Below are 113,052 nucleotides of genomic sequence, written 5' to 3'. Positions count from 1 at the left end.
AATCATTCTGATAAAATAAGGTTCCGTAAGATATCTCATTTACATTTTTGTAAATCTCTGCAATACAGATTTCAGTCATATTTTTCGTAACGAGTTTATTTATATTAATCGTAAAATGACAAGTAGTATTAACTACTTCTTTTTTTATCCATTAATTTAATAGACCCATATCCATAGGGGTTATGCTGTATGACCTATGACGAAGGGTATGACATAAAAATTTAAATATGATAAAAACGGATTCCTTATTCGGGATGTCATCAACATTCGTAGGTACCTATTGATATAATCCTCCACTGTTTTAACTGGGTGTCGATCCCAGGAACTCTCTATTCTTTTATTCAACGTTATTTGAGAAATAAAGTTTTCAAGTGTGTATTGAACTTTCCATATGTACAATAATTATAGTAGGTAGGAATTGAACCTTGTCAGGATAACCTAGTTTTTTGTCAATATATTGTGTCACTATATTTTATGTAGGGTCAACCGGGGCAAATGCAACTAAAAAATAACAAGTTTCAAGTTTGATCGGTTGCAGTTATCTCCTTTTATATTTGGTCATTTATTTGACCCATTTAGTGATTTTTGTATTTATTCAAGATTATTTTCAACCAATCAAGCAATACAGTAGTCTTATAAATAACTGGTAGTGAGAATATTTCCTAAAATTGGTAGAAAAAGTTACATTAACCCCTAGTCGGGGGTAAATGCAACTAACTGCCATAGCTCTTCTTCTATTTCATATAAAACAACGAATATAGAATATATTTATGAGATTTCATGTTATTCATAGGATTTTGAACTGGATTACCGTGTAGCAAGAACGAGTTTTCAGGAAAAATCTTATTTTTCTGATTGTGGGGCAAATGCAACTATTTGTTAGAGAATTAGTGTGGGGAATGCAAAAAACTTATTCATCGATATATTTTTATCATATATATATAAAGCTACACTACCACTGACTCACTGACTGACATCGCTTTTCTCGGAAACTAAGTGGAAAGTGGGGGGGATTTTGACGTGATCGTGTAGAGGTGTGCTGAGAGACCAGAGGAAAAATATAGCGATCTTGATCATCTTCGAATACCGAGTGGACCCCTGGAGGTGCGCAAAAACGGTGCCACCTGGGGGGGGGGTGTCTGAACAAAAAATGCTCAGAACTGGTGGCGATTACCAGGGGAGGTGGAAAAATGGGGATTTTCGCGAAAACAAGATGGCCGCCGTACTTTGCCAAAATCGCCATTTATGAATCCTTACGTCTCAAATTTGGCACACGTGCTCTGTTCGAGCCGGCGAATCGATCGGTGCCCCGTTCGAGTGGCTCCGGGCCCCCGTTTCCGACTTTCATACATTGGAAAATCCAACTGCCCGCGGAAACGGTGCGAGTAGGGTGGGGGGTGTCGGAACTAAAAATGATCACCACCCTGGGACGCTACCAGGGAGCCATAGTGGGTCGCTCGATTTTGGAATTTTTCCATTTTTGGCGCAAACATAAAAACGTAAATTTAGACAAGGTGGCGCAACGGAGAAACACACCAATGATGCATTCATACTCGCCCAGCTCCCAGGATATCCAGAAAAATCCGAAATTTTGAACTTTCTCACAACCCGCGGAGACGGTCAACGGCCCGCGTAAACGGTAGCAGCTGCATCTGGGGTGCTCGAACCAAACTTGGAGTAGACCTCGAGCAATTACCACAGATAGTGAAAAAAATTCAAAATGGCGGAAAAAATGGCCGCCGCCATACAAATGCTAAAATGGCCATCGCTGGTCCGATCGCGCTGAAACTTGGCACAGGGGCTTTAATCGAGCTGCACATTAAGTTGGCATACTCATAATCGAGTTTTCACCGCTGGTTTCCGAGTTTCATACAACGCGAAATTCGACGGCTCTCCGAAACGGCGCCAGATAGGTGGGAGGTGTAGAACTAAAAAATGATCAGAAACATGGGGCGCTACCAGGGCAATCGAGAAATTTCAAATTGGACGCCATTTTTTTTTTCAAAAATGGCCAATTTTTCAAAGCAAGATGGTGGCGCCGGTTACTTTACGATTGTTCTGAAATTTGACTTTTGTGCTTTAATCGGCCAGATTTACAATACTGCATACTCAGAATTTCTTTCCGACCCCCGGTTTCCATTTTCCATACATCACGAAATTCAACGGCTCTCTGAACCGGTGGCAGGTAGGTCGGGGTCGCCGAAGTAAAAAATGCTTCTAAACCTGGTCCGCTTCCAGGCATATAAAATTTTTTGGTAAAAAGCGAAATTTTTTTTTTCGAAAATTTTGTATGGAAATTTCCATAGTAGGAAGGGTAATTGAATAGCAACGGCAAAAGACGGCGCCGCGTGCTGCTTGCTGCCCGCGCACCGCGCAACCTCGAAGGTCGACAGCCTCCCGGAGTAGAAAATATTTATTAACTTTCGAACTACCGCACGAGCCAAGCGAGCGAAGCGAGCGAATCACGGCAGCGGCTGGCGTAAATATTCAAATAGGTAGCGAGGAGCGAAGCGACGAGCGAGTTACGTTAACTTTTGAACTACTGCACTAGCCAAGCGAGCGAAGCGAGCAAGTCACGTCAGCGGCCGGCGTAAATATTCAAAGAAGTAGCGAGGAGCGAAGCGACGAGCGAGATAGGTTAACGTTTGAACTACTGCACTAGCCAAGCGAGCGAAGCGAGCAAGTCACGTCAGCGGCCGGCGTAAATATTCAAAGAAATAGCGAGGAGCGAAGCGACGAGCCAGTTAGGTTAACTTTTGAACTACCGCACTAGCCAAGCGAGCGAAGCGAGCAAGTCACGTCAGCGGCTGGCGTAAATACTCAAAGAAGTAGCGAGGAGCGAAGCGACGAGCGAGTTAGGTTAACTTTTGAAATACCGCACTAGCCAAGCGAGCGAAGCGAGCCAGTCACGTCAGCGGCCGGCGTAAATATTCAAAGAAGTAGCGAGGAGCGAAGCGACGAGCGAATTAGGTTAACTTTTAAACTACTGCACTAGCCAAGCGAGCGAAGCGAGCAAGTCACGTCCGCGGCCGGCGTAAATATTCAAAGAAGTAGCGAGGAGCGAAGCGACGAGCGAGTTAGGTTAACTTTTGAACTACCGCACTAGCCAAGCGAGCGAAGCGAGCCAGTCACGTCATCGGCCGGCGTAAATATTCAAAGAAGTAGCGAGGAGCGAAGCGACGAGCGAGTTAGGTTAACTTTTGAACTACCGCACTAGCCAAGCGAGCGAAGCGAGCAATTCACGTCAGCGGCCGGCGTAAATATTCAAATAGGTAGCGAGGAGCGAAGCGACGAGCGTGTTAAGTAAACTCTTTAACAGTTTATTATGAAAAATGAAATGTCACTGCCCGCTATCGATTAGATACCTCAAAATGATGAAATTCGGGGATCACGTTTCAAGAATTTAACCAATATTTGAATAAGTAATTTATAAACAGTTTCGACTGACTGTAGAATCGCTGTTAGCAGATGTAACAAATGGACAGGAAATTCAAATGCATTTTCAAATGACTGAAGATTTCTGCCCTGGGATGAGCCGCGAGCTGCTTGCAGCTCGCGCACCACGCACCCTCGAAGGTAGACAGCCCTCCGGAATAGAAAATATTTGAATGGGAAATTTATAAGCACTTCCGATTGACTGTGGAATCGCTGTTAGCAGATATTAACAAATTGACGGGGAATTTTTATGCATTTTCAACTGACTGAAGATTTCTGTCCTGGGATGCTTCGCGGGCTGCTTGCAGCCCGCGCACCACGCACCCTCGAAGGTGGGCAGCCTCTCGAAGTGGAAAATACTTGAATGGAGAATTTATAAGCATTACCGATTGACTGTAGAATCGCTGTTAGCAGATGTAACAAATGGACAGGAAATTCGAATGCATTTTCAAATGACTGCCCTATTGCTTCAACCCAGAGGCAAAAGAGGCTCGCGGGCTGCTTGCAGCCCGCGCACCACGCACCCTCGAAGGTCGACAGCATTTCAAAATAGAAAATATTTGAATTGGGAATTTATAAGCACTTCCGATCGACTATGGAATCGCTGTTGGCAAATAATAACAAATTGACGGGGCATTTTGATGCATTTTCAAATGACTGCCCTATTGCTTCAACCCAGGGGCAAAAGGGGCTCGCGGGCTGCTTGCAGCCCGCGCACAACGCACCAGCTAGTTATTCTATATATATATACAATAACGTTATCTATACAATAACGTTGCGATCGTAGATGGCGCCGCATTATTTAGAGGAAAAACTCATGTACCTACTTTGATTTACCACTATAAATCGCAACAAAAAAAAAATAACAGTGTACTACCTACTAAGTCAATTTTAGTTTTTGGTCAGAACAAATAATATTCTTTGTGTTAAATATTGTTAAAAACGTAAACCAAACAAAATACGTTTATTAGTTAATCAACCGTTTACTAAAAATTACTTGAACAATCACAGAACTATCCTACCTATCGTTTTTAGTTACTTATATTCTTTAACCACGCTTTATCTAATTTGAATTTTACTTATGAACCCGTCTCTGGGTATAATATCGAAGAAATAATCGATGGTTCTTCTTTAATTAATCATAAAGAAAATATATTTTGACTACCAAGAAGGATACATAATAAAAATATCGACACTGTCACATCACTAGTGTTTTTAGTTTCATACAAAAATATAAGGGGCTATTGTAACTAACCTCACAGTTGCAATAACCCCACAGTGAAATTTTCATGAGGCAATTGTAACTGCATCAATAACACAAAATAGAGTCAACTAACGCACTAAAAATATAGATGAAATATGCTTAACGGCTTGTGATAATCGTGTCCAATCAAAAACACCTGCAAAAAATCACTCCTAAACAATTTTTTTGTCTGCAAAACTCGACACCTGTTTTTACGCACACCAACTTCAAAATAGCGGTTTGACACAATGGCCTATCAATCAAATAGTTTTCATCGTAGGGGCACCATCTATTACTTGTAAGATTTATTAGTCGTTGAGCTATTGAATCATAGGTGGCGATTTATTACAACAACTCTAATAAATTAGTTATGATAACTAGTTGCCATAGCCCCATAGTTGCATTTGCCCCGGTTGACCCTATGTAAATATCAAGGAAAAATAAATACTTCGCATCATATCATTATTACTTACTCTATCGCTTTTTCTGTGATAATCTAATTGAATCAATTATCAATATAAATTATGGATAATTACATATTAATAAAAAGATAAAGTTTTGGCTATCAAATAGAGGACAAGGGTCCATTAGTTTGAATATTGTTGTTATTTTGATATAAGATAACTACGTTCTATGTGTACTTAAATCTTTTTATTATTATTGCGTCATATCTCTTCGCATGTGCTACTAATCAGCCAAAGGTTTTCTCAAAAGTAATCATCGGTGCGAGAATATTATCTTAATCTTAATACTATTATAAAGGCGAAAGTTTGTAAGGATGTATGGATGTATGGATGTTTGTTACTCTTTTACGTTATAACTGCTGAACCGATTACAATGAAATTTAGCACACATATAGAGGGTAACTTGGATTAACACATAGGATAGGTTTTATCCCGGAAATCCCACGGGAACGGGAACTATGCAGGATTTCCTTTGAAAACGCGGGCGAAGCCGCGGGCGGAAATCTAGTTTTAAAATAAGGAAGGAAAATATTCAATAACAACTCTTTAGTATGGTATAGCAGATATAATAAAGAGTGTGTGTGCCAGGCACATGTGTCAGAAGTGAAACTTCTTTGACAAGATTCAAAGATACCAATATTAGGTACTTCAAGACGTGACGGTATTGCCATGAAAATTTTATTCTCAACGCGCCCAAAGAAGTTTCACTTCAATAAATAAATTAATCTGTAGCCATGCAGCAGTTCCCAGGAAAAGGTAATTTCAAATAATAACACATAATTTTTAAGAAGACAATATAATTAAATTTTCATACAAATCTTTAACGTAATATTATATTTAAAATACTGTACACTTGTCTAATAGTTTTGCAGGTAATCATTTGCCGATTATATGAGAAGGAGGGATTCGAAGAATGTCAAAAGAAACTCAAATTCTTCTACACTAAAACTAACACAAATGATTCACCCCAAACCTATAGACTATAAAATATTTTTCATATTGATATGGCAGATTGTCGATATGAAAGACTTTTGTAGAAGCAAACAATACACTTAGAACGCTACAACCGAAAGAAATGCACTAAATTATATTTACAAGTTACACTATAATATTATCTACCTCCGACGTCACTTATCGCGTCGCTAAAAGCAAAAGAGACATAATCTCGTTTGAGTACATAAGAAAAATCACAACAATACAGATATCTTTCGCTCTCGGAAACTAAAGGCGACGAAGCAAATGAAAAATTAAGTTCCGCTTAAGTACTAACTCTTACTTTCCGAACGACCATCGCCATATTAGAAAAAAAACTCCGTCCTTAATCTATTCACTTTACAATTTATCTAATATAAATCTATGAAATAAATACAAAAAAATCTCTTATTGTTTATCTAACAATATTTACCTATCGTGTCTCCAACTAAAATCTATGTAATGCACAGTTACCGATGTTAAACTTAAGAGCGCTTACGACGCCATTTTTAAAATATTTGACTAAAAGAGAGATCAAATCATTGCCACGTATTTATGTATGGAGAGGGTCGACGAACGACGTGCGTTTGTACTTTAGACGTTGAAATATTATCAAACACACAAAGAAACAGTTCATAGTTGATATTCCCAAAAATTGGTAATAATTTTGCAAGAAAGAAATGTGCTGGTATAATATTATAGCTACTGCAACGCCATCTGGCCAACTTTGCATGACGATATTTCAAAAACTTGTAAATAAGTAGCAATTATTATGTACGAATTAATTTCAAATAATTTCCAAGGGCAATCATTTTTAATACCAAAACCAGGCGTTTTATATATAGCTCAGAGTTTACAAAACGATTTAACTAATAGAATATTTTATAAATTATATAGACGAATCGTAAGAAATACTATCTAGCTGCCAAATGTTAATCTTATTGTCATATAATTTTTGCTTGAAGAATACGATATGCTCGTGAGTTTAAGGTAATCAGAAAATACTTTATTCTCTATATAAGCTACACTGTACACGTTATAGAAATGATATTTATTATTTATATGTTACAGTAATCGTGTTAACATTTGAACACTTTAAGTTTCTTTATGTACATGTTACAAACAATGGCAAAAACTGCTGTGGCAAAATCGATAAAATAATTTAAAAAATTCAATTCATTTATAAAATTAAATATAATCGTTGACATAAAATTGATAAAACTTTAAAACAGATACGATAGACGTGAAATAAAAATACATATAGTAAATAAATTTAGTTTTAAGTAGCATAGCAAAAGCAACAAAACTGCACCATTAGCGAAAATGTAATGTAAAATGTAAAAAGTAAAAAATTCTCTTTAGACATTTCCTTATCCCTACACTTATCCGAACTATGCATGATTCACAATTTCTACACTATGTTTTAATGTCTTCACTAATATTCTTATTTTAGTGAAAATATTAAAAACGCTCAAGTAATTTATGTTAATGTAACATAATTATTAGAGGCACTGTGTGTATTCATTTATAATCTTTATTAGTATTATGATTTTATTTTACATGCGTCTAATCCCTTAGAAATATTAAGATTTATTAAAACAAAGGACAAATGAGAACTTTTAAAAGAATCATAGAGTATAGAAAAGTAGGCTCGTCCACACGGCGCGGACAAAGTTAAACTATACGATATTAAAATTGAGCTATACATAAAAATTTCGTTTACAAAAATACTTGTAGCATTACTTTCAGATCACATTTTTGCTATTAAGGTTCGTTAATATAAGAATAACGAACGATTTCACCTACTTTCATTTAAAATCATAATATAATTGGAACAGGCCAATATTTATATACAATCTCCTTGAAGCGTTATTATAATTTGTAAATAACGAGTATATCCGATCTTAAAACTGCTGGAAGCTTTGATTTTCAAATTATATTCGAAATATATTTTGCACAAACAAAAATATTGCACTAAACAAAAAAAAAGTCACAATTTGTAAAAAATACACTTGAAAAGTCATTATTGCGAATCTGTTGCTATGTAACGAACGTACACAGACAATAAAAAAAAAATATAAATAATAATGTCACAGATTGCATCGCACCAGTCGATACAGTTGCAAAAAGAGTCACAAATCCGAATCACTATGCAATATTTTTCACAAATCAAATCCCAGAAACTGTAACAGACGAAAAACGCGACGTTTTTTTAGGAAAAACAGTACAAATAACATCCGAGTGGTTAATTCAGTCTTTAACCAGCCTGTAGATGTGGTGTTGTGCGCCGTGCTCGCTGTTCGATACTTCGAATACAAACGCCGCGCAGAGTAAAGTTTCTTGTGTGTCTCTGTTTGATACCACCTGGAAATAAATAAATATTGTTAGAATGTCAATTTATTTGATTATTTATTTATAGTAATTGTATTATAAAGTATAAAAGTTTGCTAGATTGGAGGACTGACTTTTTTGGAAAGAGTATTGGATCGTATCAATTTTGATTTGCAGGTACCGGTCACAAGTTGCACATTTTAGTTTTTTGGAAGAAAGAAATATTTTTTGATCGATTGATGTGGAAATTGTTTGAGCCAAAATCATGTTTTACTGCGTATAACTCAGAAACGGTAGGATATAGGAAAAAATGATTCAGGTACAACTTGTAGATAATTTTATGGCCTTTCAACTTTTCCTTGAAAGTTTTTCTCTAACATGTACCGTTTTTGAGATTTAAGCGAAAAATGAAAAAATGGACCCATTCCCCCCCTCCCCCCACTCCGGGGCTCCTCCTAGTGGCCCGGGGTTTTAGTATGTTTATTACCTAGGGACTCTTGACATGTTTCCGAAGAAACATCTTACGTTACTAACTCACGCACTCTAGACCCCCCCTGGAGGGACTCATTCAATGGACTAGCAGTATAGTAAAGTTCTCGAGCACGCTGTTCATCATATACTTCTCAGGCAAATGTTTCAGTTTGTGTATGAAGTTGACCATATACTCGCACATGGGCAGCCTCTGTATGCGCAGTTTTCTTCTATTATTTATTTAAAGATGCAACTAACCTGCAGTATAGTAAAATTCTCGAGCACGCTATTTATCATATACTTCTCGGGCAAATGTTTCAGTTTGTGTATGAAGTTGACTATATACTCGCACATAGGCGAACTCTGTATACGAAGTTTAAGCACTATTTCAAGATAGTACAACTAACCTGCAGTATAGTAAAGTTCTCGAGCACGCTGTTCATCATATATTTCTCGGGCAAATGTTTCAGTTTGTGTATGAAGTTGACCATATACTCGCACATGGGCGACCTCTGTATGCGATATACGAAGCGACCGCCCTCAAAGCGCGCGTATTCCGTTTCAACTTTTTCCACAACTTGTTTGCCGAACGAACACACTTTTGTGCTACACGTTATGGTCATGTTTTCGTTGCTCTCGTATCTGGAATTTGAAAATTGTATTAAAATACATGTATGGTTAACAATAGTGTCAATAATCAATCTTCAAAAAAGGTTAGAGCCTAGACCAATCAGCAAATATTAAATTAATTTTTCATTTCATAGCTATACTTAATATTATAAAGCTGAAGAGTTGCTTTGTTTGAACGTGCTTATATCAGGAACTATGAACACGAACAAGAGTGAAGCCACGTGGGTGAAACCGCGAAGCGCAGCTAGTGTATAATATTGCTTTAAGTTTAAACGAATGAAACAATTATGAGGAAAATGGTATGTCCAAGAAGATATATCTATATCACAGCTCTATAGTCCATCTTAGGACATAAAACAAACACACTTTCACATTTACAATACAAGTAACAAAAATAAATTACTCACACACTAGTGACCCCATAGAAAGCTGCGGGATCGTCCAAGTTATTAGTGTTCAGGTCCGCCCAAAACTTGACAAGGAAGAATGCGTTCCGCGGACCTTTCTCATATAACTCCTTGAGACCTCCCTTCTTTTCTGGGAACTTGTCGTTTATCTGTTGTACGTCTACTGACTGAAATAAAATAAAAAAAAAACTTGAATAAAAACATTTGTTATCTCTACATAGTTATTTCATTGCAATTTTTATGTTAAATTGTTTTTGGTGTCCTGAAATTAAGAATAGTAAACAACTTTGATTACATCATAAAACTAGTAATTTCAGCAGATATTATATGATTCTAGAGATTCTGATTCTCATTCTGATTAATTATTATTTATCGTAGCCCATACTTTCACTCATTTGGCTATTTTAACTATTGTTTAAAGCAACTATTCGATAAGAATCCTTAATAAAATCTTATGTTATAACATATATTATGTTCAACAGAAAATGACTTACCTCTAATAAAGGATCCGCGTATGTGACAGTACCACCTATATGTACGAAAAGATGCTGCGCCGGCGCCGTACTCGGTGGATACTAGAAAATAAACCATTATATAAATATTAATAAAACGATATTTTTTTACAACACACACAATAAATCATACATAAAATATATATAAAACTCAAAGGTGACTGATAGTGATCTATCAACGCACAGCCCAAACCACTGGACGTATCGGGCTGAAATTTGGCATGCAGGTAGATGTTAGGACGTAGGCATCCGCTAAGAAAGGATTTCCCGAAATTCTTGCGGGAACGGGGAAAAACGGGGATGCACGTACAAAGTCGTGGGTGGAAGCTAGTCATACATAAAATACTTTTGTGGGGGCATAAAAACTGTAATAAGTAGATGAAAGTTAACCTTTTGGTGAATAAGGTAAGTGCTAGTATTCTAATGTAGACATAACTTAAACTTTTTAGTCAAATAAGCATTCTCGAGGCACCTATAAAACATATTTGTGTACAGAGATTATTTGAATATCTTTCTATGTCCGAGAATTTTAACACAAGGAAAATTCTATTGCGTGCATATTATGTTCATTGCACACCAAATATAGTACATATTTTCAATGTCAGGAATTTTTCTAACGATTCAAACATTAAGTACTACATCTTAGTTCTGGGAAATTTTGTATATGATTATGTTATCTTATATTGTAGATGTGTACAGCGTAACCAATGTTAACTAAAACTAAAAAATCCAGTTTGTTGCTATTTGCTTAATGAGAGTGACATTTTAGGGTGGGTTTTTTCAAACTTGTGGAGATTCTACGTTTTTCTCCTTTCTTTTCCTCCTGCTTATTAATTAACTATTAGTATAGCTATGTTTAGTAACTGTCTCTTAGGATGTGCTTTTTACAAAATATAAATAAAAAGTAAAAACGTTAGGAACTCACCGTGTCCGGGTCTCTAGGGTGTTCTACGAAAGCGGAGAACTCCACGAGTCGCAGCTTGTGTGTCGCGATCGCGCGGCCCTCCCAGGGAGGAGGGGGGGCTACGTCTGTACCGCCCCCCACCACACCGCCAACCGGGACACCCTTGTAGCCCGCGCCCGGGAAAGGTTTCACACTGGAAGTGAACGATTTTTGGTTATTTTACTTCATATATACATATACATATAATGTTTTTCATTATAATTTAAATTACACATTGTAAACCACGTTACGTATTTATAAATTGACATTTAATTTAACATTTAATTCTTATAGATCTTAAAAAATATTTTTAGTGATTTTATCTAGTAAATTTTTAATCTAATTCAAGCAAGACTGGTATATAGAAAGTATTGCACACAATACGCTAGTAGCAAAGGATCAAACCAGAATAGTACAGTTACGTACACAACAGGTTCCTAAAATAGCACTCCTAGAAACCCTTAAGAAGCTCTAACTATGGCAGTTTTATTGCCGCTATTTCTCATATACCACGGGAAAAAATATTAGACTACAGGCCCGTGTTGAAAAAATTATGGGTCATTTGACCCACCACCTGACCTATCTAGAATGATATAAGAGCATAAAATAATAAGATTCAGCACTATGACGTCACTTGTCAGCTGTCCACCTGAGTGCAGATGAGAATTCGAAGGTTCAGGTAGAGATTTTCTCCCCTTGTCTCCATGATTTTTGTACGGCGTTGCGGAATAATTGATTAAAAGTAGTATAGAAATAGTATGACACAGATGCCGTACAAAATCAAATGACCAAATTTACCCCGGCAACTGTCGAAAAATAAAAATAAATTCCGACTTTGTGGACCACCATTTTTGTACGGCATCTGTGTCATACTATTTCTATACTGCTTTTAAGCTATTATTCCGCAACGCCGTACAAAAATCATGGAGACAAGGGGAGAAAATCTCTACCTGAACTTTCGAATTCTCACCTGCACTCAGGTGGACAGCTTACGAGTGACGTCATAGTGCTGAATCTTATTATTTTATGCTCTTATATCATTCTAGATAGGTCAGGTGGTGGGTCAAATGACCCATAATTTTTTCAACATGGGCCTGTAGTCTATATAACGGATCGTGTTTTAATGATTTTCGATAATTACTTGGCAATAAATAAAATGTAGTGTGACTAGTTCTTCAAACTGGCAGATGATACCGATCTTAATCATGTTGTACTGTATTTTAAGTACTGTTTTTTATAATTTTTGCACATTTTAATTTATGTTCGTACACAGTGTGGCCCGCGACTGAATTCACAGTCAGTCAGTCAGTTAGCAAAAACTATAATATTATGGATAATAAACTCTGAACAAGTGTGGTTTATTGGTTATAAGGACATGATGACAATATTAGTAAAATTCAAGTATCGATGAATTTATCGCAATGTGTATGGAGTCCTTTTTTTGACCTAGAACATAATAAAAGTTTAGTATGAAAGCACGATCAAGAGAAATGAAAACACTATCAAAAACTAGACGTATTTTTACAGCTTATGTGTTCATCTGGTACATGATCTACAAAACTGCCAAATATGTTTAAAATTCGTTCAGTGATTTTTGTATGATTTAGTAACAAACATCCATCCACCCTACCTATTTTTACATTAATAGGGCTTATAAAATAGGATGAAAATAAAATACTTACTCTTGTGACGTGCCAGCTTGTAGACCAGGCTGCCAGAATTGCTGAAAAACAAAAACAAACGATGTTATAGGTACACTCATACAGGCATAAATTATACAATATGTTTACAAGTTAGCAAATTGACTATATTTTCTTAAGCGTAAACATATTAGAAGATTGATTGATATTCCTTATATGTGATTTTTGTTAAAAAGCAGATGGAAACGTATTAATGTAAGATATAAGTGAGGAAGTTTTTGCTTTTGCTGTTTACACTCTGTTTAATGAGGAAGCTGGCAATTATCACTCATTTTCAACAGCTTTGTTTTTTGAAGCCTTTTATATAGAATGTACGTTTTGTACATATAAAGTGTTATAATAAATCTATTTAAATAGACTTTATTAATTATTGGATATGAATAAAGTTCATGGTATTTTATTGTCTATATTTTGTGAGTGTATCTCATAAGGTTCAGAAGATAGAGCAATATTTTGCACTAAATGTGTAAAAGTGTCAATAAACATTATTATTTTTTTTTGATCCGTCCGAAATTTGTACCTAGTCGTTACATTATAACTTAAAATTTACATTATTACCTCTTATAACCATTGCTAATGTATTTTTAATAAGTTAAGTAAAACATCATCTCTAGGTAGTATATTGAATCTATCTAAAAATATACACTCTGTTTATACCGTGTTATCAGAAATTTATTAATGATCAAATGAAAGGCTTCTAGTTAATTCAACTCGATAAAGCTTTGTAAGTGGCGTCGTAGAAACCTGCATTATTTGTGCAACGCAACACATACAATATTAACTCTACATAACGTCGTATCTAGAGGGTAAGATTTAGACAAATTACACGAAACTAAGTTAAATTATAAATAAAGCCAATCGATGTTATTTCAGTTTATCCTCATTTGCGTGCATGGCGGCATGCCTAGATAGAAGCAACACAAAAAAGGCTATTTTGGTGTGAATTAACACAAAGGCATGCCTTGAAAAATGTACCGTGTGATGGTACGCCGGGTGAGGCAAACCCGCCACTATTTGAGCGCTAGATAGTGTGCTCATTGACTGCATCGCCTTCTCTTTCATCACACCACCGTCCTAGATTATTTATCACGTTTTAAATGTCTTGCTACATATTAAATTACTAAAAGATTTTGTAATTTTTTTCGATACTAATCACAAGTGGGTACTACAGAGTACAGACACTAGACGTAGAGCCTAGAGATATTTTATACGAGGTGTTAATTGGCATGAACTTACCACTTTAAGCTTGGCCTGTATTTCTCGAAGTTTCCGCCTAGCTAAAACCTGTATGTGTGAAGATACTTGTTTCCTTGTGCGCGTTTTCCCCGTCCTTAATTTTATATATCTTGCTATAAGTTCGTTTCTTCCTGTAATTTAGAGAGAATTAATTTAGCAACTTGAAAGTTTCCGTTGAAAGGTTTCGGGAAATTTAAACAAAATGTGTTAAATTATTATGACATTGTGTTATAAATATCTAAACAGTTTATTATAAAAACACAATATTTGAGATAAAACGCCAATTGCTATAGTCCGCGAAATATTTAGCATAGCCGATACAGCAACGCGCAATGCTATGCCCGCGTAGCACCAGCCCAAATCGTTATGAAACAATTTTCAAAATATTTTGAATAACTATTTTCAATTATTGAAACTGCAGTCGAACAGGAATGCGGGGTCGATTGGCAGAGGGCGAAATTTACTCTAACAAATTGATTTCTGGTTATTCCATTTTAGAAACAACCATATTTTATAATAACGTTGTTCGTAGAAATTATTCTGTGTATGTGTATTGTTTCAATTTACAGATAAATGTGTTATACGATATTTTATACATAATATTTTTTTCTGATAAATCACGTGTACACAGCATTTTTGGCATATAGTCATTTCCTAGTATTTAGTGATAAACTGGAATTATAAAAAAAATAGGCCTCCCTTTCATAAAACCCAATAAATCATCATTACAGCTATTTCTTCATTTATATAACAAATTGTTAAACAGTCTGGCCATATGAACGTGGACAATAAAGTATTAATTTGTGGACGCCGTGTACAGAAGTGTGGGACAGGCCAAAGTAAATTGAAATCTCATTGAATTCGGGGAATGCGACGCCGGAGCGACGGCTGGTGCGAATTTAATTAACCCCTTGGCTGCTCGTTGAGGCAAACGTGCGTATAGATATACCTAGTTTATTATCTCTCGTTATTTCATAGCCAACTCTTGATGGTTCCAAATTTGTCACCTTTGTTTAAGACTTGCGAGCGTATTGAACATAAGTTGCAAGTGCTGAGCTGTTGCCTTATTTAATGGCATTATCATTTCAAAGTGGTAAATGTTAAAAATACGTAATGACGTTTCAAAAGTGCTTCTAGAAGAAGTCTAATTGAATAAATAAATGTTTGAGTTTGAGTTTGAAAGATGCTGTAGGAAGTATCAAGAATGGTTTCATGATGATTGAGTGTTTGTAGTTCGACATTAAAGAGATCATTTCACTTAAATAATTATGTAATAGACACCATTATGGTAAGACGTACGTTTGAGTTGGAGGGATTTTCATTTAATGTTCATATCATAAAAATGAAGTTCTGCTCTTTACACGTGATTGGGTCACAAACATCTGAAACTTCATAATATAGTTCGATCATATTATATAGTGTCGTACATATTAGTTTTAATAAGCTCCGTTATATAGGTAGATAATATTTTTCAATAACGTACATTATTCGTGTACATTATTTTATTATTTCAATTTACATTTATAGTCCTATCAATAGACTATGTAATTTATAACAGCTTACTGAACTTCAACAGTAACATCCGCCTTAACCCACGGCAACATTCTTGAAGTTTCAACTTTTAAGTATCGAAACTTCGTCTCTTATATTTCCGAAAGCGCTCCACCCATTACGCGCTTTCACAGCGGGTGACGTTTAAAATTAGGTGACCACTCGACAAATCGGGTGTTAACACGAATAAACACCGTGTGTCACTCCTACATGCACGCAGCGAGCGTCCCCGCGAATCCAGCATTAAGAGTGCTTTCACCCGAAACGTCGCATGCATCTATAAATAGGCCGGTGCAGAGGATCAAGTCGGAACGTTTCTATTCCGCTGCGAATAGAAAAACAAGTGATCATTATTTATTGGTTTGTTAGATGGCTAATTTGGTCGAGTGCCAGCGCGCGGCCACGCTCTCGCGCACCTCTCGCGGAGGAAATTGTGCGTGCATCGGCGTGCAGCTGCCGCTTATGAATATTCAGTATTTTCATCGCGCCGCTACGAGTGAATCACCCTCGTAATTTATCAATGAGCACACGCTCTCCAATAATTAAAACGCAATATTGAATTTTTTATTCAATGAACTAGGGTTGCGTATCGATCGCTCACCTATAATTTATTCTATAACGGAGAAGTTATCGAAGATCCATCAGAAACACATTAACGTCCTATCTATCAGCCGTGACCTTTTAAAAGCTTTACGCGAATATATTTCTGGCATAACGTTCAGTGTATTATGTTTCTTCAACAACATGCTTGTTGAATGTAACTATGTAAACTGTAAACTTTGGTAAAGAGACAAAAGATGTGTTTCAGTATAAAAATATATAAATATTGAAAGTTGTTGGTATTTAAACTTAAACTCTGAATAGATTTTTTATTAATTTAATAATGCAATGTGCATAATTTTAATTAATCCTGTCATTGCGTACAAAAGGAGCGGTTGTGCGTTTATGACATGCTCTTGTAGAACCGGTATTTGAAAATGGATAAAACTTATTCGACTCGCAATTCATATGAATACAATTGAATTGGATTAATTGTTCGCATTGATAGTGTAAAAACAAAGAAATAAATGTTTACGCGAGACAGGCGCCGGGCCAGAATTTCACGCTGACCCAAACGGAAGATATGCGAGTCAAATCCTTAAAGGGTTGAGTTGAGACGGTTCTAAGGAGGATTTCTCGGGAGACAATCGGGAGTTATGCCCGAGGACGGGCGGGGCGCTAAACAACGGGCGCGGAGCCCGCCCCTTCTTTATATTTTCTTACTGCGTTCGCCGCCTAGCGGCCGGGCCCCTTACACGCTCGCTCGCTCACTAATTGCGCATTCTTCGCATAGTTTAGCCCTCCCGGCGAACCCTCCGGCCCCCCGGACCACGTGAAGCCGTGCGCCGACGAAACTTTCATACTGCCAGGATATTGAGCGGTTTTGAATGTCTTAACTCACGAACGTGCTTGCAGCTTGCACGCTTTGTAAGCAAACAGTTTGCAACAACTCGCCGCAACATTTCGGCCGCTTAACTACGGCTCACGTGCATCTCCCGGTCATACATACACGGTAACGATATATTTCGGCAACTATTTCCCTTGTTCCAACTTGGAGCTGTATCAAACGTTTGACTGAACTTCAATAATTACTCGGATAGGGCGGAATTTTCTTTTAAATTAGACCGATATTAAAAATACATAGAAGCGTGAAAACTCAAAGGTATCATTGCACTTACTTATAAAAATTTAATTAATTATTAAATATGCACCGCAGTGTTAAATGCCACAATGTTTAAGTACAGGAAAGTAACCAAAGTGGAAACTTGTAACATATTTTTCTCGTTTAACCTAGTTCGATGAAGTTGAGGGCAGATTTCACTGAAGTGTCGGAGGAACTTAGTAACTTTTCATGAGTGAACTTTTATAATATACAATATGTACACAATCGTTCTCTGTAAACAACTTTCATGAAAGTGCTTCTTTTTCACACTTGTAGGGAAATATGTTATATTTAAAACTTACTACTCTATTTAATTTAGTTTATTAGTCAATATAGCATATTAGTTTTTTTAATGTTTAAATAATTTTGAAAGAATGATTAGCTTTTATAAAAATATGAGTATCTTTGCAAATATATGATGCATCATTAGGCTTTTAAAACCTTTAATCCTCACACCAAAGCACTTTATATGTTTATTTATAGAAATAATTATAGCATTAAAAGTTCGTTGTAGAGCAGATGCAATTAATGTCTCTATTATTAAGCCAAAGTGACACTAATTAAACATTTTCTACGAATAGCAGACTGGCCAGCAAAAGTAAACAATAAACAAACAAATAAAAAAAAGCGTTTTCGCGTTCAAAAATCCTTATTAACTGACACAATTGGTAATTTCTTATAATATGAAAAACAAAATAATCTTTATATTGTGCTCTGAGCTTTTGACTTTGGCACTTCATCACGCGATACTCGTCCCCCCTCGAAAAGCTTCGTGAAAGTTTTATTTTCACAATATTAAGTGGCATATGACCCTCTTCAAGGCATCACATCCCTTTACGCAAAATATAGAGCAGTTCAGGTTGAACACGACAGACAAACAGATAAAAATTGAAGAAGGAACTCAAACTTTTTATTTATAATATTTTAATGGATGGTAAAAAGAAATATACATTTCTCTCTAGCAATATATGTAAGTATGCCGCATTGAAAGTTTCAAAGGTAGAGTTAGTAGAAATATCTAAACGGTTTACCAAAGGTGATAAATTCGTTCGTAGCATTCAATTCAAAGCTTAATGTCTACGCAAAGCCAGAGACCAATCCTGAGATTCATTCTATTCAATATTCCAACGCTACAAGAAATTTCACTTACATATTGATGGGTTGTCTTACACAAGGACCTTAGGATTAATACTGTAATGCCATAATACGATCCTTTTCTATCGGCATTAACTTTGTTTTAGTACCATAGGTACATCTAGCAATTATATGTAAAAATATACAAACAGTGTATAATTTGAATCCAATAACGGTTCTCAATTTATGTTGCAAATCAAACAATACAATCAGACAATAGGTGTTCATTTGCGTGACGCTATAAATATAATATCATGTATGGATTGTATTCTTTCGTAATATTCGCATGAACTGTAAAAATATGATCAAAATGCAAAAAAAAAATACATTCATCATGTAGTTCACTATCATATTGTAAATTTTTCCCCGCACGCAAATATCACAAAAATAAAAACAAAATTTTGTAGGGTAGTGCATAACTTCATTTTACGACAGTTATCACTACCAGCACCGATAATCAAAGTTTAATGCAATTATCACTACCAGAAGCGAAAATCAATATGCCATAGAATTGTAAACAGTTAACATGTGTCACGAGTAGTGAAGACGACTCAGATTGAGGGTGGCTAGATGAAGTCGGGCCAGCACGTCCGCGACTAATGTGCTCATATATTGTCTGGAGCAGAGTGTCCGCAATTATGTACAGCGTATATGGCCTTGAGGATATTGCGGGTACTCCGTGGACAAGATTAAAATCGAATTTCGTGTACGTAATGGGAGTGCGAAAACAGATGTTTGTATGTGGTAGATTGGCAATTGACATCGTCATATGATAAAATGTAATGATGTACCTCTTAGGGGAATGGATCCGAGTATAATTTCGTTTGGGTTGACTTATTGAAACTTTTCCAGTTAAAAAAGAATAATTCATAATCATATGATTTCCTCTAAGACATTTTAACATAAACAATACTCCCTTTTTCCTGGTTGGAAGCAGGCTAACAAATAAACATTCACAATTAACATACGAGCACACTTTGTGCACACGCACTCAAGCCGATCTCTCCAGTTGACACACGCCACGTTTCAGTCCCAACAATAGCGCATCAAATTCATACCGTACGCATATTCTTTACTCGATTATATTTAAATTACATTACACAATTATTTCCGCTAGGGTGATAAGATTCAAATGGCGCATTTCTTTCCGTCTATTAAATCACTTGAGGTGGACACATTGCTGCGGTGGATTTGTTTAGCAATTCCATCTGGAGGCCGGTCCTTTAATTAAAAGCGGGATATATAATGCTCGGGCTTGACACGAACTTAATGTGCGTCCGGCGAAATGGTGGCCTTTAATTGTCTACGTCAATTACACCCAAACGCACGTAATAAGTGCTGAGGGAGGAATTACGCTTTTATTTTAAGGCAAGTTAATGTGTCTTCGGCTTTATTTTAAAAGACATACCTTCTTTATTTACATTGCGGGATCATGGAATATGTGGCCACGTTATAAATGAGAAATGGGTCCGTCTGACACCACGCTATTAAATTTTAATATGTCTCTTCATTGGATTGAAACGTTTAAAATTCATCGTTTATTTTTATCACAATTATTGAACCATCAATTATAGATACAGAACATAATACGCTTCATTATGTTTGATTAAAATACTTTAGAAAATAGCAATAGAGAAAAACGCGCATATTAAATATGGTATTTATCTTAATCACTAATCAGTCATTTGTGTTTACGCAAAGCATTTGAAGAAAAAATTGTGAAACATTTATCCCATGAGAACAATTTTTTGATTTGCGATTGTATGAATATTAAAATTGTTTCTCATCTAATAACAGTAAAAGCCTGTAATCCGACACACTTAGACTTTCGCAACATATTCATTATGTTAGAAGAGGGATCGTTACAGTATAGTCTACACTCTACAGACAGTACAGACTACAGGTTAATACACTTAGATTTACTAGGGTCAGCTAAGCCTTCAGCCATCCTCTACTACTGAGCTTCATATAGATCAGAAAGGCTGTTTATTATAGAATAAATATACTATATTTAGATATCCATGGTATATCTGATCTTACAACATCAATATAAACATATTGAAAAGGGTAACTTGGCAAAGTTATTATTTGATGAATAGCCTCAACGATAAGTACTAAAAGAGTGATAGAGTATAGAAATATCCTATCAATCGATCAGTTAGTTTAATATTATCTATAAAATAACGCTTAAAGACCTGACTTGCAAGATGCAGCAGTTGCTGAAATTCAGAACGAACATCTATCAAATACTTTAAGACCTCGGAAAATTAACCTCATCTGTTTTACAAATTAAAAACCATTTCCATTCTAGTCCACCATGAATTAAGTACACAAATGATGACTGTTGAACATAAAAAAGATTTGTCCCGGTTATTAATTCGCTCCAGGGAATATGCAGCGATCGTCACGTCGACATAACGAGCATCCGCACTTAGTGTTGTAACGTGAAAAAATTCCACTGCTCCCTGTTAAGATTCTTTCAGCAATTAACTGATTCGACGGAGGAATTAGGGTGCGACAGAAAGGTTTAAGTAAATATAGATAGTCTTGTAATAAACACAATTTAAGACGGTGTAGGTCTCTACTCTCTCGTGAGCTTTGCCGTATGTAGGTACATTTACTTAGTCGGCGGTTGTCGAAAATTTCGAAGTGAATTTTTCACATATACCTAAGACAGAGTTTAGAAATTCATATCACAAATGATCGACCAATTATGAAATTTCAGAATATTTGATGCAATGTCACATGAAACAGCTAGTTCAGGTCATAAAAGAGGACAATTCATTGATAAAATGTATTTGTAGAGAATATTAAAAATTTCAGTTATCTAAAAAGTACGAAAATGTTTAGCGCGTGGGAGGTCAGCTACTGGAAATAAAATAGAGACTTCACCTATAATATTAAAAAATAATTTGGAAAATCCAAAAGTGCACGCCTCATAATTTTTTTTTAATAAATATTTATTAATTATTATTTTTGTTTATTTAATAACAATTAAACCACATCGAATCAGACCCTGAAAAATGAAAGGGTTCTATTCCTGAGCATACTCAAGCGTAAGAGAAAAAAAAAGACTCGATTAGTAAAGTATTTCGGTCGCTATCGTGTTAACAAGAAAAAGGATCCGCACATACAGACACACGGACGTCCAAGACAGAACTTTTTTAAACTGTTTTTTAACTAGTTTAAATAACAAAAATGACATCAAAAATATCATGAACGTTAAAAATAGTGTTTTTTCTTAATATGTGTGTGTATGTATTATCTTACAAGTGCAATGTATGATACATAAATGCATTTTAAGTTTGAAAAATCAGATGTTTTGCGCGAAGCGACAGTAGTACCCACCTCAACGCTTCGCTTATGAGGCGTGCAATATAACTAAATTCATATCATACTACATATTTATGCTATTTATGCATTTATACTTATTTTATTATACTTTTTCCTTGTTCCCGTATTTTTTTAATAAATAGGTGCAAGATAATAATTCCGGATACTTAAAATGCATCTATGACCGATAATTCTTTTTATATGCTCTCTATTTTGAAAGGAGACGAAAAATAATTCTAATTATTGTTGACAATTATCGAAGCCTCAACATGCAATTATTTAAGGATTTAGGATATCAATGAATGAGCCCTTTGGCTTATCAATTTGTATCAAAAACATAAGTGTGCCAACGCCAAATAGTTCCCGAAAGAACGAGCGAGCCAATTAGTCGCAAATCCGTCTGCAAACGCGGGTAGTTTTTCGCCAAGTCAGCGGATAGTGGAACAAAGCGTCTTCACTTGACTTCCCCGAAACGGAGACAGTCCGATCTCGAGATAATAATTGTCGGTGTGTTCCGTGGAATCCTATTGCGCAAACGGCTTTGTCGGCATCAATACCTTTTGTCTCGTCACTCGTGCCGTACCCATTGTTCCGTTTAGAAACAACCTTGATATCGACTCATAATTCAATCAAAATCTCATGTTCGCAAATTGAGATTTGCACGCGGCGAGATTGGTGACTGCGCGCGAAGAAACACACATTTATTTAACTGTATACAATTTATTTTTAATTGGCTCATTAGTGAATTCAGAATTTAAGTCCTTGATGCGTCAAAATAATAAAAAATTCAACTAGTGCTAGCATTGCACGTGCTTAATTCAATTCTAAATATTATATTTTTGGGCGATGAGCAAAGTTATTGCGCCAGTTCTGCATTACAAAGGCATTTAAAATTAATCCTTTAAACACATAACACATGATAAACCATTATTTTATTTTTTTGAAATCTATTTAAGAAGCCGATGAAAATTATGAATCTTTACCGCTGCTATTTATCGGACAGAAAAAAAACATAGCATTTTAAGCTTCGTAAAGTACCTGTAATTATGGGTCAGGGCAAAATTTTCATAACTTGGTATTCAATAGACTCAGATAGTAAATACAGATAAGCATTTTGCTCATTTAACAAATTTTCTTTAATTCCATACACACTTAGGTGACTTCTGTAAAATGCAGAGTTTCTGAACCACATCGACTGAACGATAAAGACGCTGTTAAGGTTCTTACCGTAATTGTCATTTATAGACGCAAATATGGCACAAACAAGAACAAGTTATCACCCTGGCTTTCAACGTATTATACTTAAATCCGCCTTTCGCCAAAATAGTGCAAATTTTCTTCACTTGAACGTGAAACCCTCACTAAGCAGGATCAAAGCGGGTCCTCTAGCATGCTCGAACTCACCGTACATCTTGCCCTCGTCGGAGAGGATGATCTTCCGTCTCCCGCATGGAGGGTATATCGCCAGCGCCTCTTGGAAGCTCTGCTCGATGTCCGGACTCCATACTCCCTCCGCGTCCGCCGCCGACATATCCTGCGAACGGGACTATGTGAAACATGGACCGTTAAATGAATATCCAAATGCATCTGTGATGATTTAAGGTATCCATGTGGTCAAGTTTTTATTGAATAGTTTTAAGCAGAAGAATAAACGTATGGAAAGCTGGGTACTGGTTGGATTTAGAAAAATTGTTATAAAATCTCAAGAATGATTGCAAAAATCATTGTTTTCAAGTAATAGATATTAAAAGCCGCATGAAGAGAAACATAATTTTACTTGGCAAAATGCTTTTAATTTACATCAACTATGCTCAGCAAGGAAGGCAAGCTAACCTTATAAACAATAATAATCTGACCGCCATTTTTCTGTCCTAATTTGTTTGTCTGAAGACATCTTCAAAGTGTATCAGATGTGTTAAAACTTAAACTCTAATATTGAAAGAATACTATCATAAAACTACTCATAACGATAAATCATGAAAACTCAAATGGTTATGTAAAACAAACATACTTCATGTCAATTTTTTATCATTAGTAAGAAGTAAAAGGAAAATTCACATTATTGGAAAAAATCAATACAAATCAAGTATTACGAAATTCAAATTCCAAATTCCTAACATTTTAATCAGTGCAATGCGCACAAGATTACATTGTTGAATCATTTGTAAGAGCGATTTTGTAATTTCGATCTATTCGCATTTTGTTTCCTTTCGAAACCTTGAACTTAACCAGTTGGCTCGAGAACTAGTATTCTCATGCAAATCGAACGCAAATTGGCAGCTGTTAAGCTTTATTGATTTTTACAAATTAATTGTTGTATTTACTTGATATATGAATGTTATTTGCATTCGATTAACCAAATGGGGTCTAATAGAGGGTATTAAGATTATGTATTGTGTAAGGTATTTAGTTTTTGTTTTAATATTACAGTATAGATAGCGTTAGCTACTATACTGTGGTATACACTACTAGTATAGGGCTACTATTGAATGGTATGTTGCATAAAATAGTAAGGTGAGTACTTTTAATTAAATATTTCCCTTTTCATTAAATATGTTTACGGCAATCTGTATATTGACACAAATATTAACAAGATGTAGATATCATTTTAAAAAATTGATATCTTATTTATTACGTTGATGTTAATTACGAAAGGTTGCATACAAACTGGTATCATGTTTGTTTAATTGCAAAATATCAGTATGTACTTATTGCAAATATTAATAATTATTTATTATTATTAAAAGTAGGTCATTGTTTCGGAACAAGAAATGAACGTGTCCAAAAATTTTAAACATTTTAATTGCAACTTATGTAGTACGCTGTACGACATACAATTAACTTGACCAAATTCACGATATTATAAAAAAATATTTACATATATTCTTAATTCATTAGTGAATTGATTGTGTTTTATTCATTCAATATAAATCGTTCTGCTCTGTGAAACTCATTAATAAATACTTAATTTAACACTTTAATATAATGTGAGCTAATTATAAGTTTTTTCAACAGCGGAAAATTGTTCCAAACTATCTTATAACCTTCAAAACCAGACTGGTTTAAATATAACTTACTATGGAAACTCCCTCACAACACGTAACGTAATTAAATAATACTAGTACATAAAACAGATACGTTTAACATATTGTAATGATTCAAATATAGTTCTTGGAAATTAATATATATGTAGTTAATAATAAACCATTCTACTAAACTCTACTATGAGTGAAGATGTTGGAATAGCGCCTCTATATACGTTTGTCCAAGAAAATAATTTTCTTTTCATTGCTGGCCTTGCTGTCGAAGAGACCTAATGTTTTTGTATATCTTTATTAAGATTACATAGCTTTCATTATTTACATAATATGTTGTAACCGATCCAAACAAATCCTTTTTAATTGAGATAGTACATATTATGTACTGTTTTACGGATCCAAGGTGATTAAAAAAAGATATAATCAGAAGAGATAACCGCACTCAAAACACTTAAAATATACCAGATTCGTGAGTTCATATACTATACCTTTCCGATTGTTGTATTTTTAAAAGCTTGTTTAAAATTAACATTTATAATGAGGCAAAATACGCAAAAATATAATATAAGGACATTTTAATTGCGGAAGAGATTCAGTTTACACAGTAGAGCTTTCGATATTATTATGAAATATGGAACATTTTTAATATTATGTAAGTCACGATAATATAATAATTAAATTCGTAAACATTATAATAAAAAATGGAACCCATCAGAGATACGAACTTGTGTGTTATGACGCAGAATTTCGTTAAAAAATTTAGTTTTTAAAGTTCTATGAAATCAAACTATAAATTTCGATATATCGTTCGAACGTCGAGAGGTGCGTCATTCTAATTAATGGACTCCTATACGAGAGGCAAAATAAAAATAACTCTTTAGCTGGCATCCGAGCAAAATAGTGATTCAGTGTTACTTAGAACCACTCGATACGAGTCGCTTCTGGTTTTGTTAGTTTATATTCGTTTCTCAATAACATCCCGTACGATTTAAAATCAATATTGACATAAAAACAATAGCTTCTGGTTTTTAACATTAAACATATCTGAAAGTAATAACATAAGCGAAATGCTTGTGGTGGAATTTTATCTGTTATTTTCAATACGCATTTTTTGCAAACATAGTTGTGATTATATTAATTGCTTGTAATTTTCTAGGTACAAAGTAAAAAATATAAAGTTATAGAAAAAACCTATAAATCAATGCAATTTTGTTTATATAAGATTGCATGTTACTTGTACTGTAAACATATGATTTTCCTCTATCAGATCCTATAGTAATAATTTTCCCGACTTATCCGTCAAAACGGTGCCGATTTTTTAAGCATAATTATTTATTTTTTCTTTTATGTATGAAGATGCTACATTATTTTCTTAAGAGCCCTTTGTACTGAAAGTTTAGGCATTTTAGGCACTGAGATGGCTCGCGCCCGCGTTGCGCAGGAGCCGGCGCGGCATGAACTCCGGTGACCTATGAAGGCGGGTGATTATGCCACAGTATAAATAAATCAGTAGTTCGATTTTATTTGCTATCGTAGGAATGTTGTTGATATATAAATTTACTACTTATCCTATACCATTAAACGAGCAATATTTGCATATTTATACAGGGTGTCCCAAAAAGTAGTGATATACTGAAGCTGGGAGGTAGAGGACTTAGAGGGCTATCCGAATCACCCCCATGTGTGTTATGCGATTTTTCGTATTTTCGGAGTTATTACATTTTTTTTCAATTTTTCATCTATCGCCGAGTACGATGAGATTTTTATTTATGGTGACGTGAATTATTGCGCTAGATGCTTGTTTTTTTTTGTGTGCTAAGCTGAAAGATAGGCCAATTCAGTATGGTAACATTTACTATCGTTAGATCTTCGAATGGAATAAAAAAAAGAATTAAATGCTATGAAAGATAAAATTACCCAGTATGTTCATAACTTCAAGGGCCCATAAAAAAATAAAATCACATAAAAAAGGTTTTCCATTTGGCTTTTAAAAACTTGCTCTATCGATCAGGTAGCTACCCTAAAAATTTCATTTTATTATTCTGAAGGCTTCAATCGAAAAATTGAAATCTAAATGTGGTAAGTGCAAAATTTTTATTAACATGATGATTATTAAAACCAATAAATAGGTGTTTAAAAATGAATTTTTTTTAAATAGCCCCGCTGTTGCTCAATGCAAGTGCGACATCACCGTAAAAAGTTGTCTTTTTAATGTCTGAATGCTCTTTTATCATTTTTAATGGTTTCTTCTGCTACTATGAATTTCCGGGTTATTTCGTCCAAATTGTGGCAGTCTCTCGTCTTTGTAGTATCCCCACGGAAAAAATTCAATAGGGTTTATGTCCGGAGACCGTGGAGGCCAGGCTAAAGGGCAAAAATACCCTGAAAGATGGATTGGTCGTTGCAGCCTGCGCATGCGCCGGTGACGCCTGCTTTAAAGCCTGGCCTCCACGGTCCCTCGAATAAACCCCATTGATTTTTTTTCAATGGGGATACTAAAAAGACCTCGGCTACTTGAGAGAATGCCCCAATTTGGACAAAATAACCCGGAAATTCATAGTAGCAGAAGAAACCATTAAAAATGATAAAAAAGCATTCAGACAATTAAAAGACAACTTTTTACGGTGATGTCGCACTTGCACTGAGCAACAGCGGGGCTATTTAAAAAAATTCTGGTAATTAAACACCTATTTATTGGTTTTAATGATCATCATGTTAATAAAAATTTTGCACTTACCACATTTAGATTTCAATTTTTCGATTGAAGCCTTCAGAATAATAAAATGAAATTTTTATGGTGGCTACCTGATCGATAGAGCAAGTTTTTAAAAGCCAAATGGAAAACCTTTTTTATGTGATTTTATTTTTTTATGGGCCCTTGAAGTTATGAACATACTGGGTAATTTTATCTTTCTTGGCATTTAATTCTTTTTTTTATTCCATTCGAAGATCTAACGATAGTAAATGTTACCATACTGAATTGGCCTATCTTTCAGCTTAGCACACAAAAAAAAACAAGCATCTAGCGCAATAATTCACGTCACCATAAATAAAAATCTCATCGTACTCGGCGATAGATGAAAAATTGAAAAAAATGTAATAACTCCGAAAATACGAAAAATCGCATAACACACATGGGGGTGATTCGGATAGCCCTCTTGGTCCTCTACCTCCCAGCTTCCGTTCATCACTACTTTTTGGGACACCCTGTATATTTGTTTGTATATATACAGTGTGGAAATTTTCGATGTGCCCTGAATGGAAAGTACTTGAAATACTAGGGATAGCAAATTTTTCTGAAAAGAAACATTCCTTTTTCAAATTTTATTTTATTATTCAAATCGATAGAAACAATATAAAAGATAATTTATTGTTAATTTCTCGTAAAAATTTTTTGGTATATTTTATACATACATTTAAAGTTTAAAATGAAACTCTCGTTCTGGATACATTAATTTATTTTCTTCTGAAAATATTGGTAATAATAATTTAAAGTAAAACAAATAAAAAAGGCAAAATAATAATTGAATATAAGTATGTAATAAGTAAGTTAGTGTATTCTAAATTTTTGAAAATCTTTGAATGCAGTTCTATTTCTTTTTAAAAATAAAGGAAATTTGCTATCTCCAGTATTTCTAGTACTTTCACCCAGGGCCCATCGAAAATTTCCACACTGTATTTACAAACAAATATATTAATATGCAAATATTGTTCGTTTAATAGTATAGAATAAGAAGTTAATTTATATTTACAACAATAATCCTAGGATAACTAACAAAATCAAACTACTGATTTATTTATACCGTGACATGCTCGCCGTTTTACTCGCCGCTCGGTTCTAATACGCGAACGGCGACTGCAACGTGGTCGGGAGCAAAACTAGCACAGGTCCTCCCTCGATAACGTCCGGCTGGACTCTGGCAGCTGGCTGCACTGACGTGGTGCGCGCGAGTCGCATTTTACGTATTATATTTTATATAGAAAAAAATAAGGGCTAAATTAAAAATCTATCCAAAAACTTCCCTGTAAAACCTGATTAGTAAATGAAATGTCAAATTTTCATAAACATAGCGTTCCCCTAATTCTCATAAAACTGATTATGCTTTTAAAATCGATGTTACTTCTGATTTTTTTTTGATCGAGTCAAATGTTTAATATTGTGTTTTTATCCAAAAAAGTCACTAGATCAAACGTTTATCTGTGCTATATATTTTTTTAGGATTTTAAATATGATGATTTCTATCCAAAAACCATGATTTAGAAACATACATTTCGGAGCAGGGCCCCCTGAGCAAAATCTACCGTAAAGAAGATCAACGTCAAAGCGAAGCACTTATGTGTACCCGTATTTCCTCCATTAGTGGACGGATACAGGACCGATTTCTTGATTTTTCTAGTAACTATATTTATTTAATTTATTTACTGAAGAGGACGTAAATTGAATATCTCAGAAGGAACTCATTGCAAAAGACAATCCTATTAGCACTTAGGAGAGCTGCAACCCCATTAAATAAGTGATTTTTCTTATTTTATTTGTGTCTCATTAAATGTATCGATATGGTAATGATAGTGAAACAAGGTGGAAAATTTGAAATATGAAAATGTTTGTTACGATTGCACAGCAATACATTTTCATTTATTTCACGTAATTTTGCGTCTTTAGCATCGCCCATGATTTCTACAGAACAACATTCCAAAAGAACTTTAAACATTTCCTCTATACACCTCATCATCGCTACAATCTTAACGTCGGTGCTTTTATTATATTTTTTTTATTCTAGATAGGGAAGCTGTTGAACACGATCTCACCTGATGGTAATCTAAGATGGTACGCGCTTCCCTAGTAGGAACCGGTTCACTCTTCGGCAAAGTCATAACTTGGACAGTATAACCCTTTTTTTTATAGTGGGGAAATCTTCCAAAGATACCCACGGCCCCCGGGGAAGGAGCCGTGGGTTATGTCGGATTCTTACCGACTAAAACCCCACTGTGTTCCGTCGAGGCGCTTTAATGATGGGGCCGCGGGTATTTGTTAGAATTCTTCCGCGACCGGACAGTATAATCCTAATCCTCTAATATGTTGAACCCTCTAAGTGCTCAAGTATTTACCTTTTCATCGTCGCTAGCATCGCCGACATCCAGGTGCTTCGCGTCGGCGCCGCCCGAGCCATTGGTATCGGGCGCGCCGGCCGCCGTGCTCCACGGGGACGCAATGGTGCCGGCCGCGAGCGCGCCGCTCGCTGTAACAAACAAACATACATAATTAAAATAGAGTTTAAGTATATGAGTTTAAGTTAATAGCTACTAGACTATAAAGAACAACTATTGAGACGAAGGCGTCATCATAAGTAGAGCAATAGTTAATCAAAAGGTACGATTCTTTTTTCAGCAATGTACAAAAAAGATACATTATAATATTATGTTCATTATAACTCTTATGCCATAAACCATGGCGAAACGATACTTTATCCAGAAAATATAGAGTAGATAGGAGTAAAAAAGTTAAATTCAATCTAAGTATATATGAAAAGTAGCGACTGCACTTTACATATGATATCTCAAAAATATGTTCCCAGTCAAAAATTCAAATGAAAATCAGTAGATATAAAAGCTATTCTCAGTATGCACAGGTCCTTCTGGTTTGACGTCAAACTCTCTGTTTGTTTACAAATTCGAATGCACATTGTAAATTTGAGCGTATTGTGGCTCGTCTCTAATAATGTTGTAAACATGTATGTGCTTTGATGCGTTCGTAATAGTCCCGCTTTTGAAGAGTTGTGTCTTTACTCTTTGCTTTGTCATATTAAATTAGAAGAATCAAGAAAGAGCCTTTTATAACATATCCAAGTGTAGTTTAGTTAAAGTTAAAAGTACACGACGATTTTGTCTTGTCGCAGTAAAACTGCTTAAAATATTAAATTTTTCATTAAATAAATTGAATTATTCAAAATTAAGAAATATTTTTGTAAAGGGTTATGCTAAGTAGTTGCAGATATAAGCAGTAATCCCGATACAAACACAGAGAAATGAAATTAAATTAAGACATCTTATTTCAGATGTTAATATTTGAAAGTAAACAACTAATTGGAACGATATCAAATGCCGGGCCTATTTATCAGATCGCTGCCTGCTTTCAGTTTTTACACAGACGTTTATTACAGACCATAAAACATAAACGTTCAAGGGTATCCATTCGAAATTTTCTTAATACCGAGTAAATAAGCTTTGTAACAAGACCTCGGGCGGAGGTCGTAGGAATTCTTGAAATTTTCATATTTACCGTTAGCAACATGCAGGTACGAAATGTTAACAATATAAATATAATATCAAAACGAAGAATTTCGTTATGAAGATCGGATCGGGAGGAGAGTAAAAGTATGCGGCAGCCTCGCGACGCCGCGCCGTGTGCCGTTTTCTTGATAAATTTTCAGTGTATTTTATAAGCCACTGTTTATCTTTTCCAAGGGATTTAAATATTATTGAAACATATTTGGAATATTGTGCACCTTGCTACCCTATTATTTCGGTTGATAAAAATCTCTTCCCTTTGAATGCACCGTTGCATTCGCATTAGTTATATTGAATATTGAATTGTTATATATTCCTACGCAATATAAATAATTTCTTCGATCATAAATCTACTAGTAAGACACCTAAAAGAAAAACTTAATACATAATTAATTGACAATAAATCTAGTGTTTTCCCACGACATTACGTTGCCGGAACCATTTAGAACATGAAGCGTTATCGATTGAAAATAAATTATGAATTACTCATGATTTTTATTATTTCATATAAATAACTGCTAGGATATTTAACCCTTTTATGGTCGGCTTATTTATTCATTGGCATGATCAATGAATAGACTGATATGTGTAGGAATGAATAAATTTCCTTTGTTTAAAGCACAATGTATAGACAACAAAAACTTAGGCAGGTGCTTTCGGTAGCGAAATTAAAAGCGAGTTTAAAAATTTTGCGTCCACTGAATAAAACATTTAATGGACAAGCTTTTTCAGTGTTTTAGCCGACATTTGTAATATTATTTGACATTACCAGTTTAACGGTATATTTTTTGCAGTTAAATAATATACCTAGGTTTTAAACATTATCAAACAACTTTTATCTTGTAGATTTCGTAACTGTCAATTTATCTGTTTTACCACACTGCAAATTCACAAACTTAATAAAAAAATCTCTTCTCAATCGAACAAAAGAACGGTAGCAATAAGTATAACACATGTTTATTTATACATATTAACTGTTAATGACTACGATTGCAAATAAAACCCGATATTGATGATTATGCTTGACAGTAAATGTAAACAGTACGAGTGCACTGCATCGGGTAAAGAAAAAATGTTTACACTGCACTCTATATGTAGTAACATAAAACATTTGAGAGAGATTTCAGAAGATTCGTTTTAATTTTGGTACGAGCGATGAATGACTCGATCGTACTAATTAGTACTGATCATGCTAATTACTAGAATTTCGGTGGATGTTTCGGATCCTAAAATCGTGTAGACATTTATTTTTTTCCATATGGAAACTTTTGCATACATGACAGCAATGGAATTTAGCACCGAAAATAGTGCTTCTTTACTTATTACCATCATCTCCTGTCGCTTTTTTGATTTCATGATTGTCGCCTATCATGGTGTTGAGCTACTTAGGTACTTAATCTTTTCATATATTGAAATGATGTTGACTAAATTTAATGAAAATTTGCAGTTCCAATTCATTAACATTTATAATTGTAGTATGTACAATCGTACCGTAAGCGTAACACTACTAAAAATAGCGTTCTTAACCTCATAAGCAGCAAGCAAGCTCAAGTGCGTTCAATTAGAACAATCTAGACTAATTCGTGTCGAAAGCAGCGGCGGCTGACAAAGGGCGTCGTGAATGTGCAATAATTAAAATAATAAAGCGTCCCCTATAGCTGATATGACAAGTGTCCGCAATAACCGGCGCCCCTCAGGAGCTCGAGGGTCGCAACTGGTTTGAGGCTTCCTCAATGGGATTTTATATCGCGCCAAATATTTGGACGTAATCATCTTTCGAGTACGGTTGTAGAATTCAGTCGAGTGCCTGTTTTATTTGGTCCCCGTGTAGTGTAGATATTTTAACATGCACGAGAAATAATAAATGTAAACCATACAAAGGAGGATCTTTATTTAAGGATATTATGTTTTTTTTTTATATTATTCAATAAAATATTGTAAATAATTAATTACACCTTAACACTAGAAAAAGTTAACTGAAGGTGGTGAATCTACGGTGGTAAAGGATGATATTTAAACTGATAATAATCATAACGCTAATTTTCTTTATGAGTGGATTTTTTAAGTATACCTAACTCATTTAAATAGACTCTAATGACTTAAATTAGTTTATGCTTAGTATTACGTGTTTTACATACGTGATGGGACACTTATACAGAAATAAAATTATTGCAAAAAATTTAAGTCACAACAGTTTCCATAAACTAGTAAACACTATCCGATCACTTACAAGCGTTACCGTTCACATCAAAGTATAGTTGGCACAAGATATTTCACTCGCCACAAATATAATCATCGAACAATGTTTAACTTTCTCAATAACTAGTGCATCCAAGACGCAGATCGGGCTAAATTATGTCCGTACTTAGTGAGTCGAGTGGGCGGATCGAATCTCGTTCATTATTCTCTACACGATTCAATATCGCTAACTTTGATGTACAATATGAACATTAGTGGTCATTTGTACGTTTTGGAGTTAAATATACCTATATGAACGAGGTCTGATGCAAATTGCATATTGTAATATTACTTGAAATTCCTAGTTTTTATTGTGGTTGTTGTGAAGAATCAGTACCGGTGAAGCTAGGTCGAGTAGTATTGACAGTTGTGTATAATTACTGAAATATGAATAAAACTATATGTAGGTCTACAAAACAAGTAGAGTATAGAAAACGCTTAGCTTATGCCTACAATATCAAAACCATTTTTTTAGTTTTGGGGATTTTAATTTTACAATATGCTATTAAATATCAGTCTAAAAAGCGCTTTAATCACAAAACCAGTTCCGTTAAAAACCACGTAGGTATATTAAGATATAGGCAATTACGTATTAATACGACGGTGAATCATCAAATAGAGACCTTTGAAGACTAATGTTTGTAGTTATCACATTATTCGTACATAGCTGTTTATAATGATCGTGTTCATTTACGTAATAATGGCTCGCTATTAAAGATATATATTGAGTTTTAAAATTAACAAAAACGTTTCTATCGATCATGGAAATTATTACACTGTAAACATTGTAATTTATTCTTAACCTGTTTGTACATTTTTGTAAAACTTTTAAGACTTATTTTATACATTTAAACAAAAGAAAGATTTGCAATCACACGTACAAGTACTTTCATACGTGTAGGTAAGGGAGTCACAATTTGTGGCACTGACCACCACAAACCGCAACCTTTAATGTCAATGTTTATACATTACTAATGCTAATGTTTTTTTATATTGTTATTCTTTTCAGTTAGGTGCGTTAACAACAAAGCGGTCTTATGTTTGATCATGGCTGGTTATGTTTTAGAATTTAGATGATAAGCTTCGGTTAAAATTGCTTAAATTATAGTAACGATTTTGTCCTACATGTAACACAGTTCTCTTACATTTTGTCATTCTCAAACTATAAAAAAAAACTAATAGTTTAATCTGGACTCAAAACTTTTTTATTCCTTTGTAAACTTCTTCAAGTGCTTTCCGTACCGTGAACTTAAACATCTATTTTTTAAGCGACTTTTTATAACTTTTGATACGCACAAATGCGTATATTACTCGTACCATCAAAGAGACCAATTAACAATAACGGACAGAATTAATTAACCAAATTATGCCGCATTACAATATAACTCTATTAAACGTTGCGTTATTAAAACTAGTAAAGTTGTTCTGCATGTAGCTAAATACTAATTCATAAAAAAAACTTCAAAAAAATATTTTGTCCTTGCAAAAAAAAAAGCTTGTACCTAAATTAGTATCCCAAAAATTCGGACTCACAATAAGTTTGTATGTTTATTTGATGTCGATACTTGTTAAATTTAAATAAACGAATGCACTTCTGTGATTCACCATGTGAAACTTTATTCAGGTCATATGTCCGCTTTCCATCTCGATCCCACAAACAGATAAGAATTTCCAATTTAATCTCTCCTTATTCGTTTTCATACGAACACTTAGTTTGTGAGTAAATAAGACGCTTTTTCAAGAGGGACGGAAGGCAAGGGAAAGCCGGAAAATTGCTTTTCATTGCTCATTTTATTATACTACAAGGGTGAAATATCATTCTGGTCACATGAATAAGTTGGGAACTTACATAATATATCGTTATTTTTTTGTGAAATATCAAATTATGTTATGTTAATGTAATAGGAAATATCCTAGATTGATAGCGCAGGATATAGAGAATCATAAAAAATTGTTGAAATTGTGTACCGAATAATAATTTCAACACAAGGTAAATTCCATATTCTATCTTCTCTATTTCTATTTTTCCCTATTCTTCACATTTCTGTACACAATTTATTGGCACTTAGTACTTCGATACAACAAATGGAAGAAACCTAACACCCATACAAAACGACAATTAAACAGTGCATGCAAACAGAAACCTAGAATGCTGTTGATTCCGATTTTTTAAGTAAATTAAAAGCACATGAAATGAAAAAGGCCCGCGTCCTTCGCAGTAACAGCACGCGATTCCTTTAACTGGAATGCATTTAATACCGAAGTACGGAATAATTCTGGTAATTTAGTACCATTTAGACTTTATCGCGTGTACTCTACGGAGGCAATAAAACGGTTTTTTTCACAGCTCAACGTCTAATCAATTCCTAGTCCTATAATAATATGCACACGTACCTATGTGGGCTCATAAATTCGTTTTCATTAAGCATTTCCAAAATTCCACAAATATAAGTATTGCCCAATTTGAATTTCATTCGGCTAATTTGCATCGAAAAGCGATAATGTCGTGTTACTATTTATAATTTTTGTCTACTTTACGGCTAGTTAATGATGGTAATAAATCTATAATGCATAAAGTTCAGAGGAAATTAATTGTATCTACTTACGGTATGTAGGTTGATTTTGATAATTATTTTGTATTGTATCAAAATTACAATAAGCATCTACGTAATGAAAATGTAGAACTACATATCTTAAACATACACTTTTATTTGACTCCGTGTCCCTTTCTTAAGGCACTCACAACTTTCTTTGAACCAATAAAATGATGTGATTATATCTGTGTTGTGTAGCCAAAACCCATTATTCAGTATTTATAAACCTAATATGTTGAAGCATCCCAAGACCGAAGGAGTGGCACTTACCTCGGTCAAAGGTATGTTCAGTGTGGCAACTTAACCCATGTTATATACAAATTTTGGAAACTGTTCCTTGTTAAGCGTAAACATTATAAACTTACAAGTTATCTCCGATGTACGGGAAGGATAAAAGCACATTAAGAAATACAACTCATTACATTGTACAATATTATAATAATTGATAAGTATCTATAAGTAGAGCATATTATATTGACTCAATTAATACTTATTTGTTGACAATTTTAAGCCTTCATTCCAAAATTAAAATATCAATGTCGTGAATTTTAACGCCTCGCGATTTATAAAATATTTATTACGAAAACAATTTCAAAAGTATCCAAAAATCCTAATTTGGCAGAGCAAGGCCGGGCTTGGATTATTTAATTACACGTCTTATAAAGTAAATGGGCCACGGTTGGTACTTTTACGTATATACGTAACAAAGTAACAATTCCTCATTCTGGTGTAGAAATAAATACATATAATATTTTACATTCCATCACCGGTTCTCTTAATTAAAAAGTTGCAATGCGAACTCTTTTGATATGCTACGAATGGTAAACTTCTTTATACGTATTCATACAAAATAAATTCTCAAAATTGCAATATGTGATATTGAAATCGTGTTTCAATGTACATTAATTATTTAAATTATTTGTATTTAAATACATTACAACCGTACAGAGAAATGGATAGAAACAAGAACCTCGTAATTGCTTTACATTATTTCTGCGAAAGTAGATATTAAAGCTACCAGATAGTTTCGAGCGTGGTCGACTACAGTAGGGCGCAGATAAAAACGAATCATTACATCGAGTGCGGAGAGCGGAGTACAGTACGCACATCAAATAAACTGCAAAGGGGGAAATGGAGAAATAATATCCGTATCGGATGGGGCGGTGGGTGGCCACCTGTCCGGTTGCGCACCAAAGTATGTTAATTAATTTTCGGTTGACCGTTCAACGCTCGCTCAAATCGCCGCCCCTGTGGTTTGCCCTCGCTTTCATATAACAAAGGACTGGTTAATGCTTTACATTAATAACTAGATTGTTTTAATGAGAAATGCATCATATTTGTATTAATAACGAGCCTTTTACATTACGTAAGTGATGTGAGCTATGGAATTGAAATGTATTTTTACTACGTTTGCCAATGTTGTGTGGCTTTGTGCTTTTATATTGTGTACTTACGTATCTTTTACGACTACAATGCATAATATACACTAATTAATTCACTCATTATATTATAGGGGATTATCCATTATTCTGTTCAGAATAACTCTAATATAATACAAAATCGATACAGATTAATTTTATTCATACTCATTCTAATAACACCACGGATCTTATAGCTAATAACTCAAGCAATTAATAAGACCTCGATACAATCAGCTCATCCTAAAGACGTCGTTTAATAAGCCAATATAATAAGGGACCTATAATATGATCCATAAATACCGTTGAATAAACCTTATTAAAATAATACGAGTAACATGAAAGCAAATCAATGGGACACGTGACGTGAATGGGAACCCCACGCATTCATTATTCAACAGCATAACTGCTCAGTCTACTCGATAATACCCTGCGATCTAATTTTAATGCCTCACTCCGATTTCCAGTATGTGGAAAAATCATAGACTTGCCGTATTATTCCATTTCTACGTTGCTATGTTTAAAAAGAAAGAATTCATAGAGATTTTCAATTGGATACGTAAAGCTTGCTCATTTTACAAATGGTTATATCTCGGAAAAGTGTAATAATGAAATTATTTTAAACTTATTTCATTACATGATACTAGATAATGACATAAATATTCAAGATATTTCATAGATTAGTTCACCGTCGTTTTCAAAACTGAAACGAGGAGAGCGACCGATTCTGTAACTTTCATGGCGAATTAAGAACATTACCTACTGCCGTTTTTCCTAATAGCTACTCCACTTTAACGAGCCTTTGTAAAAGATTGACTACTAAAAACATTTAGAATAATATTTTTTCTTGAAATTTACTTAATAAACAAGTATTGTAGATATAGAAAAATATGCATTTTTCTCTCATTTCCATGATATTCAAGAAGTCTGTACCACAGTCCACAAGAGCGGGAACTGCATTGTTCAATCCCATTTCCATGTACTATTTATACCCAATTACGGTATTATGCTGAAGCGTGCGGATTTACAAAGATGTTTATCTGCGTGTGTGAATGTTTACCAACCGGTAGCGACGTGCCGTACGGAGACGTACACCTAGGGTTATCGTAACCGGATTATTCTGGTTATAACCAGGTTTAAATGGGACTACTAGTTTTCGCTTAAACTGACACATATTGCATGTATGTTGAGTGTTTCTTCTTAATCCAATATCATTGATTGGATATTTTTACTATGTAAAAATCTGAAGAGTTAACTTAAATAATTTTTTATGTAATTAGGGTTCTAACAATAGGCAGTAGTATAAAAGGGATTGGCTAGTTTGAAATATGATTCTATTCTTTGAGTGTTACGGTTTTTTATAAACACTTTTTAGATGAATACAAACTTTTAACAATAAGAGAACTACATTTTGAGGGTTGAAGCTGTATTATCTATTGGCAAACTTTCGCTTTATATTTGCCAACCCTAAGCCCACGTGGCAGGCGTGCACGTACGCATTTAGTAAAACCTACCGCAGAATGCAGCGCGCTACCGTCACAGGTGTATGCAAAACTCCGGCTACCATAATAAAAATAGTAAACCATTATATAACTATGGAAATATCGACAAAATCACGCTGTGCTGATGTGAATCGATTACCAATATTCAAGTTCAAATATCGCATGATTTAAAATGCATTGAATTTAATGCGGTCGGAACGAGCCGTTTATATAGTTATTTATTTTACGTAATATGCGTTGCAAATGTTTCAGCTACCAAAATAAAGCTAATATAGACAAACGATTCCGCACATGTGAATGACACGAACGCATCAAACAGACCGCATCTCCCCTTCATAAGATTTAACGTTCTAATGAGCCATTTGAGAAACACGATCCCGATCGCTTCCAATTTTTTGTGGATACGTTGCCAATTTTTTTCTACAAATCTGAACTAACTGCGTCGACGATAATCATGGGAGCGCACTAGTGAGTCACGCGTACAACTGCCAAGTTAACTGTTACCAAGAGTAAAGAAGTATCTATGCAAATGTTGATATACAAATTGCACCTCTATTCCTAGACGCACCAGAGGAGAGAACCACGTGCACACTTCAGAATATACACTAAAATGAATCATCATCGTTTTGCCAGCTGCGAATTAAGACTCGGATTGCACTGCTCTCGGCGAATATCGCGGCTCGTCTTACAATATCAGCGCAATAAACTATAATACACCCGTATACTCTATACATTCCATATAAATTCTCGTATATCAAAGCAGGTACGTGGGTTTTCACACGCGTTAAAACAAAACATCAGATTACAGATTTCTAGAAACGAATTTTTTATACTCTACTAAATCGAAACGGATCGCAGTCGATCGAGTTCCAATAGTCATTAGCTATTTACCAAATCGAGTGTAACTGAATGAATTTTATGAGATCGGCCAGTGACCCCTGAAAACATTTTTGCAAGGCACAATGTTTTTGCAAGAAACCTTGAATTGGATAACGCAAAATTACCATTTAATATTGCATGGTTTGTTTGAGCAAGTTTTTTTGGTTAATAACTTTCATCTCTACTCATCGATATCTAACTAGCAATTACTATTCCACACAAACAATCTACATCTAAAACAACCTAAAATTATAATTTACTTCACAAGACACCGTTTATCGACCGTACGTTACATAACTAAATTTTAACTACCGGCCATAAAGGTGAAAATATGAATCCCTAATATATAATATAGAACGTATTACAAAGAGATACTTATGAAATTAAAGTGATAAATCAGCTTGAACGGCCCGAGCCATGAATGAGCTGGGAACAACGGCTTATATGTAAATAATGTCGTTATTGTCGCGCGACAACCAGCGGCTGGCATACACAATGAAATATACGTTGGATATAATTCATAGCGATTGATCCGAGTACCAATAACCTATGGCGCGGGTATTAATTTTGGCGAAACCACGAATAGTGCAGGCTAACACGCTTTATCTAAGCATTAAATTCATTTGAAGTCGATATTGAAAACCTTCTTAAGAGGTAACCACGTGGCCATGCGTTTTTAAAGAGGCTTATGTATATTTGTACAAAGTTCAAGAAAAATAAAACATCTATTTCATCTTGTATTTCAACGAATTGTTCGAAGAACAATAATATCCGAGTTCAGAGAAGCAATATCACAACTTCTATAAAATAAGTAAAATTAAATATAGAACAGGAAATCCATTTTTCGTATGAATAAAAAAGGATGATATTGTAAGGTATTGGAGCGACAGTGATATTAAAATTAATTGTTTATGCATACAGTAAATCAGAACATTTTGCAAGCGGATGTTGTGAAACAGATCGATGGGGGCGACAGAGAAATACTCCATGCAGATAAATATTATTGTTTCTTTTCGGTAAATTATTAACTGCGAATATTATGGCTGCATTGTTGCGAAGTAATAAAATATGCCATTATAACATGAAGTATGAGATAATTGTTGTAATACTGAAAAAGTCTGAATTTGTTCGATATCTGTTATAATGTTACTTAAAACTTAAATACAGAGGTTTTTTTTGTATCATTCAAAAAAATATGATTTATTATGTATACTCTATCTTTTCAAATATCAGAAAAATGTTTAGCTTCCCTAATAGTTTAGTCCATAGTTGCGTTTAAAATTAATTTATTTGAACACGAGCCTCCCAGGTGTGACAACTAGTTACTAGGTGCTAACAGCTTATCGACTTCTGCAACTTTCGCCAGTGAAGCATAGCTTAATGAACCGTTTGGAACTACGTAGCATTCTAGTTTGAGCGGCGCTATATGGCTTAACCGATTTCAAAGCACTCAAGACGCTCGCACAAACTTGTTGCACGCTAAGAGCATACTCATAAACTAAGTTAAACCCTTGTCGGCTTCACTGCAGTTCGAATTAATTCGATTATCAGCGCACCTCGATCTCAGTAAAGCACTCAGATTCCCTTCATTATACATAGTGCCGGCGGTAACCATAATGAAACTAGGTGTACCGGCTTTGCTTAATTGGATTACGGCCATGTGCTCCAGTAATTACATGTCTTTGTACGATATTACATCCTTAGTCATATTATGTGCTTTACATGGATATACCTTACATTGTGCGTGTATATAAAAAGCTGTGATTACAATGTATGTACGGAATTAAAGGAAGTAGCTGACATGAAATTTATTACTGTGGAATAAATTCTATAGTAAAAGACGAGTAATTGAATATAAATGAACTGGGTTTTATACGGTGATATATTGTACAAGACACATTCAAGTTTTAGCTGATCAAAATCATATAGATATTGGAAGATAGGTTTACCTTTTACCATTACTGATTACCTTTCTTTTCTAAAACAACGTATATGTTACTTACCATCTAAATAAACATATAAATATAAACAGATAAATCTGATAATTGTATCTGCAATCTACACCGATGCATAAGCTTGTAATAAAAGACTCAACACAAATAATAAGTTAATTACATTGATTGAATAAACTGCTCGTTAGGCTCTTTATGTAGGACGTTTAGGATTATACTCAGATTTCCTGCCTGGGTTTTAAGTGTGTCAATAAATGTATCATATGGTTTCTTGATTTACATAAAACGTTGCGTCTTTTTTATTTCTGTTATGTTATCAATTTAAAGTTACCTACATTGTAATTTTAATCTCTGTTTACATCACTTTTATTATACTAACATTTAATTGAATACCGCTTTATAAATAACTGACTTCGATATAATATGGTAGTATGTATAAGTAAATACATATATGCAGAAATTGAAAAAGTTTACAAATATTTATTTGATTAATTACTACTGTTTAATATTTCATTTGAATTCGATAAGAGTCAGAGTTAGCGGATCATAAAACACAAACGCATAACTTATCTACACGGGATTCTTTTAATCACTATTATTCCCACGATTTCACATATATCTCGCTCTTTAGCGACATGATATTATCAGTAATCTGAATCGTACATTAAGTTCGAATCGAAGTTTAATATATGATTATTGACTAGATGTGCCCCGCAGAAAGCACCGCAGGCTAAAGCTAGTATTTCTATAGCGTCTGTAACGTTGAGCGTATGTAAGTTTCGGCATAGCTGAAAAAAAATCATTCATAAATGATAAATCTTTCAACATCCTATCTTTCGCATTTATAATATTAGCACGGATTAAATGAAATTAATGTAGGCATTATCCGTTAAGACCTTCACAGCGCACGTATCAATTTATTACCATTTCTCGCCACTACAAACTGGTGTCATGCACAGAATTGTTTAGCTCTTAAAATTAAGTGTTACTCAATATTCCGCTGACGACAGGGAACTCACGAACACCACTGGAAGTTGGTCATGAATTCATTGTTTTGAGGCAGTGTGATATTGAACCACGAGGGAAGGGTTCAGATCACGTAGCGGAGACAACGACTCAGGAATATTAAAGTTCAAACATTCAATGGGTCGAGTTTTTGGAATTCTTACATATATATTTATGCAATGAATGCTAAGGAAGCGGTGGCGGTTTCTTGTTTGCCGTTCATTGTTAGTTTTTGAGATAATAATAGCGGAGGAGGAAAATATGTTTTTAATTAAGCTTGTAATGTTCAAAATAATAATCTACGTGACTACGTGTACGGAAATAGCTGACCTTTGTCCTTGAGTGGGGAAATTTACATGAAAATAACTTGTGAGATTGTGGTATTGGTGGATGTATTACTGTCATAATACAAATGTGTATCTGTTAGTTATTTTCCAACAGTCACTAAAGCGCGGGAATAGATACACTTTCTAACTTCTCAGCAATTAGTATCAGTATTGGTGATCGTAGTAATTGTATTTCAATATTCATATAAGCAAGAGAGTGCAGGCTATACCGGACCTACATAGCCAATGTACTGTATCGTGATGCTCCGCTATCGTGTCGGTTACGTCACGTGTGCGTCCACCGTAACGACACCGGCAAGATGTTTCTAGTAACAGAAGCATTTAATGTGCAAATTTTTAAATGTTTTAACATTATGATTAAGTTTGTTTGATTAGTTTATTGCTGGATAATTCAGAATAGGAAATAGTGTTTAATTATTATAATTATAATTATATTATAATATTGGATATTGGATAGTATGTATTTTCATTCATTGTAATTTGCACTCTACATGACTACACCTCTCAAGTATGATTTGGTTTATACAATACTAGCGGTCCGCCCCGGCTTCGCCCGTGGTATATATTTCGCAATAAAAGGTAGCCTATGTTCTTTCTCAGGGTCTAAAGATTATCTGTGCCAAATTTCATCAAAATCGGTCCATTAGTTTATGAGCCTATTCATTACAATCAAACAAACAAACAAAGTTTTCCTCTTTATAATATTAGTGTAGATAATATTATGAAAAATACATGCTTACTGAGAAGTGTCAAACCCATAGATCAAACCCGATGATACGCTTGACTTTACTTTTCGTTCAAAATTTTCTCCAAAACAACTTGGAAAGCCAAGAGAAACTTCTAGAAGTCAGATCTTATCTAGGCATCTCTGGCCGTTGAACTTCAATGTCCACTACAATTGTCTGGCAGCTGTCCTGAGATAAACCGTTAGCGCTAATTACGAGCCACATTATTTTATGACCCTTTATGACATAAGTACATCCGTGTAGAATTGTGTGGGGTGCGCTTTGTGTTTTACTATTTATTTTAATAACGCTCCACTGCATACGCGTATATTGCACCACTCGATTTTATACGAATTTTCACCCCTTGTTACTCCTACACCGAATTGTTTTGTCGACTAGTCATTTATGGACTTAAAGTACATATATAATAACAGTAGTGTACGTTGTATTCCAAGCTAACCTTTGCGGCTCTATCTACATTATAGAAAATTTTATTAAACCCCATTAAGGTATAGACTGCATAAAAATAGACACACATACATTATACATATATACAAAAATATTTCTCATTTATAACATTACTTTATAAGTATAGATAAAAAAACATTTTTTTTTCTTTCTATCAAATAATGAGTAACTAGGTACGTGAGGATTATTTCATGAAATCCACACGGTAAATTATGTTAATTTGTGGGTTTTTTGCTAATTAAAAATGCTCTCTTATCATATAAAATCTCTTTAAAATTCCTGAATAAATATAAGTTTCATTGTATATCTAATTTAATCACTTGATACATTGTATATCATTCTAATTTAATCACTTGATAATTATCTTAACTTTTACCCCTGTATTGTTAAAATGTTAGCTATGATTGATCATATGTGATATGACAATTGACAACTAATTAAATAATTTGAGTTAAATTATATCAAAGTATATTAATAAAAACATCTATAAATAAATAATTCGATAATGTTCTTTTTAATGGCTATATCAATTAATCTATTGACATAAAACAAAACGCAGCAGCAATATGGTTATCTTAATAAGTAACAACGTAGTCGATTCAACACTTATCGTAATCTTAAGAAAAATAAAGTAAACACTCTATTATACGTACATATATGTAGTAAATCAGCTATTATTGCTAGTTAGCCACAATTACCGCCTATATAAGTATATTGTTATAAGCGACTGAGCCGACAATGGTATGAATAATAACCATAAGATTCTCACAGTAATTACACTGCAGTAAATATTTTATATATCTCAGTATAGTATACAGGGTGTCCCACCGTTGGTATACTAAGCTCAAAGGAGTATATAGTTTTGCATACGCTGAGTACGTAAAAAATACTTATAAAATTCCAGACGCATTTTTTTTTCAAATAGATGAATTCTTAAAACTCTATGTGTACACCCCTAACAAGCAACCCGCCCTATTTTGCCACCCGCAAATGAGCTATCATTTAAGATTATGTTTTCATAGACAAAATGCTCACATTAGCGAAGCCGTATATGTATGCCGGCTGCGCGAAGCTAGAGAAGAAAACATGGATTTGGAGAAAAAAAAATAGGATTTTTTTGAATAAATTTTTTTGTTTAACTATTTTTAATGTGATCAGTGTATGCAAAACTACAACCCCCTTCGCGCTTAGTATACCAATAGTGGGACACCCTGTATAATTGGATCGCAATGCGTATATCTATGCGGAAGAACGCAGACAGAGTCCGGTTACATTCTATGTCTTGTTCTCGGAACGTCATGGGAACCGTAAGGTGAATCTTCAATTGGAGAATTAGCTATGGATCTAAATAGGTGACAAAAATTATTGATTGTACACAAGCAAAACAGTATTTAAAGTATTTATTCTTTAGGACAATGTGGGCATCACTGCCGGGACGCATAGTAAGGGTAGTACATAGTTGATTAGGACCATTAATATAATACCAAAGGGTTTAAAATCTTTTCCTGTATAATTGTTTGAAAGAAATCATGGTGCCTGTTTCTCCAACTTTGGCTGTTTAGAGCGTGAGTGACCCAATTCTCTGAAAAGGGGAGTCACTTTAAACATCAACTTCCATAGCACACTACTTCCTTGCATGTTTTTCACTAATTGAGGAATATGCATAATACATTTGTTTATCTTACTATCAGTAACACCGTGTTCTTTTTACCTTATCCAAAATGTAGTTTTCTATTCTGTTGTAGTTCTTAAAAATGCTAACGAGCACATAAATTCTATATAAACAATAAAAATATTACAATTATATATTTGGCTCTTATTGTTAAATTACCACCGCGATTTAAATTGAACAATATAAGTGCGACCTCTCGGTTAATTGAAATACCTTTATTATGAACAATAAAATATATTTCACTTTCATAACTAGCTCTCACAAATAGCTGTAAATTATTTTGCAAAAGCTTGACATTTCTAAGGCCAATTAGCCCAAATACGTGGGCTTACCGAGCCTTATTTACTGGGACCTTATTAATGATGAATTAAGTCAATATTTAAACAAATAACAAATGAATTGCCTTTCAATGAATTTCATATTAAACAGGCACGCAATTTTTATAGAATCATTTCAAAATGCTGCAAAACGGGAGCGCTTGTAACCTGCAACGGTTGTTAAACTATGAGTCAGATATACGAAATAAAGTACAAATTGTTTTGCTTCTGTGCTGCGCGTTAAGTGAAAAGTGGGAACAAAGGCGTTGTTAGGCGCTGTTTAGTATGCATTTGGAAAGGTAGAGGCGAGAGCAATAAGTTTAAGTCGCGATTTGCATAGATTGCACGAGCGGTAAGGCGCTCCGTTCGGTGATTTACCGACTCGGCGCGTAGGCGACCCGCTAACACTTGAACTACACTTTCCTGTGTACATTTTGGAACTAGACACACCATATTCCCGTAAATAATGTTTTTGTACTGTTTTATTTACCAGGAACTTTCGTATAGTGTTTAGGTATTATGTAGAGTTCTGCATGAACAACAACTGAGAATGATCGCATCAATAATGTAAATTATTACAATTTAATTATAAAATCCAACTGTATATTTCAGATAGGATAAGTTATATTATAGTTTGAGTCATCTCAGCAAAGGGCAAATTGATGTAGAGATTACATTAGCTAGACTTTATAAGGTCGTCGTAACCCTTATTCAATATATAGAGATACGATTCACGACAAAATTTATTTCAATACTAGATCTGTTGAATGATTTTGTTAAAGAGTACATAGATTGTACCGTATAATTCATATACACATTCGCTGATTTACTGAGACCATGCGTGGGCGCCTCGACCTGCTAACACTTGAACTACAATTTCGTATACTTCACCCGATTTCAGTTTAAACTAAATAAACGGGTATTATCTAGGTCCTATCAACATTTATAATCTTGAACGGTGATTTTATTCATAGAAATAGGTTCTATATATTTTTTTCTTTTATCCTTGAGTTGCGATATCAATTTCGTATTGGATATGATTGTATTGGTATCGACATATTCCTTTTCAATAATGATTTACAGTTACGTACCTATAAAACGGCTTAAAATAATCGCTCTGTATGCCATGTTTATGTGCATTCAGGGAAACTTTAAGGATACAATTTACAATAATTATAATATCGAACCAATACGCAGATGACGAACCACAAACTACGTAATAATAACGATTCACAAAACAGAGCCCATATATTTTCCTCGTCCATACCGATTTAACTATAGTTTCATTCATGTCAATTGTTCGCATGAGCTAAGAAGGTTGGCCATTTTAAATTGCATTGGTTTAACAACCGCGGTAACGACATACGCGGTATTTGCAAAATGTTGCCAGCTACGATTAGCAGAATTCCTCTACCGGAAAAGAACATATAAACGCTAAAAAACATGCCTCTTGCGACACATATGTATGTACCAACGCAGTCTTGCTTCTCCATATATGTATACGATTACTTGCCCGATGCATCTACCACCAAGCGAGTTAATGCTCTTTTTATGTTTATGGCGTTTTTTAATTGCGCGCTTTATATCTAGCATTGTGCCTAGGTATAAAACACTACTGTTTTATAGCACCTAATTACTTTAGTCGATATTATTATTTTTTGTTCTGTATTCATCGTTAACGACTATGCTCTTAAAGAATTAAATAAATATGCATTAGCCACATACATTTGAGTTTAATGAAATAAATTATAGGGATAAACAGCGAATTTGAATCAAGGTGACCTATGATTTGCTTCTGTTTTGAAATTACATTTCTATTAACCGTTAGGGACAAGATAAGGAAATATTTACAGAAAATAAATCCGCAATTTACGCAAGAAGCCTGTAAATACAATTGGGTAAATTAGAAAATGAACGGCTGCAGTGCGAATGCAGTTGGCAGTTGCCACACAATCACAGCTTACTATGCGGGTTCATAATAATTGTTGACATTTTTACGTAACTAGATATACCTACTTGAAAAGTATCAAAATATTTACAGCCAATATAGGTACTTATGAATTGTTCAAACATGTATTATTATAAGGAAAATTGTACAGCGTGTCTAAGGTAAATATTAGCTTTATTGTGAACTTAATAATGTGATAAGATGACCGAAGGTGGAAGAAAAGTAAGGGACACAGAAAACTACTTTAGCGAGTTAAATAATTGGCTTTTGAGAAATATTATGACTACTACAATATATTCATCATATCCAATATCAATCAATCAATCAAATAAACTATGACCGGTTGATCTGAACCTTCTTGAGTATACGTCATAAATATGAAACTATATCAGACAAACTATGAAGAATGTCTATTTAATTTGAAAATATCATTGTACATTTACGCTATTCACATTTTCCTCATGATCTCATGTACATATTTGTGATTTACTTACTGAATCAAATGAATGGTAATATTAAAAAAGCGTATTCAACTGACATGTCATAGAGAATCATAGACACTTATTTTGGCGCGCAACTTTGGCGCCATACGAAACGTCACAATCAAACGCTTGCATAGCAACGTGTGCGTGGGTGATCAGAAAGGTTTTTTAATTCTATTGAATACATAATGTACATAATAGTGCAGGTCACGTGTACTTGGCGTCACAGCCTGTGGTCGGCTGACGTAAACGTACATATTTCAATCTTTTGTTATTATCATGCGTGAAGTTATAAAAGTTATGAATTATGATGTTATTAAGCATTAATTTCCAATCCGTTCGAGTGATATAGCTACTCGAATTGTATTGCAGTTATTTATTGTTTATATAAAACACCGATAGGTAAAATTTTAATCCAAGATATGGCTGCTTAAATTTCTAACGTGGTCTAAATCGGATATCGAGTAATATTGAAATAAAAATTCGCATTTTTTTAACATATCCTTTGCTCGAGATAACAGTAAAACTTATATAGTTTCCAACAATTAAGTTTCCATGTTAGAGGAAAACCTACTTCATACACAGACTTCGTTACGTATATTTGATGCGTCGCGAGATAATATTATCAACGCTGTAGTCATAAGCGTGTTCTTACAACATAGATCCTATTTGTCCGCGTTTCCTCCGTTGTCATTATAAGTACTGCGTTTGTTTTATAAAGTAGATGACTTCATTGCTCTTGACAAGCGTCAATCATCTAAAATGTATCGTGTGATGGGCACCACGCCAACGCTACTCGAGCGGTTTCCGCGACGCTACCGCACGCCACCACTGACAACTCGTTATACCAACTAAAAATAATCACCTCTAAACTTTACTTGGTTACTGCAAACCATTTACAACCATGTTCGAGTAGTTTCAATCTTGATTAGATTTAATGCAATTACTCGTTCAGTGCTTCGAAGTACTCACTGCGACTTGCGTGTTCCAATAAAGAATACCCGTGTTATGGACGGCTACGTTAACATTGTTTATTTCAAACGACACGGGATAAATAATTTTTGCCTATTTCCACGGTACAATTATCTGTTAAAACAAATCCGAAATTATAGATTCGTCACAGCACTGACAAATAGATATATTATTGGTTAATTCGCCGAAAGTAGGTCGAATCGATCACGAATTGATTCTGTTTTTTACCATAGGACTATTAAGACTTATTTGATCTATAACCTTCGCTTTATTAGAAAATAGTTGCCGTACTATACTCCGAATAAATGATATGACTACACGTGCCTTTATTTACGATTTTATGATGTGATAATACCTGTCGCGATTATACAGCCGGTTACGAGCGTTGTTTCGGGACTTAACAGAGAGACGCTAACAGGTTCGACCTCACTTCCAGGTTAAGATTTGTATGAAATACGTTTTGTAATTCAAATGAGGGAGGCGAAGTCGTAGAACAAGTTTCTCGAAGTGAATGAGTAACAGACTTTCATTGAGGCCGGTCAAGAGGATGATCTATCTCCGTTGCAGCTTAGAATTATAGTAATAAATACACTTAGGACAGTCGATCGTGTTAAACGTGGGGAACATGACGTTAGTACAAAGGGTGCAGGCGTCCGAGTTGTCAAACGAGAAGTTTTTATCGGGCGGCTTGTCGTCGGCGTTGAATAGAAATGAGCCTTGAATAATGCATGTGTGCCTCCCTCGCCCCTCTCCCCACGCACCAAACTGATTTGCTGCGAGCGATGTTGCCACAACACGATCTACAACTGGTTCCCTGCGATACCGTTGTAAATAAACAGATATTAAGAGATTTATAGTCCGTATTTATTGCTAACAATAACAAATAGCTTTTCTTTAATCTGTGCTTTCCGCGTTTCACAATTCATTTAAAGTTCTATTTAAACTTTATTGGCATCGATTAAATTTTAATTGCTAATGAAGGTAAGGGAAAATCGATGATAGGTTTAATTCGTCGATTACCATAATTACTCTGTACCAATTTTTTGTTTGTTTATAGACGGAGGAATGTGGTTTGCATGTTTTTGAAATGCTACAATGCAAATTATGAATTATTATATAATAAAGCACGCTAATAAACGATTAGCAATGTTCCATAGTTAAATCGTTTACAATAGCGCAATTATCTTTACGATGCTCGTAATGAATATCGTATGTTTGGCACCTAATTGTAAACATTCGTACGTGAGCGTCATCGATACCGTACGCAAAGCTTATTACATAACTAGCGACCCGCCCCGGCTTCGCACGGGTGCATTGCTGATATTAATACACTACAGAAAAACTGTGAACGTTGTATAAAAAACATAGCGGCCCGCTCCGGCTTCGCACGGGTATCTATATATATATATATACAAAACTCAAAGCCCAAAGGTGACTGATATAGTGATCTATCAACGCACAGCCCAAACCACTGGACGTATCGGGCTGGTAGATGACATAACGTAGGCGTCCACTAAGAAAGGATTTTTAGAAAATCCCTCCCTCTAGAAGGATGAAAACTTTTATCATGAAAATTTATCTTTTCCACGCTAGCGAAGCTGCGGGCAACAGCTAGTATAATATTATATAGCCGGGCGGCCGGCCGGTACCGCCGCAAACGCTACGTCCCGCAATTTTTAAATCTGTAATATCTTCGAAAATATTCACTTAAATCATACGGTGTAAAGGGCCATATAGATCTATATTAAATGAACAACGTATTCAAGGTATTTAATTGGTTAAGGATTAATGCTGTATTGGTTAAAATCGCTTCGAAAATTAGCCATTATTTGTCGTAAAAAGTAAATGACAAAAAAAAGTTATTGTGGGTTATCCATAAGAGATAGACATATACCATCGCGGACTTTTCTGTAGACCTTTTCAATGTGTATAATACTTAGTACATTATTTTGATAAAACTCGTAGGGTTCAGCCTGCGTTTGCAATGTAAGCGGAAATAATGTAATTTTTTACGACATCACATTAGAAACCTCAAAAATAACAGTACTTCTCCACTATTTAATGGATATTATTATACATATAAACCTTCCTCTTGAATCACTCTATCTATTAAAAAAAACCGCATCAAAATCCGTTGCGTAGTTTCAAAGATTTAAGCGTACAAAGGGACATAGGGACATAGGGACATAGGGACAGGGAAAGCGACTTTGTTTTATACTATGTAGTGAAGATTAAACAAAAACGCGCAATACATTATTCAATTAATTAACCGTGAAATATGTTATTGGGGCTACAGGAAACATGACCTTTTATAAATAGACATGCAATAATTTTCCGTTACTCTAACTCATTTTTACTGTTTAATTTTAATGCATGATTGAGATAATTTAATGACTAATCCTTTGAGTTTAATCCTCTAATAAAAAGGCAAACATCTCCAAAATGATAAACCGTTAACGTTCATCAAATTTTCACATAATTTCGACTCACATTTAATAGCGAGTCATAAAATCCTGAGGTAACTTTATAACCATTTGATACCGAAATATAAATGACGAATATAGTTACAAAACACGTGTCGGCGTTGGCAACGGAACATTAACTGATTGCAATCAAAATGTGTATGAAGTACGCCATTTACGGCTCCACTCTATTTTCATCTAACTACAAGATGTAATGCCTCATTCGGGCCACTGCACTTTACACTTTAATGAAACTTTGGGTTATATAGCTTTCTATTACTAATAAAATAACGTTTAGAATTTGGAATAGCTGTAAAGGTTTAATCGTTTAACCTAAATAGTGATAATAAAATTGAATTAATATTAGGGGTCAGGTAGAGTTAGTGAATAAAATATTTATAAATTTACAATAGTCAATATTTACACATTCTTAAAATTAATTTATCAATCAACAATAATAAGCCTAAAATTTAACTCATATTATGCGAATCAGAGAAACACTATTTCAACAAAAATACTGCCAAAAAAAAAAAACAAAACGAATACCATCATAATATATGGTAGAACAGTTAATTCAATTTGTGCCATTTTCTAATTTGTAATTCGTTCATTTTCTCAATTTGTTCTATGATACGCTTCTAAAAATTTCCTTTGCTATTACCAAACACACAAGAACTTGAACTTGTCATACATCATGTTTACATTTTACACGTTTACGCGGTCATTAGAATATACGTAACAATAGATGTGAATTGCGATAATTGTCTATTATAACCCACTGCACTATAAATAGACATTTCACCTAAGAACAGAATAACATTGACAAAACATATTATACATTTTTATTATTTTAGCTAAGTTTACCTAGTCAAAAATGTAGATATTGGTAACTGCCATTATGAATTCGTAGGAATTGATGCCTAAAAATCAAGAAGATAAAAGTTTTTTTTTTTAAGTTTTCTACACACTATTTCTTACACACACTAGTTCATATATTTTTTAACAAAACATAATAACTACATATGTCAACAAGAAAAAAAATACACAGAAATAGATATAAAAACATATTGCATAAGTATAATGTGTTCGCGTTTTAGGAAAATTTCCTAAAAGTGCGCGCTTCAGTCACGATTCTTCATATCGTACAAACATTAAAACATCAAACCGTAACATTCGTTAATTAGACTTAGGATTTACATATTTTTCCTTCAGATTCTGCAGAATATTTTAGCATACCTCGTTTAATTCATTTTTTATATGAATTGCTAAGAAAATGTGCTTATAATTTATGTAAATTTAGTCACTGGTACTTCTTTGTTCAAATACTACGCTTTATATATAATATTAATAATTAATATCAATGACACATGAATTCTAATATTCTCTTGATAACAACTTAACAAGTTTTTTATAGTTCTTGTTAGACGGAGAAAATTATAACATTTGATTACTAGAATAGGCCTAAGCGTTTTATTCTACGGTGCGTTGTCTCGGAGTTGAGGTTAAAGAACTAGGCTTTTATCTCAGCTATTTATTATGTTCTATGGTAACGCTCATTCTATTTTTTGATAATGCTGTCAGTTAAGCTCTTAATTTGCATTTTGTAGTATGCAATTTTTACGCGCTAGCCATAAAGCTTTCACACATAAGTATATTTTTCATTTTTCATTTTCATTTTCATAAGTGTTATTTAAAAAAATGCAAATAAACATAAAATCGTGCAAATTATGTATAGCCACAGCAAATTAGATTCAGAATCGTCGATCAGATCGAATAATTCGTGTAGTTTTGAAAGTTGCTACAGTTATTCCTAAAGATGTCCAGATGAATATACTAAAAGCCCCCGAGGGAGGGACACAAGCCGGCGGCGGGGGAGGGGGGGAAAGGTCTCTTTTTCAAGGTTTTTGCTTGTAACTCGAAATTTTTTTCATAATATCTCTTTAGTGACTTCTACATTAATTACCTACATTAAATTTCCTATAAATTACGTCTCAACATTTTTACTGTACGATCAATACTTTAGGAGATACAGAGTATTAAAGGTAAGAAAAATAAGAAACAACATAGTTTTACAAATTTTAATTATAAAAAGAAATAACATCTTTTTTTGCACGAGTATGCCGACTTATTAGTCAAATTGTGTTTCATCTTCGTCATCTTTATCACTAACATCGATAGGGGGTCCATTAGTACAAGCTCCTAGGCAGCCGTTACAGATAAGACTACACATAATGCCCGCTTTTCGGCAACTGCATTTTCCGGAACATCCACTTTTACATCGGCAAAAAATTGAATTTAACAACGCTTCAGGAGCAGGAGGATCCAAGGTCGTGATTGGTTCTAAGTATCCATCGACTCTTCGCTTCCAACCCATTACGGGCCATCTTCTACCGTAGTGTTTGATGGATACGATGACGTGAAAAATAGCACAAAAACGTCTGAACAAAGAAGGAGGGCGGTGAAATCGTCTGTTGATATAAACATCAATCTATCGATGAAGGTCATTGTTCAGCAAGAGCATTTTCTATCAAATGCAAAAAACAAGTCCCAACTGATTAAACTTCTGACAGAAAAAATGCAGGCTGCAAACATAGAAACACGAATAGCTGCAAGTGATGCTGACTGCACCATTATTCGCACTGCAATTGATAAAGCTGCAGACAATGTTGTGGTCACTGTTATTGGAGAAGATGTTGATCTTGTAGTCCTTCTAATGGCTCTTACTCCTCCAGAAAAAGAAATATTTTTTTGTCAAACCAGGAAGAGGAAAAGTGGAAACCAAAATATTTTCCTCCCAAGAACTTCAAAAACATTCATTTTGTGATTCTATTCTCTTTCTGCATAGTTTCAGTGGGTGTGATACAACCTCAACTATTTACAGGAAGGGAAAAACATCAATTATCAAGATTTTTGATCAAAAGCCGTCACTAAAGGAAACAGCAACTGTATTTTATGAACCAACGTCAACTCAGGAGGTTATAGCAGAAGCCGGAGAAAAAATGTTTCTTGCAGTATACCGAGCGCCCTGTACTCAGTCTGAGATCAACAGACATCGATTCACAGTTTTTCTGAAATCTTGTACCAAGCCCAAACCGGATCTTTCTTCCCTCCCCCCTACCAAAGGGTCAGCAAAATATCACGCCTACAGAGTATTCCATCAAGTACAGGAGTGGCTTGGGAACCAACTGCCTCCTGAAATATGGGGTTGGAAGCGAAGAGTCGATGGATACTTAGAACCAATCACGACCTTGGATCCTCCTGCTCCTGAAGCGTTGTTAAATTCAATTTTTTGCCGATGTAAAAGTGGATGTTCCGGAAAATGCAGTTGCCGAAAAGCGGGCATTATGTGTAGTCTTATCTGTAACGGCTGCCTAGGAGCTTGTACTAATGGACCCCCTATCGATGTTAGTGATAAAGATGACGAAGATGAAACACAATTTGACTAATAAGTCGGCATACTCGTGCAAAAAAAGATGTTATTTCTTTTTATAATTAAAATTTGTAAAACTATGTTGTTTCTTATTTTTCTTACCTTTAATACTCTGTATCTCCTAAAGTATTGATCGTACAGTAAAAATGTTGAGACGTAATTTATAGGAAATTTAATGTAGATAATTAATGTAGAAGTCACTAAAGAGATATTATGAAAAAAATTTCGAGTTACAAGCAAAAACCTTGAAAAAGAGACCTTTCCCCCCCTCCCCCACCGCCGGCTTGTGTCCCTCCCTCGGGGGCTTTTAGTATATTCATCTGGACATCTTTAGGAATAACTGTAGCAACTTTCAAAACTACACGAATTATTCGATCTGAATAAATTAATTTTCCCATACTAGTAGGGCAACGGTGCATATATAAATAAACATTTAAAGGTCTCGTCAGGAGAACGGATCATTACAATGCCACGGTGAGAAACCGAGAAAGCTCAGTCGTGTGCGCCGGCGCACAATACGTTTGCGACATCGATAGGCGTCAGCTCTATATCGCTTGAAAGGTCGCCAAGTAAATATCAGCTTTGCCGAAAGCTTCGTTTCTATATGTTTTGTTTTCTTGATTTTATAGGTATTTACGGAGTGTGTGTATTCAAAGCGTACAATCATTTCTTCGGCAATATTTTAATTTGTAATGATTTATTATTTATATAATATATTATAGCTTTATTCATATCTCAACAATTATGAAATATATGATTCGTTTGATCTACATTCTTAAGCCAGCCGAACTGCAGCAAGAATAACTACCAAGTATTTGTCATTACCGCATGCAATACGACCTTCTTATCTCACTTATCTTAAACCTGACATTTCCACTCCAACAATACGAATTAGATTAGAACACAAAACCGCTCCATTATAAGTAACAAATAATGAAAGCAAAACAACAATAACAGTAATATTCTTTTGAAGCGGTAGTAACTAAATGTTTTACAACCTTTTGTCGTGTCATAAAAGTGGCGACATGGACAACAGAATGCTTTTAAATGAATAGAGGACTCACAAAAATGAACCGTTAAATTACTGGCGACAGATAAAGATGAATAGAAAGTACAAAACGCTAGCAAAGTCAAGGTTTGAATAAACATTTGAAATGCACCTCTGCACACAAAACAGGTAGAGCAAATACAGTTTTGATACTCAAAAGCGGCCCCATTGGATGTAGATAAAAAGCAAATGTTGATACGTCCCACAAAAGAAACTTAATGATGAGGGAATAGTGATTACCGATTATTGACTCAAAAGGCCTGGGAATTGTTTCGCTTCGTGACAAAACTAATCAAAAAAGGGCAAGCCAAAAGGCTTTAATACATTCCGAGAAATATGCGATAGGACCTTTTTTAAAACTATCATAAAATTTGCGCTACTTTCGATATTTTTTATCTTGATTACGCAGTGATAATAATTGATTATTATAAACATTGGGCATAACGAGCGATAATTAAAATTGATGTAATAATGATTGATATACAGGGAAAAGAAAAAGTTAGTGTGGATAGAGCGAGCATAATAAGCTCAGCCCACGCGTCGATGAATCATGCGCCCGCGCCGTTGCCGCAACACAACACGAACAGCAAAAACATTACCTACTTTTGAATAAGTTCCCTTTCTCTTTCTACACCTCCAACTGCTCACGCCGGGGCCATTCATTACGTCAATAATAACACGAATCAAATAGGATAATGTAACTTTCGTTGACAGAAACAATAAAACATAAACAAATGCGTTTCATCTCTGCCCATTTGTACTTCAGTGGCACTTCAAGTTTAACGAGTATAAAACGATGTGCAGCGCACAAGCAAAAAAACAACAGAATTACATTCACAAAACGGTGCAAATGCTTTAAATAAAGTCACGGAGAACTGAAAATGTTTTAGTTTACGCGCGAACACGCCAAATGGCACATAAACGTTTAAAGAGCAGTAAATTGGCGATGACAAATAAATTTCCTTTCACCTGAGACCGCTTTTAAAAAATGAGCTAAATCCGACGCTCGATCGCTATATTCTACATCTCAGTTATATTACCCTACTCACTTAGTTTTATGAAAAGATATTAAAGAGCAAGTAACATAGCATTATTTTCTATTGCAAGTGTTACCATACCTTAATCATCAGCAAGATCACATACATCAAAACGCGTATACCGTGAAGTCTTAACAAACCAGTTGTGAAACTTCACTTTGTAATTAAGATCAATTATTAATTTGAACATTAGTATTGTCGCATAATGTAGAGTCATTGAAGTCAAAGCGTGACGGAGTTGAACGAGTGACCATGAAGTGCGTAGAGCGGCCGGCGGCGTGATACGTAAAAACAGTGACTCACAAACAGAGAGATGAAATACCCGAGACCCTGCGATAGAAAGGGATAAGTGATCCAAGAAAACCGGTTCGAGATTTCGAGTTTCAATCCGATACGCTCCCGTCTGCGCCAAGTCAACTTCGCTTGAGTAGACCTCTTGCCCTGTCGTTCATAAAACCCCGGGATACGTCTTTTTTCTCCAAGTTTTTTGAACTTTTATCCATAAAGAGACATTATCACGCTTGACTCAACAATTAAATCAAATCTCCCACGCTTCCTGTAACGTTTTTCGGCATAATGCTATTGAAAACATGTAACAATATATGCATTGTTTTAAATTAGCTAAATATATCTTATCTAACAAAGGTTACCCACTGAACGCTTTCTTTATCGAGACATGGTCTGTGTGGCGATGACATCATCCACCACTCAGTTCTTATCTTGTCGTTGATAAAACACGAGTTAAGAATGTTCTGTACTTTTGTAAGAGAATCGCACGCGTCAGTTGCCTATGAAATTACGTCTATTATGTGAAACGTTAATTATAACCCAAATGATCGGTGATTTATTGTGCAATATTCGGTTAATATACGCGTAGATAAATTGCGTGTAGAGAATATCAACTCAACTATACCGCTGAAGAAAGTCTTGTTAGATTACAGGAATTTTCCGATTGGCTGGAAACGATCGCCTCACAGTGAATCATTAGATGTTTTTTGCTGTTTGCCAACAGAGAAAATCTTGTCAGCTTCATATAAAATTTAATGTTGATGTTGTATATATTTGCAATGTAAATAATTATTAAACACACGTTCGTGCACATTGGCGACCGACACTTTTTATGCTAAGTAATGAAAGATACAAAGCGAATTCTATTTCTGTTTTAGATATTTCATTAATTATATTATAGTTTGAAATAAAAGTTGAGGATATAAATGATTTTGTATTTCGAAGTCAATTGTAAAAATTTGCATTGCGTTTTCAACTTTTCACATTTGAAATTCAATGAATCGGAAAAAATACAAATTTGAATATGCACGTTGATCTATTCGTCATGCGTGCTAGAGCGTGCGCCGTGTCAAATTTTTAGTAAATAACGAGAGAGTTCATAAACTGAAAATGTCAACACGAAATTATCAGGTAATAAAGTAGAACAGTGAGTAAAAGGTGGAAGACGTGAAGCAGGCACGTTATAAAGGCAGAACAGGGTATAATTTTATTGTGGGCCAACAATCGTTAAGGCTACTGTTACAGTCGGTGCCTGGCTAACCGGTCCGACCACTTTGCCGAAACGGCGCCAATCATAGCGAACGCTTCTAACACTAAAGATACACTTTGCCGTCTATTTATCTTACAACGATGATCTTATTACTTTCTCCGTTTTTATTGTTGTAACGATTAGATGTTTGTTTTGCTTCGTTAGATGTGTCATCTTAGTTTAGACTAGACTATTTTTTAATTTCAGGATTTATTGAAACTGATGTTTTATAATTTTTACAAAAACTCAAAAATAACGATTGATCAACTTTTAATTAAGAAAAGTAATTATTGATGTCGTGTTAAAAGTGGCTTGTCTATTTTTAATATTTTGAGCAACTGACATTATAAATACTAAGTTCAACGACGACGGCTTTACTGTGTCTCTATGATGATATTACTAGTTTTATTAAAGATCTTATTTTTCAAATAATGTGCAAAAATAAATGCATGAGATCATTTTTATATGACACTGTCATCATAAAAAAGTTAGTCCACTTAATGATTCACTGAAGTACATATATTGAATTGATGTTAAAGCAGAAAATTTATTAACAACGCACGGTGTGCTGCGACCCGTGCCAAGAGATTTAGCTTCCTTACAATAATACGAATTTGTTGTCACGTATCCAAAAAGCAATTGAAGTCACAATTTATGGAGGGACATTAAAATGTGTCATTGATGTTCTTTTAAAACTTCTTTAATCGTACCTTCACTAACGAGATATTCAATTAAGTCGTATTATGTATTTCCAAAAGCTATGTAGATAAAATAGTTCTGTCTATTCATGTTTAAATGGCTCATGTAGACCATAGACGTCATTATCGATTGTTACTCGGTGTAAGTAAATATAAAACCTAATGAAATATGTATTCATGTTTGATTTTCAACTTAACAGAATCGATACGTGACTCGTAAAATGTATCGAACATAAAATATAATTGATTATTCAATCATTGGCACAGGGCAATGAGTCTTTTTATATGCACGCCGAAATTATCGCATGCAGTAGTGCCAAAGGGAGGGTGATTGATGTGTGATCGCTCATCTGGATAAACGATCAGACAGCGCCACGCAAATAAATGCTAATTAATTTAAAAGGCAATTTTTAAAGATCGACTTCCCGTGGAGCCGAAATTGGCAAGACTTTAGCAGCATCAGCCACTGAAAATTATCCAGTGGCGTGCTGAAAATTGCCCTAAATTTAGAAGTGGGTAATTGCCGTCGAAATTTAATGCTCGGGGGTGCGCACCTGCGGGCGCCGCGATTCATTCATGAGAGCGAAGCAAAACGCCAAGAGGTCGAGAACAATCCACGGTGGATAATAACAGTTGGCATTTCTTAGAAACAGTACGGCGTGGAGGCTTCGGCGGAGGGAACCGACTGTCCCGCTCGCACCTTGGGCGATAGAGCGAGAAGCCGGGGGCGGGGCGTGCGGTATTATGTCACGTCAGGTTTGATAGAGGCGTCCGAAGTCGAAGCTCGGAGTTGCGCTCATTGCATCTGTTGCACTTTCCGAGTTTTCATCAACGTTAATTAGGTTTATTCGAAATGTTCATTTGTAAAATACGTATGTTGAAGCGAACATTGTTCGACTTAAATGTAGAGTTGAAATGGTTTCGTTTAGTTAAGACTTGATTATTGTACAAATTTCGTTTCGCTTTTGACAAACATTTTCGTTAATTTACAAAAGCTCATGTTTTTATACGATTCAACTTGAATTGAGTGATAATAAAATGAATTCAGAAATCAGAATAGATAGGAATTCGGAATATTTCACTAGAACATTCAAAAATCGTGATCGAATGATATCCATAACTTTAAATTAGTGTAATGGCCAAACAAGTCTAACATTTGAATACAAATCACGTAACGGTATATATCTTCAATGGAATATTTATATTTATTTATTCACGACAGGGTCCTTAAAACCGTCTCAGGCGTAATAAAGCTAAAGATCTGAGAGATATTAGTGGTGTATAATTGGCCAATCAATCGTTTCTCGCAAACATCCCAAAGAGCAATTAACCCTGTGCAAATGTACTCAAATTGCTACCCATTTGTAAGCTCACGAACGGGGTGCGGATTCGATAGCTTCCATTTTTTGTTTACCTTATTCTAGTCGATATATGAAATTATATGTTCGCGCCTGACTCATTTAACGGGATACCTTTTTTCAATTGTAATAAAGATAACCCTTGTGTATTTTTAATGACCATGCAATTTTCATCCAATCCGTTGTTGTTTAAGCGTGTTTGTATAACATATTTATCATTAATCATATTAGTAGAATTAACAAGATAATCCACATTCAGTGAGTATCATCGATACAGCAAACAGAAAACAATGATATATTTTGCTTAATTATTCATTAATGAAATCAAAATACAATCACTTATCACATAAATATCAATCATACTTTCTAATAAAACGATTCGAAACTCATTTCGCAAATATGTATGTACTTATTAGAGCGTGTATTATTTTATGCCATGGATTTGTGAAGGATCTTTTAAAGTCAATGCATTTTACGCTAACTATTGCACACATGATATTATCAGTATCAAATTAATTATGCAACAAATGCAAATAGAGATCTAGAAAACAATATGCAAGGTTCTTTGGTACACTTTTATGTTTATTTCATGTTTTATACGCAAATGAAATTGTTTGGTATATTTAAAAGATCCGGTTTCAGGCGAAAGTAATTAACGAATGTTAAGATTTATAACACATATTTATTATTTATTTATTCACAATATAATCTAAGTAGTTATAATTATTATTAAAATAAATAAAAATAATAAAAAAACATTTGCGAAAAAAGATAATAATTTTTCGGTTTGATTCTTTATCAATTATAATAATTATATTAATAAAATTTAAAATTAATAATCTATAGGTGCTTATAATCTTTTTATAATAAGTACTTAAATAACAGGGAAAATATTATCATGATTTTTCGATAGTAATATTGTTTATTAATTTCCAAATATGTTTATGATAAACAGATGTTTTTAGTAACTATATAAAAAACATGCTATTGAATATAAAAAAACAGATTTTATATATGGATATTAAATTAATAAATTGAACCTGTTATGAATGATGCGCGTGATCACGGACAGATTAAAATAAATATTGGATGGATAATCGATATGAAATTAATATTTTCAGTCAGATTGACAATCATTCATTCATAAATTTAGAATTATTCCGTAAAACCAAACATTAAAACATTAATAAAGACGCATTATTTGTTATCGTCTTAAACAGAGAAGTGACTGTGCAAGTTTCAAGCAATAGTTATCTTTAAATACGTCAAAAAGTCACTATTTTCATACGCGTATTTTTAATAATTTATTTTAACTTATGTTCATAACAATATAAATTACTTTATACAAGCAAGGACCCGTTTCCCAGGGACACTTATATCGTTTAATTAAGAAGTGAAAGTCTGACACTGCGCAGCTGTACCAGTTCCTTTCCATTACAATTATTATCAATTTTATACAGGTTATAGCACACTATTTAAAAATAAACGATTAATATATTTTTAATGTTGTAAGCGGAGCATTCATATTATTTCAGATTTTTCTGCTGCTAGCATGCAAATCGTTGAGAGTAAAATCATGCGTAAGTATATTCGTGTTCATTTTGTATAATCTAAAAGTTAACATAGATTAAAATATATAAAATCATCCATATCCTACATATAAAATCGTTCTATGGCTTTAATATCAAACGTCTGAGAAGGTACCACAAGAAAAAAAAACGTAAATATTTTCATTTTACAATCAGCGTAAGTTCAGAGATAGATAAGAGTCATGAGATATTGATTATTATGCATAGATATAAATGTACGCTATGATAATACCCATTTAATTTGTGTTTAAGAAATTACCTTGTTGCATGTCGTAAGCAAGATTTACTTTACAACCAACACGTGTTCCGATCAACTGGTTTTATTTAACTTGCAATTTGTTATAGCAAATTTAGAATAAACAAACTCAACGCGTTTGACCCAAATAATTTTAGACTTTCGTTAGAAAGATTCTTACTTTCATGTAGTCGAATACCTTATGTAAAAAGTTAGAACATTACGTATTCATATAATTATTTCGTTACGGTCTAATACATCTTCATGAAAAATGGGTACAATTTCAAACGTCCTTCAACCACAAATTGCAAATATTGATTTTGTTTACTTATTAGATAATCACCTAAACTTTCCTTCAGATAACTTATGGTGACGTCATACATCCTTCACAATACTTTAGCGAAAACGATAAGATAGCGTAAAGATAAATAATCATAATAATTGTGAATTGAATCACTCGCATAAAGATATGCTTGTAGTAAATAATAAATATAGTTAAATTTATGAAAACAAAGTATGATTTGCAACTTTTTTTATTATATTTTGTAATATAGATATCCAGACAAAAACATGTATGATTCATGAAAAGTAGGAATATTCGTTATTATGCCATTGGTTATACAAAACAAACGAGGGGCATAAAGAGATTCCTAGTTTTTTTGGTATTCTTACCAAGGTTTGCGTAGTATCCTGCTGGGTGCATCATGAGTGTATCGATCACCGATGTAAACTTTCCATTTGTCACTTACCTAAAAAGAAATTAATAACACATTTAAACTTAACTTCCACTGAATACTGAATACATACTTGAATGAATTGAAACTTCCTTAATGAGTATGAAATAGTAAAACTACATAATCTCTGACGTTATTAATTGTAGGTAAATGTAATTGCATAAAGGGATTGTTGCTCATTACCTACATAATATCTATAGATTATGGAACTCATTACTCAAACATTAAGCTGATATTAATCCTAAGTAGTTAAAAAATGACGTGAAGCGACAAAGGTTTAGTTTTCTTTTTTAGTCAACGTACTTACAGACTTTTGTTTTGAGCTTTTTGTAAGCCTTACTACATGAAATTCATTTATTACTAAGTCTCTATCATTAATCATGAACTTAAACAATTTTTCTACAACTCCATTCAAAATCAAATCCACATAAATGAACGCAAATTTTCAAAATGTGAACGACGCATGAATAATTGAATTTTCTACTGTTGAAGATAGAATCAAGATATTCGATTATCGCACATTTCATTCGACCAATACATTGCTCGGCAACATAAGCCAATGTGCATGGAATATTCCGAATAGGGGCCAAAATTCATGCAGCAAGGGTTGCATATTCAGCCGGAGGCATGCGGAGGCGAGCACACGTGGCTTCCATGGCTGCCTGCCTCGGAATCTGACCAAATGCCCATCGGAGTTCGATTGTTAGCTAAATATCTATCGCTTATTTATGAGCTGCACTGTTTACGGAAACAATGCCAGGTGAGAGGGCTGGGAAAGGAATTTTTCCTACACTGAGATAAAGCGACTTTTCAAATATTGCATGCGTGAACGAACAATTGGACACGATTAAGAATGGATAATCCTCATAAATAGCAATTTGCTCATGACAAACGATCTGCAATGCGCGGCTCGGTTTGGAAATCGCGTATAATACCACTATTGTTAATAATGTACATAAGTCACCGCGCCGCTAAGCATACGATTTATTACCGTTTAACTAGAACAGTGATACATCTAGCGTGAGATTTGTACGATTATTTTGCAACTAAATGAATGGTTTTAATGCATTGAAAAATTGTCAAGTGAAATGAGACGTACTCGGTTAATAATGTACCTAGTGCGCGAAGTAATGAAAGAGATAACAGACTATTGCTCCTATAACTATATGTAATATAATTTTGTCAGTTCTAGCTAATTGTCATATGCTATATAGCTAATTATACCATTTGTTATCGTTTCGGATTGTTAATTTTTTTTCTCTAAATGCTCATTCTAAAGCTAATATTTTATCGATTACAACTAATGAATAAGGTTGCGCTTTTAAAGTACAATAACTTGTGGAAAATACCTATATTCCTTGTTGTCATCCTAATATTTTATAAAGCGTTACTTGATTTAATTTATATTTAGTTAATAGCCAACTTCTTAATGACCAACCAACAATTTTCAGGACCAATATAATGGTACTTATTTACATAAGAAACCTCTTAAAATAAAACAACTCGCACGTAACTATGGGCATACCAAACCAATACCTCCATAAAGGTATGTATGAGAAATTTTAATGAATATTTCTTTGAACAATATTTTATTAGCTCCAGTCAGTTTGTTGTTTGAAAAATCGACATATTTGTTCGTTCAAATGAATCCTTTGCCTGTCAAATAGAGATCGAACCGAGTGATATGTAGAATCTGATTAGAGATCTGGCCAGCACGCTTTTGGGACGGAAAGAGCCGACAAAAGTAGCTCCTTACTCAACTTTTAACTTTAACGGAAACTTATCAGTGTATCAAATCTAGAGCGTAGCGATTAAGAAACAATGGGACATTAATAAAAAATATGTACTAGAGCATGAGCATGAAAATGTTCCGTTTCTACGGATTTCTCCCCTTTCTTTCCAAGCAATAAATATTATTTTATTATTTAAAGATTGTTTGAGGAACATAAGTTTTGTTTTCTAAACAATTTATTTTGTAGGACCGGCTGATAAGCGGATGTATGTATGTATGTACTGTGAAGTATAGCTATTGTATCACAGTAATAACAAGACGTAGGTATAGAATAATAGACCTCAACACGGATGGTGAATCGAGGTCTTCCTAATCATCTCTATGAATTACACTATACATTTACACTGAAGTATTCCCGTTCCTGTTAAACGGTAAATGGACCTATTTAAACAGGTAGATATTTGATTTGTATTGTAGATATTGGAAATAATTAATTAATGATCGTTTATAGCTCCAGTCACGAAGCATAGGTTTTACTCAACGACGCGTTGCTAGATGAAAAAGTATCATTCGAGGTCCAACGAAAGGTATGCGTGGAATGGTAGGGGCATCCGGGCGGCAGCGATTGTTACCAGTTATCACTGAATGTTTTCCACTGGAGTATTTTGTGTCGCCACAAAAAACCACATAAAGGGCGGGTGCGGTTCGTTTGAGACACCGCCCCTGTGGGAAAATCGTCGCCAGAAAACTGCGACGCAAATAAATTATAAACTCTCTCACATGGAACGCGATCCGGCATTTACGCTTTTATTTGTACGAAACTCATAAACAGCGAGGTTGCGCTGCAACTGCGAACATTTAACTTGCGCCGCATTAGGAGCAAATAGTGATGTGCTCGTATTACCTACGCAAATAAAATTTGACTCTGATTCGCAATATACTTTTCCGTTTAGTTCCGGACAAGAATAAAATAAAAAATGTAACGTATGTACGTAAGAGGAAAATAGACTAGAGAATTGTTGATGGAAAGAATAAACCTGGTAGTAAATGTGTGATCTAAGGGCGACGGAGAATCATTAGCGAAAACGGAGCGTCCCGGAATAGAACTGACAGCGGAACGATTGCACCGTCCGTGATGGATGACGGGAGTCGGGCGAGTTATTACCGCCGGCTTAATATCCACGCCTCTACTGAATTAGAGGGTAATGAAAAAATCTAGCAGTCTATTGACATATCAAAGAAGCATGCGATTCTTTATTCAGGTAATCATAGTTCTGATAATTTCCAACAATATATAATTGCAATCAGTTCTTGTCTTATATTAAAAAAATGTGATATTCTTCAACTGCGTATTCACCAAAACGCAATAAAACTTTCAAAACGCACCAATTATTATTTAATGACACGACACTACGTTTCGCTTATGTCGCTCACATTGAAAACTTGCAGAAAATGCATCGGCGATAAGAAAAAATTCAGTGCGTCCGAGCGCATATAAGTACAGTACAGTGACGGTGACATTCCATGGGGAATACTTCGCATATCAAGACTTAAAGTAACCGTTTACCGATTGCAGATAGGTACGCCATGGCCGGACAAGCAATCTCGTTGGATCGCCTCGCCTGCATACTTGTTGCTACATATAATGCTTAACCTAAATAAGTTTCTTATGCTATTTATTTTTATGATGCTTTAATGACGTCTGCTCGATACTAGTCCTTCGTATATAGGTACTAACATTTTATATTTATATCACTTATGTGGCTGTTTTATGTTATACACCTTGTTGTATGGACGAGGCAACCGTGTGCCATGCCTGCCTGCCATTCGTCAGAAAAAATAGATACCTACTTTCTTATATATATATTACTTATTGATTTATCATTGTCCTCAGTTTAAGGGATGTAAACTGTAAAAAGCCTGAAAAAAATATTATTATTGCCACAAAAAATAACATTGTCTTAAAAGTATTGTAAATTTAAAATTTGTTATAAATATCTCCATTTTGTTTTTATATTATCATTGAAATTCCGTTTATTAAATTAATTTAAATATATTTGGATAAAAATAATTAACTACATTCCGAGGAAATCTAAATCAAACATCTTAAGTCGTCATTAAGTAAAGTTACGGATAACGGTTACCTTCGTCGTGGAATAATAAAAAAGCAGTCCTTTCGTAACGCATTTATCTACATCCTTGTCTCTCACGGCATCTTCGGCTAAGTAGGAGCGGGATGATCGTATAGTTTTATTATTCCGCTTCTAATATGAGTTGCGTTTAATTTATCGCGCGACAGCCGCGCTCCTTCGAAGTAGCTGCGGGAGCGACGCAACATCAATCTTCTGGATTGAGAATTGAGGCTAAAACACTCCACAACTCCCTCGGATGTAAATCAAACGTACCGATAATAAAATCACGATTTATTGACATTAACATAATATATTACCATCATCGTAATTTCTATTAATCATAATAACTAACAATTTTTAACACATTCACAGATTACGTTACTCTTGCTAGAGTTATATCCTATCAACAAATATAAGTAGCGCCGCATAAAGTTTTCAACGAGCCGTTAAATGAAAATAATGACACGTAATAAAGTTTTTAAGGCTAATAAATATATAATTCATGTGTTGAGTATGTTATTAGGCAGTTAACAAAATTGTCGACGATTTACCGAGGTTGGTTATAATTTCAAATTACGAAATTCGGGCCCATTATCAAAAGCAACGAAGGCAGGACAGGTATGGGAGGAGACACGTGAAAATCAATATACATAACTGCCTGGTCTGTGCCATACCACGATGTGTAATTTCAATTTAATGCCGCTATTAATACTGCTGTTAAATCATGTTTGATAAATATCGAATTGGTATTAGCTATGGTGCTTGAAACACGTGTAAGACGTTACATTGTGGTTAAGATAGTGAAGATTGGATATATATTATTATACACATATATTATTCGAATATTATCTTGTTGACTTTGATATTTTATGTATCTGCCATTAATTTTGTGATCAAGATAATTGTTTGTTAAAATTGTTTTTTATTGAAAATGAAATTGCTCACTTATTTTATCTTGAAGAATGATCACAGAGGCATCAGGCAAGGCTTATAACATCTCATCAATATGTAATGCGGTATCGCCACAAAAGCATTTCAAATACCAACTGATCATAAATCTTAAGATCATCTCTCGATATTTTGATATCAGTGGAAATCGTTTATGATCGGTTGTAAGGATACATAATTAATCAATAGGGTCCATGAAACAAGCTGTTCATAGCATATGTAAAATATTTTGTTTAACATTCAACCCTGTAAAATAAAAATTTGAACGAAGTCAAACGAAAACAAAAGTAAGGAAATAATCACCTTAGCATTAACCGTTTCTCGGTAACTTGTCAAAAATATTATCAGAACAACAGTGGCAGTCTTATCACTGAATTAGTATTATCACGGAAAAAGTGATTCATTAAACGTCTCGAACAAAGTTTTATACAGTAAACTAAGCGTCATTTCCTCAAGTTTAGAGTGATCTTCTTCAAATTAATTATTTTAGTAGGCACACTTCGTAACATTTAGGATGCTCTATTTATCGGTTAGTGTCAAAGTACCGTTTTTAATAAGTTGATCTAAACCCATACTTAAATATCTTCTTTTTTCAAGAAAAAGGAGTACTCCGTATCTACATAATACGTATTATAGTAACAATATCAGTCTCTTCATGCAGTATAAATTCATAGCACATACGTCGCCCCATAAGATATTTATCAAAATGTGACTACCCCCATTAAGATGGATATAATTTACCAATTTTTCAATTAGTCGTTATTAACCCCAACTCGTTGCATTCTAGTTTATAATGGATATTATATATTACCTCATTATTATACCTAATAATCATAAAGTAATACATTCACATTAATAATTTGAGGTTACTATTATGGTTCATTAGATAAAATTGTGAAAATTACTGTATTTTGTATTGCCATTATTTATGATCCAAACAGTAATTTAAGTTATTATTCGGGAATTTGTTTTGCATTATGAAGAAGGGATACAACACGCAAATTCATATAATCAATGCAAATTGTATTGATCGGTGGCATTTTACATATCAATTTAATTTTACGAAATTCCTATGTATTTGAATACTTTTTAAATTAACGTTAAAGTTATCAAAAAGGCATTACACTCTCAGTATGTGTAAGTATAATTTCTGTTAATGTCAGTTATAGTTTGGGTTTAGAAAAATTAGCAGCAATTAGTTTAGTTTAAGCAAGATCAACTTTAGATTTACTTTCAAAATCCTAACTTGACGATAAAGCGTTACGGACTTACGGATCAGTCCAGTCACAAAAACGCCTAAAATGTTTTAATCGAACAGTTTAATAAAACAATTTGGAACCTGAGCTAACGTCAGTTGTAAAATTTTGCAACAATACAAGTTAGTTAGAAATTGACTGCACTGAAGACAAAAGGCCAGGTAGGTAAAGCTCACAGAATGGACAATCAAAGCGAACTCAGCGCACAATTCAGAAATAAAACGTACAAATAACAAGTTTAATTAAATCGCCAAGAACGGCTACAGGCGGAGAACAATTCCAACTATAACGATAGTTTAACAAGTGAACTCAGTGGGCTTCATATCGAATGCTACCTGCAATACGCGCAATGTGAACTCAATCGTAAAAATTTCTGCAAAATTTTATTCGATTTTTCCTTTCAATGTAAGAGTTAATATTACATTTTATTTGAAATCGCGATTCAGTAGAGGGATGTGCGTAGGATCGTTATTTTGATTTACAAAACCTATAAAAATCTATTTTCAGTTGACAAAAGATTTAAGATTTTTACATTTACGATGTTTGGAATAAGTACCTATTATATGATAATAACGCTTCTTGTTCAAAGTGTAATTTCGTCAGTTTGTATTTTTTCAAGTCGCAACAAGGTGTTTTCAGGGTATAATTTTTGTGGCTGGAGATAGTTTGGAGGCTCGATAGTGATAAAGAGAACATTTTACCTCTGCGAAATATCTCATTCTCATGAGAATTTTCTTTGAACACATGGGTAAAGCTGCGGGCGGAAAGCTAGTGATGAATAAACAATTTATTTGTCTTTGGCGGTTTATTTTTAATATCTAAATTGTAATTCTTATTTAAATGATAACGACAATAAATATTATCTGACCCACGTGCGTGAATTATTTAATATCTTGCGTGAGTTTTGAGTCCATTTTAAGTTTGTGCATGAATAACTCGTAATCTCCATTAGTAATTATTTATTAAAGTCTCAATTTATATTACATGTTATGTAATATAATAAATTTCATTATAATTTACACGTGCCTTAATCTATAAACAAAGTGATAAAGTTTACCAAGAAAACTGAGTTCAGTGATAGTAAAGTGCTTATTGTAACGATATCTTGCATGACCAACAAAAAGACAAATAACATTGTTTACGTTCGGAATACGTGAGAAGTGCTTACTAACCAGTAAATTTACACGCGACACAAATTTCATACAACGTTCTATCTCCGTTTATCTCTTCATAATAAAGATTTTCTTTTTATTTCTGATTATGTATAAACGAATAGAGACAAGTGATAACTGCGTTAAAAACAACCGACTTCAAACTTGCACTTGCAACATTTACAAATATACAGACAAAAATGCTCATAAAATAAAAACTACTGGGCCTATCCGATTAAAATTTTTATGGGACCAATTCGACACCATCCCGCATCGAACAAAAAAAGAATCACGTAAATCGGTTCAGAAACCTCGGAGTAATCGGTGTACATACGTAAAAAAAAAAAAAAAACATACCGGCCGAATTGATAACCTCCTCCTTTTTTTGAAGTCGGTTAAAAATCCTTTTGTTCAAGTATAAAATGGAAAAGATCATTTGTCAGTGAAGCGTTATAAATTTGTACTTTCTTGTCATAATACTAAGATACATAGTGTAGGAACAACTGTAATGGTTCAACGCGGGAATAATCCACAAATAGTAGTCCGAGAATAGAGCGAGGCTACTGGACAGACGTCGCAATCATATCTCCAGACTCGGCGAATTTTTCATCTCATTTATAGACTGTTGCACTTGGGAGAAAGTCATCATAATGAATTGATAATAATATTTATCGAGATCTATTAAAGATTTTCTTTTTATATACCGACCACCAATGAGTTATGTATAGTGCAGTTTTCTAACAATTAGTCAAATTACAGGTACCTAATTGTGGGAAGACAGGTTCAATTCGTAAAATTCATTCACAAATTCACAATGGAAGGCATTATAATACATTTCACAATGTGTGGCACTTAATGGCTTTGATTCGTGGTCAGGGAGTTTCTTTTGGGATTAGGGTGTGAACCTTCTACGGGTCAATAAGAGCAGGTAGCTTAACCTTACGTTATTCAATGTATGTTATAAGTTTAATAGGCCTTACATCTTCCATATTTTACGTATTTTAAGAACTTATTCGCCGCAAATATAATACCTACTAAGATAGCATCCGGTGCTCTTCCAGCCCTTCAATTAAGGGAACGTAATTCATCCTCGCTAAGCAATCACGCACACGATATTACATCCGATCCTTGCATTTATTCCTTAAATTACTCGAAAGAACATTCGAATGCGTGAGATGGGAAACGAAAATTTTGCCCAACATTTACACAAGAGTAATAAAGTTTGATTACAACCAATTTTCGCTCGAGGAGCGTGATAAATCGTTTTAGATCATCCATTAGGTGCGAAGGCGCGTGAGGGCTGGAAGTGTCAGCAGTTTACACGTCTTATTGCTTGTCGTGTGACTCTCGAGTCTTCGGCGTCGTCCGCGTCGCGACGCGCAATAAAAACATCAACCATATTGACCAAAATAACTCTTGGCAGTCATTCGAGAGACCGACAGATACGCAAGTGAAGCGCCTCACAATCTAAAGATGTGTAAATACAGTTTCTTAGAAAAGCGCCGTTCTAGGAATTGGTAATTGATTCAAAATATGTTCTTATTCACTCGCCTCACAATTAAATGAGGTTTATAAAAGAACAACATGTGATTATTTTGTACGTAATGCGCCTATAAGTCTATCAATAGCACTTACGAGTGATGAATCATGTAGAGCTCACATAGGAACATTTGTACACGTATTTCACGATTTAAATTTACCGACGTGCTTATAATAGCTACTTTTCATCAATTTGCTGATTCAAAATTAAATGGACATGAACTCGTAACTCGAAACTTACTTACTTCGTATGTATTTAGTAATTTATATAAAAACATAATATACCTAGACATGAGACATGAAAAGTATGATTTGAAATGCCTATTTAGTATAGAACACAATAAACATTTAAAAAATGTGTGATAAATTTTCCGTTTTTCTTGATTATTAATTATTATCATTGATTATACCTACGTCTAAATTAAATATTTCACTGAACACTCATATTTTGTAAAAAAAAAACAGAAATTAAGGGTTAATTTTTTACCTACTTGTTGAAAGAAATTTTGTTGAATTTCATCACTTAAATAAAAACAATAGGTATATAGGTACCCTATTGCAGTTAGACAAATTAATTAAGAAATTAATCTAATATTTTGCCCGATTTTATTAGCCAGAAAAAGATTTAATATTAAATTATAAAATTAGTTAATAATAAGTATTTCAACTTAAAATTAATCTTTTATGAAGTCAAGAAAACAATTACGATTTAAAATTACTTATTGAGATTTAGTAGTAAATTTAAAAAAAATATATTAATCGTTCACTGAATCTATAAATATGTAGGTAGGTATGTAACAGAGCAACAAAATTTCCTATTTGATTTTTTTTTATTTTCACGTATTAACACAACACTGCACCGCGCGGAAAATCTAACGAAACATTCAGAGAATTTGAGGAATTTTGTTTGTTTGTTTTCGCTATCTTGATAAATACTCACGCCTTGGGCAAAATTTTGAGAAATAACAGTCCATTACACTATAAAATTTTCACTGCATCAATATTTAATTCACTAACAAATTGTTTACAGTTTATTCACTCGCGAATTACATATAAAACGTTTGACATTTCATAAATTAACCTGACAAGTGTCATCACCGCGCGCGGAATACGTCAAATCACATAAAGCCACCAACGCGACTGAAGTGTATCGCGGTCGAACTATACCATACCGCGTCTTTCGAAAATTGCGCCATCTCAGTAAGCACTCGAGCAAAATTAACAACACAAAAACACCTTGAGCACACTTCATGCCCTACAGAGCTTTCCCAAATGTCTGATGCCTAAAACTAGATAATGTTTACATCGCGAAATGCCGACACCCGAACGACCGGAAGTCGAACCCAAGCAAACACGACAACTATGTAAAATATTGCAGGATCGCGATCGCATTGTTGACATTCCCTAATAAAAATCACCGAAATCTCGAATTAATTGTATGAAAAACCGGTAAAAATTATTTTTTACTTACCTAGTACGGTCTTAGAAGGTGAGGTGAAGGGGCGAATTTTGATAAGATGTCAATTTGGGAGTAATTTAAAAGAATATACTCTTATTGGTATGCGAAGAATGGCACAAAGAATCCCGACAACGCACGCGACGAATGCGCACCTCGTTTGCGCATATGCTGACAGAACTTCACGGACGTTACTCCCCTCGCCCCGCGAACACCCGGCATTCTAAGCGTGTGTGCGTGACTAGAGTGGTCAAACGTGAAATTTTGTGCACGTATACACGCACACAAGGAAAACTTATACCTGCGTAGCTCCCGTTCGCCGCCATCTTTGTTACGAAACAAAACGACTATCTAGGTACTGCTTATACTACAACAAACCGAATTAGCAGACTCGTTCCGCCATCTAGTGTACGAACGAGAACATTTTTAGATGCCGATAGATGACTCTTGTTAGCATATTATAATACGAGAAGATTTGTTTTAAAAACTTTAAAACTTTACTAGAATCAATTATTGTGATGATCCATATAATTAAGTAGTTAATATTAAGCAAAATACTTTTTTTGAAACATTTTTAAATATAATTTGAGATTTCATGACTCTACAATCGTGTAATAAGACGTAATCCAAAATAAATTGTTTAATTAGTTCCGACTGATATATTATTCATTAAACAACACTTAATTAATGGAATTTATATTAGATTTATGATTTTTGGATACTTACAGATGAGTCATCACAAAATTATATCGTGGAAAAGCAAAAGGGATAAATAAAACTCACCCACTTCACATTTTTACCGAACAAATTTATTAAGAATAATAATATTATATTATAATAATATATTATGTACCGATCACTATTTTAAGCTTAATATTAAGTGAAATACATAAAATTATGATACTATAATCGAAATACTGTTTAGCACATTAATTTCGAAAATACAGAAAATTAGCCCTGCCAAATTTAAATAAACGTCACATTCTAAAAATGTTGCCATATGTCAATTGTCAAATTGTCAAATTGTAAATATTAGTTTCTTAGAAAAAAAAAACTTGAAAAAATCATGGGAATAATATTAATTTTAAATTATTATGTCCTTAAATGGACAAGACCAAATTAATGAAGGATCATATTTAGTAACTTTTAAGCGTTAACTGATACTTATAATAATTAATTAATCACGCTCGTTATAAAATTATTGAGCCAAGTCATAAATTACTAAGTACCAAATTTGTGCGAAATATATATAGCATATAATATAATATAACAACTAGCGATTTATAATTTATATTACATAAACATAATATTATATTTTTTTATTAAATAATAATTAATACTTTTTATTAAGTATTCAACAATGCAACAAGAATAGAATAATACATAGGTAGGTAGTTTGTACTGTATTCTTGTCATTTTTACTAGCAGCAGCTCTGAATACTGATATAAAAATGGAAGGCCTAATAAAATAATATAAATAATGAGAATTTTAATTATATTATACTCGGTGACTTATCGATGAATAAAAATAAATATATATAATATAAGTAGGTACTATATGTGATATTACTATCCCATTTTATGAAGTGTTCATTTTACGATTTCTTTGATAATAGCCTTATACGTTACAGTAAAGTACATAGTTATAAATACTATTTCAGCAAACGAAATATTTATTTACATATTTTGTAAGTAGTAAATACACATTTAGGCTATAAGTATTTAGTCCTGCAAATATTCAGTAACTAATTCAAGTATAACATGGGCGAATTTATAACTTTCTTGTATGCTGTATTATAGAAATCAAGTGCAGTACTAAAAGGCAGTACAGTAACAACCAACACGTGCAATTTATATAAACAATCGTAACGCATAACAATAATTACAAGTATTTGGTACATATAAAATAACTTCGTTCTGGGAGAAATGTAGCTCTTGCCTATAACTTAACTTATCTTTTAATAAACATTCCATGAATATCGCACCAACAAAGTTATTTGACACGTCCGGTAAAGCAGTTATTATCTTATAGTTATAGGAAATTAATTTGTTTTGTGCCGATCAGGGCAGACGACTTTGACTTCATGTAGAGGCAGATCTCGCACGACGATAGCGTGGAAAGCCATGTTCGTTGTTGCCAATATGTATTCACAAACCGAGAACCACGTAAAAGCTGAAAATTAATATTATTATTGCATACACAAACTCTAAGAACTGTTTTTGAAGTGTTTGGAACAATGTTGAGCGAAATTTCCATCGTAATAAGCGATTGCAACACTTGTAACTACAGTCTACAGTTGCTCATTTGTTGCCATATAATTACGAGATATTATGTGAAAGCAAAGAGTTAGGAGTTCGAATCAGTATACTTCTCCTTCAAAATGCGATAGAGATAAATGTTTCATAATTTAAAGTAATTGTTTGACTCATATTTACAAAAAATTGAAACTTTTCTTTCGCAATGCACCCAAAAATCATAGAAATGTTATTGTTTCTAGGTCTTTTATGTAGGTAATATATTATATAAACTACTTAACTGCTTAATACTTTATTAATATTGTTTTATGCATACGAAATTCATAAGACTTATAGCATTAATTATTCTAGAACACTCGGTTTCAATACTGCGAAGTTTCGAAATCCGTGCGGTAGTTTTCGCGTGATTGAGGAATAATAAATAAATAAATACATATAATTATTAACCAATACCGTGCCAATACACACAAAGCTTCGCATTTATTATACATAATATTATGTTTTATGTAGTATCGGGTATAGAGAAACAAATATCTAAAAAAAATCTGATCTGATTGTTATCTTTTATCGAGTAGTAAAATTCATACTTATTGTTCGGAAATAATCTGTTCTAATAATCTATCGTAAAACGATTATTTATCATTGAAATAGAGTGAAGTTTTCTCACCAAGGTCTCGGCAAAGCAGACGGTGTCTTAGGAAGAAAATAATGAGTCCAATAGTAGCAGCTATGGCTATGAAGAACAGATTCCAAACGAGTCGGTTCGTCCGCACCGGCTCAAGCACATCACTAGCGATGCATCCAACACGCGCTCTACATAACATGTGCAAGAGGGAAGCCACCATGAACACTATGAATATCTTCTCGTGGACAACTGGAAAATTAAGGGCAATATAAGTTTCATTGTAATTGATTAATCCGATGGAAATGCAATGCAGTAAATACGTAACTTAAAAACGAGAGATAAACTATTTATTTATGTTTAAATTATGTACTAATTACGGTACATATATTTATAATCGTTAAAACTATAATACCCACCGTACCTACTTAACAGAATATAAATCGTTAATTTAAGTTTGAAAATGGAATGCATTTCTTAAAAAGTAGGTCAACGTAAAAACTTTAGCTAGGTTTTGTAAAGCTTGTATTCAGGTGAAAGAATGAAAATGTTACTTTCATTATGGATAATGGACGGTCTAAAATCGATCTTGGCGCTGGTCCAATAACTTAGTTGCAAAAAAGAATGAGCGCGCTTTTTTTTTTAAGCGCTCACCATAGAAAATGTTTCAATTGTTTTTGTATAACAGTAAGAACTTAGGACTTAGGTACCTACTCATTTTTTATATAAGATTTAAGTATTAACGAATAACGGATTTATATTTTTTCATATCTTACAAAATTAAAAAAGAGCGTGTGTGCCGAGCACACGCGTCAGAAGTGAAACTTCTTTGCCAAAATTGTCGATTTGCTCCATGACGTGACGGTATTGCCATGATGAATATTAGAAAAAAATAACTTACAATAATTTTCTCGATTTGAAACATAGGTAACACCAGTGAGGGCGAACAGTTCAATTAAATTCAACCAATAGCATGCGTCCCCCAATTTCGAAGCCAAAGTCCGAGTCTGAAATTAAAAAAAAAAAAAACGTGCAATTTAAATTTTTTAAATAATGGTGGTTAGAAATTAAAATACACAGACATATTATGTGGTGTCTGAGTGATTTCAATCACTTAAGGATTTATTTAAAAATTCAATATCTAATCGATGTCTCCATAGTATTACAGTACTTAGTCTGATCCATGTCTGATCAGCCCCCCTAGACAAGTGGCTTTCTATTAGCGTAAAGTTCAATAGAATAGATTATGAATGTATGAGATTGACGTTTGATTACGACGACGACGACGATTGATTACGTCAATCTCATACATTCATAATCTATTCTATTGAACTTTACGCTAATAGAAAGTCACTTGTCTAGGGGGGCTGTCCAGAGTTCGATCTCCGAGAGAAAAAGTTTATAATTCCGCCTCGGCTGTAAATATTGTTAAATAATAATTTAATATAAATTACCTCTTCATCTCTTATAAACACAGTGCGCTCTTTATGATAGTTATAATATAGAGATCCTATCAATAGTCTTGGTCCTAAGTGGTAGGCAATACATATTCTCCAAATATACCTTTGTGGGCTGATCCCAGTAATTGCACTTATTGATGGCACTACATTATACACCTGAAAGAAAATACATAGATCATTATTTAATTTTCATATAATGGCAACACTTAGTCATAATTCGAATTTATTTTTTATTTCTGTATACGTGCTAACTTGTAAATATAAAGCTTACTGTTACATACCCTACAGTGTGTTTCATGTATGTCATCTGACTGGAATATAGATGCTGTCACGTAACAAAATATTAAAGCGCCTAATGGAAGCCAAAGGGCAGTCAAACATATTTTCCTTAACGCACATGTCCACAAAACTCCCTAAAAATAATAAAATTAAAAATACTAGGTACGATATTATTACAGCGCTAAATCTGCATTTATAAAATAAATAGTTATGAAAAAATTGATCACCTTATGTTCTACAACGATTAATGCACTGTTCACATCTTCTGGGTTATTTAAGCGATAATTTTGCAACAATTGTGAATTTTGTGCCGACTCTTCCTGTGCGTCATTTAACATTTTCTCACTATCATTCAATATTTGTTTATTAAAATCATATTTAAAAAATTATATTCGATTCATTATTAGTTATTTGTATTGATCTGCTTCGAAACCATTTTAGTTTCACACGTTCAGATTATAATCATGAAAACTCTTTGTAAACATTTTTAACAAATTCATAACTATCGTTTTTTTATTGATCAACGATTGGTGTCCTAAATTGATCACGTTAACTTAACAAAGTCACAATTTGTAAAATTGAAGAATATGAACTAAGGCGTGGAGTATAGATAGGTTGTTTGGACTTGCGCATTTCATGCCTCAAGGTGAATAATTACACCCTTTGTTTGGTATGAAATACTTAACGTTCCTACGTTAAGTATATTTTGTTACATGTAGCTTTTCTATTTATGAAGTTATTATAATGTTTTTATGTTATATTTTTTTGTAATAAGTACTACAAATTAATTTTAAACGCCTAATGTTTAGATACTAGTTAAATAATTAACAATAAATCAACACGCAGTTTCTTATTTTAATACCTGTTCATAATTCAATTAATTATTAGTCAAAATATTTAAGAATAATGATATTGTGTACGTTGATAATATTTATTTGCTTAAAAAATCAACATGTATTATTTTTAAACGAAAATTGACATGACAGTTACATTGATGCTGTCATTGTCAGATCAAGAATACAATTACTCCTAGCGTGTCAGATTTCCTTTGTTGAAAGCAGAAAGTGTCAAATAATTGTCAACAGTGTGCTTAGAACTTGCGCTATAGACCGGGAGATACTGACACAAAATTTCGAGTCATTTGTAACAGGATGGCGGTTCTACAGGGGTCTTAGTACGCAATGACAAAAAGAAAAACGATGGTGTGAACGCTGGTACCGGCGGCTTAGTCGCGTGGGCGTTAGTCGAACTCGTTGGAAAAATAGCGAAGTCAAACGATTTGTAACACAAAAATTTTAGAATTTACCGATAGCCCATAAAAAAAAGTAGGCGGTAGTGTCATGCCATACTTTTCCGGTGTGACTTACAGCCCGCCATACCGACGCGAATGTGTTGATTTAAAAAAAACAATTCAACCATTTGTACCAGGCTAACTTTTGCACAGGTAACCATCGTCGTGCAGCCATTTACGAAAATCGCCATGCCATACTTTTCGGACGATTCCAAATGGTCGCCATACCACCGAAAATCTGCAATTTTTTTTTTCGCCGAACCATTTGTAACACCCTAAATTTTTTTTTCAACAACTCCTGAATGATTATAAATAGAAGTGTGATAATGCCATACCTGTGGGAGGTGGCGAATGTGTATAAGATTTTTTTTTATTGTATGATTTTATTCGTATTTTGAACGATTTGTAACAGTATGGCATTAATCTTTCCTATAAGTTTGAGGTTCAACAAATATAAATACAAAATTTCAAAGATCTAGGTGGTAGAAATCTTCACTTCTATAAATTAATAAGCAATTTATTTATGAAGTATGGCAGCACTTTTTCCCCCTACTAGAAGTATGGCAAATATAATAATGGTCACATTTTATCAAATACTCTCCAAAAATCCAAATGCAATACTGGTACAAAAAGTTTGGCGAAAAAAAAAATTTTTTGCAGATTTTCGGCGGTATGGCGACCATTTGGAATCGTCCGAAAAGTATGGTATGGTGATTTTCGTAAATGGCTACACGACGATGGTTACCTGTGCAAAAGTTAGCCTGGTACAAATGGTTGAATTGTTTTTTTTTAAATCAACACATTTGCGTCGGTATGGCGGGCTGTAAGTCACACCGGAAAAGTATGGCATGACACTACCGCCTACTTCTTTTTTATGGGCTATCGGTAAATTCTAAAATTTTTGTGTTACAAATCGTTTGACTTTCGCTATTTTTACGACGAGTTCGACTAACGCCCACGCGACTAAGCCGCCGGTACCAGTGTTCACACCATCGTTTTTCTTTTTGACATTGCGTACTAAGACCCCTGTAGAACCGCCATCCTGTTACAAATGACTCGAAATTTTGTGTCAGTATCTCCCGGTCTACTATGAATGTGTAAATTTTGGAAAACTGGGATTGTTACAATATTATATACTTGGAAATTGTGACTAAATATTATGTTGTTATAACTTTATTAATATTCTTAATAAAGAAAAAAATGCATTCGATGAAAAATGTATGGCATATTATGTTTGTTACGCTACTCTTTTGCTCAAAAAAATCGAACGCTTCGAGCCACTGGATGGTGACAGAAAGCGGCTTAATTCAACCAAGGGTAAAATATATTTACTGTTTATAACATAGGTCAATATAGACATAAGTATTTAACATTAATTTTTCTTGATGAAACTTGCAGCTCGACTCTCCTTTTGAGATGGCCCGGTCTTACGATTTACTCTCGTTTTTGAAGCAAGAATCGCGATGGGATGAAATAATTAATTTATACCATGAACTGGCAAAAAAGCAGCAACTTCTAGATGATCTTTGGACAGATATTGAAAGAGATACAGATTTAGGTATTGATGTAGGAAAGGATGAAAATTGTATGAGAGCAGGACCTCTAAACATGATTGACTGGTCCCACGCTCCACTAGAAGACGGTACCATAAAGAACATCCCCGAAGAAGAGTTTCACCTGCCAAATCATTATGGGCCTGATATTGAGATGCCAGATTGTAAAAAGATATCTTCTCTAACCTTTAGCATGTTTGCCTATGAACATTTAAATGTAAGTTCTGTTTTTGCATAGTATTTTTTATTATAATGATATAAAAAATGAAACACCTATTTAATTGTTTAATAATGTATTATTTCAGAGCATGATAAAAAGAAATAACATTTCAATAACTCTGGAATATCCGTCTTTGGAACTCATGTCTTCTGCGAGTACTGTCGATCAGTTTGGTCATTGGCTGGCCGGTGCCTTGCGCAGGAACAGTTCTTCATGGCTGCATTATAATTTAGCTGCATTGTTTTGGCGAATAAAAGGAAACGGACCTAAAGCACTGGAGTGTTGTCGCCGTGCAGTGTTATATGCACCTAGGTAAGTAATTAATCAGAATAATTAATCAATAAGATTAATTGCCGCAAACATTACTTTGTATTTTTTTATGTCATAATTGTGTTATATGTAGTTATAAAAATAAATTTTGTAATAAATAATATCAAGTATGGAATGTAATGAAATTCCATGTTCAGAATATTCAGATTACATATTTGTGTCATACCAGTGTATATGAATATATTTGTATTGTATATTTTTAACTGTTTCAGAGAGTACAAAGATATAGCCATGCTCAATTTAGGATCAATATTATACAGGGCTAAGAAGTATGAAGATGCTATAACAATACTAAATGGGGCTTTGGATCATGACTCTATTAACCCCATCGCACATTTTATACTTGGCAACATTTATACATATTTGGGAGAATTTAATATATCTCTAGCGCATTATAAGGTTGCGTTGAGTATAAATCCTAAAATGGATATAGCGAAGAAACATAAATATGCAGCATTGTGTCATGTGTATTTAGGTGGGAGGATAAAGAATCTCAAAGGGTAAGCTTTTTTAAATTTGTTCTTATTTTTAAGTCATAGAAAAGGAAAAATAAATTCTTAAATTTTTTAAACAGTTCAAATCAGTTTTTACTGCTATATTAATGGATTACAACTGCTATAATGGTATGGTAAATCAAGTCACGACTTTTTAAACATACTTAAATGATCTATTCATACTATTATATGTAGTAAATAGTAATTTTATTTGCAATGCAAGTAATTTATGGCATCTTAAATCAATTTCAAGTTTTACTTAAATTGCCCTCCAAAATTAAGCTTTGTTAATAATTATCCAATTAATTAAACATCTTATGTTATATAACTATTTTGACATAATTTTATGGTTCTGCTTTCTTATGTTCTTTATGTTTATGTGTTGTCAGGAAAATAGACAAATTACGTGAGGAGTTGAACAATTATAGTTCTAAAGAATCTCAATGGATCAAAATGCAAAGTGAATTCTTGAAAACCATGAAACCTGTTGATGGATATGGTAAGACTTGTCTTTACTTATTCGTCTTTTTATTATTTTTTTATCTTTATATTAATACTTAAACTTCAATAATCTGAAGCTTTCCTGCTGTTTAAAAGTACATATTATCATTAAGAAAATTTTATAATTTAATGTATGAATTGTTTTTCTTTAAACAGATTATAAAAACGTGGAAACGAATTGTGCCAAAATGACTGAATTAACGGGACTGAAAATAAGTCAATTAAAAGTGACAGGTGACAAATACTCATTGATAAAATACTTTTTCGACGGACCTATATACAATGATCGCTTGATGGAAGTTTCTGGAACAGCAAATTTGGACGCTATTTATACGTTACAAAGGATTGTAAGTCATATACAGAGGCACGCAAATATGGCGCCTGAAATATACGTGCACTTGAATAAAGTCACCATTAGCGATGGAAAGGTTGCTACCGAAGAGGTTTTAGTACCTGCACTTGCGGAAGAATCTAGTGGTAATATAAGTCCTACTAATATTATAAATGCGAAAGTTTGTGAGGATAGATGTGTATGTGTGTGTTTGTAACTCTTTCACACAAATACTACTGAACCGATAACAATGAAATAATGCACACATATAGAGGGTAACTTGGATTAACACATAGGTTTTATCCCGGAAATTCCACGGGAACGGGAACTCTGCGGGTTTTTCTTTTAAAACGTGGCCGAAGCCGCGGGTGGAAAGCAAGTTCTTTTATATATTTATTAGTAAATAATGCTTTACATATTTTAATCTTACATAATGTTGATAAATAAATTATAAACTGGAACAAACGCATATCAGCAAATTTAATAGAACAGTAGTTGATAAAAGTTCAAGGTCAAATAGTTTTTTCCGATAAATGAGTTTGATGAAAACCATAACAATGAATAACACCTTATTACAATTTGCAATTTATTTTAAATTTTTCTTCCAAAAAATATACCTTAAAATTGTATTAAAAATTATAGATAATGCACAAAAATCTGCGTCTTCGCCTGCGGAGGAAGTCAAGCCTGAAGTAAAACAACCCGAACCAGAGAAGAAAGGTTCTACAGATGATCCGCTTACTGAATATGAAAGTGGTATATTTTTGTAAGTAACTAGCTGTGCTCCACGGTTTCACCCGCATTCATCCGCTCCTATTGATCTGAGCGTGATGATATATTATAGCCTATAAGCCTTCTACGATAAATGGGCTATCTTACACCGAAAGAAATTTATAATATTGAGTACTAGCGACCCGCCCCGGCTTCGCACGGGTGCAATGCTGATACTAAATACACTACAGAAAAGACAGGCTTCGCACGGGTATAAAATAGATAGCCGGGCGACTGGCCGGTACCGCCGCAAACGCTACGTCCCGCAATTTTTAAATCTGTAATATCTTCGTAAATATTCACTTAAATCATACGGTGTAAAGGGCCGTATAGATCTATATTAAATGAACAATGTATTCAAGGTATTTAATTGGTTAAGGATTAATGCTGTATTGGTTAAAATCGCATAGAAAATTAGCCATTATTTGTCGTAAAAAGTAAATGACAAAAAAAAGTTATTGTGGGTTATCCATAAGAGATAGACATATACCATCGCGGACTTTTCTGTAGACCTTTTCAATGTGTATAATACTTAGTACATTATTTTGATAAAACTCATAGGGTTCAGCCTGCGTTTGCAATGTAAGCGGAAAAAATGTAATTTTTTACGACATCACATTAGAAACCTCAAAAATAACAGTACTTCTCCACTATTTAATGGATATTATTATACATATAAACCTTCCTCTTGAATCACTCTATCTATTAAAAAAACCGCATCAAAATCCGTTGCGTAGTTTCAAAGATTTAAGCGTACAAAGGGACATAGGGACATAGGGACAGGGAAAGCGACTTTGTTTTATACTATGTAGTGATAGATAACATATTTTTCATTTACTAGCATAACCTGGTGGCTGAAAATTTTCTGTCTCGTAATAACAAATCGTAATAACATGCGTATATTCTTCATGTATCTTTACAATATGTGCAAGTAACACCATTCATACTTATTTTTCAAGAGTAAGAAAGTTACTTTTAAAGACAACCAACTTTAATGTTTTCTTTTATAAGATAATACAAGTTTACCATAGTTTTGCAGCAGTGGGCGATAGCTATTTTTTGAAGTGAAACTTCTTTATCGGGGATTTACAAAAATTTAGTGTAACATTTTTGCGTTACGCCGTACGCGTGACATTTTTGCGTTACGCCGTACGCGTGACATTTTTGCGTTACGCCATACTCGTGACATTTTTAAGGTCATAAAGAAACACGTCACAAGTTTCACTTCTTACGTGTGTACTCTAGTACACGCATACATTTTTTATTTAAATATTAACTATTTTGAAATACTAAATAATAAAATAATTTTGTCTATTTTTCCCGTATAGGTACCCACCGACAATGCAGGTAAAAAGGAACGAAGAGGAATTCGACACAGAAGCAGACTGGCCGTCGGACGAAGTGTGTACAGTCACAGCTCCTAATTTCCCGGATAAAGTTGAAGCCGTGTATCCCGTGTTCTTACCATTGGAGAATAAAGGGATTAGGTAATGTTGTTACATGATTGTTTTGGAATTGTTTTGTTTTAAGTGTACATGCAATTTTTTGTTTTATTTTAACAGTATCCATAATAATTATAGAATTTTAAAACCACTCCTCAAAAATCTCTAGGGTATATATAGACACATGTCGGACACTAAAAACTACACGACGAACAAACACATTTTTTTCGTAATTTTTTTTTAACTAACTTTAAAGTAGTCCGACATCTATACAGCATTTTGATTTTTTTTAACATTTTTTAATGCATTACTACATCACATTTTACTATAACACGTAGTATATTATTATTAGTCTGTGCTATAACTATACAATATTCATATGTATTATACTACATACCTACATTTGAAATTAAAAGTAGCCTCTTTTCACACTCCACATATTATTTTTAGCTTTACACTGTTAAAGTATAGTTTACATTGATATAGGCGCCCCTTACAGAGTGAAGGAACTGCTCACAGATAAGATTGGAGTGCCCTTGAATGTGGAACATGAGTTACCGTGGCATCCGCCCACGTGCCCACATGATAAGGAAAAGAAGAGTTATAAGTGAGTATCGGTACTTATTAATTTTTGAAGTGAAACTTCTTTATCGGGGTTGGACAAAAATTTAGTGTAACATTTTTGCGTTACGCCGTACGCGTGACATTTTTGCGTTACGCCGTACGCGTGACATTTTTACGTTACGCCATACTCGTGACATTTTTAAGGTCATAAAGAAGTTTCACTTCTTACGTGTGTACTCTAGTACACGCATACATTTTTTTTATATTGTTTTATTCAACTGTAATCTATATCACTACATAGTATAAAACAAAGTCGCTTTCTCTGTCCCTATGTCCCTTTGTATGCTTAAATCTTTAAAACTACGCAACGGGTTTTGATGCGGTTTTTTTAATAGATAGAGTGATTTAAGAGGAAAGTTTTAGTATATAATTTATTAGGTTTTAGCCAAAGCGGGCGACGCCGCGGGCGGTAAGCTAGTATGTATATGTAAATATGTAATGAATAAATGAAACCCGTTTTCCTTGGTCACGGCATCACGCGTGAACGGGTGGACCGATTTCGATAATTCTTTTTTTTATTATATTCCTTGAAGTACTTCAAGGAAAACAATAAAAAAATAATTATCGAAACATAATATATGTATATTACATAACATCAATTTCTGTCAGTTTTGGGGTATTGTAAAAAAAAAAATTCGAATTTCACAAACAACACGACAAAAATTGGGGTTGGCTATATTTTTGTATGTTTTTTTTTGTATATTTAAGGTAACATTAACATCGTTATACATACAGCTTCTAAATAACCTTTATATTGTCTGAGTTGTCTATATGCCGTAAGCACATTATAAACTTACTTGAGAACACATTTTATATTTAATGTTGTGCTCAGAAAATTAAATTAAATTATTTAGTTATTTTAATTATCTTATCTTTTTGATGCGCCCTCGCTTTTTAACAATGTCTTACATGTCCTTTATTTTTATGGTTGCCTGGAGGAGATTGCTTTTAAGCAATAAGGTCGCCTATTGTACAATTTTCAATTTTATGTATTCATTTATTTTAAATTTCTCTTACATGTACAATGAAGTGTCATAAACAAATAAAAATTATTTCATGAAAATATATCTTCGTATTACAGACCTCAATTATTGATGACGGAGGTTGTTGATACAGACTATTTAAGGGAAAAATTGCTTGAATATGTCAGTGATGGAGACATAGAGAAGGCCAGTCATATGCAAGATGCGGAAATTGGACATCGAATTTATGTTGCCATGAGAAAGGTATTTATTTATTAAAAATTAATAAAATTATACGGTCTGCTTTTGCAATTTAGATCTTATATGTATCGAAAGAAGTTAAATTTTTACTTGACTGGTGTTCGGGGTGATATTTTGTATAGGCACTCTCTAGTGTTGGATTTAGCGATTAGACCTTTTATATGAATGGAATTCTAAATCCAGTTTCCTTTAAGATATTTCCAGATTACTTTATCTTACATTCAACATTTATCTGTCTCTTTGTTTATTGAAAATTGATTTGATGAATGGCTTTCACAGACCCTTATTATGTATTTTGTTTAATTTATTTGGCTTTCAATACGCGAGTATATTTAAGTCCATGATTGCTCACTACATTATTTTATACATATAACTAGTGGTCCGCCCCGGCTTCGCTCGTGGTACCTACATGTTTAAACTGTCTTATCTCTCAAGTTGGATCGAACTGCACATGGTGTGCGATTTTTATTATAATCGGTTAAGTGGTTTAGGAGTCCATTGAGGACAAACATTGTGACACGAGATTTATATATATTAAGACTAATTATTTATTAAAATACTCATCTAATGTTTTCATTAATTATTTTTCCACAGAGATTAGCTCCCAAATGGATAGCTCAAGTATTAGCATCTCTCTACTGGCGAGTTCGCGGGAACAGAGTGAACGCACTACATTGCCTACAATCCGCATTAAAATCAGTTCATCCGAAATATAAAGACGTGGTATTAGTATCACTTGGATCGGTTTATATAGAAATGGGACACTTTGAAGAGTCTCTATTGGCCACGGAAGAAGCTTTCAAGACGAATTTGGGTGAGGTATGTAGTATCTATACTAATATTATAAAGCTGAAGAGTTTGTTTGTTTGTTTGAACGCGCTAATCTAAGGAACTACTGGTCCGATTTGAAAAATTCTTTCGGTGTTAGATAGCCCATTTATCGAGGAAGGCTATAGGCTATATATCATCACGTTAAGACCAACAGGAGCGGAGCAATGCGGGTGAAACCGCGGAGCACAGCTAATTAAGGTCACATGTATGTAGTTTTAAGCTATTTAGATCCGATTTTTTGTTGTGGATATATTGCGACGTAATGTTTTTAATATTTATATACAACTAGCTTTCCGCTCGCGGCTTCGCATTGTAATTGTTACACATGACGCATTTTTTAATAAAGCGCCATCTATCGGAATTTATAAATTTCGGAGTTATACCTTCCCATGGAAATGAGATTCTTACTGTGGTTAAAGGTAACGTATGTTGAGCCTCCTAGCTATCCCCAGACACAAAAATCATTTCAGAAAATCGCTGCGTTGCGACGTGAAAGAGAGACAAACAAACCAACAAACACATTTTTGCATTTATAAAGTAGTAAGAATGTGTATGCAATACACAATATAATAATATGTATGTCTTTTTGTTTATGCTAAGCAACACCTACTTGAAATTGAATTTTTAAAATAATCATATTAAACTAAGATCAAATCTTGATTATTCTCACTTTTTTTATTGCAGCCCGCAACAAATTTCCTTTTAGCAGAATTGAATATGCTCAATAAACATAGGCTAACCCATATATATCATCTAAAGCACGTGGTTCGAGTGGAACCAGGTTTTATGAACGGTCTCGCGAGGAATCTACTCAATGCCTGGTCTTGTATACTCAAGCAGGTCAATAAAATACAGGAGATTGGTGAGTTATTTAGATTATATTTTTTAAGTAGCATGTTTTTTTAATTGTAACGTGACATTTGTATGGGAAGGATGCAATAATAAGTACTTTCTTATAGGTTTTTTAACACTCCAGTATTGCGAAACGAGAATGATAAAATTTTGACTCTGCGTTTAATGTTAATACTTTACACAATTAAGATATACAAAACGTATTTATATCTGTGTTTTCATAATATTTCATATATGTATAATTATTCTATTGCAATAATTTTTCTCTTCTATTGCTATAATCTTTTTAAAGCTCAATTCGTTATATGAATATTGAATGTAGATTTCAGCGAAGGAGATATTTGTACACAAGTGGAGCCAGGAATCAACATGGTGTGTGAAAAGGGCGGTGAAAACTGTCATATGACCAATATACAATGTTTTAGTAGTCACGATAGAAGTGAGTACAAAAAAAAAGTATATATATATATATAAATGTCTTAAATTAAAATGCTAAGTTACGTTTCCCCTATTTCTATCATTTATCCATACAGCAATTCTTTACTTCAATTTTCTTATTCATTCCAAATAAATTTTGGTAGTATAAGGGCCGATTTTTTAATGCTTGGATAAAACTTATTCGTCGAATAATGTATATAAAACTACCATTTTAAAAACGTATTCTAATTTAATATTATCATGTAATACTTTATTGGTTTTATCCAAGCATTGAAAAATCGACCCTAAGTTATGTATGTATTGTTTCGTTACAATAATCGTGTTTTCTTTAATTCTAAAAATACAGTCTCAAAGTTGAGATTACTATATTAAAATTCTCCAAATTTATTAATTTCATTGGACATAGTGTACATACTCCTAGAACAAAGTGATTAGGCTTTTGTACCAAATCTTTTGTCGTTATTAAAGTTCGGAATCTAATTTATAGTTCAACCTATTTTTATTTCAGCGGAATCAAGCGTAATAATGAAACTTCTAGAACAAGGTGACAAAGCCAATCTGCCAAAGGATCTAATGAACGAGAAATTCTTTGAGTATGTCATTCAAAACACGCCTTCCGATAGAAATGACAGGCTCTCACATCAAGCGAATTACGACCATATGATGAAGGCCGTAGAGACCGTTTTGATGGGATGCGGGCCTTTGGGGTGTAATAGTGAGTAGGAATGAATAAAACTCCAAAATTGTTGTAGTGTTTTATTATAATCATAATATTTTATATACGAATTTTTCTCAACACAGTAAATTTCAGGTAGAATTTAATTCATAAAATAATAACTCTAACGTTAGTAAGTTCTTTTATTTTTCTTTTTGATTCTATTTAGAGAAGAAGAAAATTAATCAACTATAACATCTTTTTATAACATCAAATATAAATTAATTAATTAACAACAAATTAATTATAACATCTTTACCTTGCGTTTCATGTTACATTCAAACTTAATGGCGGCTCGAAACATGGAAATATGGAAATACGCGTGCGTATGGTCGGTCTAGCTATGAACGGTTTTATGAATTTCCATACATATGACAAGCGCGACTGACGTACGCACTGATGGTCGGTGAAGCTCTGCTACCGGCCTTAACGTTCCGGTTATATCTAAAATTGTTTCCTGTGCATCAGATCGTTTGATGTTTCGAGCCGCCATTAAGTTTGAATTGTTATGTACCACTTTGTTGAAAGCAAATCTGATAATATATTTTACATTATCAACACTTTCATATAATGTTGTCTATAAAAATTGCATATTTTCTACGTTTTCTGCTTAGGTTTACAGCCAACAGATTTATCGCTGACTGAAGAAGAATGTGCCCATCATTACATTCAACTAGGATATTGGTTACATATTGTCAGCTTTAAACAACTACTAACTGATACGAATTTAAGGTAAGTTCATGTGATATGAGTTAATAATTAAAGGAAATAAAACCACCATTATTTTTGCAATTAAATTTATTGAAGATGTGAAACAAAAAACAGTATTTTTAGTAACTAACATTAAATTTTTACATTAACCCAATCATAATAATACCACATAATACATAATAGTAGCTAAACGCTACAGAACGGACACTCTCCGCCTCCCGCCAAAATTAAACACTTACCTCACCCCGCACGATCGTGATTAAAATGGGCCACATTTTTCTGCAAGGACGATACGCAACGAAGATTGACAACATTAATCAAATTGACTTAAAGTAATTTTATTATTTTGGATTTGTGATTATTGGTCCATTGAAAAGTTACATTTGGGGTCGCATTTTTTAGAGGACGCAATTTTATTTTTTTGATGTGTAGGGGGGGTCAGTGTGAAGCTATCACCAAGTTTGTGGGGTCGCCACCCTTGTCCCACGGCCGCCATCTTGAAAATAGCGATTGAAATGGTTTTTACGATATATCACTTAAACTATTTATCTGATAATAAAACAATGTTAACATTATTCGTTGCAAATTAAATTCTCTACAACTTAGGTTCAGTAACTTTTTGTCGTAGAACTATAAACAAAAAAGTTATAAGTGAAAATGTTCAGAAATTAGAGATGTTTATATTTTTCAATAAAACTTTTTTTTTATAAGTTTACGAAGAAATTATATCAGACCATTTTTGTAGATTGTTTTTCGTAGAACAACTTTTATTTACAACATTTTTTCATTAAGTAAATAGCTAAGGTTTTACAGCCATCCGAAGTGAGTACAGCTATTTTAAGTACTCTTTACTATACAGAATACGATATATTATGTGTGTACTAATAATAATTTGTCACCAGTTATTATTTTATTTTTGTTATAATAATATTTTTAATAATTAATTTTACAATATTATTAATAATTAATTATTGAATCTTTTCCCCACAACCCAGGAGGTAGAGTCTGGAAGTGCGTTTTTTTTTACGTCGAAAAGCAGGGCTGAAATGTTCTGCAGTGTGCTTCCATTGTTGTGGAGTCTGGGAATAGAGCCAATAGCCAATTTATTATGTATAGTTACTACTGAAAAATAGTACTCACTTCTGAGCGCTGTAAAACCTTAGCTATTGACGTAATGAAAAAATGTTGTATATAAAAGTTGTTCTACGAAAAACAATCTACAAAAATGGTCTGATATAATTTCTTCGTAAACTTATAAAAAAAAGTTTTATTGAAAAATATAAACATCTCTAATTTCTGAACATTTTCACTTATAACTTTTTTATTTATAGTTCTACGACAAAAAGTTACTGAATCAAAGTTGTAGAGAATTTAATTTGCAACAAATAATGTTAAAATTGTTTTGTTATCAGATAAATAGTTTAAGAGATATATCGTTAAAACCATTTCAACCGCTATTTTCAAGATGGCGGCCATGGGACAAGGGTGGCGACCCCACAAACTTGGTTTTAGCTTCACACTGACCCCCCCTACACATAAAAAAAATAAAATTGCGTCCTCTAAAAAACTCAAGGTCAGGCCTAAAAAATGTAACATTTCAATGGATCAGATATTGTGCTGTTTACGGATGTATTTCATCAGAAAAACGCGATTTTTTTTTACGCTAGTCACAAATGTGCCAATTTGCAGTCTCTACAGTTGGACTGTCAAAACGATAATTTTGTATGGAGTATCCGGGGTGTGATAATACGACAACATTGCTATAATCAATATTGATATGGTACATGTCTTATATACACCTAATATATTAAATAGTATAGTTTTAATGTCACCAACAACACTGATAATTTCCAATTATAAAAGTGCTTATGTTTACAATTTTATATTACGATTATAAACCTTAACACCTTGGCCACGGACACCGGCGGCGCGACCGACGGCGCGACGGGCGGCGCGGCAATTCGCGCGGCGCGGCAAGCACGCCACGGGCAGTTGCGTTCGCCGCCGCGATCAGTGTAGACGAGGAGACGAGATGGCTTTATCAAAGTTAGCTCGACGTTGTTTGGAGAGTAGCAGCTTTTTTGCTCAAGATTTAATGTTTGGAAGATATAAGTAGTGGAGTACACGAATTAAATAGAAATCGTGTTACAGACGGAGAATTCCACCAAAAATATGAAAAATATAGGCATGATGAAAAATTATGTTGCGGGTGGCTAGACTTCCAAATAGCTGGTCTAGCTAGAATTTCTGCAATAAAAGCTTCCGTCTCCATTTTCGCGAAAAAAAAACGATTCGCTCGGGGAAATTCCCCGGTCGTCTCGCTGGTCGCCGCTGCGCGTGGCATGCCCAGTACATTTCCATACATTTGATTCATTCGCAAGACGCGCCGCCGCGCCGGTCGCGCCGCGCGAATTTTCGCTATAGCGAATTGTCCGTGGCCAGCACGTAACACATTGCAATAAGGTCCATTTCACGCTGTGGCTATAATATTTTACGATTTTAAACTATCACATTACAATAAGGTCTTTTCATTTCTCTTTCAGGCTACCATCAGACATAGTCGCAATATCGCCGTCCAATAAGAAAATACCTGATTGTAAACTAATCACGGATCCAATAGATGACTTCTACTTGGAAAGGCTCAGTAGAATCGATACAGATGGCTGGGAACCAATAATGACATTAACACATCAATTTGCTGAACTGTTTAATTATTTCGACTATGTCACCCTTGGAGCTAAGATCGCGAAGTATGTGGAGACTGTAAGTAAACATTCATTACTACAATACAGATCTATAACGATGTTATTACCCATTTTATTAACTGGGTAAGAAAATAAGATTTTGTTGAGTGATAATAATTTAAAAGTGAGTCCGACTCGTACTTAACCTTTATGTTACGTTACGTTTATCAATTTGTTGAAACCACTAAGTAGAACTTGTATCGATCAATGTTGCGGGATATTGAGTAAATACGAGAGATATGAGTAGCAGCGTGGCGCGCGAGACCGCGCGGTCATCTGGACTAAAGCTTTCGCCTGGTGATGATGACGCACAACGCTGCGGTATGCGTATGTGATGCCGGACACTCAATCATATGAAAAACGTCGATAATTTTCTCTTGTTTCGTCGCAGTATGCGTCAGCGGCGAAAAGCAAGGCAAAGGCAAGCGCGGTAAAGTGGGGAGGTGTAGCTGTAGCAAAATAAACTGACCACCTCTCTGCAGGGACGGTAAATGCTGCGTCGTGACGCTGCGTTGGGGCGCATACCGCAGCGTTGAGCGTCATGATCACCAGACCAAAGCTTAGCATTCATTCAGTGTTATTTGTTTTTGATTCCTGACATAAAAATACTTCCTATCACTAGACTGTACTATCTCAATTAAATCAATCCACAGTTATATCACAGCTCTACGTCGTGTGTTTTTTTTTTGTTACTTGCCTTGACTTGCCTATTTATCCGGCAATAATTTGTTATGTACCTGTATATAGTATTGCTAGAGCTAGTCACAACTACACTTATTTTATTTTTTACAACAAAAATACTTTATTGTGCACCACAGACAGAAGTACAAAATGGATAAATATAATATAATAATAAATAAAAGAGCACAACAGGCGGAATTTTTTATTTTATTTTACACTTGTATAATAACCGACGCTTGTCGTTAGCGGCCGAAATCGTGGGTGGGCGCGCTGACGGCGAGCTGGTGGTGCGGCGCGGGCGGGCACGGCGCGTGCGCGGTGCGCTGCGCGGCGCTGGCGCACGCGCTCGCGCCGCACCACCTCGCGCCGCACCCGCTGCGCGCGCTCATCGCGCTGCTGCACATGTGAGTATACACACCGGCAGCTGGTGGTGCGGCGCGGGCGGGCACGGCGCGTGCGCGGTGCGCTGCGCGGCGCTGGCGCACGCGCTCGCGCCGCACCACCTCGCGCCGCACCCGCTGCGCGCGCTCATCGCGCTGCTGCACATGTGAGTATACACACCGGCAGCTGGTGGTGCGGCGCGGGCGGGCACGGCGCGTGCGCGGTGCGCTGCGCGGCGCTGGCGCACGCGCTCGCGCCGCACCACCTCGCGCCGCACCCGCTGCGCGCGCTCATCGCGCTGCTGCACATGTGAGTGTACATACAATACACGTCCTGAGACATTTGCTCAAGAAGCTTATATCTAATACACTGGAGATTTCAGTATGAACGTTAACTTGTAACAAGAAAATATGACCTTGAATGACGCCTGTATGTTTTTTTATCCCTTTCACACTTTCACCTTTCAACTTAGCAAGTTAGGTGTGAAAGGGATAAAAAAACATACAGCTGGCGTCATTCCATGTCATATTTTGTTGTTACAAGTTAATGTTCATACTGAAATCTCCAGTGTATTAGATATAAGCTTCTTGCATTTGCTAATATTTGATGTTCCTAGCGCCACAACGTGTGTAAGGTTTCTCATCGCGCTGACACACATGTGAGAAGTATATTTGTTAATAGGTTTCCGCCCAGGATTCCCCGATAAAGGCAAAGGAAAAGATGAAAAAGTCCTGGGATTTGATATTGGGATTTGAGATTTCCGAGATAAAATCCTCAAACTATTTGTACCACATTTCACCCAAATCGGTTCAGTGGTTTGGGAGTGAAGAAGTAAATATAATAAAAAAAAAACATACGAATTTTCAATATTTTGCATTTTAATACAGAAATTATTGTAAAAGATGATGAAAATTTAAGTGCGGATCCTCTCTGAAACTGATCAAGTTGATTCGAACACGGGCGAACGCATATATACATGCAGCGCACGCATACGTGCGTCGAACGCACAGCGTCATGCATGCGTTGCAAAATAAAATGACTTAAGGTTATGACTTAGAAATATGTTTTCTTTGTTGTTTATAAATTGTAATTTCCCCGAACCAAATATGTTTCAGTACCTGAAAAATAAACACTTATTAGTAATTATATCGCATATGTAAACAAATTAAAGGGCAGAATTTAACCACTTACATGGTATGAAACTCCAAATTTTTCAAAACTAATCACGTCTATCAGCAAATTAACTAAAATTGTACTAATTAAAATTATTATAATTTCAACAGGCATTCCAAACAACGAGACGCAAAGGAAGTTGCGTATCTCTCGTTCTACACGTCGCCAAAGAGTAAAATAGAATCGTTCCTTGTTGCTGTCTCCCATACGTATCTTGTAAGTATAGGTCTACCAGAATCTGATGGCATATTTATATTTACGAAATAAAAGATTTTCATATGGCAATTTTATTTGACAACTATCAAATTGGTTGTCAAATTATTTGTCTTCTTTGCAATTGATGAATAATTTTTAGGATTTTGTCTAAAAAATCTTCGAAAATGTCGAAAAAGCCGCTGCGATCACAAGCAAGAGGTGTTGTTTATAATGTGTATAGAAAAACATTCGATGAAGAAGGGTCAAACACATCACAATTTTCAATTTTGAATATTTTATTGGTAAATTGGACTTACCCGTTTTGATACTTAAAATAAAAAATATTATAAGTAGGTAACTATAATATTGTTTGTTGATTAGAATATAATTTTATGAAAACTTATTACAGGAGTTTCCAATACGGCTATTCGTCAAGTCCAAGCTGTCCAAGTCAATTTTATAATGTGTTTATCTTTAATACTTACGAAAATAAACATAGTTTTATTTTATTTTTATTTTATTTTATAAAAAATTATTAGCAATCTAGTTTTGATCTGCATTATCATTACATCCATTTTTTTACATGGCATAATGATAATGAATATACAAATATAGGTAAGTGTAAATAATAATATGTATTACATAGATAAAAGTAATATGTATATTATAATTATACATATAAGTATGTACCTACATAATATTAAGTGGATATCTCATTATTAAGTAAAGTATTGTTCACTTAAGTAATGTGACTAATGATGTTGAGGACAAAATAAAAAATAAGCAGTATCAAGATCGTTCAGTCCATTTTCCCTAGGGTTGCACACTCAAAATTTTAATTTCCCAATTTGCCATCAGATTCTGGTTTACCTATAATATTAATCTGAGAATGTTGAAAATAATGTCATTTCGTAGATGTAACAAATTAAGGATACGTCTTGAATATTTTCATGAATATTGTGTTATTTGTTTTCAAGGTTGTAAAACAAAATTAGTAATAATATTTTCTAGTTCTCACTTTTATATATATAGCAATTACGTGTCAAAGTAAATAAAATTCAAAAAATTATAAATAAATGAGTTGGTTTAAAATTAAATAACACATACATTAAATTAAAAATAATACAACTTCTCATTTTTTATGCAGTAAACAACGGTACTTTTGAGTCAATAAAAATATTTTTCCCTTCCGTAACGATAGATAGAGATTCTTCCCATTTGCTCCTTACCCAAAATTTACTATAAGGCGAAAAACATCAAACAATTTTTAAGTGACCATATTCGAAACAACGGTAACAAAAAAAACATTTTTAAAAATATAAAAAAAAAAACATTTTTATGTTACATGAACATGATTATTTCTTTTACAGGAGGAATTTGATCAAGCCGTCTGGATGTACAGATATTCTCTAGCATTTGATGAACAATTCAAACCGGCCAAAGCTTGCCTGCACGCTACCATGTGTCTTATGTTCTATGGCGAAGGTAGCAAAGGGAAAACTAAGAAATAATACTTGTTTATAAGAAAAAATATATGTATCCTACCGCAGAATGAGGCTTCCCGTATACTTCCATTAATACTCATTATATATTATATTTCATTGGATTAGGATTAGGATATTTGCGTAATCGAAAACTGAAGTAGTATAAGAAAAGGTTTTTAATACCTTGAAGTCAAGGTCTAAAATCCTATGGACGGTATTGTCTCCGCTTTTCATACATTTTATAATTAATACTAGGGACCTATAATAAAGGACTTAAAAGATTTTTGTTGTATTTTTAGCAACGTTTTATTCGATATTTTGAATATCGGTTACCATTTTTAATGTTGAAGCATTTTTTATTATTGTTGTTGAATTTTTTTTTTACCGTTATTCCATTTTTTTGCGTGTGTGAATGAAAGTTTGGTCAATGTATGTTGAATTTATTGGAACGAACCGACTTTGAAATTGAACATTGAATGTTCCTCGTTTGTAATTTATTTTTACATTTTTCCTATTATTATTACAAGGTGAAAATATACATCACATGGGTTTTTAGCAGTTTACAAAAAACAATTTCAGACAAGTTTGTAGGTTAAGTACATTTTTTAGAATATACAATAGATATTCGATAATTCGGACAAAAACTAATCAATTTTGTTATTCATGAAATTAAATAAACGAACGATGCCACTGAAACGTACTTCATATGCTCAAAATATTGATACATGAGGTCATGCACGATTAATCGTCGTTTAGCACTTATTTTCAAAGATTGATTGAATTTGGACCTTATAAATAAGGTATAAAAGTCGAAATTCAATCATCGTATACAACTTGTAGTCTATAATGCTTTATAGCTGTATGTTGTAATTTTTTTACATTTTTATTATTATTACGCAGCTGCTGCTCTGATCTTTGTCCGAATCATCGAAATGTCTTTAATTTTACCGCCTAGTAGATATGAACAAGGACTATCATTCCATTTGTAATTTTAAGGAAATCGGAATGTTTATAATGATTAATGACGTATATTGATGTCTATGGAATATGGAAATGAAATAAAATTTGGCATTTTGAATAATTTGTTTTATTTTTATCATCGATCTCATTGAGATACATGTAGAAGCCACCATAGTAAGCTAGCGATCGTGTAAAGACAATAAACACGCACACACTCTCACCATAGTAAGCTAGTCGGCCGCCATTACGTCGTGAACTACCGACTGATTAACTGCGTCACTGTTTCACAAAAAATATTTAAAATGCCGTCTTGCGTGGTTAAATGGTGTCGCAACAGTACAATTTTAAATAACAAAACACAAGGGATTACATTCCACAGGGAAGCAAGTTATTTCTTTTATGTTTTAATGACAAAATTATTACGGCAAAATTTATAGAAAAAAATACAGCCGCCATTGTCATCAGGACAGCTGTTGTCATGGCAACAGGGCACACACACATGGATGTTTCGCCGACATTACTAGGCTTCACTCAATGTTTAGGCGATATACCGTCCGTCTTTTTGTATACGTCCATGCTCCCACCCAACACATACTACAAATGCATATTATTCATTCATTAATGTATTTATTATTTTTTCTATATGTTGTCCCCTTTTAATAGTGACTAAAATTTCAGTTAAGAACTTCATGCTTTGATGATGAGCAACGCATTGTAAGGGTTAATGAAAATAATACCGCGGTGAAGGGCTACTAAAATATTTTTTATGTGTAAAACTAATTTCCCGGCAATTGATGTTGTTCTCCAAAGACACCCTTATTACTTGATATTTGATAATGAAAAATACATCACGACCGTTTCAGAATATAACTACACAATATATAAATACATAAAAATCAGTCGATATTTTAATGCCGCTAAATATTATCGGTTTCGTATAAGAACAACACTCACCTAGCCAGACAATATTATTTCTTAATTTATTCAAATTCAAATTCAAATAGGTATGATATATATATGGTACATAGGACACGTATATGACAGTTAGATGGCGCTATAATGTATATAAAAAAGTAGCATACGAAATACCAACAACATAGAATAAAATATATTATGAATGTTATTCTAAAGAGGTAATAGTTTCTAATATGAATACTAGATGGCGTTGTTATTAACATCAAAGCTCGCGAAAATTTTACCTACTCTGCTGCAGCCCTCTGCTACAGGCACTTTTTTCGTAAGATTCGAGGTGGTTTCAATTTTATTTCAAGAATGAAATGTAAAGGATAGGATGCATAATTTTTTAACACTTGAATGGATTAAGTATTTTTTCTTAGTGTCAATCAAATAAATAAAAAATAATAATTATTGGAAATATCACATTTTATAGAGAAACAACTACTGTAAATTATTATCATAACAAATATGGCACTACTTAAATGTTATAAATCCCTAAATTAAAAAGGTTCTTATACAAAACAAGTAAAAAACTTACAATAATAGTTACCCGTCTATAACAAGCAATCGTTGAACTTAAAACAGACATCCCATTGCAAGATGATAATAAAAATTCCTAGCATATTATGTACAATAATACAAAATGGTAAAAGAATTCATTTATAATTTAGGTACTGTTTCATTAGCGATAATGCTTATGAGAAAACCTACATACAGTATAGTACTTACGACCAGGTAAATTTAAAAACATTATATATAATTCCGATTAGAGCCATGGTGTTCGCAGTCTTGCAGTGTAGATTATGAAGCACCCACAATAACTATTGGAACACGCACAAGAGTATAATTGGATTACTAGTCCTGTGCAGCGACCAATAGTTGTTTTGGGCTTCATGTCTTCGGCGACCGTCGCTCCGAATCAGTCCGGCTGAAATAACACATCGTATTAGTTAAACAAAACGAAAAAATAAATAAAATTAAAACAAACATTTGAAAGAAAAATAAATAAAAACAAAAGGTAAGTCGTAGAATTCGTAGAGTTAATTGAATAACTCATAAAATGAACAAAAGAAGAAATAAGATGAAAAATAAAATGTGGAAAAGCAAGGAATATACCTGTACACAGTTTATTTACAAAATTATTAAATAGGTAGAGACGGCACATTTTACATTCAGCCTGTAGGTAGGTATCATTAAATAAAAGAATCATGTATCGTCCACTATGGAATAGTAAACTATTATATTATTATGATGCAATTATTAAATAATAACTTTAAATTTAGATACACATTACATCAATCAATCAAGTCGTGATTGTAAAATCGATATTGCAGATTATATTCTGTTAAATTCTCATTTAAGTATAAAGATATTCTGTTAATGAAGTGACATGTATTAAGTTATTATGGATTCTCTTATTTAATGATTTTCAATGATAATATTTTGGTTGTAACAGTATAAAATTAGTAGTGACTTAGAGGAAACTGAAGGCATCAACTACGTTTTTAAAATAACCAATAATATATAAACTTAGGTAAAAAAATAAATATATATTATAAATTTATAAATATAAATGTATAAAGAATGAAAAAAAAAACGATCACGAGGCGGGACTCGGACCCGCAGCCTTTCACGCCAATCGAATCCGGGGCGGATGCTTGACCAATTCAGCCACTATTGATATAATAACATATTATTACAATATTTTTTTCTTAATGCTTAATGATGAAATTAGAAACAAAATGTGAGATAAAATTAGAGTAACAATTTTGTCTAAATATTCTTAAAATAGTCGTAGCAATATTTGCGTAGTTAGTGCCTTCTTGTCACCTTATTGAACAAGCTTCTATCTTTGTCAACTTTTTCAAAAAGTATTATTTACTAATACAATTCCATCATTCGTAAAAAATTTAACTACTTTTGTTACATATAAGCATTTTTTTCCAAACGTAGGTATATAGTTGAATACATCGCTTATTAAGCTTCGATTGAGCAGTTATTAATTCATAATTTAAAACACCCAGTACTTTTATCTTAAATATATAATATTCAATTATAGATATTTCGAATAACAACAAACAATGCTCTATTAAAATAAAACGTGTTCTAAAGAACTGTGGTTTATTTCACTGACCAATCAAATCATTCAAACTCTCGTAACGAAAAAATTGGCACGAACGACGGGAACTAATGTTTTCCCCCAACTATGCAAAATAACAAAGAAGCATACGTTTACACATTGACACAAGTACCTACACAATTAACAAAACATCAAAAGCTAAAATACATTATAACAACGCTGTAATATCTTCTACGTCTTCATATGAAATCCTCTGATATTCGAGGGTTCGTTTGCAGTTTTTGAAAGGCCCGCAATAGCCGCTGTCACACGCACAAGAGTATAAATAACTAATCTTGTGCCGTGGCCAGCAGCTGCTTTGGGCTTCATTGGAACCTTCTGGTCTTCTGCTTCGAAACTATCGTGATAGCGTAGGCAACAAAAAGCTAAAAAGTAATTTATATTTTTGGTTTTATGGCATTCAAATGCTTTATAAATATAAATTTATAAAGAATAGAAAAAATTCGATCACGAGGCGGGACTCGAGTCTGGGTCACGAGTGGCTGACTTGGTCAGGCATCCGCCCCGGAATGGCGCGAAGGATGCGGGTTCGAGTCCTGCCTCGTGATCGAATTTTTTCTATTCTTTATAAATTTATAGCTAAAAAGTAATGTTAACATAAACTTTAGAGGCGTATATTTAAGGGACAGGAAATATGAAGGAGAGTTAACCAAGTTAAGTCTTAAATACATTGTAGTTTTTAATATAGAAGATTGAATTTGATTTAGACTATTATCTTTATATGTTTGGTTTCTTTATTATGTAGTTGCTTGCTCTCTGATTTAAAAACCTTAGACAATAGAGGCTAGAGTAAACGAAGCGGATTTTAATAAATAGCTACAAATATATTTTAAACCGACTCGAATCACTGAATTGCACAAATTTCTTTTAACAACGACAGGTTGGTGTATTTATTACTTTTTCTAGTCATCCAATACGTTGGAAGGATTGTAATTCGATCGCAATTTAATATTATTTACGCGCGGAACGGATGGGGTAAAAACGCACGGTGTCGGGTGACGGTGGAAGCCCTTCGGTTCGGAAACCATACAACCGGCGTAAGCTCCTTAATACTTTGTGACATTATAATTAGCGAACTATGCCTTTTTAAACAATGGATTTGGATGTATTTAATAGCAGTTAACAAATATTTATGATCTTGCTATGTATTTCTTGTACTACGAGTTATTAGATATTAGTCCCAGAGAGTGAAAATTATTTTTATTTGATAATTTTTATTGTTATTTGAGAAAAAATTATTTTCCCCTATTTAGTTTATTTTTATCTTTTGCAATAGTTGCTTTATTCCATCGTTAAAACAACATTTAAAAATTACAACCTGTAATCGTAGCTGATTTTATTAACTTTACATTTCTTATTAATTTATTCGAAATATAAATCCGTTATTCTATAAAAAAATACGAAAAAGAATCCTTTCTTAACTAAAAAATAAATTAAGAGAAAAAAATAATACTTAAACAAAACCGAAAAAGAAAATACTTACACACAATACGAAAGCAATAGACAAAGCACAAAAGCAAACACTAGAAACGTTGTATTATTTAAATTTGAATATTTTTTTAAAGAAAAAAGACGTGTAACCCCGGTGCCGGCCGGGGTGCGAGTGGTCACTAAACGCAGTCACAACTTCAGCTACCTTATAAGTTACTTAACAGGTGTATGGAGCGATGCCACCCTTAATTGGTTGATTTAATTTAAAAGCGACAGCGGGAACGGATTAAATTTCTATCCACATTCAAGTACTTATATAAAACGCCTACGAATAAATACAATATTATTTTTTAAATTTTTATATTATAACATTTCTGGTAGAATTTTAAGAGTTATTGCATTCCATGAGCTAGAGACGATTAAAGTTTAGAGCTTAATAAAGTTTTTGATGTGCTTTCATTTTATGTACAAAAAAGTGGTAAAAATATACCTACTCTTTAGAGCTTCGTCTATATGTTACATCCGTATACAAATTAAAAAAATATGGTCAGTAAATCATAGGCTTCAATTCTGAATAATCCAATAATAATGACCTCTTTTTAAAATATAATTTTGATTATTATGTTTTATATCTAGCATTAATATAGTACAAGCATATAATTTTATTTTTATTATATAAAATTATACCTCAGTTTATCTATCGATCATAAATTGTCGTAGAATCTTATGTTTTGGGCCGCTGAATCTGCAAAACTGTTCAATAGGCTATTTTGTTAGTTATGCAATATTAAATTATGATATTATGTTCAATGTATCTTTTTATAACATATTTTAAAAATATGCCTTTAGAGTTTATTAATTCCTATATGATTCTAGAATATTAAATCTGTTTAAATCCACTTTTAAACTTAATTAACAAAAATTAAAACATGTTTTTCTCAATTTTCACACTGTTATATTTAGAGCTTTCTGCTTAAACTTTTATATACAATGATAGTAAACGTGTCCTATAAAAGTGTAAATATTTAAAATACAAAATAGAAATATCCTTCTAATAAAAAAAGAGTTATTTTATTTCATAAAAAAATAATTATAATTTTTTACTCATTAAATTTCATTCTTCAGTAAATTCTAATGGCATTACTGAAAAATAGAAATAGGACTAATACTGGAATGTATGAGGGCCTGAAGCCGTAGTAAGGAGGTCGGCGCCTCCCTCGTTACAAGATTAAACAAACCACCACTAAGATTTAAACCTCGTGTTTGTTTCCATTGTACCACGATAACGTATTTGTTGTAGAAGTCGGGTTCGAGAAAATTCGTAAGCAAACGTAAAAGCTTTTGAATAGATTTTTTTGTATCTGTGCATTATCTATAGATACTGATACAATTAATTGAAGCGAAAGCGAAGCTAACTTGAGGTAAACAGTATGACCAAGTACCAAAGAGGATGAATGTTTGTTGAATAAGTGAAAATTAATGATGATTATGAAACAATGAGATAAAAATATATTATTTCAATCAAATAACTTCTTGTTAATCTTTAGATGTATAACATATTTTTTTATCATCGATACAGTTGGGTTCAAAAATTTATAAACATAACTTTTAATAATACTCACTACATTTAAGTAGAACTAATATTAGGTTTATCATTTCAAGTGTCAATACCTAAGAAGAATTAAACATAAGTTATAAACTAAATAAAAGTTTTGTCATCGTTATAACTAAAATTATAATGCTCTACTGTTACGTATCATAATTAGATATTTGTAGAAATCAATAAAATTATCGTATCGTCATCAACAATGTTAACTGTCGAATCAGCTGTTAGCAACTGTCTGTCGACTCGTGATATAACGGAGGATACCGTTGTAATACTACACTTTTTTATTAAGGTTATTACAACAATAAACATTTAAACTAATACCTAATATCATATTATGTAAATTCAAATTAAACATAACAGACACGAGACATTTTAACATTTAGAATTTTTCAGTCATTATGCTAATTGACTAACTTTATAGAATAACTTTAAAAACTAAAAAAAATAAAAACTATAGAAGTAGAGATTAAAGATGCGTTAAATGCTTTGTTATATATGCGAGTATTTCATATAAAAATTAAATTATAGGCAAACTGTTACATGCTGCAACAGTATGTGCATGCGCACGCTACTGTTCAAGGTGATTAAAGTGTTCAAAACGTCGTCATAAAATATAAATACACCGCGTTTTAGCTTCCAAATAACTTATCTTATTATTGTTTATAAAAAAAGTAATCGCCAATAGTGACACATGGCATCAAAAATCATTCCACCCGAGTGATTTGACGAACTTCCCCATGTCGACAAAAAGCGGCAGGTAATAGATTAGACATCCGAGCCTGAAGCCATGCGCCATCCGATACCAGCAACCGCCCGGAGACTAGCTCACGTGGGGAGGCTAGCTATGCCTTCCTGCTTACCGACTTTGGAAAGGAAATATTGTGTTTTATGTTAATTAATTTGTAGGTATATTTTTTTAGAACTTAATAATTTTATAGATATTCATGACCCGCTTGTCCCGCTTAGCCCAGGTTCTTAGCCCAGGTTGCCTTTAATTGGTAAAAGCTTTCTAGCTGGTTACCTATTGACTATTGTATATATCCATATTTTAATCTGGACTATTGTAATAGGAAGACCAAAATCAAAATAAATTATACAAAATTTAAAAGAAAATAGGACCCTACTATTGACACACGAAAAGGGAACGCAAAATAATTATTATGCAAATGTAGAGCCATTACATATTATAATATAAATTCATACGTATTATATGAATGGATAAAGCGCTAAATATTTAAAAGTTGTGTGTTTTTTGAGAAAGATGGTTTCATAATGTAATTTACCGGTGCCTAAACTTTATACATAATATATTCAGAACATAGTGAGGAAACCGGCATGTCGAAAAATTAAAAGTTCGATGACATATTGTGAAATTCTGCCAACCCGCACTTGGCCAGCGTGGTGAAATATGGACTCAAAGGAGACCCGTGTTCCTGCGACATAATATGAGCTGATGAACGATCAAATGATAAATGAAATAGTTATATAATTTCACCTGAATAATTGTTAAATGGTGCTAATTCGTTTTAATTAAATATAAGAATACCTAATTTCAAACCAACCTGCAAAAATCATTTATTTTTTTGCATTATTTGGTTTTATTTTATATATGTATAGAATAAACTCTAGGTAGAGTAAATATGTTGGCCAATTACTACAATCATTAATTTTTCATATAACTTAGCCATATAACGTTCGTCTTAATCAAAATTTAATTTAATTTAATAATGATTTGTGCAAGTTTAAAGTCAACATTACTTTGCTATTTATACAAGGTAATAATCATTTCAAACATATTTTTATTCAATTAATAAATTTGATTCACTTGAACTTTATCTATCTATAATCTTATATATAAAAATGAATCGCAAAATGTGTTGGTAAGCGCATAACTCAAGAACGGCTGAACCGATTTCGATAATTCTTTTTTTATTATATTCCTTGAAGTACGAGGATGGTTTTTATGTAGAGAATATGTACCACGGGCGAAGCCGGGGCGGACCGCTAGTCTTATATATAAAAATGAATCGCAAAATGTGTTGGTAAGCGCATAACTCGAGAATGGCTGAACCGATTTCGATAATTCTTTTTTTATTATATTCCTTGAAGTAGTTACGAGGATGGTTTTTATGTAGAGAAAACGTAAATATGTACCACGGGCGAAGCCGGGGCGGACCGCTAGTACCTCTATAAAAATGAATCGCAAAATGTGTTGGTAAGCGCATAACTCGAGAACGGGTGGACCGATTTCGATAATTCTTTTTTTATTATATTCCTTGAAGTACCAGGATGGTTGTTATGTAGAGAAAACATAAATATGTACCACGGCCGAAGCCGGGGCGGACCGCTAGTAGGATATAAAGGTAATCCGTAAAAAGGGAACTGAATTGATTACGTTTACTTTCATAGAGATATACGCATTAATTTTTGTCAGTAAGATAAGGTAAGGTCCACAGTACTGAGCTATAGGTATGTGATTGATTTCTAAATGTATCTAGACATTTATAAAACAATCACAAATACCTTTTTTTCCCTGGAATTAAAATATTTCTAATTTGATAATGCTAAAAAATTCCTCTGAAACCTATTTGAAATTTTCTCTATCTAATACCCCTAAGGAATAGTTTAAGTGCTTGCGCGGCCAGCTAAATGGTAATAGGTACTTGTTAATATACGTATAGAAAAAAGATCATTTAATAATTAAAAATAATAGAAGAGGGTGTTTATTAATCACAAATAATTAAATCGTTTATCCAAATAATACGAAGATCTTATAGGTATGCATTATCACTACAAAACAAAGTCACTCTGTCCCTATTTCGTTTGCTTAAATCTTTAAAATTACGCAACTGATTTTGATTTTGTTTTGTTTTTTAATAGAAAGAGTGATTCAAGAGGAAGGTACCTATATAAATTATTAGGTGTTAGACAAAGCGGGCGATACCGCGGGCGGTTAGCTAGTGATTTAATAATTATTATTTAAATAACTTAATATTCATAATTAGGGATTTAGTTGTTCGTGTTGGAGATTCTGACTACATGCATTTAACAAATATTATTATACATTTTACATTAAATGATATTATTTGCCCAAGTTTAATGCGAAGCAATTATTAGATTGCATAAATTGTAAATTGCAAACATTCTGTCCATTGTCAGTAGTTACTAGTTACATAAAATAGTTTTGTTTTATTTTTGGAGTAATAAGTAACCACACTTTAATTTTAAAGTAATAAAATTTATGCTCTATTGTTTTATAGATAACAAAGAAAAAAAAAAGCTATATGATTTTATAATTGCTAGACCTTCTAAATATAAAATAAAATAATGCACTAGAAACTGTAATGTTAATCTGAGCAGATGATTTTAAAAGAGATAAGATTAAAAAAAAACAAGCTAAAAACCAGAATTACAATTTACAGCGTGTCAAAATTTGTAATTACAAAAGCGATTACGATTAATCACAATGAGAGAGTTCTCCCTCGCGACAACTTCTATATATAAACCGACCTTCAGCTAAAAATAGAAGCCGATCCCGAGCGAGGTCGGGAAACTAGGTCAACGTGTCATCCCTTTTCCGCCCCCTGCATCGCACGCGTTAGACAAGGACAGCTGGATGTTGCAGAGCTCATGACGAAGCTCGTTCATTGAATTTTATAGGTACCAGGAAGCTTATCTTTGGTGCATTCATAAATATTTTTGTGCTTTATGGATGAGTTTGTACGTGTAATTCAAACAGGTATATGTGTATTTTCGTCTTGCATAGTTAATGTGATAGATTATAATCGTTTAGAAATATTATTCTAATAATAAGTTTTGTTGTAAAACTTAAATGTATGGCTAATAAATGATTACAGTTAGTGTTATTTTTGCTCTATTTAAGTATTGCATTAATGTAAAAGTTAGGTTGCAGATATATCCTTATTTTTCGGATTTTAAAGAAATTTAAAGCAGTGATGACGTCAAATGGTGGGTGTGGCATAAAGCTATGACGTCACGGGAAGACTCTGACGTCAAAGGCCCCCCCCTCCACCGACACACCTCACCTCTCATATGCTCATTGCTTCAACAGTTTATGGATATTGTTTCTTTGTGATATTCTAAGAATCATATTTAAATCATTTTTGGTAATTATTGAAAATAACTGATTAATTAATTTTTAATTGGATAAAAATTTATGTTTAAAATTAATGAAATTCTGGTTAACCTAGATCAAATTTCGTGAAAACATAAAATTACTTACTTTTTCTAGGCACCATTTTTTATTATGCCATTTATGCCTTTATTGTAACAAAAAATGTATTCTGAAAATTATTTTCAGAATAAAATAAGCGTACTGGACAAATTTGAATGCAATTAAATCGACCGTATGAAAACAATAAAACAATATCAATACTGTTTTAAATATTGATAATACAAAAGCTTATTTACAAATAAAGGGAAAACAAAGGATCCGCAAAAGCCAGCTTACAATAGTAAGGACTAGTTACACTTGCGCGGTCAGGCTTACATGCAGCTTCATGATGACGTCAAATATAAGACCATTATAACAAATTATATTGTTATTTTTATAGTGAAAAAATATATCTTAACCATATTTTTTTATCCTTGTTGTTAAAGAGAATATTAATGTGCAGAAGTTATTATTATTCTCTTATCTTATATTTAAAGAATATATAGTTTATTTTATATAACTTAAGCACTTTTGTGGAAAAAAGTATTGTTAAATTAAATTACGTATAATAATTTTTTTATATTTATTATTTATTTATTATTTATTTTAATATAGTGACGATTTATCAAATGCATTTTGATGAGAGATGAAAATTCATCGACAACATGGTTCTGTTAATAAAATGCATTTTTCTATGCTTCTGCTTTATTTACTATTTAAAATTGAACGGGCCTTAATTAAATTAAACTAGAACTCAGATCGTGTAAGAGCAACATAATTATGAATATGGAATTTTATAATTTGTGAATAGAAACTGTATGTACAAAGTTATGGTCATGTAAACCCACCCTTATTAAGCTACAGACTATGTGACGTAGCAAACTACCTTGTGTCAAGGACGACCCTGATTCGCTACTATTAGTAAAAAGGATTATTTCCTTGAAATTATTTTGTAATTATTAAAATTATTTGTAACTAATGCAGCATGCATATTAAGTCGATCATGTTGGAAAGTAAATTACTGCTGTTTATTTTGGAAAACATTTGATTATGAGTATAATCAATATTGAAATTAATAATAATAATAATCCATTGTTAATAAAATTTAGAGATATGTATAAAATTTTATATTTTTACAGGTATTATCGAAAATAATAATCTCGAATTTTTATACGGTCTACAATTATAGACTTTTCCAAAAAAGTAGGTGTGTCAAGTTCGTGTTTCAATAGTACTAAGTTTTGAAAGATAAGCTTAGCTTGCAGACCGTTCGTGGGCGAGTCTGCGAAGCTACGAGCCAGACACAGCGTAGGCGTAGCGTAGCCGCGTAGGCTCGTAGCACGTGACATTGCTACACAACTTTTAAATTTGTAAATGTAAGTTTCTTCAGGTACTGCAAGTAACTGCAATAGACATAAAAGCTTAAATCTACGCCTTACCCATACAGAAGCATCCATACACTTCAAAGCGACCGAACCGAAAAAATATTCTTTTTAAAGTTCAATAATCACAGAACTTTCAACTGTATCCCAGTTCTTCCCATGGGTTCGTCACGGCGGTCCACCGACGACTGCTGCCTTCCGACGAAATTCCCTTCAGGAGTTGGGCTTGAATGGATCCGCGTTGTGATTGGTCGGTTCTCGGTGACGTCATAACGAAAATCATGTGGCCTCAAGATGGGTGTGTGTGTGAGGCTGAGCTATGAATGGGCACCCGGGCCGCACCCGCGCCGTGCCCTCTGACGTCACTGCCACATCCATTATGCAACTCAACTTAAATAGATAACTTTTGTAACTTATAAGCTTTTTGATAACCGTGTTTAGACGATCTGATAGTATGGGATTAGGAGTATAGTATTATTTTTTTATAAACAAGCTTTTTTATATGGAATTTTAATATGGGATTTACTATTTAATTAATTGGTTAGATTAAAGTAAATGATTTAACTTGATCAAGAATCTATCACAAAATAATTAATAATTATGGTCATATTTTATTTATTATCATATTTGTTTTATAATTTAACAATTATGAAACTTAATGTTTATTAAAGAATAGTTACAACTAGGTATTGAATTTTTTTACAGCTATAAATTAATATTTTATTATTATAAAAAAACATTACTAAAATTGTCTCAAAAATTTCAAACAAATCTATTAACCCAGATAAGCCTACTGTCCTATATTTAGGACAGTAGAAATAAAAAAAAATATCTGAATACCCTCTTTATCTAAGATTATTTAGTCTTATGATTTGCAGTAAGAAACGTGTCAGCTTTATTAGAAAAAATAAAAAGACAGTTATTTTAACAGTTTTTACCTTATATTTTACCTTATAAGTGTGTAATAAAAGTGCGTTGCAGACATGGCAAATGACAGGTATGTATAAAAAGTTATATTTTACTCGTGAGTTGTTTTTTTCTGTGTTAAGATCTAGTTGATAACCTTAACTTTTGTAATAAATAAATATTCTAGCAAAATAATATAAATAAATTACGTATAACTTGTTACAAATACTAGCGTACTATATATAGGACAGTAGGATAATATACATGATTTTAGTACAATAATACAACTTTTTCTTAACAGACCGTTAGCTGCGCATGAAATTTTAGATGCTTTAGAAAATGTTTCTGATAATGAAGAAGATTATAGAGAACGACTGATATGTATTCTACCTCCTCCTGTTGATCCTGACTGTGTCTCACTGACGAAGATTCGGATGAAGAAGATAATGTAACTTTGAATAATTTGCCACGAAACATTCTGTTTCAACCGGCTGAAGTAATGATTCAATGGCAGATTATGGTGAGTGATACAGAAGAAGAACCTTCTGATTCTACAGGTCGAACTAAACGAAGGCGTACCTACGCATGGAGAAAATGGGACTTAGCAAAAAATCCCGTGAATTGGCCAGATGTTCAAGGCGCTTGCCAAGATAAGCGCCCAATTGAGTGGTTTGAAAACTTCTTAGATGAAGATGTTATTTCGTTGTTGGTGTCAGAGAGCAATAAATATGCTGTCAAAAAGAATTTGCCTGGAGACATAACCACTGAAGATATGAAATGTTTCATCGGCATATTGTTGGTTAGTGGTTATTCATGGCTCCCCCGTAGAAGAATGTATTGGGAAAACTCCCCTGATACAAAGAATGAATTGATCAGCTCGGCTATGACTAGGGATAGATTTGACTTTATTTTTCGCCACCTTCATGTCAATGATAATCTGCATTTGCAAGACAAATACACAAAAGTACGCCCCCTAGTTACACTTCTAAATAAAAAGTTCTTAGAGTTTTCTCCTCTTGAAGAGCATTACAGTGTAGATGAGGCCATGATCCCCTACTATGGTAGACATGGCTGCAAACAGCACATAAAAGGTAAACCTATTAGGTACGGGTTCAAAGCTTGGGTTGGTGCTACACGGTTAGGGTATGTTTTATGGATGTTGGAGTGTGTGTCAAGTGTTTTGAAACATATCATTCATAAATAGTGTTAATCTAGTAAATTACATATAACAATGGGTAATATAATCAATAGTTATCTAATAAACTACACTTTTTGATTACATTCTGTTTTGTCATAAATGGTCTTTTATTTCCTCTTATTATCCTACTGTCCTACATATAGGACGGCTGTTTCCCTGAAAGCCTTACACTTAATTTTTTTTTCATGATTTTTTTTATGTTGCTTAAGATCTAATAAACTAAATAATGTAACTTTTTTCAAAATTTTCAGAAAATTTTAGTTTCAGGCTTATCTGGGTTAATAAATAACCATACTCAACATTTATATCCTTACATTTACTTTTACATTTATAAACCCGTAAAATAAAAATACCCTGAGCATCTAAAAATAGCTGTTCTCACAAAAAGGTCCGTATGACCTTCGAACTTTATGCAGGCTCCAGAGGCTGCAGGGGGTTGACG

The 113,052-nt window shown here is 33.6% G+C and overlaps 3 protein-coding genes and 1 long non-coding RNA gene across 8 annotated transcripts; 2 read left to right on the top strand and 2 right to left on the bottom strand.

Moving 5' to 3' along the window:
- Nucleotides 1-7,460: 7,460 nt before the first annotated feature.
- On the bottom strand, nucleotides 7,461-74,438 carry sd (TEA domain transcription factor 1 homolog scalloped). 5 transcript variants are annotated; one of them, XM_090109884.1, is made up of 12 exons: nucleotides 73,736-74,045; nucleotides 63,976-64,052; nucleotides 30,212-30,342; nucleotides 23,469-23,598; nucleotides 14,345-14,475; nucleotides 14,084-14,182; nucleotides 13,091-13,131; nucleotides 11,391-11,562; nucleotides 10,448-10,528; nucleotides 9,954-10,120; nucleotides 9,324-9,558; nucleotides 7,461-8,478 (listed from the first exon to the last, which is right to left on the bottom strand). In XM_090109884.1, the coding sequence occupies exons 2-12, from the start codon at nucleotides 64,007-64,009 to the stop codon at nucleotides 8,365-8,367; spliced, it is 1,335 nt and encodes a 444-aa protein (XP_089966010.1). In that variant the 5' UTR covers nucleotides 64,010-64,052; nucleotides 73,736-74,045; the 3' UTR covers nucleotides 7,461-8,364. The 5 variants fall into 5 exon arrangements, with proteins under 5 accessions (XP_089966010.1, XP_089966007.1, XP_089966006.1 ...); XM_090109881.1 differs by lacking the exons at nucleotides 14,084-14,182; nucleotides 73,736-74,045 and adding an exon at nucleotides 74,267-74,438; XM_090109880.1 differs by lacking the exon at nucleotides 14,084-14,182 and having other exon boundaries at nucleotides 73,736-74,033.
- Nucleotides 74,439-75,108: 670 nt separating this feature from the next.
- On the bottom strand, nucleotides 75,109-79,474 carry LOC149902177 (post-GPI attachment to proteins factor 2-like). The gene is made up of 6 exons (XM_090110274.1): nucleotides 79,096-79,474; nucleotides 78,871-79,002; nucleotides 78,584-78,745; nucleotides 78,031-78,136; nucleotides 77,175-77,381; nucleotides 75,109-76,424 (listed from the first exon to the last, which is right to left on the bottom strand). Exons 1-6 carry the CDS (start codon nucleotides 79,204-79,206, stop codon nucleotides 76,294-76,296), a joined length of 849 nt encoding a protein of 282 aa, XP_089966400.1. The 5' UTR covers nucleotides 79,207-79,474; the 3' UTR covers nucleotides 75,109-76,293.
- A 1,778-nt stretch (nucleotides 79,475-81,252) lies between these two features.
- Nucleotides 81,253-98,928, top strand: LOC149902176 (tetratricopeptide repeat protein 17-like). Its single transcript, XM_090110444.1, has 19 exons — nucleotides 81,253-81,476; nucleotides 81,558-81,929; nucleotides 82,018-82,244; nucleotides 82,475-82,762; nucleotides 83,146-83,255; nucleotides 83,414-83,734; nucleotides 84,231-84,354; nucleotides 85,688-85,846; nucleotides 86,301-86,408; nucleotides 87,507-87,651; nucleotides 88,243-88,467; nucleotides 89,164-89,341; nucleotides 89,654-89,770; nucleotides 90,278-90,484; nucleotides 91,099-91,216; nucleotides 93,739-93,958; nucleotides 94,867-95,024; nucleotides 96,285-96,390; nucleotides 97,740-98,928. Exons 1-19 carry the CDS (start codon nucleotides 81,360-81,362, stop codon nucleotides 97,878-97,880), a joined length of 3,441 nt encoding a protein of 1,146 aa, XP_089966570.1. The 5' UTR covers nucleotides 81,253-81,359; the 3' UTR covers nucleotides 97,881-98,928.
- A 12,358-nt stretch (nucleotides 98,929-111,286) lies between these two features.
- Nucleotides 111,287-112,710, top strand: LOC149902175 (uncharacterized). Its single transcript, XR_016457552.1, has 2 exons — nucleotides 111,287-111,503; nucleotides 111,714-112,710. It is a non-coding gene; the product is annotated as an uncharacterized LOC149902175 (long non-coding RNA).
- Nucleotides 112,711-113,052: the final 342 nt, after the last annotated feature.

The sequence above is a fragment of the Colias eurytheme genome, chromosome 15 (genome assembly GCF_061535395.1).
Source record: "Colias eurytheme isolate Ceu_HAF_F1 chromosome 15, ilColEury1 Martin Lab GWU primary, whole genome shotgun sequence".
Classification (NCBI taxonomy): domain Eukaryota; kingdom Metazoa; phylum Arthropoda; class Insecta; order Lepidoptera; family Pieridae; genus Colias; species Colias eurytheme.
The sequence above is the reverse complement of the archived record's forward strand: the minus strand, read 5'-3'. Positions and strand labels throughout refer to the sequence as shown.

What these genes read in the sequence shown, in the direction of transcription:
- sd (XM_090109884.1), bottom strand. Translation starts at nt 64,009, where the DNA reads ATGATGCACCCAGCAGGATACTACGCAAACCTTG. An exon ending in TACAGGCCAAGCTTAAAGTG is followed by an intron (nt 14,183 to 14,344) that starts GTAAGTTCATGC and finishes TAAATAATCTAG; the next exon opens with GACGGTGGTGTGATGAAAGA. An exon ending in CAAGCTGGCACGTCACAAGA is followed by an intron (nt 11,563 to 13,090) that starts GTAAGTATTTTA and finishes GTTCACTTCCAG; the next exon opens with TGTGAAACCTTTCCCGGGCG.
- LOC149902177 (XM_090110274.1), bottom strand. Translation starts at nt 79,206, where the DNA reads ATGTTAAATGACGCACAGGAAGAGTCGGCACAAAATTCACAATTGTTG. An exon ending in TGTTTATAAGAGATGAAGAG is followed by an intron (nt 78,137 to 78,583) that starts GTAATTTATATT and finishes TTTTAATTTCAG; the next exon opens with ACTCGGACTTTGGCTTCGAA. An exon ending in TTCAAATCGAGAAAATTATT is followed by an intron (nt 77,382 to 78,030) that starts GTAAGTTATTTT and finishes TTAATTTTCCAG; the next exon opens with TTGTCCACGAGAAGATATTC.
- LOC149902176 (XM_090110444.1), top strand. Translation starts at nt 81,360, where the DNA reads ATGCATTCGATGAAAAATGTATGGCATATTATGTTTGTTACGCTACTC. An exon ending in GCGGCTTAATTCAACCAAGG is followed by an intron (nt 81,477 to 81,557) that starts GTAAAATATATT and finishes TGAAACTTGCAG; the next exon opens with CTCGACTCTCCTTTTGAGAT. An exon ending in GAAACCTGTTGATGGATATG is followed by an intron (nt 83,256 to 83,413) that starts GTAAGACTTGTC and finishes TTCTTTAAACAG; the next exon opens with ATTATAAAAACGTGGAAACG.